Below are 144,179 nucleotides of genomic sequence, written 5' to 3'. Positions count from 1 at the left end.
ACGTTCCGTGGCAGGCATGGAGGACGTAGTCAGGGAGAAAATTGCTAAGGAATGTAGGGAGGGACGGGTTTTAGGCCCTTTCTCTGCCCCTCCCGTGCCCAATTTAAGGGTTTCCCCCCTGGGTGTGGTCCCTAAAAAGGCTCCTGGTGAATTTCGTCTTATTCATCACCTGTCTTACCCCAGGGGGGGGTCTGTTAACGACGCAATACCCGAGCACTTGTGCTCCGTGCGTTACACATCATTTGACCAAGCCGTTAAGGTGGTCAGGCGTTGTGGACGGGGAGCTGAGATGGCGAAATGCGACATTAAGTCGGCGTTCCGTCTTCTCCCCGTGCACCCGGAGGACTTTGAGCTCCTCGGGTTTGCCTTTGAGGGTCAATACTATATGGACAGGGCCCTTCCCATGGGTTGCTCTATCTCCTGCGCAGTATTTGAGCGCTTTAGCACCTTTCTGGAGTGGACATTGCGTCATAGGCAGCGCTGCCATGACTCCGCCCACTATTTGGATGACTTTATCCTGGTTGGGCCCCCGGGGACGGGTCAGTGTGTGCGCCTTTTGGCTGGCTTCGTCAGCCTAACTGAGGAGCTAGGCGTTCCACTGGCGCATGAAAAAACAGAGGGCCCATCTACTGTCCTGACCTTCTTAGGCATCGAATTAGACACGGTGCAACAGTCTTCCAGGCTTCCAGTTGAGAAGCTGTTGGATTTGAAGGAGCGATTGCGCACCATGCTGGTGAAGCGCAAAGTTTCCTTGTTAGAGCTCCAGCAAGTAGTGGGCCACCTTAACTTTGCCTGTAAGGCAGTGGCCCCCGGTAGGGCCTTTCTGCGGCGCCTTTGTGACGCCATGGGGACCCTCCGGCTCCCTCATCACAAGATACGCCTGTCTGATGGCATGCGGGAGGACCTAGGGGTCTGGCTCCGGTTTCTGCTGGGTTTCAATGGGGTGTCCTTTTGGAGGCAAGAGCTCCTTTTAGAAGGGGAGCTGCAAGTGTCTTCGGACGCTTCTGGGTCCATTGGCCTGGGGATTTATTTTAGGCGGCACTGGTGTGCCGCCACTTGGCCCGAGGATTGGGTGGCAGACGGACGGTGTAGGGATTTAACCGATTTGGAGTTTTTCCCAATCTTGGTGGCGGTTTACCTTTGGGGAGCGGAGCTTGCCAACCACTCCGTGCACTTTTGGTGCGATAATATGGCAGTGGTGCAAGTGGTGAACTCCCTTACCTCTAAATCGCCCCGGGTCATGACTTTGGTCCGCGCCTTTACTTTGAGGTGCTTGCACCTTAACATATTGTTTTTAGCCAGGCACATACCTGGGGTAAACAATGAGGTGGCAGACGCCTTGTCTCGTCTGCAGATGGACCGGTTTCGACAGCTTGCCCCCGAGGCCGATTTGGTGCCAGCTCTGGTGCCGCACGAGCTGTGGAGGATTGGCAAGTGGAAGCCTCCAGGGCCATCCAGTTAGCCATTGCCCCTAGCACCGGGAGGGCTTACGACAGGGCGGTAAGGAATTTCGATACCTTCAGGCAGAGTGCAGGCCTCCACCGTGTTTGGCCCATTCCAGTCGAGCATTTGGCGCAATTTTGCGTGGCTCAAAGAGGTAAGGGGCACAGGGTGAAATATATTCGCAGCCAGATTGCGGCCCTAGCTTTTGCTGCGAAGGCCCGAGGGTTTGCAGATACCACGGGTGATTTCCGCATTCGGAAGATGCTGGAAGGTTGGTCGAGGGAGTCCGCCACTCCCAGGGATGATAGGCAGCCCATTTCTCCCGACATCCTTCGGGGATTGCAGGCGGTATGGTCGCAGGTTTGCAGCTCTCCTTTTGAGGAGCGGCTGTTTCACGCTGCGTCCTTATTGGCGTTTTTTGGCGCTCTTCGAGTGAGTGAGTTGGTACAGCAGTCCCTTAAGGACGACTCTGGCCGTGCCCTCACTGCGGAGGACGTTAAATTTGTAGGTGAACAGTTGATCATTAGAATTAGAAGGTCCAAGACCGACCAGCATCAAAAAGGGGTGGACCTGGCAGTCGGCCGATGTTCCATCGATGAATTGTGCCCCGTAGCAGCCTTGAGGAGCTATTTAAACGTTCGGGGTGATCACTCAGGGGTTCTTTTTTGGCACTGCGATGGCGCCCCGTTGACTAGGTACCAATTTTGGGCAGTCACGGGCAGAGCTCTTCATAGGTTAGGTCTGGATGGGGTCAAATTTGGGACCCACTCCTTTCGTATAGGGGCAGCATCTACTGCTGCTGCCATGGGTTTCTCAGGCCCTGACATCCAGAGGGTAGGCCGTTGGCGTTCAGGGGCTTATGTGTCATACGTCAAGCCGCTCGGACGGGGTAAACCGTGTTGAATTATGTTCCTTACAGGTGCTGTGGGTCGTCAGGAGAGGGTTCGGATCCTCATCTGTGGCCACAGCATGATCTTCTGGGCTGCACACCAAGCAAGACGGTCCTGGATCGGGTCCCAGCTTGGACTCAGCCGGTGGGCTACCATCGAGTGGCAGGGCAGAAGAGGCCTACGTTGGGCGGGGCTGCTGCCACTCTTGTTTGAGGGGAGGTCCGCCCCTCCTCCTCATATTCTGGTAGTTCACCTGGGGGGCAATGATCTGGGTCTAATGAAAGGGGTAGCCCTTTCTTGGCAGGCGCGGGATGACTTCCTGGAGATCAGGAAGAGATGGCCCGGCGTCTTGATATTTTGGTCTGCCATGCTTCCGCGCCGTGTTTGGCGGGAGGCATTGGACCACAGAGCAATTGAAAGGGCTAGGCGAATGGCCAACAGAGCCCTGTTTAAAATGATGACGGGTGGGTTGGGGATTTATTTGCCCCATCCGCAGATTCGGGCCGAGTCTGTTGCCCTCTACAGAGGGGATGGTGTGCACCTCTCTTACAGAGGCAACAGCATGTTTCTTGATGACCTACGGCAGGGGCTGAGGTTGGCTTTATGCCATTTGTGGGGCGCTGAGGCCTAAGCAGAGGCTTGGCCTCTGCGGTGGCAGGATTTAGTTAGGGTTTTATCTGTGGCGGGCCAGTGAGCACCCTTGGTACCTCCCCATTGGTGGGGAACAGGGGTCTTTCAGGAGCAGCAGGCTGCCGTTCGGCCCAGCTGCGAGGTCAGACGCCCTTGGGTGGGGAACCCCTGGACAAGCCGTCTCCCCCCGCTGCCGTGCGGCCGGGTGGGAGAGCTCTCCAGGGGCGATACACTCCGCCTGGCCAGGACGGGTTGCAGCCATTCATGGGATGGATCGCACCCGGTGGCAGCGGGTGCTCGCCCAGACAGGTCAGGGCGGGGTCCCAGTGATTGACCCCAGGGCCTGACCTGTACAGCTAGTTAGGCCCTTTGCCGTAATTGTTGTTTTGCTGTTTCATTTAATAAAGCGGCCCATTTTACCCAAACCTTGTGTCTGACTCTCATTCCGACTAGGGGGGCAAGTGATCACGTCCTCCTAGAATTCCTTTTGCTGTGGAGTTTTTTCCCCCTAGAATTTTTTAATTTTATTAATAAAGTTAAAGACCCAATAGAAATGGCTAAGAGATAAAAACAAGATAGTAAAAGAAGCATACAAGAAAAAGAAACAGAAATTAAAAATAAAAAAAATACATATTTCATTTCCATTTTTTCTCTACACTTGCCTTGTTTTAGCGAACATCATACTTTAAATTTTAATATCCCCCAAATTTCCTTTTCCACTACTGCCTTCCTTCTATGATCACTTTTGTGATCATATGATTCCTTTTGTGATCACTCCATGGTATGCAATAAATTGCTGTACTCACAGGAGCTGCTGAATGTAACACTCTATTTTCAACCAACAACCAACTAGCACAGAAAAGGAAAGTAAGTAAGGGGGGTGGTGTTTTCCTTCATTCTGTAATCAGGTTCCAGTTAACTCTTTACTATTCACTTTACTACATCCCTCCCTCTTTAGGTTAGGGTTTTTATTATTATTATTTTCCCTCTTCAGTAACCACCCAAATATAGTCTTTCAAATGCCCAGGAGGTCTTCCTGCTCTCACTGGATAGTGGCATGTTTCTGCTGCATCATTGTTCCTGAGTCTGGAAAGGTCATTTTCTTTAGAAGCTTCTCTCATTGGTGACCAAGGAGGGGGCATCAAATTACAGTAGGCATCTGTCTCTGAAATGCCACAGGAACTCTGGTTTTCCAGGCATTCCTTTTCCCCTCCCACTGTTATTGACCCTTGCACATCAGTTCTCTTGCAGATGTGGTCTTGATGATGCCTGATGACTCAGCCATCTGTTAAACCAATTTTAAAAGATAGAGGCCCCATCTGTGCTTGTCCTACCTGGGATCCAGGCAGAGAGATACTAAAACTCTTGGTATAGACAAGATCTTGTACTTCCAAGTCTCTATCATTAGCATGGTAATCATGGTTACCCTTTTGAAGAATCTGTTTTCTTTGCACTTCTTATTCTATTTTGGGACACATTAAATCCAGGTGGGTCCGTTCCTGCCTTCCCATCAACAACTGGCCTGGACTCATCCCCATGGTGGTCTGGGTGGTGATTCTATATTTCAATAGAAATCAAGCCAGCCTGGTCTCCAAAGTCTCAGAAGTCATCTTTTTCATTCCTTCTTTGAAAGTTCTGACTGCTGTCTCTGCTCAAGCCATTTGAAGCTGGATGACAGGGGGATGTTTGGATGTGTTTAATTCCATTCTTCCACATGAACTCCTCATATTCCTGGCTGGTAAAATTTGGTCCATTATCTGTGACCAATATCACTGGAAGTTCATGACAAGCAAAAGTCTGTCGAAGTTTGTTAAATGTTAAAGTTGAGGTTATGGAGTTCATTGGTTGAACTTCCATCCACTTGGAATGGGCATCTACTTTGATCAAGAACATCTTCCCAAGAAAAGGTCCTGCAAAATCTAGATGTATCCTAAACCAAGGTTTTCCAGGCTACTCCCATAGATGTAAAGGTGCCAGTGCTGGTGCTTGCTGGTGTTGTTGACATTGGACTCCTTGCTTGCACTCTTGTTCTAAATTTTCGTCTAAATGTGGCCACCAGAAGTAGCCTTCATGCGGGAGATCCCAGGATGGGCTTCATGCAGTTCTTGTAGAAACTGCTGTCTTCCTTGGGGGGGGGGGAGGAAATCACAACCCTCATACCCCATAATATGCACTCATTTTCCACACTTAATTCAACCCTCCTGCTCCAATAGGACAAATTGCTTCTCCCGGATTCTGTGGGGGCCAACTATGCACAATGAACAGTGTCACTTGAGACAAAATTGGATCCTGTCAGGTTCAGACTCTGATCTGAGAAACTTTTACTCATGTTTGATTCAGATGCTCCATTAGCACTTCCTCAGGGGTATCTTCAGTCCTAGATGCTCCTGGTATTGGTAATCTGCTAAGGGCTTCTGTGTTTTATCTGGTTTGGCTATAGGGACTATGGGAGTTGCCCATAGTCTGAAAACTGCACAGGAAAGATGATGCCATCCTTCTCAGCCTGTCCCGTTCTGCTTCAATCTTGTCCCAGATAGCATATGGAACAGGCCTAGGTTTTAAATATTTTGGCTGAGTCCCCTCCTTTATATATATAGCCTTGCTTGAATGCCTGTTAAGGTCCCCAGTCCTATGTATTGTCGAAGGCTTTCACGGCCGGAGAACGATGGTTGTTGGGGGTTTTCCGGGCTGTATTGCCGTGGTCTTGGCATTGTAGTTCCTGACGTTTCGCCAGCAGCTGTGGCTGGCATCTTCAGAGGCGTAGCACCAAAAGACAGAGATCTCTCAGTGTCACTGAGAGATCTCTGTCTTTTGGTGCTACGCCTCTGAAGATGCCAGCCACAGCTGCTGGCGAAACGTCAGGAACTACAATGCCAAGACCACGGCAATACAGCCCGGAAAACCCCCAACAACCATCGTCCCCAGTCCTTCTTGAAACACTGCCGGATGAGCGCTCAGGACTTTTTGTACTGCTGGCATTCCCTTCAAGTCCAGTTGACATATTTCTTCCCAGTCTAATCTCATGTTTTTTTTAACCAGCTCCTGCCCAATAAATTTGATCTAGCACTCTTTATTACTACGGCCGTGGATCTCACTGTTGCCTTTTATAATTCACAGGGATCCACACTGATCTTACTACTGGAATATTTTCCGCAGTGTATGTCTGCAATTTTACTTCTGCATTTTCCAAGGCCTTAGAGCCTATTTTACCCTGTTGGTAAGTCTTTTTATTAATCATGGTCACTGAAGCCCCTGTATGTATCTCCATGCATACATGTTCATTATTTAGTTCCACAATGACTGTAGAGGGTTCTACTCTTTTTGCCTTTATAGAATGCATTGTGTGGACAAGACCTTCTTCCACCTCTACCACTTCCAAATAGCAAACTTCCAGCTTCTTTCCTTTGTCTTTAGGAAGATCTCTCTCTCTCTCTCTCTCTCTCTCTCTCTCTGGGCCTTGCTACACTCTCTGATAATTTCCTCTACATTGTCTGGCTAAACGTTCCCCTTTTAAGCATTTATTGTGAAAACCAAGGCAGAGTGATTTCCTCCACACCTGAAACATTCCTCTAGAGCTGGAGTCATTTGCTTCTGGCTTTGGATTTTATTTAACGGGTTCACTTGAATGTCCTTGCTGTCTAGGTGTAAATCCTTAACATTTTTCACTGCTGTCACCAGTTCTACAGTTTTGGCCCAAGTTAGGTTCCCTTCTGACAATAATTGCCTTTGAATTTTTTTCATCTTGCACTCTACACACAAATCTATCTTTTAACATATCCTCCAAAACATTTCCAAATGAGCAGTGTTCTGTAAGTTTTTTAAGCTCTGCTATATAGTCTAATACTGAGTCTCCTGCTTTCCTCATTCGATTATGAAATTTAAAATGTTCCACGAAGTCCCTTTGGTTTTTGAGTTTGCTATGCTCACTGATGGAAAAATGGAGAAATGTAACAGTTCACAAAGGAAATTGGCCTTGGATGATGTTTCTAGCCAGATTTCCCCATCTCTTGCAACACATATTGACGATACGATGCTAAAGGAGTAGCTAGCTTTTGCTGCCTCCCAAAATCCTTTGCATGGAATTAGGGTTAGAGTGTGAGTACTCTCATTTGCTGTCAGGAAATGAGCTCTCTTCACCTGGAAACTCCAGGAACTACTGGCAAGATGAGCTCGTCTCAGAGACAGCCCTGTTAATGACTCCCTGTGTTGATAGAAAGGAAAAATTGCCCCTTCCACAATCTGAGGTCTAGCATCTGTATTAGGTTTAGGAGTGTAATGTTCAGTCAAAACCTTTTGCAAATCTGTTAACCTTTGTTTCCAAGTTTCTCGGGATGCAATAAGCCTCACAAGAATGCATAGCTTTTGCTACCAGATACTGATAAATACTGCTTTCTGTTTAGCTGCATCTCTGATCTCATTTGCCTGAAAATAGTGGCCCTGTCTTTCAATATATTGCTGCCAATCCTCCTATTCTAGATTAAATTCCCCATTTTTTCATACGAGGCCATACTTTGAATGTACCATGAGCATGATGCAGCAAAAGCAGGGAATATCATGTTTCTAATAGGTCTTCCATACACACCCCAACTATATTATCCGCTGAATCTCATTGCCTGAGTAAAGAATCTGCTCAATGAATAAGATTTTAAAACAGCTCTTTTAATATCTATCTGATTCTTGGAGAGCTAATTCTGGAATATTGGGTTTATCCAAAAAAATTGTAAGCAGAGCTCTGCTAGTGGAACAGAACTTCCCCCTCCCCCAAAGCTGACCCCAGGGTTCAGGGGCTCCCCAGCTACAGCACTGGGCAATGTGAGGATTTGGAATAGAAGAGCAGAATCAGCAAAAACTTTCCATCATCTTTAAATAAAAGTGCCTTCTCAATTACTGTTGGACAAAACCAATTATTTGTTGAGTTGTTACATTTCCCCTGCTCTTCATGGATGGCCTGAGACATGTTACACCTGAGAGAGAATGCCCAAATGGCAGTTCCCATCTGTGATCGAAGCATAATAACAAATTAAATAACTGACCATTTACCAGGCTTTTGTGCTGCCTGGAGCAGATCCCCTCTGCCTTGTAGTAAGTGTGGCATGACTGCCTTTGCTCCAAATTTCTGAAAACAGGCTACTCAAAGTCCTCCAGGCAGTTTTTAATTTCAGCAATTTAACTGCAAGGTATGTCTTCATTGTTTTAATAATTTCTTTAAAGATACAAAATGTTTCTAACCTGCCTTTTCCCCAAGTGGATTGAAAGCAGGTAACATAATAAGACCGGCATACTTTTTAATTACCAGTAGCACCAAAAATTAACTGTTGTATTTTTCATACACTATCTTATTATGGTGGACCAAACTCCATTCATAGTACTGTTCACAAAAAGAGGAATAAGATTTCAAACAATACAAAAGGCAGACATGGATGGCTTATAGGTGAAACATGAGCTGCCTGTCTCTATTTACTTGCACTTTTTCCCTTTGTTCCAGTGAACTGTTAGCTCAGTTGCAACAGAATGCCCTTTCACTGGGGATTCATGTTTCTGACCTGAGCATTTGCTGTTAATTGTGAGGATGTCTTTTGCTTGCTGGGAAATATATTATAACTTTACATGCTCAGTCTTAAATTAAGAAGAGTAATAATAAAGTTACTATAATTGAGATCAAATGTTTTTAAACCTCATTTTTTTTTTAAAAAAACCTCTTTTAATCTGCACTTATATAGGTATTATATGGCAGTCATTTTTCTGGTTAGCTAAGCTGAGAAATTCTAACACCCAAAGGATGCACACAGAGATACACTTACATAAATGTATATAGTGCCTTGAAGGCATCCCTGTTGCCTTATTGGGCATCTCATGAACAGACCTGTTTCAGGCAATAGGACAGCGAAGCAAAACTAAGTGGTTCTATATTAGATGAACTGCAAACAAGACAGATTGTACTATAAACAGAACTGCCTTCAGATACAACAGTTTCTTCGAATGCACTAGAATATAAATGTCCAAAAATAAACCAAATAATGAAATATATAATTTACACTCCCCCAAATTTGATTCTACTGAAGACGACCAAGGTTTTTACGTCAAACTCATCATCATCTCCAGATCAGACCAACAGATCTAAACATGCTGGATCCCAGCCCCTGCTCCTGCAACCTCTTCTTTTTTCATAGTTCTTGGGTCTCCAACAGATCATTCCTTTCTTCCACTTGGCCGTGCATTTCAAAACAAGAACAAACTTCAGTTGGTGGTTATTTGGGGAGACTGACTTGTTAGCTGAAGATTATCAGTGTGTGGGGTCACCACTGCCAGTTGAGAAACCAGTGAGAGTTGCTCCTGTTGAAGCCTGGGGGCAGTAGCAAAATTTATGTTGTCTGTGATGCCAACTTAGCAAAGGCCAGCCCTGATTGCAGTCTTTAATTAGAACCATCTGTCACATAAATCCAAAGTATGTAAGAGCCTTTGAACCAAACTTGGGATGCGGTAAACTCATGCAGAATCAGAAAGCTAAGATCTCAATAAAGACCAGATTGAAAGACTCGCTATTTGGCAATACACACACACACACACAAAATGTTGTCACTTGGCCAATTTTAAATTGGTCTAACCAGAATAGTTTGGGATGGTTGTTCAGGGGGCGTTGTTTGCCACAGTTGTAAAGAGGCATTTTAATATTTCCATGGATTTTAATAAATAAATGCATGAAATAGCAAACTCCTTAATATGATATCAAATGTCACAAATTCCAAATTCCATACTTGCCTTATGCCACAGAAAAGGCTTTATTTATTCAGAATCATGAGACAAGCTAAGATCGTCTAGATTAATTTCTTATAGGCAGATATATAAATGGCTTAATGCTATCAACTGTATAGTTTAGGAGGACCACATTATATCCTTTCCATATAAAAATCTGAAGACAGAGTAGATTTATTCAAATATTGTATAACATTGGAAGGCCCTATCCGGGTATTTTTCTACACAGCAGCTCATTGGGTACTCACTTCTTTTGTATGAGAATTATTTTTTCCACCCTTTCTTCACCAACTGATGGTTGGTTCTCACAACTCCAATAGTACTGGCCACCTCTTAAGTGGGAAAGAATGGCTGGTTTAAGGACTCCTAAAATAAAGGGGCTGGTATTACCAGAGTTGAATATTTGTTTACCAATGAGTCCATGGTACTAACACACCTTCTTACAACACTGTCCTGAAGGGGTGGATGGGTTAAAGAATGGTGATTAATGAATGGAAAGTAGGTTCCCCAGAAGCCTTGATATTTCTAAAAACCGTGACTTAAAAATAAATAAATAAAACATTGTCACTTGCTTGTTGAGGAATGATGAAAATGGACAAAAGGTTTCAAATAACTTTTTTAAAATGTTAGCTTGCTATGCTATAAATTTTCCATAGAAAGATATTTAGTATGGCACTTTCCAAAAGAGGCAATGACTGCATCCAGACATCACAATAAACCACAGTTTATGAACCATGTATTGTTTCATGACACATGTAAAAAGGATGGCAGTCTAGTGCAATATTTTGAAAAGTAGGTCAGGCAGACATGTGAAGACCTTTATGAGGAGAGCCTTGATGGTTACTTTCCAAAAGGATTAGAGATAAATCAAAACTAATGCCCTTGATGAAGTAGTTTCAGTTGAGTAGATCTGTATTCTTTAGAAGCTTCCAAAAAGTTGCTATTTTCCTGAGTGTTAATATTGACAATGATGGGGGTGGGGGTGGGGGAGCATAGTCTTCCAGGAGCTAATTATAAACAGATGAGAGTTTGAGCAAAAGCTCAGAAACCAAATACTTTTCTCAGCCTGTGCTAATTTAAATTGCTGTTCATTTACAATTAAATATCGATTATTCACAAACTGTATGGATTTATGTAAATTGTGTTTCCCCCCTCAAAGATAATTCCAAATAAAATAAAATGGAATTTAATTTTTCAGTAATTAACTCCATATGCAAAATGTGCCTTAAAATAAAAACCCTTCTAAAGTTAAATGGTAAGAGCTCAGAGGTATGAAGCTTTCATCAGGGAAGGAATGAATTTTGAAGTAGCCCCACTCATGTTGGTGAAATGTTCATCTTCATCTTCAGCAACACAAACAATTCCTGCCTACACAAGTGCTCCAGGCATCTTAGCAATTTCAAGAGAGCAAACAGACAAAAATACAACAAAAAAAGTATTCCTTTTGCAAACCCTAGGAAGATAAAGTTATTCTCAAGTTGAAACTGCTATGGTCAACATCCTTGGTTTTTTCCCCTAGGATTGTCAACAATCTGGTGAAAAAATGTTCTGTCCCCTTCGCAGAAGCTTAATGCATGAAAATTGGCAGCAGCAGCTTTTCACAGCACTATCATCACGTGGTAAATGCAGGGCCGGATCGAGGGGGGCAGGGGGGTAGCCTGCTCCCGGTACCGCCAAAGAGAGGGTGCTGGGCACGGCTGCCAGCCGTCAGGAACACGCCACAGCTTCCCACGCGGGAGGCTGAGCACAGGGTTGGGAGGCCCTGGCCTGCCCCGCTGATGGGGTGGCTGGCTTGCCGTGTGCGCAGGACCTCCCAGCCCTCCGCTCAGCCACCTGCACGGCAAGACAGGTGCCCCGACACATGCCCACACCGCCATGGCCAGCCCCGTGGTGCACTGGGAGCGGGGGTAGCTGGCTTGCCACGCGGGCAGCACGGGGCAGCAGAGCAGGCGAACCGTGCGGAGGGCCTCCTAGCCCTGTGCTCAGCCGCCCACGCAGCAAGCCAGCCAGCCCAGCGCACGCGCCGCCACCTCCAGTTCCGCACCAGGCGCTTGGGTGGCCGGCTTGCTGCGCGGGTGACACGCCTCCCGCCCCTGCATGATGTCACAGAAGTGACATCATCATGCAGCACCAGGAACGCGTGCGTACTGCGTGTTCAGAGGGCCAAGCAAGGGTTGCACCGGGCACCAGCAACTCTAGATCCAGCCCTGGGTAAATAACAGCTCATCGAGCCTCTTGAAAGAGAAAGGCATTTTTTTCTCCATGCAGTTGGCAACCCTATTCCCCCCCTATCCCCCCCCCTTTCAGTTGCTCATTCACAGATTGCTCTTGGAATAACTCCCAAGACTAGCATGCTGGATTTCACCCCAGGAAACACAAGGAGACACTGTCGTTCTGCTATCGCAGTTATGTGCAACTAGATTTTCCTCACGTGAAGAAAACTGCATGTATGATGATTGTTATAGCACAACACCCAGTGATGTTTGGATGCAGACTTGAATTCAAATCCTCACTCAACAAGGCAGTTTTCTGGGCACATCTATCTCTACAGCCTAACCTATTCCACAGGTTTATTGGAAGGTAGTGATAACCTGATTCCTCAGAAGACGAGTAGGATACCATGTGGCTAGTAATAGCATTACCTGCATTTTCTCTAGAGAGGAAAGGTGCCCAGAAGTTCAAGAAGTCCAAGTTCCACCGGACCTTTGACGAGGGGCCAGCTTTTTTATCCCCCTACTGACCACCACACCCTCCTTTTGCAGCTGCCCTTGAGATACATCATGGTGGTGCTGGAGCTTATGATGATTTTGCAGTAGCTGATCTGTCTTATGGCGCCTGAATTTTAATGTGTTAATAAGGTTTTTATTGTATTTTAACAGTATATTTGTTGGAAGCCATCCTGAGCCCGCTTGTGGCAAGGGCAGAGTATAAGTTGAATAAAATAAATAAATAATAAATAAATAAATAACATTTAGTTAGTAGACAAGCCAGTCATTGAAGTATTTTCAGCCATTCAACCAAAGAGTTTGCCCGTGTATGTGTGAATCCTCCTTGGATGCATGCCAATATTAGGAAGTGTATTAAGAGAAACTGCTGATTGATTCAATAGAAGAAAGTGTTTGGGGCAATGGAATACAGCGTTACACACCATTCAGAGTTACGCACAACTTCAATTTTCCCTCATTCATTTCCTGGGGATAAAATATTTGGAATGAATGCCGTAGGACTCTACTACTGATAAAATATAAATGTTAGGGCACACTTCTTTGAATTGTGCAGAGAACTAAGAAAGACCAGTGACACATGGCTACAAATTAAGTGCGTACAAGAAACTATTAGCCCTAGAGGGATATAAAAAAATATTTGGATGGCATGCATACCTATGGCATGACAAAGTAAAGGTCAACTCGATGTTCCTGCACCATTTTGTACGGAGAAGTCTATACACAATCTGGAAGAAGTACAGAATTTATCTACAAGAAGGAACTCCTTGGTGGGTGGTTCCATATGAGGTGATAGACCCGAGAGCTGTTGATAACGAAAGACAATGTTTGACTTATAAAGAAATAACTAAAATAGAAGCATCTAAACTTAGAATAAAGACGCAAGAGGAACTATCACCGAATTACGACTGGTTCCAGTATAGACAGATCAGAGATTTGTATAACTCGGACTCTGTAAAGGGAGGTATACGAATAGAGAATTCGGAACTAGAGCAGACCCTTCTTAAAGAGGACAAGAAAAGAATATCCAAGGTATACCAAGTACTGTTGAAATGGTATACTGAGGATGAGACAGTTAAAACACAAATGGTGAAATGGGCTATAAATTTTAACAAAGAGATAACAATGGAGGCATGGGAATACTTGTGGAAGATTACAATGAAGACAACGACATGTACAAATATTAAAGAGAATATCTATAAAATGATTTATCGTTGGTACATGACACCAAAGAAGATTGCGCTAGGGAATTTGAACACTTCTAATAAATGCTGGAAATGTAGGAAGCATGAGGGCTCCCTCTATCATATGTGGTGGTCGTGTGAGGTAGCTAGGCAGTACTGGGGGGAAATAATAAGAGAAATGAGTGAAATTTTACAATTTCAAATAAATAAGAACCCAGAACTCCTGCTACTAAACTTGGGAATGGAGGGAATTCCAGCCCATCATAGGACGTTGATATTTTATATGACAGCAGCAGCTAGACTTTTGTATGCACAAAAATGGAAAGTACAAGAAGTGCCAACTATTGAAGATTGGACCTACAAATTGCTGTACATGGCAGAAATGGACAAGATGACAAGAAAACTGAGAAATCTGGACTCAGGGCAGTTTAACACAGATTGGGAGAAGCTGAAACAATATCTGGAGAAGAAATGGGAGGTGGGAGGAAAACTGTGGCAGTTTGAGAACTACTGAAGTATAATAAAATGTAGAGGGGGGTGACTTTACCGGGGGGGGAAGAGATAAATGTGAATTTATAAGCAGTTAGATTAACAGATTGATATATATATAGATATATATTGGTTAATAAATAGAATATTGATAGAAAATAATTAAGGATAAGGATTAAATATACGGATTGAGTAATCAACAATATTTTCTTTCTTTGATAAGATTTGTATAATGCACCAAACTGAATGTATAGACGAGTCAAATTGATTGACTATGTGACGAGAGTTATATAGAATTACCATAAAAAGATAGAATGAGTAATACATAGAGAATAAGTCAAATTGTTTGATTTAAATGTGTAAGATTTTTATGGTTTATGATATATAGGTTTATGATATATAGAAATATTCAAAATTGGAAAATGGGATAAATTGTTTATCCAAGATGGAAACAAAGACTTACAGTTTGAGTATACAATAAGAAAAGTAGTTAAGGATGTACTGCTTAGTATAATGGAGAATATGTATTTGTTTTAGATAGAGAAATTTAATAGAAGTAAGGGAAAAGGGACAAAGGGTTGGAAAACTGTTGGAAGTCAACAAAAGGGGGGGAAAGGGAGGGGGTTAGAAATGAAAAATTTGGGGAAAATTGAATGTAAATGTAAAAATAACGGATTCTAACCCAATAAAAATTTTTTCAAAAAAAAAGATGTGTGTTCATGCATTAGTGCCAATGTTGACCACTTGTTCTAGACAATTCCAGATGCAGAGACATCTATGGTGTTCAGGAATGCATAGATTGATAGGTCCAGGACTGGTGAAAGGATTATTCTGCCTTAAAGTATGCATTGTACTCTACCTTCTACTTGATAAGCAACCAAAAGCAGATCTCTCTTCCTTGGCTCAATGCCTGGATGCCAGTAGTGAAGTGGCTGAGGGGTAGTTGGCTGAAGTTAAACTCTTTGAAAGCAGAGGTTTTGTGGATGGGAAGGACTTCAGCTGTGGGGAATTTGTCCCTCCCATTACTCAATGGAGCCCAACTTTCTGGGGCAGACTCCATGAAGAGTTTGGGGGTTTGGCTTGATTCTAAGCTTTCCATGGACAAACAGGTGTCCATGGTGGCTAGAACAGTATTTTTTCCATCTTCACCAGGCCCGACAACTTTCTCCATATCTATCTCAATCCAACCTTGCCACATGGATCCATGTGGCAGTCATCTCTCATTTTGTCTACTGCAACTTGCTCTCTGTAGGGCTACCCTTGAAGATGCTCCAGAGACTTCAGACGGTGCAGAATGTAGCTGCTAGGTTGCTGGCCAAGTCACCATGCATATAACACTGATTTTGAAGCAACTACACTGGTTATCAATTAGACTCCAGATCCAATTCAAGCCCTTCACCTTCTGGGACCCTCATACCTTTGGGTCTGTCTCTACCATTATGACCCCCCCCCACACACACACACACCTGCGTCATTCAGCTTTGCAGGGCATGCTGGTGGTTCCTGGCCCCAGGTGGTAAAACTTTCTTCCACTGGGAAGAGGGCTTTTACAGTTGTAGCACCCTCCCTTTGGAATGTGTTGTCAGAAGGCACGTGCTCAGCAGGACCTGTTGATGTTTCAGAAACTCTGTAAGGCAGAACTGTTCTGGCACATCTAATATTATTTTGTGAGGCAGAGCAAATTGCTGTACATGTTATCTACTGGCAATTTATACGTTATTCTCAGAGTTTTTTAGGCTGGGGTGGGACTAGAGGGTTTTTTTAATTATTTGTATTAACCATGGTCTTGGCATTGTAGTTCCTGACATTTCGCCAGCAGCTGTGGCTGGTATCTTCAGAGGTGTAGCACCAAAAGACAGAGATCTCTCAGTGTCACAGTGTGGAGAAGATGTTGGCAGGTAATTTATATCTACTCAGGAAAGTCGGTTTGGGCTGAGTCATCCTGTAGGAGTTTCCCGGGGTGTGGAATGCTAATAGAGGGAGGCGTCACTGTAACCTGAGGAGGTTGTTTTGCATATGGATTGGTGCTTGATATGCTAATCTTCTCTGCAGGGCTATTGTGGGATGTGGAGTATTTCATTAGCCTGGTGTTTTGCAGGGCTGGAAGCCATGCTCTATTCATTCTTAAAGTCTCTTCTTTCCTATTGAAATTGTGTTTATGCTTATGAATTTCAATGGCTTCCTTGTGCAATCTGACAAAGTAGTTGGAAGTGTTGTCAAGTATTTTAGTGTCCTGGAATAGGATACTGTGTCCTGTTTGAGTTAGGCTATGTTCAGCCACTGCTGATTTTTCAGGATGGCCAAGTCTGCAGTGTCTTTCATATTCTTTTATTCTTGTCTGGATGCTACGCTTTGTGGTCCCGATGTAAACTTGTCCACAGCTGCAGGGTAAACGGTATACTCCTGCAGAGGTGAGGGGGTCTCTACTGTCTTTTGCTGAACGTAGCATCTGTTGTATTTTTCTGGTGGGTCTGAATACTGTTTGTAGGCTATGCTTTTTCATAAGCTTTCCCATATGATCAGTGATTCCTTTGATGTATGGCAAAAACACTTTCCTGTGGGAGACTGTTTTTCCTTAGTTGTTTGATTTGTCCTTGGTTTACTTGCTCTTCTGATTTCATTTCTGGAGCAGCCATTTGCTTGAAGTGTGTGGTTTAGATAATTAATTTCCTCGTTGAGAAAGTGCGGATCACATATTCATCTTGCAGCTGTGGGCAAGTTTACAGCATAAACACAATTTCAATAGGAAAGAAGAGACTTTAAGAATGAATAGAGCATGGCTCCTAGCCCTGCAAAACACCAGGCTAATGAAATACTCCACATCCCACAATAGCCCTGCAGAGAAGATTAGCATATCAAGCACCAATCCATATGCAAAACAACCTCCTCAGGTTACAGTGACGCCTCCCTACATTAGCATTCCACACCCCGGGAAACTCCTACAGGATGACTCAGCCCAAACCGACTTTCCTGAGTAGATATAAATTACCTGCCAACATCTTCTCCACACTGTGACACTGAGAGATCTCTGTCTTTTGGTGCTACACCTCTGAAGATACCAGCCACAGCTGCTGGCAAAACATCAGGAACTACAATGCCAAGACCACGGCTATACAGCCCGGAAAATCCACAACCACCATCGTTCTCCGGCCATGAAAGCCTTCGACAATATATTTGTATTAACATCAGTGAAGCCTTCTTTCAAAGGAAAGGATTTTCAGGATTGCAGCCCTGCTTTTATAGGTCAGCAGTGTTAGGATATATGTGCATGCCTTTCAGTCTAAATGCATGTACTTTGGTTTAGTTGGTTTGTTGGACTGTACTTGGTACAATTTTAAATTGGGCTGTAACTCTAAGTGCAAGTTTTCACATTATAGGGAGGGGGGAAAGATCCATCAAGAAATTTTCTATGAAGTCTGAAGATATGAATATGATGATATGCATGGAACATTCATTAGGGCAGGGGTGGGCAATTGTTTTGGCTCAGGGGCCACTTTGTGGGAGCGGAGGTTAGCAGAGGGCCGCACCTTTTAAAATGATTGCATTCATTAGTTAACTTTGCATTTCAGAAAAGGTATAAATTGTATCATAAAAATCAATAAATATAAATTAAATAAAATAGTGGTAGTTTTATTCAATTTATTTATTGTGCTAATTTCATATCATCTATAGCTGCAAGCACATTTAATTTTTTCTGTCTTGGTGGGCCACAAAAAACTCTGTAGTGGGCTGCATGTGGCCCGCGGGCTGCAATTTGCCCACCCCTGCATTAGGGAATCTCAAGATACTTTTTCTCAAGTGTGTTCTAAGTTGCAGAATAATCTGCCCTTCTACAGAAAACATCTTTCTCTGTAATGTGTGAGGCAATTTTCACATTTATCCTTGGTGTAAGATGGAGAAAGGTAAGGCAGTGGACTGTAAAAGGCTAGGCAGTGGCTTTCATTCCTTGGCCCATGCCCCCTCAGACAATTTACAGAGTGGAGGCATGAAAGCCAGGCATACTCTCTTTATTCCTCTCTAGTCAAAACACAGCAGTGCCGTTGGGACATTCCCTCACTCTCTGGCACCATCTAGAAGAAGTTGCATGCTTCTTCTAATCCGAGTCCCAACTCCCCCTGGGTTGCCCTTTTAAGCCTCCTTTCAGGCACATGCCATAGTCCAATCCCTCCACTCATTGAATTCACTAGCTGTTATCACCACCTGCTAGACAAGGGTCTATTTCCACATCTCAGGAAGCACCCTTCAAGATAACCACCCTGACCCAGGCTCTTCATTCATGGCCAGACCAACACAAGCAGCATTTCCTTTTTTTTCCCTATGGGCCTCCATCAGGAGGAATTCTGTCTCCTTTTCTCAGCTCCAGCAGGTGTCTGGCTAGAGAGTGCCACACAGGGTCACTTACACATTTATTTGTTTGTTTAATTTGACTTATATCCCACCCTCCCCACGAATGGGCTCAGGGTGGCTCACATCATTAATAAAATACAGTAAGTTAATAATCAACTTTAAAAACACACTTAAAACTTACACTAAAATACTCCAGGCGCCATTATACATAGGCTACTTTAGATACCGATCAGCAGGGCTTTTTTTCTGGGAAAAGAGGTGGTGGAACTCAGGACTGCACAATGACGTCACTTTGGGTCAGCTGGAACAAAAGGGGAGTTTTTTAAAGTTTAAATTGCCCTTGGTGAAAATGGTCACATGGCCAGTGGCCCCTGCCCCCTGATCTTCAGACAGAGGGTAGTTTAGATTGCCCTCTGCACCACAGCGCAGAGGGCAATCTAAACTCCCCTCTGTCTGGAAATTAGGAGGCAGGGGCACCGGCCATGTGACCATTTTCAAGAGGTGCTGGGACTCTGTTCCACCGCATTCCAGCTGAAAGATTAGAAACCTGCATAGGTCGTAGCTGTGGGCAGAACGCATAGCTGAGGGCAGTCATAGAAGAGGTGGAATGGGGGGGGGGAGACACCTGCTGGTCCTCAACCAAAGGCCCAGCAGAACATCTCCATTTTACAGACTCTGCAGAACTGTAATAGGTCCCGCAGGGCCTGGATCTCCAGTAGGAGAGCGTTCCACCAGGCTGGGGCCAGGGCAGAAAAAGCCCTGGCCCTGGTAGAGGCCAGACTGATGTCCCTCGGGCCAGGGACCACCGGAAGTTGTTTGTCCACAGAGTGCAGCATCCTGCAAGGAACATAATGGGAATGCATTATCTGGCCCAGTTTGAAGTCTTTTAGGAAGCAGTTTTTTCCCACTTGTGTACATTGTGAGCTTCCCTCATCTTTTCTGTGATTTTCCCCAAGTCTATTTAGGTGTAAAGTTTTGGAAAAGATTACAGCAATGCCAAGCTATCTGCTATGTGAGTGGTATTAAGTATTAAGATTTCAGCTCATAGTAACAGCTTTATTGAAGACGGGAAGCAGGCAGACAGACAGACTGAAGACAGGCTCAACAGGAACCAACTATATACACACAAGCCACGGCCCTTTTTCAATCAACAACCAATAGGCACACACAACTAGAATACTTTTAGTTTGCATTAACTATATACAAAGTAACTTATTTACAGGACAGTGATTGGTCTTTATTATACTGCACTGATTGGCTGCTGCAAGCAGGAAACCAATAGTAATTAAGACTTCAGGAGCCTTAGCTCAGACAGAAGCTAAGTCAATTCATAACAGGTGGAAAAGTCCAGATTTTCCCAGTCCAACCCAGACACTATTTTCCCTTTCCCAGTCCCAAGGCAGCCCCCCCTCACACACACCAGTACACAGTATAGTCTGCAGTCTCTATCCCTTTTCTGCGATATCCCTCTGCACAATTTCAACACAGTACAGCTCTCCTGCTTGCATAAACTAAAAAATCCTCCCAAATCTGCATAGTTTGTGGAAGGACAGGAGGAGAGTGGGAGCCTTCCTCACCTTATCAGGCAGGTCATTCCATAAGGTGAGGCCACAACAGAGAATGTGTGTGCATGGACAATTGTTGGTTTTGCCTATCAATTTCTTGTCTAAAAAAAACCAGAAGCACCCCCCCGCCCGCCCCCCCCCCGGTGCTGTGAGGGTGGTCACTCCAAGGACCATTTAGAAGCCCCAGTTCTGCTGCTCTGCATGGGCAGCCACAGGAAAGTTAGGCCATTGGGAAAGCTCCTTCTATGTGCATCATGCGTGAGTGTTATTAATGTAGGACAGAATGCAACACAGAGCTATTTGTATTCTTATGTATATTCATACTATCCCACGTAAATTCTACATTACCATGTAAGTTCTACCATCAACACTGGAGTAGTTCCACTTGAAATAACGAAACTATTCTTAAGCAGTGTGCAGCTGCAAATTTACCAGCCTGGTCAATTTGATGATGGGGCTGGATCCTCAGTTGCGGGCATTAGCCACAATATGGATAAATTCACGTGACCCTAATTGGTAAATTCCTGGGTAGGTTTAGAGGGTTTTTATTTTTTTAATTTTGCTGTTTTAAAATAAAAATGCAGTGGAACCCCTTCAATCTTTTTGCAATTCTGCATGGTTGAACATTTGAAATGAGTTTGTGTATCACCCTCAGGCAGTGATTCAGTCTTGATTGGGGCAAAGCAGGCTGCATGTGCTTATTTTTATACACGTCATTTGGAAAGTTATATAGCCAAAGGAACAGAAAATGTGTTACTCCCCTGCCAAATTATCAGGCATCCCTCACTTAAATTGGGAGGGCACCCTAATCAACAAGTTGGGTGACCTCAGTACAACGGCAATGTCGATCAACTTGGGAAAGTGCAGAAACAGATCTAAATACATGTGTGTGTTTTTTTAAAAAAGGAAACAACCAACAATCCTTATAATTATCGTCATCTGCTGCTTTTCCCTCTTCTGGCAAAGAAACACGCCATCCATTTGCAGAAATCGCCTGCGGAAACGTTACATCAAAACTAATCACGACGATTAAAATCAGCTTTTCTGTGCAAGAGGAGAGTAAAACGCAAGTTGGAAACTGGAATGAGACCGGCTTTTTTTTTTTAAACCTAGGGGAAAAATTACATGCTATTATATATATATTTGTATGTACGTTTCGAAAGAGATCAATTTTATACCCGTGTGATCCGTTAATTTAATTTAACTTTTATTTTGGAGACTGATTTAGACTGGAGGTAGAGAAATGAGCTAATTGTATCCTGATCCTCGCCTTGAGGGGTTTCAAAGCCCCTGGAGCAACTATTCTCTGTATTTTGTTCTGTCTACCTTAGCCAAGCTATTGCATTTCTCTCTGGTATAGCGAGGAGAACAGATCGCTGCTGGGAGAGAGAAATATCGGAAGTGGGGAGGCAAAAAAAGAGAAAGGGGCTTGGATAGATAGATAAGAGACGAACTCTTCGCGGCTTCGATGTTTCAGGTAAGATCTGGCTGGGTTTGTTATTATTTGCTAAGGCGGGTACGGCGGGGACTCCGGGCGCAACTCGCTTTTACGCATGTGCCAGGCAATGGGCGAGTGCCGCGCACTCCTAGAAACACAGACAAGGAGGCGCGGAGCTGGCAATTCTCCCACCTCCCGGTTCGCTGGAACGGGGCGACGCGAGTTTGCAGGGGAGGGCTGGGCTGGGCTGGGGCTGCCCTTTTTCCACCCTCCTCTGCGCGCCCCGTCCAAGCGGCTACCGATTTGGAAGCGAGCACTTCTCCCCCCATCCCATCCCTTCTGTCCTTCCCTCACCGCCCCTTTTCCGGGGGGGGGGGAGCCAATCCACCCTGTCCCGCTGCGCCGCCATGAGCGCCTAGTTGTGCGACTAGGTGAGTGCTGCCCGCGCGCACCGCTGAGTCCCTCGCAATTGATTTTCCCAGCGGGCTTGGGCGCGTGTGTGCGTGTTTTCTTTCTCTCCAAAGAGAAAGCATCGGGGGTGGCCGTTCTTTCTCCCCGCAGCCTTGGCTAGTCGTTCTCGCCGTCTTTCTCCGCCCCAAACGCCCCAGCTGGCGGCACGAGAGGCGCCATTGTGTGCGCGCGGTGTGGGAGAGAGCGCGCGCGTTCCACGTTTTGCCCCCAGGGCCGCTTGGCTTCCCTCTTGGGGGAGGAATCTTTCTCGCTGGCGGGCGCGCGCACGAAGGAAAGGGATGGCCCCGGTTAACCCTCCCGCCCTCTCCTCCTCTCTCTTTGCGGCCCCTTCTAAGTTTGCACCTGTGCTGCTCCCCCTGTTGGTGAAGGTAACGGCCGCAGCTCTACCCCGACCAGCCTCACAGGGCTTCTTCATGGCCCAGAAGCAGCACCCGCTTCCCCCACGGGCTGCGGGAAGGCGTCCTGCTGCCTTCCGCTTCGCGCGCCGCTCGTGGCCGCCCTACACTGGCCAGGTTCCTTGGCTTAAAGGGCTGCTTCCCTCTCCTGCTCTCCAGATAGCTGCGGGGCGTCGTCGTCGTCCGAGCTTTGCGTCAGAGTTCCGTGATAGAAGCCGCTGATTCTTCTCGGGGGAGGGGGGCTTCGGAAGCCTCAGCCTGAAGCTACTGGCGGAGAGCTGCCACTCTTCCCTGCCGCCCCACTCTCCTGCATCTTTCTTCTCCATGCTGGCTCTGCGAGCTCCACAAAGCTGGGGAGGAACTAAGAAAAAACTAGTTTCTAAACACAAAACTCCAGACCAGTGCGTATCAGGAGGCCGGGACTTTGTCACCGTGCCAGGAGCTGAAGGGATGCAAATAATCGCCGATCTGTTTGCAGTCGACGTCTCCGTGTGGGTTGCCAGCCTCCAGCTGGGGCCTGGAGACCCCCTGGAATTATAATTGATCTCCAGGTGGCAGAAATCAGTCCCCCGAAGAAAATGGCCACTTCACCAGCAGGGGGAGCAGCATTATAACTCCTCACTGAGATCCCTCCTTAACTCTGTCCAAGCCCCACCTCCAAATTTCCCAGCCCAGAGTTGGCAGCTCTATTCAGTGGGAGTTAAGAAATACATTCATTGAATTTAGTGTTGGGGAGGTACTCCCAGGTAACATGAGTTAGGCTACTTGGATGTGAAAAATTAAAGAGTTGTGGAACCTGTGTAGAGTTTACTTTTCCCAAGCTGCCTTGCATGGAGTCAGATGGCTGTTTGCTGAATGACAGCCCCTTTCCATGGCTCTCAGGCAAAAGTCTCTCCCAGTGTTGCTGTCAGAGACCCTTTAACTGGAGGTACCAAAGAGCGGAGCTGGGACCTTCTGTGTACCTGTGTTGGCATTATTCTGTCCTTCCTCCAGAGTTCTCGGGGCACCATATTTGGTTTGCCTCTCCTCCATTTTACTCTCACAACGACCCTATGAGATAAGTTAGCTTGAGAGAAGAACTAGGCCAAGGTCACCCAGTGTGCTGGGTAGTTGAGATTTGAATCTAGCTTTTCCTAGGTCTACACCATATGCCACTAAGTGATGGTGAGGTCAAACTATTAAGTTTCGAGAACCTTTAACTCTTCCTAAATCTGTGGCTTTAGAAATTAGCCACACTGTTTTCCCACCATGAATTTAATAGTACTTTCTCCAGGCTGAATGGACACGAGGCTGAGACACCAAGAGAAAACAAAAGATGGCTTCCCTAACCCACGTTTCAGAATTTTGTCACTTAAATGTGTAGGACAACTCTAGATTCAGATGACACCTGACCCTGGAAGTAGTCCTGTGGGGCTGTATGATGTTTAGGGGTAAAATGTCCTGGGCTGGCCCTGTATGGTGTGAAACTTACAGGCTTTCTGTAGGAGTAAGACATTCATGTTTAGGATCAGGTACCACAATAAAAGTGCCTCCGTTGCAAATGGAGGCTGTTTGGAGTAAAGAGAGGAGCAATATGGCAGGAACAGTGCCCAATATCCCCATGGCTTTGGCTTCTCTCTCCAGTCTCAGTGGCCCAGAGCAGTAGGGCAAAAGTTAATTAGTACAAATACTGAGATACTCAAAGTGCTCCCTACACACCACCTTTTCTGAATTCATGCAAACTAGCTATTTTCAAATAAGACCTGGATTGTTCGCTTTTTTCTCTCTCATTAGCTTACTAGTGAAAGAAAGAGAACAGTTTTAACATCACCATTCTCTAAAAAATGTTTGCCTCCTGGTTTCAATCAACGGAGCTGGCAGACACATACAAGTTTATTTGAGCATACCCTCTGGGTACCAAGCATGCTTGGATTGTTTGAGCAAATTAAAAACGAGGAAAATGGCTTTTACCTTCTCAGCAGTTAGGCTCCTTAAGAGTCCTCCTACTTTGGAAGCAGGAAGAAATAAGTTGAGGGAGTGAGGAAGGGGATTTCCTACTGTGTCTCAAATACGCATTTTCTAAAAATGCACTGCAAGCACTTGTTTACATATTTTTATACAGGCACTATGCAAGGGTAGCTTTCAGATGCACAGTATCTACATACTGACTTGGAAGTAAGTTTCAGTGAACTCAGTGGGATTTACTTTTGAGTAAGCCTGCATAGATAATACTGTAAGTAGCTAAGTTCAGTTAACCACTATCTAATGCAATGTGTTGCAGGCCATTCATACTTACCATAGGTTTATATTTTGATATTTTTGTGTGGTGGAGGGAGATAGGGTTAGTTCATAAGATAGGGTTGTTGGTGCGAGATGTCTCTTATTTTTCTTTAAAGCACCAAAGAAGAGTGCAGTCCTATGGTGAGTTACTCCAGTCTAAGCCCATTGAAGTCAATGTGCTTGGACTGGAGTAACTCTCCATAGTATTGCACTGGAAGGGTTTAACTGAAGCCTAGGGCTCATTCCTGGTAATCCTAGTTTCAATTTTAGGCTCAGCCTTGGAGCATGTATTTAGACATGCTTTCCCTTGCAGTTACACCACCTAGCTGGATCTCTCCCCCACCTGCTTTGGATAGGAACTAGCCCCCAAACACCTGAGCAGACAGCTAACTTTTAGGCCATGCTTTCTTTGATTTAGAAATTATTACAGACTACAGTCTCATAAGAAAAATAATGAAGCAGCTTGTTTCAGAAAATCTCATACCCATTCAATGGGAAAAAATACTGGACCTTTGGATTGTGCTTTAATATTAATGTAGTAGGTATAGAAGAATTTCTTAGGCAAACCCTTTGTGATCCTGGATGCAATCTGTACATACGAATTTGAACAGTGATGGGTAACTTTTTCATCATTCAGCTATAAAATCAAATCGCTAAAAACTGATCAGTCATATGCAGGAGCTTTGGAAATGCAGACAAGTTGGGTTTTGCGCAGTCTCCACTCAGTTTCAAACTGATGCCAATTGAGTTAAACCACACACTTAGGAGGACATTTAAAACTAATTCACTCTGAGAGACACTTACTGAAATTTAATATCACATATTCAGAACGGCTGCAGTGATTTTGGTGTATTAATTATGCCTGAAGCACAGCACAAAATGTTCCAGCACACACTAGAGGTCTCTCTCGTAGCTAAAATGTATCTGTGTTTACAGTTCTTTCTAATCTCAGTTTAAATAATGCCCAACTAGGGCTGCAACCTTTTTTTAAAAAAATGCAGTGCTGCTGACACTGTAGCGGGTGTAAGATTGTACACTTACAGAGTCAATGCATTTCATTAAAACAGTGAAGAAGCTGCACAATTTTTGTTCATTTTGAATGAAATCATATACAAAATGATAACACTGCTTTTATACCTCCAGCCATATGGGAGAAATGTTACAGCACGTGTGCTTAAAAATCTCTCAAGGTATCCCTGACAACTTTTTGCTTCTTTTTTATGTATACAAACCATGAGATCTCAAGGAAAGCTGAAAAGTTTTTTTAAAAAAAAGATCTTCGTCAGTTAATGTGTAAAATGAAGGGGTGATTCTAATCCTTATCTATAATATAGAACATTCAGCTAAGGGACGATATTTATTCTAGATTTAAAAGGATAGCATTGTTTAAAACAATGGCAACCGTCTAGACTGCAGGTGCATCTATTCATTGGATATGGATTCTGTTATCAAAGAATTAGAGCATGTGCAGAAACATGACTACTGCTAGGGCTGTGAGCTCTTAAACTGGCGCTTCTGTACCTTTTGTAGCAGCAGCGTCTTCAGATACAGTACTCTTCTGCTTGTCATAGAAAGCTGGGGCTTTCTGTGTCTTTGCATATATACATATTTAATTGATTTTTACTCAGCTTTAAAAAGAAACTAAGAAAACAAGCTGCCCTGCCCTGGATAGCCCACACAAGCCTGATCTTGTCAGATCTCTGAAGCTATAGGCAACCAAAAAGAAGACAGTCTCTTACTAGAGCAATACAACCAGAAGAACCCAACTAGTCCTAAGAGACTCAAATATGTAATATACTTTTGTATTTTTAACAAAAGTGCAAGTGGCTGTATGTGCAAGGACTTATAACATTATATTACTACCGTTCCAAACATTGCAGATTTTCCTATATGTACCAATGCTATAAATGTAGTGGTTCACAATCCATCTATTCATTCAAGAAGTCTGTTTGAATCCTAATCCAAGGTAAGTATCCATGTCCAAAATTCAAAATGATTGCAGCTTGTTTTTCTTCTCCTTTACAGGCAGAACATTCCAGGAGGAAGCGATGGAGGCAAAATCTCCTGGGCAGTTGGCAACGGGTGCGCCAGCCTTGGTTATCAAGCCAAATTATTTACTTCTTAATTATTTACTTCTTAATTATTTACTTCTTAAGATAATCCTAACAAGCATTGGTGAGTATCTTCCTATGACAATTCAGCTTGAAAAAGCAGCACGAAACGGGATATAACCAAGGCTGGTGCACCCGTTTCCAACTGCCCAGGAGATTTTGCCTCCACCACTTTCCTCCTGGAATGTTCTACCTGTAAAGGAGAAGAAAAACAAACTGCAATCATTTTGAATTTTGGACATGGATACTTACCTTATACTAGGATTCAAATAGACTTCTTGAATGAATAGATGGATTGTGAACCACTATATTTATAGCATTGGTACATATAGGAAAATCTGCAATGTTTGAAACGGTAATAATATAATGTTATAAGTCCTTGCACATACAGCCACTTGCACTTTTGTTAAAAATACAAAAGTATATTACATATTTATTTGGGTCTCTTAGGACTAGTTGGGTTCTTCTGGTAGATCTCTGAAGCTAAGCAGGGTCAAGCTTGGTTAGTAATTGGATGGGAGACCTCCAAGGAAGACCAGGGTTGCAGAGGCAGGCAATGGCAAACCACCTCTGCTCGTCTCTTGCCATGAAAACTCCACCAGGGTCGCCATAAGTCAGCTATGACTTGACAGTATTTATCACCACCACCAAGTTTGTTTGTTTGGGTAAAAACAAGATAAGGAGATCCTGTCATGGATCTTCAACAGAATGTTCAGCCTTGACTTTGTAGAGACAGCATGACCACCCTCATCTGTTCATTTGTCCGCCATCAGAGGTGCCTTCTTCACACTTTTTAAACTAACGAAACAGCCAACTGGATTTCAAGGCTGGATCCATCACACCTGCTCTGGATGGGAACAGTTTACATTGCTGTGCAATGAACTCTGGCTTCCATCGTGTTGTAACTGAGTAAGTTAAGATCAGTAGCACAACTTCTTCAAATTTGGGATCACACTATTTACAGTGCAATCCTAAGAGTTACTACAGTCTAAGCCCATTGACTGGAGTAACTTTGCTTAGGATTGCAGTCTTAGCCTCTGAATTTGAAAGTGTGCTTTTTTATAATGCCATTCTAAGTTGAGTTATACCCTGCCCAAATCAATGGGTTTAGCATGGTATAACTCCACTTCGGATAGCACTGTCAATTTCTGTTTTTTAATGCAAGCTGAATCCATATCTTAATGTCACTGCTCCCTGAAAACCTGTGAATTCTAATAATATTTGTCTTTTTAGAAACACCCCTAGATGTATAACATCAGAATAGATGGATGAAAGTGTGGAGAAAGCATTTAAGAACGTTACTGCTTATACTGCCTTCTGTGCTTCTAGCGTGTGTTCATTATAAGCATGCCTTACCAATGTAAGTTTTAAGAGTAGGAGGGCATAATGCAGTTTTCCCTTCTTCCCCTGGAGAACCACAAGCTCTGCTTCTTATAGTGCAGGAAACTCTTCAGTCTATAGTGGACAAAAACACACTGGAGCTACTTCCACAGAGTGGCAATTTGCGACGTAGCTGTTGTTGCTACTGTTAATTCATAGGCATTTTTAGTGGAAATGGAGTCTCCACCTGACTGTTTCCCCTGTATTTCCCTAGCCTCGGTTCCCTGCAGTGGTCATTTTCCACTGCCACTGAGGAGCTTTTAAATAAATAAGCAATTGCTAAATCACTATAGTGTTATAACATTATAATGCTCTATTACAACAATTTAATAATAATCAATGTATATAATTCTCAATGTGTCCAAATCTTTGAATACACGATTAGAATTATTAACAGACTGGAGTCATTAACATACAAGAGAGATCTTTCTATAAACCAGTTTTGCAGGAAGATCTGAAATCTAATCACAAAGACATACAAATTTGGGGAGTGGTTGACCCCTCAGCTTATAAAAGAAGTGCCTGTAAGAAACAGGCGCCATCAGTGGCCATTGATAGGCAACCACATCAGTATTACCAGTTTCTAGCCCTGCTTTCTGTCAACAAAAGGCAGGAGAGGCAGCAGAGCCCTACCCAGGGCCATTTTTGCTTTTAGAGAGAACTCATCGGGCCAGGCTCATCAGCAGCCACTGGGTGACTTGATACCACGTAACTTGCATGATGTACCATACAGTAACTGCTTGCTACTGTTCAGCAGCAGCCACCCAATGAAAGCCAGTGTAATGCAATGGTTAAAGCGTCAGACTAGGATCTGGGAGACCAAGGTTCAAATCACTACTCTGCTGTGAACGCTTGCTGGGTAACCTTGGGCCAGTCATTCAGACTCAGTCTATTCTACCTTACAGGATTGTTGTGAGGATGAAATGGAGGAGAGGAGAATGATGTAAGCTGCTTTGGGCCCCCATTGTGGAGAAATGAAATAAATAAATAACAAATACAGCTTAGATGGGGGTAAATAAAAGGTAGGTTGGTGGATGTGAGAGAAGGAGAGAAAGAGGCTGATCAAGGGCAGATAATAAGGGGTTTACCAAGAGGCGGGAAAGCGAGGCTACAGGAGAAAGGTGCCTGCTGCAAGTCCTTGTGGGTTCCTTGCTACGCAACTGGGTCTGGTCCAATGACTGGCATTGCACAACTTAGCGATAGTTTTCCTGGGCTGAGGCTACCAAGGGAGAGCTGAAGTGGAGGCGGGGAGAGAGAAAGGTAGGTTTGGTGACTAGAGAAAGCAAAGGTAAGAATATGGGAGCTGCCAGGAAAAAGGAAAGAGGAAATAGTGTGGAAAGGGATACAGGGAAACAGGTGCCCCTCACAACAAGCCCTTGTGGGTTTCCCACCATACAACGGGGCCTGCATGGTGACTGGCACTGCACAACTCAATCAGACGTTTCCCAGGGAGAGACTGCCAGGGCTGAGGAAGTAAGTAGAACTAGAGGAGGAGGAAGGATAAAGGTAGGTTGGCTGGTGGGAAGGAGAGAAAGAGGCAGGAAATGACCAAAAGTTGAGGGGTTTTCAGGAAAGTGAAAAAGGAAATGCAGAGAGGAAAATGAGATGCCTCCTACAAGTCCTTGTGGATCCCCATTTTCTCAATGTATCTAACCCTCAAGGCAAGGACTCATGGATTCTTGCCTGATAGTAACCACTGGATGACTTGCTACCACCTGACTTGTGTGGCTCACTCAGGCCCAGCAGCCACCCAATGAAAGCCAGTGTGGTGCAGTAGTTGGAGTTTAAGGGAGGGAGACCCAGGTTCAAATCTCCACTCTGCCATGGAAGCTCACTAGGTGATCTTGGGCAAGTTACACATTCTCAGCCTAACTTACAGGGTTTGTTGTGAGAATCAAACGGAAGAGAAGAGGATGCTGTAAACTGGCTTCTTGATACCTCTCCTGACCTTTGCCCACCAACCATTCACCATGCTAACCTCCTCTAGTATCCCCCAGCACAGATGCATGTCTTTATATCTGCTAGTTTCAGAGAAAGGAGGATCAGACCATGCTTTCTGAAAATCTGGAATTTGTCAGATCATTAGCTCAGTGAATTAAACAGTAGTTCTGGGATCACGTCCTATAATAAGACAGGCAGACATACATAAATATCTAATTATTTTGCAGTATGCCAAATGCTTCCAAGAAGCAGATAGTTAGATCTGTTGAGATTCCCAAATATTGGAGAAAGCTTACCCTTGCATGCTTCAACGTTCTATCTTTAGCCCTCCTGGAAGACAGACACCATTGTGTTCCACTCCCTCAACCACTCTGACCATGCTAGACGGGAAAAGTAGACTCTATTAAACATGTTCTGTTGCACTGTTCATTCTATAACAACATCCGATCTCAATATATAGTTCCAATTTTGTCATCTTTACCAGGAAGATCTGAATAACTTTACGCCTCCCTCCTTCTGGCAGACTCTTCCCAGGAGATAACCAATAAAGCTGCTAAATGTTGCCTTTAGGGGTGTGGGACTGACTGAGTCTCAATAACTTTATTTCTTTGTCAGAGGAAGGTATTATCTCTCCGTTTCCCCCCCCACACACACACACATCTGTGTTCACTGTTCTGTGCTTGTCGCACTGCATGTGCCTTCTCTATTTTTTTATTTTATTTTTATTTCATTTATTTCTTATTCTTATTTCCATTATTGCTGACTTTCTGGAGTTGAACTGGCATTCTAATAAACTTGATTGATTAAATATAGAGTTAGAGTATTTTCTACTTAGTCAGAATCTGAGTTCCTCTGGTAGCAGCTCTCCTGTAGAGAAAGGCTTTCTCCTTGCCTGTTCCTGTTCCCCGTGACCTTTCAACTGGAAGTGATGGGCACTGAACCTGTGCTCTCTCACTAAACCACAGGGCTTTCTTATCAAATTAAGCTTCTGAAACTGTAATCTTGGACACATTTGAGTCTCAGTGAAATAAAGATTTGGAGATAAATTGCATTTTCAGAAATACCTTATGACAAGTATGGCCCACTGGAATTGTTCTGTTGCAGGTGTAGGGGAAAGGTTCTTCCATGCTTGAATGTTCTTCTTTGTCAAAAATTCTGTGTCTGTGGAAAGCTAGACTTTCAGAAGCAAGGCTCCTAGCTCCATCTTTTCCCTAATGCACTGGTTTTCCTATGTGCAGAGAGGATATTTCTTCAATGTGTGAAAATACTCAAACATGCGGTCCTCCATTGCAGTTTGCAGTATATAATCCCTGAGAAGGTTGTATCATATGATGCTTCTGCTGTCACTTCCAAGTATATGTGGATTAGGATAAAGATGCCGCTCTGGTCCTTCTATCAAGGTTGTTATAGGTTTCTCCTATTAAGCAGCAGTTTTGGCAGAATGAACAGTGATCGAGCCAGCCCTTAAGCACCCACAAGTATCCGGAATGTTTGTGCACACGTGCACATGAGACACACTGAATAGATGGGTTGACGATGATGCTTAAAACATGTATGTTGGCCTGGATTTCGTTAAATGAGCCCTTTTAGGGTGGGTATCTTTGAAAGCAACTGTTTTTATACAGTGAATTCTCCCATTCATGAAAAATCTATGCATGAAGAATGGAAAACTTGTATGACTGTTATGCTGGGGAAAAGGCCTTCTTTCCTGCTCATTCTCAAAGGAAGTGCTACATGTACAGTCATCAGCAGGACTGAGCTGATTTCACTTATGTGGAAAATGAAATGTGAAGGAAAAGAACCAGTGACTGTAACTTGAGTGTGTGCATGGGGAATCTTTCACAATTGTAGATCTCTACCTCTACCTGGTTTTCAGTGGCCTTGGTTGCAAAATGCTTACAAGTGTATAATCAAAAGTCAGTGGAATAGGCACATTGGCATTTTTCAGGGCTACTTTAATAAAATTAAAAGCAATATAAATGTTCTTTTCTCCTAAATCAACAACTGTGCTTTTCTTGCAATATGTTTTGCTCTTTCTACATTGGAAGTAAAAATGTCAATCAGAAGGGAAATCCCTCTGAGATGGCTGCTGCTACTTATTTTGGATAGCTTTTTTGCTGTAGCAATAAAGCCAAATTGGATCGCTTTCTAGAGGGAAATACAGTCTTGACAAAGAGAAATATAATTATTTGCTTTTTAGAAAATTTACACTTGAATGTTAGGTAACACACTGGGCAATGTTTTATCTTTGCATTTGGAGACTTACTCAGTCTTCATGAAACTCGGTTGCTAGTATACCAAGAACTAATTTGCCCATCTCTATTAAAATGCATTATTCCCTTGTCCTACTTTTCATAGAGTATAATTACATTTTGCCAGTTTGAAAGGAATTCATCTAAAATGCACATTTTATCCTAATTTCATCTACCTACCTTTGGTGAACAAGCACAGAGCATCTACTTTTGTTCTTAAATACCAAATAAGGAATAATAAGAACTTGCAATGGTTTAAGAAATCTTTTATGAAGCCCAGTTATGAAAGCAGCTCATACATTTTGCATGTAGCATTCATGTTAATATGAAACTAGCAGGATTGTATTTACTGAATTTTGATTGTGCTTTAGCTCAAAGCACAATCTATGCCATTTTATATTGAACTGTCCAGTTCAACCCATCTCATATAGAACTGGTACAAATATTTTAATGCTTATTAAAGCTATTGTTAATAAATATACTTTAAGTGAATCCCTTGAACCCCTGAGTCCATAGATCTTCCCTTAACTTTGTCATTTCAGTATTATTATCCTTTTATTTACATTTTCCAGTTACTGCTCTTATGATTGTACCCACCAATCGCATAAGTAGAGATGGGCCCAAACCAAAATACGAACCAAAATTAAGCATGAACCAGGCCGGTTCGTGGTTCGCGAACCACGGTTTGTCAGATCCCATTTCTGATGAACCGCCATGAACGTTTAGGCTGGTTCGTTTGGTTCATTTTTTGGTTCGTCACTGCAGACAGCCTAGTGCCAATCAGTTTCCTAGGCAACAGGGATGGACTTCCTGCAGACCTTCTGCTGGCCCGGAAGTGATGATTTTCTGACCTGGATGTGACATTTTCACGAATTAAACAAACCGGTTCGTGAATCAGGGGCAGGTTCGTGAAAGTTCGTGGTTTGTGAAATTTGATGAACCATGAACCACATGGTTCAGTTTTTTCTGGTTCGTGCCCATCTCTACTTATAAGTCAGAATCTACTGGGAATCAATAATTCCACCAAAGTCTGCAAACTTGTCACAACGTACGTTCCATTGGTAAAGTGGAACTTACTTGCAAGCATATCTACTTATTTATATTTGTCACATTTTTATCCCACCCTTCCTTCCTTACCTCATTAGTAAGCTTTAGGTATTGTGCTATTCTCTGGCCCAGCCTTCATCTGTAATGTGTATATATAGACCTGGAGAGAGATTGTGTATGTATACAGGTGTATTTTAAAGGATTGTTGGACAAATTGCTGAACACATAGCTGAACTGCATAAAATATTCTATATAAATGTTAGATATTATTCCATTCTTTCAGTTTTGGCAAACTTCTTACTAAACACAGAAGATAACAACAACAAAAACAATAACATTCAATTTATATACCGCCCTTCAGGACAACACACACTCAGAACAGTTTACAAATTATGTTATTATTATCCGCACAACAATCACCCTGTGAGGTGGGTGGAGTTGAGAGAACTCTGGAGAGCTGTGACTAGCCCAAGGTCACCCAGCTGGCTTCAAGAGGAGGAGTGGGAAATCAAACCCAGTTCTCCAGATTAGAGTCCTGTCGCTCTTAACCACTACACCAAAGTAGCTCTCAGATAAAGTTCTAAAGACCATCACTTTGTCTTCTTAAAAGCTTGTGATGGTTTATTTAATAATGAAACTAAAAGTAGCTGTATTAGAGTTGTTTCCATTTGTGTCAATGGGGAACACATTCCCTGGTATAATTTATCCCTTTCCATGGTATAATTTTTCACTTCATGGAATAATTTTTCACATCCATCCATGGAATGAAAGTATCACGGATTATATAGCTCACTAAGAAGATTCTCTCTGCCAATCTGCAGGCAGATAGGAGAAAGATAATGTATTTTAGAGTAAGTACTTTATTTTTTAAAATTGTTCTGAACTCTTGATAAGTTGCCTTGAGTGCTGTTGGTAGAGTGAGAAAGACAACAGAAACCTTGAAAATAAACAAATTGCTATTTCTTGCCCATCTGCACCGTACCTCTCAGAAGGAACTTTGATGCTCTCCCCCAGCAGGTGCACTACCTTGCCTATTATGGGAGGGGAAAGAAGTATGGCTTAGCTAGTGATTGCTTCTGTTATTCCCATCTGCAAAGCAGGCAACCCAAGGGGAATCCTGAATTTGTGCCTCAAGCTCTTGTTTGCTCCCAGCCGTGCAGCCCTGCTTACTTGCCAGGGAATATATCGAAAGTTTTGTTTCACACTGCTTACCAAGCCAGGCACTGCTCTGGATAGTGAAATACAGTAGTTCACGTAGATAGGTCCCCTACTTATAAAGAATTTTTAAAGCCACTGATGGTACAAAAATGATGGAAAGTGGTCAACTGCACAGAAACACCAGCTAGAACAATTCTAAATCTAGTTGATCTTTAAGGTACTACTGGATCTGAATCTTACTCCAGAACAATCTCATTCAGCAGGAACCTGTTGTGATTATTTATTACATACATGCGTGCACATAAAGTCTGAGTTACTCTCTCTTCCAGTTGCTCCTCCCACTTAACCACAGGAAACTGAACCAGTGAGGTGCCAGAATAATTGGGTTTGTTTGTTTATATCATGCCTTTCTCCCCAGTGGGACCCAAAGTGGCGTACATCCTTCTCCTCTCCCTCTATTTTATCCTTGTTGGATCCAGCCAGCTTTTCTGAAGGTGAAAAAAGGAGGATGAATCCCCTTTGAGAATTAAGGCTATGATGGAAATCATGGGGTTTACATGGACAAATGAGGGCTGGTAAGGAGGGGTATTAAGTGAAAAAGAGTGAAAAAGCTGGCAGATGCCAACACATTGTTGGGTCATAATGTTTATTTGTGATTGTTGGAAATAAATCCTGTTCAGATTCAGAACTTTTACAGTATTAAAGAACAGGAATAATTTGGGCTTGTTGATTAGTTAAGCTCCAACTGCACATTCCTGTCCAAAGTGGTGAGTTTTCTCAAAGAACGATGGCCGACCAGGAGTTCCCTGATTATACCTACTGTAGTGTGTACAATGAGATACATGCTATGAATCCAAAGTGTAGGTAGCTCTAAAACGAAAGAATTTGTTTGAACTATTGAGTGATAGAGGTGAAGAGGAGTTTAGATCTCCACATCACCTCCCTTCTGGCATTTTGACAAATCCTTTCACTGAGGAGTCTTTCACTATAGGTGAAGCTGCTGGGGGATAAAACCTTAGCTGCAAATCAATGGAGTCTCTCAGATTTCCAAACTTTAGAAATAGGGTTTCTCTTTGGGCATTTCGCCTCAAAAGAGTTTGTATGAATATTTTATAAATCTAGAATGGACTTCATTTGCTCTTTTACCCAAGCAGTTAACTCTCTCACACATGCATTTAACTAATACTTAAAAATGTTTTTCTGACATAAAGTTAAAAGGCATCCATTACAGAAAGTGAGATTCCCCATCTCCCACTCCAAGCCTTGGTTTTTTGCCAACATATTTTTCTTTCTGTTTCTGATCATTTTGAATTTTTTTTCAACAGGAAATCTAGGGTCAGTTTTTCATGAAATATACATTCGTAAAACTACTTGTTTAAAAAGGCATTTGATGTGTGCCATTTAAACACAACGTTGTCTTGCAAACATACCTTGTCTAATGGAGAAGCATATGCCACTTGTTTTGTACTTTAATTTTACAAAAATCAAACTCCAAATGTGTAAATATTGATGTCTATACAAATCTCCTTTCTTTGAAGGAACTGCAGAATCAAGTCTTTGATTAATCATTCTGTGTGTGTGTGTGTGTAAAGTATCAACAAGTCACAGTTGATTCATAGTGGAGTTTTCAAGGCAATAGATGAGCAGAGGTGATGGTTTGGCATTGCCTGCTTCTGTACAGCAACCCTGTACACAGACAGCTGTAGGACTGTTAAGGGTTAATCCCTCACAGACACAGAGAGCTTTGAGCGACAGGCTACTCCAAGGCATCTAATTGGGTAACATGAGCTGGAAAGAGGAGCATCTGTGAAAAGTTGGGAGATAGAGTTCTAACAGAGAGCAATTTTAACACCAGCTGGAGAACTGGGGAAAGTTGGCAACGGGGTTTGGGAAGTAGATCAGACTCCTAAACAGGCCAAAGAAAAGGGATAGATCTTCTAAGGAGAGGAGACTTTCCCTACCCAATCAAACAGGGAGATAGCTCTGGAGAATGAAGAGATCCCTGGTCAGATGTGGTTGGAAACTGCCTGTGGAGACCTTCAGATTCAGTTAACAACCGAAGGAAAACACTGGTGTGTGAAGAGAAGGGAATTGTAGTCCTAAAAAGTGGGTACCAGCATTCCTAACTACAGAAGACCAAGAAAGTCTACTAGAGTGCTTGGGGAAAAACAAGAGAACTAGAGCCTCAAAACATAAGCCTTTAAGTATCTGTGAAGAGTATAAGAACTGTAGTCTGGGCAAGGTATTTATATTATTTATTTATGTCATTTATAGTCCATTTTTTCTTATTGAGACTCAAAGGCGGATTACATAGTGTGAGATTAGTACAATCAGTATCAAGGACATTTCCATAAACAATACCATAGGGTAAATAAATACAGTTTACAAAGACAAAGGATTAGCAGGAATCCAACACAGAGTTGAAGAAATGCTGGAACAGAGCATAAGCAGTTCTAAAACTGACATTAGACAACATATAACTACCCTGTAGAATCAAACTTGAAGGACAGGTAGCACATAGGAATGCATACTTAAAGCAACAGATAGAATGTAAGGCAACATAGTGGTGAAGTCTATGGTCCCTAACTCATTAGTGAAACATCTGAGACCCCCTCCCTACAATACTGCCCTCCTATCTGTGTAAATTTGGGTTTGCATCATTTGCAGAAATCCAGGAGACCGAGGGCTCTCCTGACCTCCTCAAGCAGGATGTTCCACAGGGTAGGGGCTACCACAGAGAATGCCCATGTATCGGCAGCTGTCGATTTCACCCATGTACAGGGTGGCATCTGCAGGAGACCCTGTTCAGATGAGCAAAGCTGCTGTGGAGGAACGAAGGTATGCTGGACTAAGGCTGAGAAGAGCTTTGTGTGTGATAATACCTTGAACTGAGCTTGGTAACTGATAGGTAGCCAATGGAGTGACTGTAGGATGGGACTGATGTTCATGCTCCTTCTCATTCCTAATAACAGCCGAGCCACAGTGTTTTGTATCAATTGGAGTCTCCTAGTTAGCTTAGATGAGAGACCTATGTATAGTGCATTACAATAGCCCAGTCTTGATGTTACCATAACATGGATTCAGGTGATCAGATCGGCCGTGTCTCACTAGGAAGCCATTTTCCAGGCTAGAGTGAGGTTGTAGAAAACATTTTTTTTGGGGCCGCCTTGTTTTTCTAGTAGTGGTGCTGGATCCAGTATAACCCCTAGACTCTTAACTGAGTCTGCTAGGGTTATCCAAATTCCATCAAAGTAGGGAGTATAATGTCCTTCAAGATCTCTGCCTTCCCAATTAGCATCACTTCCATCTTGTCTGTGTTTAATTTCAATTTGTTTGTTTTCAGCTATTTGACCACAGCTGTCAGGTCGCATCCTGTGGGGACCTGGATAGTGAGATACAGAGTTGGGTGTCATGTGCGTATTGATGACATCCAACTCCATAATTGTGAATGAGTTCTCCTAAAGGCTTTACTTAGATGTTGAGTAACATGGGAGATAAGTTTGCACCCTGCGGAACCCTGCAAGATAGTTCCCATTCTGGAAATAGCTGATCTCTGACGGCAACCCTTTTGATACCATTCCATGAGAAATGATTTAAACCAGTCTCAGGCATATCCTTTGATGCCCACTTCTGTCTCTAAAACACCTCAACAGGATGGCATAGTCTAATGTGTCAAATGCTGCAAATAGATCCAGGAGGAGCACTAAGGAGACATGGCCTTTGTCTATATTCGGAGATAAGATTACAGCAGCAAGACTACTATATGCTTAAAACTGGAAGAATTCAACTCTTCTTATAATGGAGGAATGGCTGACAAAGATGATGGAACTAGCTAAGATGGCAAAGCTTACTTCACTGATTAGAAAAAAGTCTAAGTTTGTTGATTAATGGAAACCCTTCATAGACTAGTTATGTGAAATAGGTAACAATGATTTGATGATTTGTGAATTTATGGATTAAGATATATCCTAATTAGTAGTATTTGAAAACTTGTTTGCTTTTCAAGGAAGTAGATTCCATTCACCACTACCCACACAACAGCAATTGCTCTATGTATACATGCCTTTAGAAATGGAACTGTCAAGTGCCAAACACAACTGCGAAATTCATCTTTCAAATAGCCCACTTTGTAAGAGTAGAAAACCAGAAGATAGAAAATGATTGTATCCACATTTTAAAAGCGGGCTTCCTTGGGGAAGCAAAAAAAAAAAAACTAATAAAATGAACTATGAAGCATAAATCAGATGGATAAACATGGGTTTAACAAACAAAGAAATAATTCCAGAATATGCTCAAAATTTAAACATCTTAACTGGGTTGTAGATTACAGAGGATTCTTTTTCTAAAGAGGATGGCATATTTCAGAGAGGTTCACAAAGTACTATTAACTGTAGGTATGGAAGGGTAAGAAATCTAGGACAACTGTTTAAGAGGCAATGGGGCAAATTGGCAGAAGCTAGTTTATTTATTTGGTCAGTATTAGAAATGGCAAAGATTTTGCACAAAAGCCAAATGTAGCCAGGATATTTGATATGCAGCTATTAGTTGACAAAGTTTAAATTTTTGTGATGCTGGTCTCCAAATACTAAGAAAAATATCTGAACCTCATTCTATCCTAACTTTATATGGATACAGATCCTACAGATTGCTAAAAGTTCTAATATAGACACACACCGCTCATAAACTCTGCGGGGGTGGAAAGCTAGAATTGTTCTGTCCAGCTCTAAGCAGATCAGTTTTGCCAGTGATTTTGAAGATGCACTTTTAATTTAAGATTACAGGTGCCTGTGTTGGTCCAAAGAAAAATCCAAAAAACAAAAACTGATTAATATTAGAGTAACCAATATAACACAAAACGTTGTGTAAGCTTTTGAGGTCTCTAGTACTCTTCCTCAGGCTGGCTGTTTAAAAAGGACAAAAAGTCAGGAGAGAAAAATATATTTGATCTTGAGACCATGTGTCTGCATACTATGTTGAATGCCAGCGGTCTAGAATAGTTTGGTTGGTGCTGCGTAAAGCTGGATTTACTATGGAAAAAGGAAGCCTACAGTTGAAAATTTAAAACCCGTAGATGATCAAATGTCTCAAACAGATCACACTGTTTAAAAAACCCAGAGAATAGGGAAAACAAGCTAATCATGTTAACAAAAATTGAGTTTTACATAATGCACTAGCAGAAGGATCAATGGAAGTCAAAGGAGGTGATATTGCCTAGCAGGTTTTGTAAATACAGGCTTTTTCCTGATCCAATCCATCTGTTTGGTGGTTGATCATGGTATTTTCAGATAGATAGGTTACATGTTGCTGTGTTTGTCCAAATCAAAATCCAAAATCAAAAGCCATGTTAACACCTTTTATTAGAATAAACCATGTATGATGTTATCATTTTTAATTTTAGACATAACATTTTTAGATGGATCAAAAATCTACCCTAGAAAATACATTTTAGTATTTCTTCACCTGTCTTCCTGCAAACCTTTGTCAGCCCAGATACCTGATATCGTGTAAACAGCCTCGCACTGAACCTGAGACCTTCTGCATCCTCTTTCACTGTGCAATGGTCCACTGGGCTAAAACGAATACAGTGAGTTTCAACAGAGATACATGTAAAGTTGTACATTTACACAGGAAAAATCAAAGGCATAATTATAAGAAGGGGTCCACCTGTCTTGGCAGTAGTGCATATGAAAAGGATCTAGGAATCTTAGTAGATCATACACTGAATATGAGTAAGCAGTGTGATGCGGTAGCTAAAAAGGCAAATGTGATTTTGGGCTTATCAACAGAAGTATAGTGTCAGGTCATGAAAAGTGATAGTTATCCCTTTACTCTGTTCTGATTACTCTGTGTTCAGTTTTGGGCACCACAGTTTAAGAAGGTTGCTGAAAGCTGGAACATGTGCAAAGGAGGACAAGAAAGATGGTGAGGGGTCTGGAGACTGTTGTATAAGCAACGTGTGCAGGATTGGATGGTTTTGTTTTTTTAAATATGATAGCTGTGTAATGAGTAGTGCAAGTGTTTAAATAAATTGCAGCACCTCTGTAGCTATGCTAACTCTGGATTGAATGATCCACCAAAAATCCTAGGGAAATCCAAAAGAAATCTAACAACAACTGTGTTTATATACCGATCTTCTAGACAGATTAGTGCCACACTCAGAGCAGTGGTCAAAGTCAGTGTTGTTGTTATCCCCACAATACAGCTGGGGAGTTGGGGCTGACAGGAGGGGCTTACCCAAGGCTACCTATTGAGCTCATGACAATAGGGTGACTCAAACTAGCAGAGTGCTGTTAGCTTTGATTAGGGATAACAATTCCCACATCTTTAAAAACAATTCAGATTCGCCAGGTAACATGGTGTGTTTCCAATAACATACAAGTGCCATTCTCTCAGAGGTCAGAGCATATAGCAGTATTTCTCTGGAATCAGGAGTTATGGTATTGACACAGTTTAAGAGATAAATTTCAGGTTTCAAATTAAGGACTGATCCCCATATCTCAAAAAATGTCTTTTGTATTTTTTTCCAATAAACTTGACCCCTGGGGCATGACCATTATGAATGTAATCTGCTTATGGAGAGGTACAGTATCAAGTGCTGGGCTATATGTCTTATCCACATTACTTCCACAATAGTTTTGTAAGTTGGAATTTACATCATTTGTTCACTCATATTTAGTGGAGAATCCAGAGGATGATATTGGTAACCTTTTTATTTCCTAATAGTAAAAAGTCCAGTAGCACCTTTAAGACTAACCAACTTTATTGTAGCATAAGCTTTTGAGAACCACAGCTCTCTTCATCAGATGCTACAATAAAGTTGGTTAGTCTTAAACAGGTCATTTCGTAGAAAAAGAGCTGGAGGAACTCATTAGCATAACTCATTAGCATATGCCACACCCCTTGCCATCACCAGAAGTGTGTCATTAGCATAACTGATTTGCATATGCCACACACCCCTGACATCACCTATCATGGCTGTTTTGGACCCAATCCTGGCCATTCAGGGCCGAAATTGGGCCCAAAACGGCAAAAAGGGGCTGAAAATAGCCAAAAAAGGGCCCAAAATGGTCAGGATTGGGCTGCTGCTGAGTAGGAGAGTGATCCACCACCCGTCAGAGGCCCGATCCAGGCTGTTTCGGCCCCAATCCAGGCTGAAACGGGCCCAAAATGGCTGAGTCAGGTGGGCGGGGCCACCTGAAATGTGACCTCTTTGGGGAACTGCTGGAACTGCGTTCCTGTGCGTTCCCCCTCGAAATGAGCCCTGGTCTTAAAGGTGCCTTTTGCAACTTCAGATTAACGCCACTAACTCCTCTGGCTCCTCATTTCCTGTCCCTCCATTTCCCTTCAAATTATTTTCAGACAATTGTTTTCAGAGGGCAAGATTTTGTTCCTGCCCCCCTGCTTCAGTCTTGATTATATACTTTTCTCTGGGTACCAATCACAGCATTCAGAATTAATCATTACTTATCAGTTCTTGTTGGGGAGAAATTGAGTAGTAGTAGACAATTGCACTCATACAATAATAAAATAAATAATAACCAATTGTTTGATTTCAAAGTCAAAAACAGTAATTAAGCCTGTCACCTAAACAAGAATGACTAATTATGTATTGATTCACAAATGCCATTTAAACCATACATAAATATAATAAAACAGGGAACAAAAGAAAATTGTGGAAGAAGGGGAACCTTTCCTGGTTGGGAATAACTTTCAAGTAAACATATAGTAGCCTGTAAGGATACATACTGCCTGGATTTTTATGCAAAATATAGCACTTGTGCCATATGAATCCATAGTTTTCTTTTTCCCTGGAGCTAACTGTGGGAAAGCATGCTTAAGTAAACAAGATAATATAACTATTTGCTGTTTTGTGCCCCATGTATTTTAAATACCTATACAGACAATAAGAGGGTAGACCAAAAGGTGATGTCTTGATTTCCCTTTTTCTGACTGTAAATAACATTTTAGATGGAGTAATTCCTGTCAGCTTTCTGCTCATGGAGATGGATCTTTCCCTATGTTTCCTTTCCTCCAGCAGTCCCCAGAAAATCCTCCTGAGGTGATGCTCAAAAATAAAATGTACTGTGGCATAGAGGGCCTGCAATAAGGACAGGGAATCGGGTGAATTCGCCCACCATCCTCTGATGTAAACACAAAGCGCGTAGGACCCTTTACCTTTGTTTTCTGAGTTATGGCATAGTCCTTTGAGTTGCAGGTGGGCAGTTTTACCTCTTGCCCTTTGAAGTATTGCTTGCTGTTTTATATTGCTCTCCATTTATTTTCAAACAAACATGCTCTTTCATTAATAGAAAACCTGAAAGTCAAAGGTTCATGTAAGGAGAGATTGGCTGTCCAACAGGGGAGCCTTATCCTTTCCATGTTTACTCAGAAGTAAATCCCATTGTGATCAGTGAAGCTTAATCACACTTAAGAGTGCATAGGATAGTGTCCTCAGTTATTTTTCATGGATTGTAGTCTTATAGTTGACAACAAACAGACATAGAAATTATGCTGAAATTTTGAGTTTACTATACGGAAACCTTGGCATTCTTTAAGAGAATATTATGTTTTCTAAGTGGAATTGCCAGAGCATTCATACATTTCAAATGGAACAGATGGGTGGCAGCAACCGTGGAATTCATAACTTCTGTAGAAAACAATGTAAGAAATCGAATCCCAACAGCTGCCAGAAGCTAAATCATTGACCTACCATTCTAGACCAGTCTGAGTGTCGTTTGGGGATTCTGTTTTTAATCTTTTTATTTTTGAGACTAAGTGGTAGCATTTGATAGCTTTCAAATAAAAGCTTAGGTTGAAAACACAAGAACTGAGATGCTCGAGATAGTTAGGAAGAATACAAATGGAATTCTCAATCACAGGGGCCTGAATGCACCAACTCAGGAATAAACTCCCCAAAGGTACAGATAAATGAAGGGTTTTTTTTCATCTTATGCTTCTTCTAGCCACCTGGGATGTATACATTCATTTGTTCTTCTGCATTACCTTCACTGGTTTTCGTACTACAGTAGTCACCTGCTAAACACCCAAGCCAGAATCCCCAGAAATACAGCCATTGCTGATAAGAAATGTGGCCCCTGCCGTTCTAGGTCATGTTAGAGGGCTCTTGAAGAATGTGTCTTTTGCAGTGCACACTTTGCACTCACGATCAACGTGGGTCATACAGTTTTTATCCATTGGCTTAGTAATGTGAAATCGTCAAAAAAGTGTTACCTCTATTTTGAGAGTAGCTTCCTGCACTACTGGTTTAGCTAGCACACGTGTACTGAACCAAGTATGGGACTCTGATCTGGATATTTGTATCCTAATAATAATGTTTCCAAACACTTGAGTGGGAATGCTTATGCTTTTTAAGGCACAAGATAGGTTTTCTTTCTATTTTCTGTAGCTCAAATGCCCCTAATTTCTTTTGATCTTGTTTATGGTCTGTTCAGATAAAATGTGCTCGTGTCTTCTGATATCTGACTAATGATGGCAACAGAAGTGCTGATGCCAGGCCCAAGAGCTGTACATAAAACCCACAGTTTTCTTGCCTTCAAGCTCAGAGCTAACCTAATTTTCTGTAAGAGGAAAAGATGTGATCGTTTGGCTCCTTGTCCACATATCATTGTTTAGATGACCTTTTCCCTCTGAAACTGACAGGCAGGAAGGCAAAATGGAAGACTGCTGTAAGCTATTCGTTACTCCTCCTCTTTCATCTTGCACTTCAAATGTTTACCCCAGACTGATGCCTAGATCTTCCTGGCTGGTTCACTTCTGCTTGCACCTCCCTGTGCACACAAATGCAGCTTCAGCCAATGAAAGAAAAGCGAGTCTCACAATATTTCCAAAAGTTATTTTTGGTTTGGGATTAAGTGCACTGCTCTTCAGACAGGACTAACAGGTCATATGGTTTAGAAAAATAAAATAGGAGTCCAATGGCACATGAAAGACTAACAAAATTAAAACTGCATAAACTGCATATTACTATACTTCTGCTTTATTTTGCAGACTAACATGGCTACCCATCTGAAATTATTAAGAAAACAATCTTAGATAATTTTTAAAATGTATTTAGAAGATCTGTATTTTCTCAAAAATTCAGCTTGCAATAAATAATATAGATTAAAGCATTTCTGATATAATTGCCTCTTTATACCTCTTTGTTGTTTGCCATTAGTATCTTTTTTCCATTATGCTTCTATCAGATTTATTTTCTTTTGTTTGAACACCACCAGAGGTTCAGAGTCCAGTTGTGCCATTTTCATTGATGTCAGGAACCATAAAGGCCATTTGAAACTCCATCCTTGAAATATATCATACTTCAAATGCTTCCCAAATGGCTAGTGCCTGAAGACAGAGAGCATTGCTCTTTTATGAGCAGTTTGGTGTAGTGGTTAAGAGTGTTGGGTCTTTAATCTGGAGAACCCGGTTTGATTTCCCACTCCTTGAGTCAGTCACAGCTTCTAGGAGTTCTCACAGCCCCAGCCACCTTACAGGTGATTGCTGTTGTGGGGGTAATAATGACATACTTTGTAAACCGCTCTGAGTGGGTGTTAAATCATCCTGAAGGGCGGTATATAAATCGAATGTTGTTATGGACTTCTCATGGTTCATTGGTACGTTTGTTAGAATCAGCTGAGTTGAGACCTATGACAGGTAGATAGATTCAGGCCAGTCATTGCTCTCTCTCTCTCTCTCTCTCTCTCTCTCTCCACCCCCCCTCCCACACTCCACCCCCCCAGCTCAGTTTTTTTGCAGTATGAAAAGGAAGACAGGATGTTAATGTTCTAAATCTTCATCCAAGATTTTCTAGTGTTCTGAATGCTGCTACTTGTGATAAAATGCATACCTCTTATGACTTGAATAAATGTTGTTCTGCTGACAGGTTGAACACGTTGCCTCAAAAAAAAAGTCCCAGTGCATTCAACAGTTCCAGTCAGTTTGCACAGCATTCTCTATCAGTAGCCTGTCAGGGTGAGCATGGAATCAGTCTTGTGGTTAAGAGTTCAGGAGTTAGGGGTAGCTTTTAATGTTTTAACCACCACTGATACACATGCTGCCACTGTGATGGAAAATAAAAAAGGGCTGTGATGATGAAATAGTTGTCTTCTCACAGATAAGACATGATGCTCTTGGAACTATCAGTTCCAAGCTAATCCCTCTCTGCCACAAAAAGCCTCGTTCACCATAAAGATTGGGTGCTGCTGGTGAGTCATTTCCAGTCTCCACTCCTTATTTAAAAAAAAAAAAACTTTTAATGACTTCTTATGTCTTAGAAAAAAGATAAAATCTAGCCTAAGTGTAGTGCACATATTTTCACACAGCTGAAATAGTGACATTGTTACTGCATGCGTGTAATTTCAGATTAGCCATGATAGTACTGTACAAACTAGAATTCTACCTTTCTCCTGGAAAAAAAGGAATCTACAAGTCTGATAGTAAATTCCCTCTTTAAGACATCAGTTTTGCCAACCTGTTTTTGGCTTGGTTTTTGTGCCTTTAACAAGCAGCAAAACATACACACACATCTAACTCAGTGCTGTCTGTTCTGACTGCTGTGGCTCTTCAGGATTGCAGGCAAGGATGCTGGGGCAGAACCAGGACTTCTTACATGCAAGTTTGTAGTCTAACGTTGAACCATAGCTTTTCAAGGCTAAGATTGGTGTGTTCCAAAGGCAGCAGAAGGTCTTCAGGCGACTCCACTACGTTGCCTAGGGAACTGATTGCTCGGTGCCGGGATGTCTGGGTTCACGGACCAATGGACCAGCCCAAAAGTCGTCGTGTCTGTGAAAAACGCACATCCTATGACCCGCCTGTTTGTGAATGCTGAACTGGGCTGGTCCGTGTCAAATTTTGGTCCGTTTTCCACTCTGTGCCCACCTCTACTAAGAATCATTCAGCCTAAATGGTTTGTGACCAGGCTATCAACTGGATTCTTCCTTTCATGTGAATTTCATTGGAAGCTGAGTTCTCTAGAGTCTCTTTTCTGTGTCTATTTTTCCTTTTCATCTGATCTAGATAAGGTGGTCAAGATTTTAAACCATTGCCTGGAAGCTGTGATGAACTGGATGAGGGGTAATACATTGAAATTCAATCCAGATAAGACTGAGTAGATTCTAGAAGATGGCTCAATAGACTGGCTGTCTTGGGGGAAAATGTTTGGTCTAGATGGAACTATACTCTTGCTGAAGAGATCAGATTTGACACTTCTGGACCCAGCCTTACAGACTGGAAGTGCAGTTAGTACTGTGACCATGAGTGTCTTACGAGCTTCAGCTGATTCACCAACTCCCCCATCTGCTGCTAGAACATATGGGATTTGGCCATTGCCCTTCCAGGGTAACTTCTAGATTAGACTGTTGCAATAAATTATATGTGGGATTGTCGTAGAACAATGTCTGGAAACTCTGGTCCAAAAAGCTGCTGTCTTTTGACAATTGTGGACAGGAAACAGTACATTTCATCAGTACTCGAATTACTTACTTGGTTACAGATCTTTCTATAGATTTAATTTTTAAAATTGTTACTGGTCTAGTATTGCGTCTGCTCCCATTCATACCATTGTGCATCTTAAGATCTCCCAATGAGGTGCTACTCTGGACATCATCACAGGGAGATTGAAAACTGGCATCTGCTAGAAGCAAGGCATTATTAGTAATTACTGCAGCACCATACACCACCTTCAATTCTGTTTTTTTAGAAGACAGGTAAAAAATGATGCTTCTGCCAGGCTTTTAATTGCATGGTTTGATTGTTTTATTGATGTCTCTTACAATGTAACAAACAGAGTTACATGCTTCCAAGATTATTAACTTCAATCCGATGAGGTTTTTTGGGGGTGAGAATGTATGAATCTACTCTGTGTGAACTGTGATTTCTTTATATTGATCGTTTTGGTTTAACTGTTTAATTCTGTACTCTTAAAATATTTTAAATGCAAATGTAGTCTAGAAAGCTAGTATATAAATGTCTTAAAATAGATAAATAACTCTAAACAGTGGGTGCCAATATAACAGGTCCTTCCATCCAGGAAAGACATTTTCCCCATTTAACCCACAAAATATAATGAAAATGATAGCCGTTGAATGTTTAACGAGGTTCCCTATTAATATGCTGGAGGGTCTAACAGTATTACAAACAATAGGCTGAAGAGCTCCTCAATGGGTTAATTCCTTCTGTGGACTGGAGAAAGCCACTTAAAATAACCTGACACATCCTCTCCCAGGACGTATTAGTGGAGAAAATGTGCACCTGCAAATTTTAATTTCAACACTGTGTTTTTCCAAGGCTGAGAGAGTGATAATTGTTGTCCGCTTGTTTAACAATGTGCTTGCAATTCCTATGAACTCAGAAGTTGTAATAAAATAATTCTGTAACAGTTTCAGCCTAGACTGATAGCAGTGAAGCATACAAAATTATTCTATGCAGCTGGGTTACCAGATGAGAATATTTTAAAGGATAATGTTGCAAGTATAATGAAAAAAGAGGTAATGATAAAAGCATAATCGTGAAGTTTAAAAATATCATTCTGAGCTTAAATAATGTAGGATTGCCAACTAGTCCTCGGCAAGCCTCTTTTACATTTAATGGCTGTTGACAAAAGCTCAGCAAGTGAAGTTGTTTCTTTAGTTGCCAACTTTGAGTTGCGAAATTCCTGGAGATTTGGCAGGTGGCCCGGGGAAGGTGGGGTTTGGGGAGGGGAAGGACCTTAGACGTACAATGCCAAAGAGTCAACCCTCTAAAGCAACCATTTTCTCCAGGGGACTTAGTTCTGTAGTCTGGAGAACAGTTGTAATTCTGGGAGATTTCAAGGCCATACCTGGATGTTGGCAATTTTATGTAACTGCAAGCCAGGGGATAATTTTTGCTTGTCACTGGAGTACTAAATTACTAAAATGAGAAACCCTGAAAAATATGCCAATACTTTTGCATGGATTGCCAATTTTTGGACTGATTTCTACAGCTGTACCTGTCGTTTGCTGTTATTGGCAAGTGATAAGGCATATCTTCATGCCATGGAAGATATCACTTGCTAATTTCTGCAGCATAGATCAAGGTGCTATTAAAGACACAAGAACCAGTGGAGTTTTTTTCTGATCAGTTTGTATCCATAGCCCTATACAACTTCGTGGAAGTCATAAATTTTAAAACTGATACACATATTTTGCACTATGGCAAAATATGGCTCTAAATCATCTTTTCTTAAGGAAACAACTAAGTAAACCAAATTCCAGTGCTAGCTATGCTACACTGTTTTTGCAAAAGGAAAAAAAGGAGTATTGTGTCACCATAAAGACTTATTGTGTGACATAAGCATTGGTGGATTAGTGTTCACCACACCAAGGGGGAATTCAGGCAACAAGGTTCCAAAACTACACACAGAAATCCTCACTGCATGTGTTTTATGTGTATTTCCAAAGATTCTTCTACCCACTACAGTTGGCAACTTGAAGGGCAGTGAGTATGGCTTTTCTGCTTTTTATAGTTTTGTACAATCACTTCAGGAGGGGAAACTTCAGTCATGAAGATGCAGTATGAAAACTTCACTTGTTGAATATGTGTTTGCATTGTAGCTGCTACAGGCCCCGCCAGAAAAAAAAAGGCAACTTTATTTTCCACAACTGAATAATTATACTGTGTGTGATTATTGCTCAATTAATTTTAAGCAATTAAATAAGTAATTACCACTTTAACTGAAATATACTTTTTTCTTTTCAGTATACAAATAATCAACTGTAACAACTTCTTTATATTCAATTAACATTTTATTTTTGTTATCCCTAATGCCATTTTGTGACTTGTTTTTATAGCACTCATTTGAGAAATCACATTTTTCATTTTTTATGATTACAAGTAAAAGCCATTATTTCAAAATGCTGTAAGTGTTCAGTGTGTTGCATAAGTTTTATTGGGTAAGTTCTATTAAATAGCACATTAGGTTAATGTATTTACAGTGCAACCCTAAACAGAATTACACCCTTCCAAGTCCACTTTCACAATGGAATTTAAGATAGTATACCTAGGATTTCCAGGAGGAATCCCTCCCATGCACTGACCAGACTCACATCTGATGCCAGGTGCCATCAGACCAAAACCTGGAAGATGTCTATCATCATCATCATCATCATCATCATCATCTTATATACTAATAGCTAAGCACTGATATGTGGATACTTAAATCTTGAGACTGGAAACATGAATGTACAAGACATCTTTTTACACACCTGAAAAATGCTCCAGGTTTGCAGAAAAATGTGAAATCTAAAAAAAAAAAAGGATTGGGGTGGGGTGGGGGGTTAAAAAAAACAGGAATGATAAAAGGAGTGCCTGTAGGTTTAACCAGATACCTTCAGTGGCTGTTGCTAGGCAACTATAACTGTTTAGCCAGCTTGGTTTCTGTCAGTAAAAGGCAGCTGGAGGTGGCAGGGTGGTTTCCAGGGCTATTTTGGCCTTTAAGGGAAGACATTGGTGCCAGGCCCAGAAGCAACCACAAGGAAACTTGATACCACAAGACTTGCATGACTCACCCAGGCTCTGCTACTTGCTACTGTTCAACAGCAGCCTCTCCCAAAAGTTAGTGTAGTGTAGTGGTTAGAGTTTCAGAGTAGGATCCAGGAGACCCAGGTTCAAATCACCACTCTGCTGTGGAAGCTCATTGGGTAACTTTTATCCAGTCACACATTCTCAGCCTAACCTACCTCACAGTGTTGTTGTGAGGATAATATGGAGGCAAGGAGAATGATGTAAGCTACTTTGGATCTCCATTATGGACATAGACAGTATATATATAAATGAAGTAAATATATACTAAACAAAGGTAAAAGTAAGTGGCAGATAAAAAGTAGATTGTTTAGTGGGTTTGAATGTGAAAAGGAAGTAATCAAAGGTTGCCAGGAGGAGGGGAAGAGGACATAGTGTGCAGAAAGAGATACGGGGGAAAGTGAAGAACCCCCTGCAAGTCCTTGCAGGTTTCCCACCATGCACATGGGCCCAGGTCAGCCAGCACTGGGCTACAGGAAACCTCTAACATGGGAGAGGAAAAGCTGAAGACAGGGGGACAGCCAAAGGGGTAGGAAAGAGAAGGAAGCAGAGAGAGGCTATGGGGGCAGCCAGGGAAAGGAAAGAGGATGTGGTGGGGAGAGGAAAATAAGATGCCCCCCAGAAGTCCTTGTGGGTCACCCACTTGTATTCCTGGCTGCCCCACGGCAGCTGGGAATACAAGTTGCCCTAATCTGCAGATACTTAAATCCACAGGTCGAGGCCACCTTGATACACAGGAGATATTTCTCCAAACTGAGGTGAACCCCCAGACTTGCAGAAAAAAGTGAAAACTAAAAAAGGGGGGGTTACAAAAAAAGCCAAAAATCAAGAACAGTTTACTATATAAGCACAGAGAACTATTTTTGGCAGAGAACTGAGGAACACTTACCTCAGAGGCAGGCCAAGCAATGAGGAAGACGCTAGTGACTAGTGGCCTGGCAGGGCACCCTGCTGAATCACGATTAGGTCCAGTGAAGTTCCCTGCTACAGCAGTGAAGCTGTGAGGCGTCAGGGAGAGTCCACCATCACTACAATGGTAAAACTACTGTACGGCTGGTAATGATGCCAGCAGAGGCAAAAGTGCAGAAAGGTGGGCGGGAGAATTGTCGCTGCTACTGCCCTGTTGTTGACACCATAGGCCAGCCAGGAATTTCGCCACTACTGCCTCAAAGATGCAAGATGTGGGGCAGCCAGGAAACAGCAGGGACTTGACTGAATCATGGAGGGGGGGGGGTTCCATCTGTGGTTGGTCTGGAGGGGGGGAATGAATCCCCCTCTCTGCTTGTTTATACTGCTTTATCTTTCAAAACCTCATCTTTACTTAGAATGGAAACTCTGGGCCAAATTATATGGAAGAGCCAGATTTGTTTTTAATTGTAAAACAACCCCAGGGTCTACAAGTGTGTATAATTCTTTTCCCTGCATTATCTTCACAATCTAAATCCCCACCATGGGCCTAGCAGCAACTTTGCTGGGAGGGGATCAGTTTTTAAGAAAATATTGCAATAGAAAGGGATTAACAAGTTTTCATTTTTCTAGTTATTTTGGATTCCCCATCTTTAATATAAAAAACAAATACGTAGGGTGTTCTTCAGTAAATTATGTAGCTTAGACCTCTTATACACACATGATATACATCCTCACAGATTAATATGAAGGCATTACAAGTTATTTACATTATGGCTAATTATATGCTACTGAATATTCCTGAAAATTTCGTTAGTGTGCAGATGACAACCCTCCTTTCCATCAAGATCCTTGGAAGCTGTAGACAAGCAACTGGTTTTTGGAAGCCATAAGTACTGGATGAGGGTCAGCAAACTGAAATAAAATCCAGATAAAATAAGAGGTGCTGTGGATTGGCAATACAGCTGATCTGGGAACTTGCACTGGATAAAGGAGTAAGCCTGCAGCTTAAGCATGTTTTGGATGCCTCATTTATCTGGATGTCCCTATGACAGAAGTAGCCAAGAGTGCATCTTTCCAGTTCAAGTTGGTTTGCCAGCTGCAACCTTTTCTAGAAAGGACCAACCTGTCTACAACCATACATTCCTGGATAATATTCTTAGTGAACTACTGCTTTGCGCTCTATGTGCAGCTGCCTTTCAAGATGGCTTGAAAGCTTCAACTTGTTCAGAAGGGGACAGGAGCTGGGCTTGAGGAGCAAATTACTCCCATCTTGTGCGAGCTACATTGGCTGCTAGTGGTGTGCTTTCCAAGCCCAATGCAAAAGGTGTTGTCCCTAATTTATGACTTGAGTCCAAGGTAGCTGGCCAACTGTCTCCACCTAGAAGGAAAAAAATGCCCCATTCCCTTAATAGAGGTTTAATGGGATGTTATTTACCAGTTGATGTTACTTACCTCCATGCCATGAAAAGCTTCTGCTGCCCATTTCTATCCTTTAAGCCTACATTAAAGAAGCAGGATCTTTTTCTTCAGGCATGCTGGCAACCCTACCTCCACCCATACATACTAGCTCATGCTCTGAGGTTAGCCAAGGATTTATTGTACGCATTGCCTTTCTTATAAAAAGAAAGGGGTGTGTGTGTGCACGGATTTCCACAAGATGGAAAGATCCTCCCCTCCTGCTTCCAAGATGCCAATACTCAGTGCTGTTGAGTGCCACTGCCAGAAAAGTCAACTGTAGAAATTCTACTGGAGAAATATGACCAGTAGGAAATTTCTTCAGCAGCCATCCCCGCTGTTTGGCACTCGATTCCCCTTGACCTGCAAATGGTTTCTTCTTACAGGCTATCCAGCAACAGCTGAAAACATTTTTATCTTGTGTAATGAACAGCCATGAGTTCATCATGATTTCCTATTTTGCCAGGCTCTCTGGCCCACTCTTACTGAAGTGACCTCCCTAAACACTCAGGGCAGACTCATTAGGCATTTGGACTCCTTCATAGGGACTATAGGCTTAATGGAAAATTTCACTCTGTGAGGAGGAGGCATTAGTCTTTCTCTTCATGCCGACAATTCCAATGATTTAAGAATGGTTTTTGCCCATTCTGGAGGGAACTGTCACTAATTTTGAGAGCAGGACAAAGACTTTAAGAAACTGATAAAAATCTTCTCAGTAAGAACTTATTGTGCATTTCCTATAGTTGTTCAGCAAGGTAGCTGTTGGAAATTGGAAACTGAACCTTCATGGAAGGAGTATGGGTTTGCTGTTCCAGGGTTTGAACCAAGGAGAGTAGGTGAATTAGGAACCAGTTTAAGGTAGCTGTGTTATGGAATTGTTTTTTTCTTGCCTAGCTTCCCTGTACTGTTAGCCTAAGGGAATATTTTTCTATGGCCAAAGGTAAGGCAAACTGTTCATTGTTTTGAGAACTGCAAGTTATTAACCCCTGTTGCATTTTTTTGTTTTGCCTTAAATACAATCATTTTAATAAAAGTGTTAGAACTCTGTTGGGGTTTTTACATTCCAAGCTCAAAAGGCACTGCCCTAGGAAGTAGAAGGGAAAGAGTTCCTCTCTAACTTAAAGTATAACGCCCAAACCAGGTTAGTGGCAGCAGAGTACAATCCCTGACCTGCTCTAGTGATTAATTGGGTAGAAGAAAGAGAAGGGTGAGGAGATTAGGGGGTGTAGGCTTGTTTGCCACCAGAGAAGGGTGCCTCAGCTGGGAACCCTGCCCCCCCATTCAAGTGCTTCCTGTTTCCCAGACATCACAGAAGGCTTCCTTTAATGGGATCTTGACTTTCATTTGGATTTTAATAGTTTAATACTGTAAACCTTATTTATTTTTAAAAAGAAAGCTGGAGTATAAATATTCCAATAACTATAAAGTGTTGTTATTGCATAAAATTCCAGGAATCATTCCAGGGAAGATCAATATTTCTTTCACTATGAATTTCATTTATACCCCACCTTTCTCCCCAAAGCAGCTAACATCATTCTCGTCTCCTCCATTTCATCCTCGCAATGACCCTGCGATGTACGTTAGGCTGAGAATATGTGACTGGCCTAAGGTCATCCAGCAAGCTTCCACAGCAGAGCAGGGAATAGAGCCTGGATCACCCAGATCCTAGCCCGTCACTCTAGTCACTACACCACACTAACTGCAGCAAAAATGTTTTGCTCAGTTAAGAAAAGGAACAACAATACTGATGTCTGGCTATTTAAATGTGGGACTTAGTTGTAAATGAAAATGTGCTACATTGAAATAACTCAAAATTGAAATTAAAACCTTTGAAGGGAAACGGGACTGTGTTTTTAAATTCCTTTTGAAAGAAGAGAGTCTGCCTTGTAACTGAGGTAAAAAAAAGTTCAGCTTTTTGTAATAATGAATACTGTTTGATGGACGACAGGATTTCTTGAATGAGACTGATTATCTAGATCCATTTCTGACCCAGTTTTTGCTCTGAAACTTTCTTAGTTTCCTCTGTGAATGATTTGTAATGGGAAATTGGCTAGAAAAATGCTCACTGACTTCTCTGGGGCTTTTGCTAACATCGTGGTTTCCTTGCTTAGCTGGGAGAGGTAGCTGGGAGAGCTGCAGTGTCTCCATTCTTCTCTGGTGTCTGCTCTAGACCACAGAAGATGGAGACTGCCATTCTGTTCCATAGACTTGAAATTGCAAGGCACCATATTACCACACTTGCTGCTCACAGCTTTATGAAGCTACTGAGAGAAGTCGTCTGAGGATTTGGAACAATGACCCCCCCCCCCCATCTAACTCAAGGAAAGCCGTGGAGAAGTGGAGACGATGAATCTACGTCTGGTGTCATGTTGCTTCTCTGAAATTTCAGAAACTTTGCATCACGTTGATAGTCCTTTTTTCAAAATGTTATTGAACATTCTGAGTAAACACAACCAAATCCTAGGCATATGGCACTGCAATTTATAGGATTCCCTCAGTAGTACTTTTAGTAAAATTGTTTTGTTCCTTTTAACTTTGCATTTAAAGTTTGCTAAGATAAACTTAAGCTCTTTTCTCTTACTGTCATAACAAAAGTTGTGTTTTTAACTTGACTTTAGAATATTACTGTTAAGTATGACATTCCATATTTGCTAGCATTTTTGAAGACCTCAAACATGAAGTTCTACCTTTGGACCACTTTGTGCTGTCATACAGTTTTCCCAAAATGTCTCGCATACTTGGAGGGTTTTTTTTAAAAAAAAGCACAGGTCCTTGCTGTCAAATAACTTCCCAGTCATTTTAGGGATCAAGCCAGCAATAAGCTGTCATCTCATTATCTGTGAATCACATCTGGGGTGTTGTGATTGCTGGTTGTGACTTGTCAGTAGCTTGACAAGATTTCCCCACAATTTTGTTTCAGGTGAAAGTGCAAAAAAAAGATGGGGGAGGGGTGTGTGGTATGAGTGAAGACTTATTTGTTCACTTAATATGAACTATAATGCAAAGAAACAGTGGTGTTAGTTTAGCTTATCCAAGTTCGAGGGGAAACTTGTGAGTTCGTGCACATGCACTTGTGCATGGGGGCGAGTTGGTAAATTCAGCAAAGCATTACCCAGTCACAGAGTTCTGGATACCCACATATACATGGCTTGCTTCCCTTGGAATCTGCTTATCATCACGTTGCTTTTGTTGTGAATGAAACTGCCCCAGTACCCCAAACGCCTTTTGAAATAAAGGGGTAAAGTACGGGGAAGTGTTAAAAAGGGAGGGGTTGAAAGAACCAGTGCCTCAACAGCGGCTTAAAGTTAAAGGAGGATTTGTGGCATCTGGAAATGTTTGTGGAAATTAACTTCAAAGGGGGGGGGGGAGGAAAATTGGTGATTCCAGCGGGTATTAACTTGAGGGCGGTTTTCGGCAGTGTGAGGGCTTGCAGAGTCCCGTATTGCCTGAGGGAGAGATGCCTGTTTGAAAGCCTAGAAACTGAGGACTGTATGTGTGTGGGGGGGGGGATGGGAGAGAATGGGGAGGGGGTAGATGAGAGTGTGTATGCAAGAGAGAGGCAGAGAATGTTGATGGCTGTGCTCTGCAGGGCTAGGGCTGCGCCTTGTCTGTGCGTGCGTTGCAGCTGCCTGTCCCCGCAGGGTGGGAATAGCTCTAGATTTGCCTCTTGGCTGCGGACTGTGTGGGTTTTACTAGCCCTGGCGGCTTCCAACGCTACTAGCTGCTGGCTTCCTCCAGCTTATTAACGCCAGACAGGAAACAAGCGGGCTTCCTTCTTTTGTACACAGCCTGCCTGGAGTACTCCAAGGCTCTGAATACTCCGAGCTGCACGGAGAGCAACGGTCACCCTTTTTGGGCGCAGCTTTTCGTCCCCCTGCTCGGTCCCCCTCTCGGAGGAGTCGGCTTGCCGTCTTGCCAGACCCGCCGCCCCTCGATTCCAGCTGCATCCTAACGTGTCTGCCTTGCTTAAGGCTGCTCAATGCCTTTGCCGTGAAGCCGAGGAGGAGCGCAATCGACGCGCCTGGTATGCAACCAGTGTGGCTTTTTTTTAGGGGGGGGGTAGGTGGGACGGCCGGGTAGAAGGAGACAAGGGAGGGGGCAATGAGGGAGTCGCTCAAAAGTGCTGACGATCCGAGAAGTTTCTCTTCTGCCGGAGCGAGCTCAGCGCCGTGCCAGCTGCGGGCTGCGATGCCGCCTTTCCGCGTTCGGCTGCCAGAAGCCAGTGGGGAGGAGCTGCCTGGTGCGATAAGCCGCCTGTCCCCTCGCGCTCCCGGCAGAGCTGACAGGCTGCTGCTGCTGTTACAGCCGCTGCCCCGCAGTCCTCGCCCCCACCCCACCCTTTCCCTTCAGTCGCCTGGACCAGCGAAGGGACAAGATCTCCCTTCCCTTCCTCCCGTGAGCAATGAGAGACTGGGGGCTTGCGGGCTGCTCTTCGGGCATCACTTAGCGGACGGCGGCTGGCATCGCACTGGCGCTGGGTAAGTGGCTCCGTCCTGCTCAGCCGGGCCAATATAAGCGAACCCTTCGCATTGTATTAGCCTTGTGTGTAGTGCTAGATTGGGGAGGGGAAGTCTTCCACTCCTCCGTGCCTGTCTGTGGTGCCGTATCTCCCCCTCCCCCCTATTCCTCGCATAGCAGCCACAACCACTGGGAGCGCGGCCCCTTTAAGAGCCCAGCTTTGCCTCCCGGTAGCTGAAGGTCATTAAACACAAAAGCTCTCCAGCGCTGCGGTCCAATATAGCGCATGCGCCCTGCCCGAGGACTGGCAGGGAGACGGCAATATGGCGAGAATGCCTGGCAGCGGCGGAGGAGAGTGGAGCACCGGGGGCGGCGGCAGCGGCGCAGGAAGCGGCGGCGGGGCAGGTGGCGGAGAGAACAATGCCGGGGACCGGCAGCCCGGCCGGGGTGCCCCCCACCGGCCCCTCCACTATTGCAGCGCAGGGGAGGAAGAGGACGGGGAGGACGAGGATGAGATCCAGGAGGTGCAGATAACGGGGGACGAGGAGGCAGCCGACGGGGGGATCCTGCTGCTGGACGAGGAGGAAGACGACGAGGAGGAGATGATGGGGCTGGAGTGGGACGCAGACGAGGAACAGGGCCATATGATCCGTATGGACCAGGGCAACGGGGCGCTGCTGGACTCTCCTGCGGCTGCCGTCTGCGGCGTCAGGGGCCGCCTCGGTGCCGTCAGGGGAGGCGGCGGAACAGGCGCCAGCAGCGGCGTCGGGACTGTGGGCTGCGCTCCCGCGGTGCCCGTTAGCGCCCGCGGCGCTCCCGCCTCCGCGGCGGGGAACTTGCCCCCCGAGGACTCGGACCCGGAGGCGGAGCTGTTGCTGCAGCGGCCCGAGCGGGCCCGGCTGAGCGAGAACACGCGCCTGGCCACCCGCTACGCGGTGCGCATCTTCCGCGAATACCTGAGCGAGAAGGCGCAGAGCCCGGACTTCGAGACCATGGACAAGGGGGCGCTGTGCCGGGTGCTGCGCTCCTTCTACGCCGAGGCGCGCTCCAAGAGCGGGCAGCTGTACTCCAAGTCGTCGCTCATCAGCATCCGCAGCTCCCTCAACCGCTACCTCAACGAGCCTCCTTACTGCCGCACCCTCGACCTCACCAAGGACCCGGAGCTGCGCGCCGCCAACCTGACGCTGGCCGCCGTCATCCGCAAGCTGGAGGAGCAGGGCGCCGGCCCGGTGGTGCAGAAGCAGGCCATCACCCGCGCCGACCTGCGCAAGCTCTACACCTGCAGCGTCTTCAGCACGCAGAGCCCCTTCGGGCTCCTCAACAAGGTCTGGTTCGAGACCTGCATGTACTTCTGCACCCGTGGCCGGGAGAACCAGCGCGAGCTGGAGGAGGACTCCTTCGGGCTGGCCATGGACGAGGACGGGCGCAAGTTCGTCTACTTCAAGGCGCTGGGGCCCTACCACAAGTCACGCTCCTCCTCGTGGAGCAAGAAGCGCGCCGAGAGCAGCGACGAGGAGAACCTGCCGCGCATGTACGAGACAGGCACCGAGTTTTGCCCCTACGCCAGCTTCGTCAAGTACCTGGCCAAGCGCAACCCGCTTTGCAAGGCCTTCTTCCAGCGCCCGCGGGACCACTGCAGCGAGGGCGACGTCACCTGGTATGAGAACAAGGCCATCGGCAAGAACCTGCTGGGCACCCGCATGCAGATGCTCTCCAAGGCCGCCAAGCTCTCCAAGACCTACACCAACCACTGCATCGGCGCCGTCTCCGTCGCCACCCTCAACAGCATCGCCGGCATCGGCACCAAGCTGCCTCCAGGCGCCGGCGCCGCCGGAGGAGGCTGCTGCGCCCTCAACGGCAGGGCCCGCCCCTCGTCCTACATCCTCCCCAAGGACGGCCGGGGCTCTCCTCTCGTCAAGGCCGAGGCGCCGGCCAAGCGCTCCCTCTACGAGGCCCTGTACGCGGCGGGGGGCGGGGCCGCGGCGGGGGGCGACGCCTGCGGTCCCTCCTCGTCCCCCAAAAGACTCTGCCTGAGGCCGGCCGAGCCCCTGGACGCCGCCGCCCCTGTGGTGGTTGTCTCAGTGAAACACGATCCCTTGCCTCTCCTCATGCCCGAAGCCAATGGGCACAGAAGCGCCAACTCTCCCACAGTCATGTCACCTGCTATTGTTTCCCCCACACAGGTAACAAAAGGGAAAAAAATACTCGCCAACCCTGCCTCCCCTTTCTCTATACACAGCCTTTCTTTTCTTTTCCAGTTGCTCCCGTCAATCTAATGGTACCTGCCTAAAGGCTGGTGCATGTTGGTCCACTTCAGGCAGGCAAACAGGCTTGGAGACTTTGCTAGTTTCTTCCACCACTTGGGACAACGACTTCCTGCTTTCTGGTTCTTAGTTTTGGATTTTCTAGAGGAAAGTAAAATTTCATTACAATCACCACCCTCTCAATCCCACCCTATGCAAAGTGTGAATTCTCACACTTGTGTATGTGTTTTCAGATAAGAATAATAGCTGTTGGGGGACACTGGTTGTTTCCTTTTTTAAAGAAAGAGGTACAGTTGATTTAGAAGTTTCTTAGATAAATATTTTTAAGAGTCATATTGAGCCAATGAATTGTTTGATCTCAGAAGTTCAGGAAATAGATCAGATCCACATCAACAGGGAGAGCAATTATAGTCCTTGGAAAGATTGCAAATGCATTTTGCTTTTGTTAAGTGGTGCTTTTGTCTCCAAAGCTATTTTAAGTTATTTGATTTTAATCACACATTTTCCATTCATATTATGTCAATATATACAGCAAGGTGGGCTGCTGGCTGTGTTGCATCCCCAAAATCTAACAACTGCAGGGAAACAATTTTAGTTCAAGCCCCTGCGATTGACTCTGAAACCTCCTGGTGTTCTGGTCTCCAGCATTAACAATGATTTCAGTCTAAGCTCTGAAAGATCTTTGTTCTGTGAATACAGGTACATGACATGCCTGAGCAGTTTCCAAAGTGGAAATACCAGTTTTGTACAAACTGACCCTTTCAGAAGAGTTTGCCAGCTAATCAACCAGCCTGAAGGCTAATTGAAGAAAGGGTCTTTTTGTGAATGGCTGCATAAGCATCTGTCTTCTGGAAAATACATGTGACCTCCCTTTTAGTGATTGGAGTTTGGGGCCACTGGAGTAGAAGAGGGTATTATACTTTGGTCTCCTGCTGGGTGTACCTTATGGCCACAAATAACTAGAGATATGCTAACGTGTAGATAATGTCTTTATTCTGGCTTGTTGTTGAAAGAGAATACCTCCTCGGTATATTTTTAGCATGAAATTATTTCATTCCCAAAGTTAAAGAGATGTTTCAGGGTAGTGTGCACTTATGGGTAGTGTGCACTTATGTCACATGTCTGCAACCAAGAAAGAGACAGTCCACCTTAAATATGCATGTATGGTTTATGTTAGTGCCAGTGAGTGAGAGGATCTGCTTTTTCAACTGAGGATAATCTAATGCTTTCCCCAATAATCAATTAAACCCAATAATTTATCATTATTTCCCCTGAACTTGCATGGGGAGCTTACCTAAGATGAACTTTGTTTACATAGTGGTTTTAAATGTTAATGGCTGTTAAGGCAGACTCTTCAGATAGGAGGAAAAACCAGACAGCTGAGAAAATTATATATGCAGTACATAGAATAAAGACATCTGTTGTTTCTCTCTGTTGATTATTTCCTCCTCCCAAAATGAGCATTCGGTGGCATATTACTAGATACCAAAGATAGTTTAATATTAACATCATTCATTTTTAATATGATTTTTGATTAGACAGAAGAATTTAACTATCTGTTTCTGCACAGGGGAGAAAAAATGTTCTTTGGTTTTGCATAAAAGTGTACATTTTTATTTAGCAGAGAAAACAATTGGCTCCTTTTGCTAGCTATCTTAACAGCAATTAATTTCCCCCAATAATCACAGCATTTCCTGTTTGCAGATGATCTTGTATAAGCTACAGCAAACTTTTTTAAAATGGGTGGTGGTGGTATTGGACACAGATTTTTTTAAAGTAGCATAAGAATGATAAAATATCAGCATGTTTAGAAAAATGAATGACTGGCTTAATAGCCAAAAAGTGTTGAAATGTACAGTCTACTCTTACAGCTGATCATTAATCCGTAGGAAATGGCCTGATCCACAGTAGTTACTGCTTAATTATAAATGTAGACTTTCAAGGCCTTGTTACTGAGTTTACTTCATGAGATGGCATGCCCCTGAACTCCATCGTTGACAAATATTGCCGCTTTCATGATAGTTTCAAGGTCTTGAAGGTCAACACAGACTGATAGTTTTATTGATTGCTGATTGACTGATAAGGAAGTACATGGTGCTGCCCATTCAGCTCTAAAAGTGAATACACTTGAGTTTTAGGTGAAGATCAAGAATGAAATATAAACCACACCTCTAATTAGGAAGGAAGAGGCTTTACGAAGGGCCACTTGATCTATTCAGTGCCACTCCACATCACTTACTGTAATACTGGTATCCTGAGCTTGTGATGTTTGAAATGGGCACACACATTCCACTGAAATTGTGGCCTAATATTATGATGCAAAATACATTGATCGCAACCCCAACATTTCCTGTGTGAAATAAATATATCATATCTGGATTTCCAGTGGTTGACATGGTACATCCCTCTGCTCACAGAATAGAATTTGTATGCTTGTTGTCATTCCAGCAAATATTTAATTTAATTTAATTTATTATATTTATATTCCGCCCTCCCCGCTTTCGCAGGCTCAGGGCGGATAACAAATAGAAACAAATACAAATATCTCAGAGTTGTTTACTTGGTTTCTCAGGTGGTTTCCCATCCATGTTTTGACTAGGTTCTGATCTCCTTTTGTAATAAAACTACAACGTTCATGTTTAGCTCATTCTCTGAGAACAGAAAAATCATATATACTTGTGTCAAACCATTGGAGCTAGGGTTGCCAGGTCCCTCTAATCCCTTGGCGGGGGACTGGGAACCCGGCACTCACCCTCCGTGGCATCTGGTGTCCCTTTTCTGATGTGCAGTACACGCACTGTGCAATTTGGCCCAAAATGGGCCCGTTGTGGGACATGCTGCGGCGGGGTGTGGGGGCACACTGCGCTGCCCGGGGGTGTGCCCCCCCACTGGCCAGGTAAGTGGGGTCGGGGGGAGGAGGTGGGAATAGGGGATCCCCTGCCCTGGGCGTGGGATTGGCAGCCCTAATTGGAGCACAGGTGCTGAATGTAAGTAAGAGCAGCCCTACACTCGATCCAGCAACCCAATTGCAGTGTGGGTATTGTTTAACACTAGCGTTTTTCACAACATATGGTATCTCTATTTTACATCGTTAAAAGATCTGTGTGCATATGGTGTCTATCGCTGGATGAAGTAAATACCAGTATAATGCCGGGATGCATCTAGCAATTCTGTTTGCCTTTCATAATATGAAGACACCTGAAGCAAGATATTCTCAGAACTTAAGTTTTTAGAATTGAGGTACCATTATGCAAAGCAAGAAAGGGAAGTTTAGAGTTGGGATATTTTAAATATGTTGGAATTCCAAGAATGTTCCTTTGTTAATATTTGTCTTGTTCATATGTCTGTCTTTGTTTTTTGCTTGAAGATGTATGCTAGTTGTAGAAGCACTGTAAAAGACAGTAGGAGTGAGGGGAAGTGTATTAAATGTTTTCTTGATTGAAGTATTTGTTTTAGGTAGCAGATCCAGGAGGCCCAACAGTATTTTAATCATACAGGGATGATCTTGACTTTAGCTCCTGAAGTCTTCATGCCAGTGGTGTAGTGGTTACTGTTGAGACTAAAGAGAGAGATTTGTTAGATGGTTATTTGTTTCTTGCATAGTTTTTATTAATTGTCTGCCATCCACAGTTTCTCAAAGTGGCTTGTGTATTAATTTCTCAAAATGTTGAAGATCAGATACTGCAGTACAGCAACTGTAATGATTTATAAAACCAATACATTTAGCCACAAAGTTTAGAAAGCATCCAAGATCCTGGATTCTCCTCAATCAGGGTCATGATGGCAAGGTAAAATACAGATATCTGCTGCACTGTCCTAGCTTAGATGTGCTGTTCTGCTACTTCTAAATATTTACTCTGTGATTTGTATATGAAAGTTATCAAATGCATGGTTACCATATGCAGCTGTTTACACTCCTACAGTTCAATTTATTTTTAAATTTATTGTAATAGATTTATAGTCCACCTTCCCCAGATCAGGTTATTTGGGCACTTAGTGGCCAGAGAGAGACCAGTGCTTGACTATGCTGACTTCTACATATAAGAAAGGAAGTTACAGCCATGAATATCTTCAAAATTTCTTTTTTTTTGTCCAGGGCTATGAACCTAGGGATTGGAGACGACCAAACACAATACACAGCATTATACTAGATGGGATTCATAACAGGAAATGTTATGAATGTTTGAAAATGATACACAGTAGTAGCATTGCAAGGTCTAGTTAAAATTTTTATGCCTGGATTCCAAGCATGCTAGGTTCGCTCATCTGATCAAACAATGAATGCAGATGTTCTAAAGGCATATTTCCACAACCATTTCATCCCATGATAACCACATGGGAAAAGCCAGCCTGTGTCTTGAGAGCCAGTGTGGTGTTGTGTTATGAGCGATCAACTATGATCTGGGAGACTCAGGTTTGAATCCCATCTCTGCTATGGGGGCTTGCTGCATGATCTTGGGCCAGTCATGAGCTTTCAGACCAGCCTCCCTAGCAGGGTTGTTTGGAGGATAAAATAGAGGTAAAAAGAATGGTTTAAGTTGCTTTGGGTCCCCATTGTGGAGAAAGCCTGAGTTTACATGAATAAATGACACAGCTGTGTGAAACCATGGTGAGATGCTATGCTTATCCAGCAGCACACAAAGGAGTCACTATTAGTGCTTGGTAGTGTCGAAAAAGTTGAACTGAAATCTCCCAAGTGGGTAGATTCTGATAACTTGCTTTACTTGACTGAAAGTTGATACAGGTTTGGTTTTTTCTAACGTTGCACAGAGGGTGCAGACATGATAAGGAATCTTAGATCAGTTATAGGTGAAAAAGCACCATGCCATTTCAAGATTTTCAGCCAAGTGTTCTGTGCTTAGTGAGAAAGTAGGAAATTATTTGGTGGCAATATCCCTGCAATATAAAATCTGCTACCTAATTAATCTTTTGTGTCTTTCCATCTGTGTGATACTTTTCTTATGCCCATTTCTTGTTCATTGCCAATGCAGCATTTCAGTTGGATTTTTTTTCTGTTTTCAACAAACCTTTTTTTCAAAAAGCTGAGAAAGTTTAATATTTTGTGTCTCAGATTTGAGTGAACTTCACAGTACCATTAAAAAAGGAAATTATGAGTGCTGAAGTGACACCTCACAAATCCTCTCTTTTCAAATAGTTAAATAATTCACTGTCCTTAGTATATGAACATCAAAGCCCTAATGCACAAACTGTAGAGTGGTAGGTGCCTGAAAGCATTTTCTTTATTAAATGAAGCTTCTGTACGTTTTCTGTGAAAAAGGCTTCTCTTTGCTCACTGTTCTCCTTGCAGAGACCCAGAGATCAGAAAATGTTCAGTTTTAATTGACGAAACTGTATGACAGTGAGTTGCCTTATTTTATGTATCGTCTAGAAATAAATGAGTAGTTAAACCCTTTGAAATATACCACTGCTGCAAAAGCCATGGGCTGTAATTAAATTGAATGTAGGGTTGTATTGTCTGCCGCCTTTAGCTATAAACTTGATAATAGACCTTAGTACGCCAACTATTGTGTTAGAAGTTGGATCCTAATTAGTTATGTGGTAGATTTTTCAGCCATGTTGGAAGACCTATCCTCCTTTTCCTTTTTGTTGTGTCAGAAGCATGTGCATTTTTTCCTCTTCAAAAGAAACAAGAAATGAGTGCGTTGTATCATATCGATGTGCCATTTACTGCTTATGTGCCATATATTGTGGGTTCAGCAGAGGTGATTTCAGTACATTTTGGATTCAGTATTATTTGCATAAACTTGTAAAGTGTATGCCTGAGGGAAGGCTGTTTTTAAACTCTTGATTTTCAAGCACTAGTTTTCTAAAAGAAAATGGTAGCTCTGTATCATACTTAATGTTGCCCAATTGCAGGTTCTGTAAGTTAGTGGGCAATAGGTTGAAAACAAGTCTTAAATATGAGCTAGTTTTCTTTGCACAACTCTTCCCCCCGCTCCCATCACCCACTACATTTATATTTTGAAAAAGGAAGGTTAAATAAAAACTCAGAAAGATGTACCAAGCATTGGAATCCTGGGGCATGATCTTTTTGTTAATTTAATTTGTATTTAATTTAATGCATAATCTGCTTTGAGTCTCAGTGAAAAAGATGGACGATATAAAATACAAATAAATAAAATAACTTTAGTTTGTGCAGAGATGGCACAAGAGCTTTGGAAAAATCTTTTACCACCTGGTTATTTACCATTGGAGCATATGAGAGCTGTTACATGAAGTATCTAAGTGCAGAGAATTCTATTATGTACCCACATCCTATGGAAGCGAGAGAGTGGTAGTTTAAGTTTCGTTTATTACGGTCCTAAGACCAGTATACAAATTAATCAAGCAAGGATACAAAAGGATACAATAAAGGAAAAAATGATTAACTTTAAGAACTTTTAAAATGCAATTTCTGTAATTTAAAAACTGATGCACAAAACTTAGAGACTTGACGTGTAGACCTAAAATTTTTATCATGTTGAGTAATGGAGTAATGAATCTGAGACGAACCTCCCTATAAAATGGAGAACTAAAAAACGTGCTCAACAGACTTGACCTCACCTGGGTGGCATGGGCACAATTTTTTTAGGTAGGGTTTTTTGTTGTATCTGACTTAGATAACCGCAGATCGTAGAGTGGAGCACCTAGCTAGAGTAAACAGCCTTCTAAAACTATATGCTTCCACAAAAGCCAAGTACGCTGCTGGCTGAGATGTAAAGAGAGTGGTAAATTCTCTGTGCAATGTAAGGGATGCTTACAGGTGACCTACTACCCACAAAATGTTATGTCTACTTTGTTAAGTTACTAGCACAACTACAGAAACTAGGATCAGCAAGTATTGTGGCACTCTGCTAATGTAATAGCCTCTGTAGTCTTAGATTGCATGACCTTTGGTCATCATTGCAGCTTCTCATTAAATAAAGTTGGTTATTTTTTGAGAAACTAAGTTCAGCAAAATAACAGCACCTGAAAGGCTAACAAATTTATTCGTGAATAATAAGCTCACATTATCAGAAGTTATTTGTATCTGATACAGTGAGCTCTGATTCATGAAAAGTTATACTGGAATAAATGGTTTTAGCCTTTTTAGGTTCCACTGGACATCTTTTGCCAGTACAGACTCAATAGGGTCACTCATGCAAAATTAATTACAACAAAAATAGGAACTTTCTATCTGGGGAGGGGGGTTGGGGTGGAATCCTTTAAATATATCAGTATAAAGTTATGATATAGTACTACAGAGATGATTAACCTTTTTGTAATAATTGGTAATTAATTGGTAAGCCATTTTATCCCACTCCAAGCATCTCTTCATCTGTCTCTTCCGAGAAGCCTCTGGCTTTTTGCCTTTAATCGATTAAATGCTCCATTACAAATCATGCTAGCATTAAGCCCCATATTGCAAGCAAAGAAATATTCCAAAGATCCATTATGCTATATTGTGTTTCATTATGCAAGTGTAATTGAGACAAGGTTTTTATTTATTGTTTGCAGTAAATCATACAGTGCATATAGTAGCTAGTTATGAATGATGTGGATGGTCTTGTAAAAATAGCAGCACTCTATTCTAGGAAGAAACTAGACAGTCAATAGGAAAAAGATTCTTCTTGGCTTCCATTGAAAACCAGAAGTCCTGTTAACATGTTTGGAAAAACTGGCGAACTAAAAGCGGATTGCATCTGGCTTTGGCTCTCTCTTTCCCAGTGTCTGCTTTTTGGCAAAATGCTGTATGCACAATCTTCTGAGGGGCAAACATCTCACATGGGTCAGAATTTCTCTGCGTATGCACCGTTAGGAACTGTTGCCAAATGAACAGATTTTTAAATGAGGGTAAGAGGGCAGGCATGATTCCCCACCCCCCCCCACCCCCATCCCTGGTTGAAGTCTGAATAGGAGTGCTACTGCTCAGTAAAGGATATATTTGAATAGGATGATTGTATACGTTGGTCTTTGTTTTCCTTTTTTTTTTTTTTTGAGTCACTGGGGCAACTCCAAGCTAAAGTGCAGGTCATATCAACTCCATAGCTAATATACTGCGAGGAACAGTGGAGAAGGGAGAAATCCAACAAGGCATGTGCTAGAGCTCACTTCAAAGCCTACTTTGTGGCAGTGATGGTGGTAAAGAAACAATATTTCTCCACCACCATTGCATCCGTATAGTGTAGACCTGCCGAACTCGTCCGAGTGGTTGGGGCTTATTGGGTTCTGATCTACAGGAGGAGGTGAACTGCTCTCTCATCCATTCGGACTCTACATTAGCAGTGACAGCATCAGATTTCCCAGGGTGCTGCTTTGTCCAGTGGTGTGGGATACCTTTCAGCTTGTCCAATCTGAGGATGTGGAGAGGATTCTTGGAAGCTTAAGACCTACTGCCTGCTTGTACGAGCTTTGCCCGTCCTAGATACTTAAATCTGTTGGGGGGTGGGCACTGGTGGACTGGTTACAGAAGGCAGTAAATGCCTGAGAGAAGGGGTAGTCACCTCTTCCTTGGAGCAGGCAGTGGTGCATCCACTTTTAAGGAAACCTACTCTGAACCCAAGAGAGTTAAATAACTACCGTCCAGTCTCAGATATACCATTCCTGAAAGAGGTGATTGAATGAGCAGAAGCTGGGCAACTTCAGGGATTCATAAATGAAGCAGATTTTAGGCCTGGTTATGGGACTGAAATGGCCTTGGTCACCCTGGTGGAATACCTGCACTGGGAGATGAACAGGGGAAGTGTGACCCTGTTAATTCTCCTCAACCTCTCAGTGGCTTTGATACCATCGATCATAGTGTTTTTCTGGACCACCTTTTGGGGTTGGGTTCCTGAGACATTGTTCTGTGGTGCTTTCAGTCCTACCTTGGAGGTAGTTTTCAGATTGCGGTGCTAGGGGACTGTTGCTCCGCCACTTGGCCTCTTGCCTGTGGGGTTCCACAAGGTTCTGTCTTGTCTCTCAAGCTTTTTGATGTCTGTGTAAATCTTTTCGAGATTTGGGATGATTTGCCACCAATATGCTAATGACTCTTCACTTTTTCTTGTGCTTACAGCAGATAGGGAGCCCGTGGAGGCTGAACAGGTGGAGGCAGTTTTGGGATGGATGAAGGTAAACAGACTGAAACTGAATCCTGACAAAACAGAGGTGCTACTGGTGGGAGGAAGGTTTGACCCAGGAATGGGGATACTTCCTTTTCTAGATGGGGTTGCACTCCTCCTAAAGGTGCAGGTTCATAGCTTGAGGTTGCTGCTAGACCTGGGCCTCCTGGGATGAACAGGTGGCAGCAGTGGCTAGGGTTGCCTTTCACCAGCTCCAGCCCTTCTTGGGAGGGAAAGATCTTGCCACTGCGTCACATGCCTTGTTAACATACATCAACTTTGGTGATCTTCAGAGGCATTGCTTCAGGTGCCCCTCCACTCCTGAGGCTAGATGGGTGGCAACCCAAGAAAGGGCCTTCCCAGTTGTGGCGCTGAAATGTTGAAACTCGCTCTCCAGATTTGCCTGTTTCCCTCTGACATTATATTTAGCCAGTGGCTGAAGACTTTTGTTCCTTTGGCATACCCCCAGTAAACTCTTGTGTTTGTTTTTATGTCTATATTTTTATTGTATTTATATATGCATTATCTTTTTAATCTATATTTATCTTTTATTTGTCACTTTTGGGGACCCTGAGTAGAAGGGTGGCATATAAATATTTTAAATAAATAAAAACTCTACCTTCTTTTATTTTAAAACAAATGGGACATTATTGGACCACTTATGCCATGGTTTACTTCTGTAGAATTTTACTGTCACTGTTCTGAACTAGGATAAAATCCTGGTGTTCTCTATAGATGATTGTATACGTGTGGATAGTTTAGAACATGTGTCATTTGGTTATGCTGGATCACTTGTATACATTAATCATCTGGCTACCTACTTTGCATTGGGTTAAATTTTTTTATGGCAAAATCTGATCCAGTGTGGCCAGAGACTAGAAGTGTAAAATAGCCCCTACTATTAATATTGTCCCATCTCTCCTTACCCATCAAACTATGTGTGCATCTCTGTATGTATGCATGTAGCAGGTTGGGATAAAAGTTTTTTACCCCAGACAAGCTGTATGCTTTGTCTGATCCCTTATTTCTGTACTTTAATTTCATTGATTTCTATTAATCACAACAGTAATAGACAAATCTAACTAAAGAGAGGTAACATATGGCCATATATTTTCCCTTGTATCACTTAAGTTGTTTCCTTGTACATGTGTCTAGGTGGTATCTGTCTGGAAAAGACTCGCAGCCCATACTGCTTTTAAAGCATTACATTTCTTTCAGTTCTGAAGTTTGGTGGACACGAATTATAGGCATGTCTGTCACAGTTTAAATTACCATGACTTCTGTGTATATTTTCTTCAAACCAAACAAAAGTGTGTGTTTGTGTTTGTTAATATTGCTAATTCATTTTTGCCTTTGTTCTCAAGCACTGGTTTGATTTAGGTTACTTTGTGGTTTTCACAGGGATTCTTCCCTCCATGGGTGGGAGAGCTCAGAACTTGTGTGCAGCTTGATAGTATTGATTAGGACAGAAGTAGTGCTGTATAAGTTTATTATTGCAGCTCACCTTTTAGGATTTGGGTGTGAATTTTGTCAGCAGTCTAGTTCTGAAACCAGCTGAGTAATACCTATGCCTTCAGATAAATATTGTCTAGGCGTTTTCTGTCTGCATTGTGAAATTAATCTTAACTCATGCCATAATGATTACAGAAATAACTGTTGTTACTAGTCTGTGCATTGACTCTGGGTGTTCTACATGCCAGTCTTTTCTTAGAGAAGAGGACATACCAGTGGATATGAAGTGTTACATTGTTTGAATTATCAAGGGTATTTTAATTTCCAAAATTTTAATTATGCAGGTCCTGAAGCATTGGATATCCTTTTAGTCATGTGCATCCCTTGTGGAGTAAACAAGCATGCTTTTTTACCTCTTTTTAAAGAATAGGATGTCCTGATATAGTTTAAATGTTGCCTTATAGTCCAACTACTTAAACTATTTTTGTGTGTGCATATGTGTGCATGCCGCTTTCAGGAAAGCTTCACCTTTCACCTGAAGTCGTAGTGGTTTAGTTATAATATTATATTGGTCTAGCAGAATGAATTAAGTTGGTTTAGTTGCTTAGCCAAAAATGGTTGCTTTTGAAATGCTCTTGCAGATCAGCCACATTCACAGTTCACTGAAGCAAGGGAAATCCAAGTCTCTGTGCATTATTTTATGTCTGATGGATATTTCAAATGTTATAGTATCTTAAGTCACTCACTAAAACCCTCAAAATACTGATCTGCATTTCAGTGAAAGCTGTGAAGCAAGCCTGTGCAAGCTGTGATCTACCAAGCCTAACACAGCCCACTCGCTGTGTCTGAGGTCCATTGGGGATTCAGTGGACATTCGGGCTTTGTTGTCTGCCTGGACTGTGGAAATAGGGATCTCGTCAAGCTCCTGTCACAGTACATGACTGATGGGCAGTCCCACATTGGTGGGTGACCAGTTGCAAAAAACCTGCTGTGAATCCCTGTTCCCTGAGTTGGAGCCATCTCAAAAAACATTAAACCATCCCCTGGAAAGTTTTGTTGGCTTTGTGTTAGTCATCTGGAGCCATTTGCTATGTGCAGAATCCCAAGGGTACTTGTTAATATAATTTCTCTTTAATCATCCCACATATTTCAAACCCTCACAAGCTCTTCCTCAGGGAATTCCATAACGACTACAAGGGGAGCAAGTATACTTTTTTCTGTCCTTCTGAATGGTGCTGAATGTTTACCTTTTGGATTTCCCCCTTCTGCCTTTTGTAGCATACAGGTGCATCCCTCCTTGTCTTTGTGTTTGCTGCAGTAGTGCTTTTGGTGCATATGATTTCTTCTTGTGGCACACTGTTGTGTAGCTGGAGGGTCTTTTCTTTGATGAGGAAAGTTCTAGAAAGACTCTTGGCCTGTTTGAATTGTGTGAGACTTTGTGAAATGATAGTTGAGGCCAGGTAAAATGTGATGGTGAATCCTTTTGCTCTGCTATTACCTGTTGGTGCCCCACATTGTAGGAATTGATATGCAACCAGAGGAAGATGCATTATTCAGCCAAAAAATCAGTTGTTTCAAAGTTACGAGTCTTCAGACTGGCTGGCAGCCGTTAATGCTGATGCCTTACACTGGAATTTCATTTTCTGAGATTAGGACTGACACATAGGAGTTCCATAATAAAACATTTGAAAAGCATTGTTTTAAATAATGGATAGTAGACTCCAATTCTCCTTTATAAATGTATCTATAAATCTTATTTTTAAATATGCCTTTCATACAGCATTTACTAGATTGTCACAGATGAACGTGATGGCTTAGACATCTGAACATGTACAAAATATAAACACTCTTTTGTAATAAAGATGAGTCCATAATTGCCAGATAGGAATTTTTAAAAAGTCATTAAAACTATGAGAAAAAGTGTAAATATATCCCATCGTTGAATTACAAACTGCTGTCCCTTATGTCAGCATATCGCATGTATCTTCATTTATGACGTCTGAGAAGAACTGGGAGGAAGTGGAAGGTAGAAAACAAGTTCTGTAGTAAACAAAACACAAGTGTATTATTTGGACAGAAACTCTCTCTTAGCGTGTCAGTAGGTAGGGCTACCAGTATAATGGGATATCAAGTAAAAAACTTTCTAACATCACATGCTTAAAGAGATCACATTCATATGTGATTATTAACATAATATAGTTATTTTATTGTTGCCAAAATTATTCATATTTAAACAATAAACACATTCTTGAAAACATATTGTATATATCTACAGTATACGTAGAAATTATCATTATCTAGTACTATACATTGGCTTATATAAAGTTTTACATACGACGTACTGAGTAAAACCTTGTCTGTCGAAGCATTTTACTCATCCTGAAAGAGAAGATAATTCATAGGAGTTTTTTCAGGGCTCCCCAAAATTTCTCAAGATTTCCACTGAAAAAATACATTTTTTGTGTGGAAACCTTATCCTAAGAAGCATTTCATTCATTCCAAAGAGAAAACATTTCATAGGATGTTTTTTCCCCAATGCTCCTTGTAATTTTCCAATTTTTCCATTTTCCCCCCTCAGGCCTTCACGTCTCTAGAGCTGCAGCAATATTAATCTGTCTTTGGGGCCTAACTGAGATTGCTCCATATCTTTCTCTATTTTGTTAGACTTTGAAGATCAAGTAATGGGGTCCTTATAGACACCTATTTTAATTATTTACTTACTTCATTTATGGCCTTAAGGTGAATTACACAGTATAAGGCAATGCAGTCAAATAGCATGAGACATCCAACAAAAGGATCTCAAAAATTAGAAGTAATGAACAGAAAAAATATCAGGCATGATATGACATAAATAATTTCCAAAAGTGGGAAGGGGGGGTGTTAACAGAAATAGAAAACAGTGCTGTACAATATTCACTAGGTGTTTCTGGACTCAAAATACAGTTTGTCTGTTTTGCTTTAAAATGTCTTAAGCCCAGAATACCTGAAGGACAGCCTCCACCGGTATCATCCAACTCGAGATTTGAAGTCAGCCCAGATAGCTTTCCTTCAGGAACTACCCATAGCAGAGGTTCAGTTGTTGGGAACCCACTGGGAGGGCTTTTCAACTGGTTCCCAGACTTTGATCATCCCTCACACATTGAGAACAGCTACTTACTTAAAAGCTTTCTAAGAGAGATTAAATACCTGATTTCTCAGCAGAACTTGAGTCCAGTGGCACCTTAGAGAGCTCTAAAGGGAACTCTGACTCTCGAAAACTTATACCTTGAAAATCTTGTTGGTCTCTAAGGTGCCATTGGTCTCAAGTCCTGCTGTTCTACTGCAGACCAACACAGCTACACACCTAAACCTGCCTTTTCCCGAGGGTCTTTGAGTTAGATCAATAAGAATGAACAGTAGGAGTAGCTCTGTTAGAAAACTGATTATAATCAAAGTAATTACTGTATTTTAGTATTTTTTACTGTGCTGTAAAACACCTTGGGGACTTTTTTTAGTTGAACCATAGTGTATAAATAAAAATGGCTGTTTTAGAAAGCAGCATTCTCCTGTTTATTATTCATATCTAGTATGCAGTGTGATGTGGGTTTCACCTGACAAGTATCTTTTCAATCTGTTGAATTAAAAAAAATTCTCAGACAAATGTGCTCTTGAAATACCCTTTTGTTTGGAGACATAAGTATACTCCCATTATAATGTGAACTCAAGAATTCAACTGAATGTCACTGTTTGGCGCTGTTGAGTTCACAGCCACATTTTGCTTCTGTGGCCATCCTAACCCCATTCATTACTATTCTTTCAAAATGAGAACCAAACCCACAAATCATAATTACCAGAGCATCAACAAAGCAAAGCATTGTTTTCTAGAGGTTGGTTTTAAAAAGGGGTCCCCAATTGCAGATTAATAGATTCAAGTGTTTGAAGACTACATGATGGATCATGTGAGATGGTAACTTTATAAGGTGTGATAGATTCCGTGGAGCACAGTCTGCTTGGAAGTGTTCCTAGGCAAGCCTTATGGAAAGTAATTCATCTCCGTGGGGCTTCAACCTGCAGAGAGAGAGAGTCACTTTTTTTCTACATGTGTATTACATTATCTGTTGTAAGCTTAGAACAATTCCATCTATCATCACACTTAAGGATGATTTGTACTTTTATAATGTTTTTATTTATCAGTGCTGAAGTTATTCTTTCAGTGTGGCCCATAATGGCAGATCGTTTTATAGATGGAATGCTGACAAAATTTAAAGGGTTGAAAGTAAATTGATGACTCAGACCTGCATTTCTGGGAGTTGGCAACCATCTTGTCAGACGTAAATGGACTCTGCCTCCATTGTCTACTTACCATTGACCGAAGGGACAAAATGGGCTGGTTTGGATTCATGGAAGTCATGTGACAGTACAACACTGACTCCCATTCTTTGCTGGGAAAGGGCAATCTAAAGAAAACAGGGATACTATTGCAATTGTGGAAGTGAGGAGGGCTGGGCTGCTTCCCTTTACTACAACCTCTGCTCCCTTTACATTGTAGTTGGATTTTTTTGGCTTATTGGGCTGCCAAGAAACAGCTTTGAGCCTAGCAATGATAATTTTTTGAGCAGAGGAGTAGACCATAGCTATAAGGTTGCCAGCCTCCAGGTGTGGCTGGAGATCTCCTGGAATTACAGCTGATCTCCAGGTGACAGAGATCAGTTTCCCTGGAAAAAATGGCTGCTTTAGAGGGTGGGTTCTATGGCATTGTATCATTCTCAGGCCCCTCCCCCCAAATCGCACTCTCTCCAGGCTCCACCCCCAAAATCTCCAGGAATTTCCCAGCCTGGACCTGGCAACCCTACATAGCTATGAGCTTTTTATCTCGATCCCAGCATGAGCTGCAGAGTGTTGTACTTGCTGTTCTTGTGACCTGGGTATTAGTATCTGCATGCCCTTCTGGATGTGTTGTTGTTTTAAAGTTTGAGGGAAAGGATGGCCTTTATGTCCTCCTGCCATTTTTATGCAAGGGTAAGGTCCTCTAATTTTCTGCTTGTGCATCCATGTGTGAGCTCCAATGGTTATGTGATGATTTAATGGTATTAAAAATGACATTTATTTTAAGCAGCATTTGTGAACACTAAAAAGACATAACTTATCTGTTATTGTATGCAAGATTCAGATACATGCATGTATGCATTGAGCTGACTGATTTTAAAGTGGTTTTTATACAAGCTTAATACACTATCAGTTGCACCCTTCTAAGCCCACTGACCAATGGATTTAGAAGGGTGTAACTCTGGCTAGTATTACGCTATATCGCTATTTTGTACTTGTATGCTTTTCCCCCTTCTACCTGGAGAAGTACACACGTGAAGTACATAATTACGCAGGCAGGCAAGGCATTTGCTATGGCAGTCAGAAATGTCTCTGTTAGCAGAATGCTACCACGTGTGTGCTTATGTCAAAATACTGCTGCTGAACTTAATATTTTTGCTGGGAGGAACATTTGAAATATGCAAATTAATAAGAACCAACAAAAGAAGAGGTTGATTGATTCAAGGAAAAGGCTGCTTTTTTAAGAATTGTATTATTTTAACATGATTTAGAAGAGCCAGTGGGTTGCAAAGGCAAAGCCTCTGTCACCTCAGAAGCTTCCAAATCAGCAAATTTCCCAGGGTGAAATTATCTCTTGATGCTTTCTCAGCAACGATGGCAACTGGCAGTGTTTGTTTCACTTCTGAGGGTGAAATTGCCTGGGGGAAAATAAACATCTAATACGCCTCTGGAAGTTTTATGATGGGTGTTAACTTTTTGCTGTTAGGTAGATTATCTGGAACAATAGCAAGGGGATGTGCTGATGAAGATCCAACAGAAATCATCATGAGTATTTTTATGCTTCATAAATGTAGATAAAGATAACGCTTTTGTCAAGTTTGGGAGTGTTAACTAGTTGTCACAAGACAATAAGCAGGCCTCCGGCCTCAAGGTTAACCTGTATTTTCTAAAGTATAGCCAAATGAGAGGGACCAAGATGCGCGCACATTTTTTTCTGCCTCTTGAAAAGCACTCCCTAGTTTCAGCAAGTCGTGCATTCAAAAGAGCATGAAAATGTTCAAGGGAAGGGATAGGAATTGGTGTGTGTGCCAACTGTAGCAACAACCAGGATGAAATTTCTTGGTTTTGCCATTTGAGAGCAATGAAAACTTTTGCAACATCGCACATTGGGAAGGTTGGCCCAAGTGCCTGTCAGAATGCACACTCAAGCCTTCTATATCATTGCTCTCAATTGAATGCAGGCTGAGATACACATTCTGGAATGGTGTTCTGGCAGCTCTTTAAAATACCCACTTGATGTGATGGGTATCACATGGGTATTTTTAAAATGGCCTGTTTTGGGCCCAGATCGCATCCCCCGCCCGGCACCAGCCTGATCCAGGCTGTTTTGGGCCCTAAATAGGCCCCAAATGGCAAAAACGGCCCAGGTTGGGGCCAAAATAACCTGGTGCCGGGAGGGGGAGGGTTATTTAAAGATTTGACAGTTGTTTAGTGGATATCCCTTTAAGCCTCCCTTAATTGCTTAAATGATTGATAGGATATATATTACGTTGTTCGCCCTCAAATTGCTAATGAAAATTGCTGTTATTAGCAACAATGCTTGTATTTTAAGTATTTAATAAGATTATATAAGAACAGTGTATTGTATTATTATATATTTATTACATTTTGAGTCCGATGTTTATCTTGATACAATTTAGGCAGCTTAGCATGTTGGCTTATGAAGAAGCGTTGTGAAACGGGATATTTTAAGAGCTGGCGCACCCATTGCCAGCTCTCCTGGAACATTGCTTCCCGTTGTTGGTGACTTTGGTTCTTCATGATGGGCATTTGCCTACAAAAGAAAAAAAAGGAATTTATATGAAATATGGACTTACTCTATGAATTGTGATACTTACCTTCTCTATGAGCATTGGTTTGGACTGGATTCAGATAAATTGTGGTATTTATTTATTTCAGAAATATCAGCTACTTGGAGTAGGAACATCCTATAAGGATTGTATTATGAGAGATTTTGGTTTACAGTGTATGCTTATATAATAATTTTGCACTAATTGCACTTGCACTTTAAAATTTAAATTAAAAATCTACAAAAATATTATTAATTCAGGTCTCTTAGGACTTCGTGTCCCATTGGTTTTTGCAGTTGTGTGAGACCTGCCCCTCCTTTTCCGTTCTGGGCAACAGGGAAAACCTGCAGAAGATTGCCCGGACCACTGGGAAGCCTAGGTTACTGCACTCTTGTGTTTCTACTTGAGTAAAAGCTAGAGCAAGTGGAAATTTTGTGCTTGATCCAGTACCTTGTTTCCACTTTGTCTAATGTAGAGGTGGTCCTCAGCTACCAGAGTGTGTTCCTCAGGCACTAGGCACTTCCATTCACAAAGGAGTGAGTAATTTCTTTCAAGGTGCTGAAGATTGCCTAGTACCAGAAGAAAGTGATGCCTGATAGAGGACCACCTCTGCAACAGGTGATGAAAAGATCAAGCAAAAACAAGGCATACGATCCCAGCCATGGAAACAACAACAAAAAATGACCATGTTATACCTGAAGCATTGAGCTGAACCGAGGAAGGAAACATCATTAAAAATTCACAAAATGCTTGGAAATTTCTGTGAGGTACATGCATTGAAAGTTGAGATAAAAATCCTTTACAAATTTTTGTGACTTGCTGCAGGATATCTGAGACCCAGCTTTGTATACTGGTTAAAGTTTTGGCCAAGGATCTTGGAGACCCAGGTTCAAATTCTTGCAGTGCCTGAAGTTGCTGGGTCACCTGGACATTCCCTCTTAGCCTAACCTACTTCACAGGGTTGTTGTGAGGGTAAAATGGAGGAGAGGAGATCAATGTAAGCTGCCCTGAGCACCTTGGAGAAAGGGTGGGGGGAAGTGTACTAAATGATGAAACCGGTTGGTTAATTTATTTATTGGTGTGATAACTTGATGTGAGGGCTGCATTCAGGCCTCATGGCTATATCAGAGCTTAATCAAAAAAGCATAGTTTCTCTTAGTGCAGCTGTTGTGTACTGACTTCATTGAAGCTTTTTTCCTCCTCTTTGGAGTGTAGCTATTTTTCTCCTCTTTGATGTAGCTGTTTTTCTGCATTCTGAAATTCACTTAGACATGACACATCATATTGATTAAAATTAATTCTTTGGTCATAGTAGTGATTCTGCCTGCTTCACTGAATGTGGAAAAAAATCTCATTTAGGAATGGGAACAGAATTTACCACTGTGGTTATAGGATTATTGCAGATTTGTTTATTCTTATTTTGACATCAATGAACAGTTGCATTCAGGGTCTTTCCTTATAGTTTATGAAATAATTTGTCATACATTGCAGAGTTGTGTGCGTATGTTAGAAGTAACGGAGAGAAACATTTCTTATACAGTGGAAAATTTAGTGAACTGGCTACAGCAGTTGCTTTGACTTTTGGGTTGGGCACATTGGGTGCGTCACCCCAATAAAGGCTTTTTAGAATACTTTTTAACATGATGGATGAAACTCATATGCTGTTACTGGTTGCCCCCATACCAGGGGGGCGGGATACAGATGTGTAGCCAGGCTGAAAGTGGGAGGAGGAAGCATTGCCCCTGAGCCTCACAGACAGTATAAAATAAGCAGTTTAAAAGCTGAATGCCACACGAAATATGCTTTCTTCTCAGGTGTTCACTATGTTGTAGGATACTGAAAAGTCACTGTGACACTGAGAGATCTCTGTCTTTTGGTGCTACACCTTTGAAGATGCCAGCCACAGTTGCTGGTGAAACGTCAGGAACTACAACGCCAAGACCATGGCTATACAGCCCGGAAAATCCACAACAACCAACTGAAAAGCATTGTTGGGTTTCATGGTTTGAACTACCATATCACAACTTTTCTAATTATTTGATTGATTGTATTGATTATAAATTTCTTTACACTGTATGAAATCCTGTATTCAAACTTCATTGTTGAAAATCTTTATAAATCTTAAATATTGTGTTACAACTTCATCTTCCAGGGTGGAATTGATGAGATGTGTGCATTGTGTTGACATTTTAAACGTTAGTTTCACTTTCTTGGCCTTTGAGCATTTGATGGAAAGTTATGGAAAACTGTAAGGATGCCGTGGCTAGCTTTAAGTGTTCTGATAAAATGCTTAATTTTAATATAAGAATATGGAATGAAAAACCTCAGTGGTAGAGATAAAATATTTGCTGGAAAACTCTTAATTATTGGTATTGCAAATTCCAAGTTTAATAAATAATCAGAAGTTATTGTAGTAGTTAAGTTGTGAGCTACAGAGTTCCTTCAACCATGAATTCAGTAGATCTTTGGGAAGTCAGTGCATGTCAGGAAACACCTTCCCCATCCGTATAATAGAGAAGCATACAACAGAAATGTTGTAGATGTTCATGTGAATTTACAATATGAATTTAGGGAACGTACCATATAAAACACAAATTATTAGTATTGTATGATGAATTGAGAAGTCCATAACAAGATTTAAAAATATTAAAATGTGAGCATGGTAGAAACTAGTTTCTGCATAGCAAGAAATATGAGGCCACAAATGCATATTACAATAAGTGGAAACTTCCTGGGTGGTGGCAGATATTTATTCTTGTTGGAGCAGAGAGGGCTTAATACTGTTTCAGAACTCTTCGGATCATTTAATCAGTCCGCTCAGCAATGTACAGATTTCTCAGAGATTGAGGAGAGTGATGAAATTCATCAGAAATTGTCTACATTACATAATATTTGCATGTAGGCACTGGAATGTGTAGTGTATATGCCTGAACAGCATGGAATTTGTTATACTTTTAAAATGTGGAAACATCACTTTTTTTACATATTTGTTGTAAGCTTTCCATTTCATATATTATATAGTTTTTATGCTCAGCAAATGGTTGCACAGAGGCATGCAATATGGGATTTGGAAATAAATTGGGATGATTTGGCATGGACAGCATGTGGAGAAAGTATTCACAAGAGTGTAGAATCAAACACAATGAAACTCCATGGATCTGAATGAATAGTGGGTTTGGTGACAGCATTGTAAACTTTGTTTAAAAAGTGGAATAATACTTTGGCAGCTCTGTATATCTGAATTTTGCTTCTTCTGATTAGCACCAGTACTGTTTTAGGAGTTTCTTTTTATGCAGCTAGTTCCATATACAGAGAGCCAGGTGCACTTTTTAGATTTCATTGACTTCTGGCCATTATATGTAGCAGTTGTATTCAGCTTTATAAATGGTGTATCTCTTGCATAGTGATAATAACATACCTTACATAAGGGGAAACTTGTACAGCTCAAAAATCCTGTAAAGATTGTTTGCCACGAATGCAAAAGTTTAAGTAAAATTGTCATTACTGGGCGGGCGGGGAGGCAAACTTCTACCATTGCTGCTGTATATATTTGTAAATCTTGCTTTTAATGGAAATGAAAGCAGGAGATACATAAACATCCCTTAAATTAACTTGCTTGTGTCTCAGAAGAGCGCTTTCACACTTTTTGCCTATACTAGCAGCTGTGCTAGTGGGAGATGAGATTTTTCTCTTTTGTTTCTTGACTTTGACTGGGCTGTCAAAGACTAAAGCAGAAGGTTCTGCACATTACCATAGGTGAATTCAGATTGGTCCAGGGGTCATGTGCACTACCTTTGCATTGCCATCTTTAACCACAGTGGTGCAACTGAGGTGGCATCCTGTGCTGTGGTATTTATGGTATTGCTGCAGTATATAGTTAGAATCCTGGATTGTATTTAAGGTGTGAAGGGTGGAATGGGCATGCTGTTTTTTGTGTTCTGGGGATGATTGTTTGCTTGTAATGAGAGGCATCTGTACCTGGGTCTATAGTTGTCAGTAGCATCAGAGTATTACAGGGTCATGCAGGGGGAGTATGATGGCAGGAAAAATTACTATTTCAGAGAGATGTGCAGAGAGGTGCATGGGCTCGCTGATCATCCAGTCTCCACACTGTCCTTCAGTATGAGGGAGTGACGACTCTCAGTGATTCCCACACTTCAGCTTTGATGTTGTGTAATGCTATGTCTGTAAGGAATAAGATCTCATTAGCATATAATCTACAAGGAAACAGGATAGGTGTGGCATGTTTGATGGAGGCCTGGCTGAATGAGACAGTTAATGTGATTTTAATTCACTTAACTTCATCTGAGTGTCTATCCATCATCCCCAAACCATGAAACTACAGTGGTGTCTTTTCCTTCTGCAGAATCTCAACATAAAGTATTACCAGCCTTGATTGTGTGGACTTTGTGTTATGTTCCAGAATCAGATTGGGTATTTTGCTGGTACTTTGCAAACTTCCCCGTAACAAAAAGTCTGCCTAGAAAACGTCATGATGTGACGTCCCTCCATGGGTCAGTAATGGCTCCGTGCTTGCATAGGGGATTACCTTTACCTTTTTCCCACCTGGCTAGTTTTTAGAGAGGTCTTGTTGGAGCTTGCAGAGTCTGTGTCTTGTCTGGTATTGGAGACCCCTAAAATGGAGGTTCTTGAGCACTTCAGTACCCATGTGGAAGTGGCCTTGTTAGGTCAAGCCCTGGACTTTGACCATCATGGCTGAGGAGGCTTTGGCCCTGAGTCACAAGAAAGGATACACACTGGTTCTTTTTTTGGTACTGTGGGAAGTAGATTTAATGAAGAAGAATATTTCATGTGCCTTTATATGCCTTTATTATTGCTATGCATTATTACTCTCTGGAGCTAATGTCGTATTTGTAATGCAACTTGCAAGAGAATGAGACTTGAAACAAAATGACCAAAGCAGAATGTATGTTATTTATGTATGCTAGTCACTGTGAAGATTGAGACCAGCCACTGTGAAGCTTGCTATACGGTAGTTACACTTGCACTCACTATTAGCTAAACACTGCTTATAGGTTGATACAGAAACTTCTTAGTAAAGCTGCTTTATGCTGTAGCAATAGAAGAATGGGAGAGAAAATGTGTTAATGAAAGAAGGAAGCCAGCTGTGAGAATCAGATTAACAGTACCTTTCAAGGCTGAGGAGAAGCCCCAGAGCAAGGGGAATGGGTGCTAAATGCAACTTCAAGCACATTCCTCAAGAAGGGAGAGTGCTTGCCTCCCATGGAACCCAGAGAAACAATCCCTGCCTGTAGCATACAAGGTTGCCAAAAGCGACATTGGGGCACCCTTGGTAAAATGTTACATGGGCCAGAGAAATGGGCAAAATGGAAAGCCTATGAAAGAGATGTGTGGGAAAGGAAGAGAGATGTTCCTTCTAGAGATAAAACAAGTGCTGGTAAGATAAGCTATGGCAATCGGGAAATATTGTAATTATGCTGTTGACAAAAGTTATTTCTTCCAATAAGAATACCCCTGGACTATTGTATCATTAGAGGGTGGTAGCCCACTTGAGCCAATGGGGACCACAGTAGTATCTGAGCCAATAGAACAACAAATATTGTAATTAATCAAAAGGTATAAAATGCTTTGCACAGTTATTGTAGCTTTGATGAGCATTAGACACAAGGGAACCCTTTACTCTCTGTGTAATCTTTGCTTCTCCGCGTTTAATAAACGTAGTAGACTTGCTTCATTCACAGGACTCTGCGTCTGTCTCTTCTTATGATTGGCTGAGGGACAGTCGGACCACAGATGGTGTGGAACAGTACTTTGGTACTGGTATTATATGGCATAGTGTGTGGTTGGATGAGCAAACGGTTCCAGGGACCAACCATTTTCTGCCACTTTTCTCAAACTGGTTAAGTTGATCCATCCCTGGAGAAAAATGTATCCAGTTGGCTTCTAGAATGTTCTTGGTGATTTGGAGAATATACTTGGTGACTTGGCAGCGTGACTGATAACAAGAGTTAAGCACCTTATGTACATAACCTAAAATTTGAAATCTTTACACCAACTGCCGTTTTGCTTCTGGATTCAGTTCAAGAGGCTGTCTCCACCCATGTGAACCCATATGGTATTTCTAGTTATCATCCCAATGTATGCTTCTAGTTCCAGCCATGAGGACAGTGAAGACTGTTTTGGCTAAAACTAGAGTTGCTCCTGTTCTATGGAGGCCCCAAAAGTGATGGGGAGGCGCTTTTCATCAAACATACTGAATATTAAGTAAAGCTGAACTGCTTAACTGCTGGTGATTCCTGATTAAAAGATAGTCATGCTGTAAGGTAATAGAGGAACTGTTTTTAACGAAGTTCTGTGTAATTGTTTTAAATTATAACTAAGTCTTGCCTTGAGAATACTGTAGAAAAATATGTTCCTGTATTTGTATATATCCTGCATTATTTAAGGCAGGGTCATTGTGGTGCAGTAGTCAGAGTATCAGACTAGGAACTCAGACCTGCTTTGCTATGGTAGCTTTCTGTATACCTTAGGCCAGTCACATCATCTTAGCCAAACCTCCCTTATAGCATTGTTCCAAAGATAAAATGGAGAAGAGAATGATGTAAACTGTTTTAGATCCCCATGGGGAAGAAGAACAGGGTATAAATCAAATTTAAAAGATTGGCTGGCTCCACACACGTTGCATAATCCACTTTCAGTACTCTTTAGTGAACATTTGGAACTGCTTTTCCATGTGTGGAACAAAAAATCCACTTCCAAAGGATTGCTAAAGTGCATTGAAAGTGCATTATTCAACATGTGTGGATCACAGTGCACAAATGCAGCACTGCCTCCTGCAAATTTATTCATTTTCTACTGAGGAATCTAAAGGTTAAACTCTGTGTTCAGTGTGCCACACTGTTCTAAATTATAGTAAGAGATGTGTATATTGGAGAAGTAAACATTTCAACAAAGGAAATAACGTAGAATGTTTCTTAGACAATAGAATTGTTGTTTGGTTTGTGCAATAAACAAACAAAAGATGTGTGTTAATATTAAGCTTTTCTTTTTATCAATACCATCTTCTACTTACTATTTTAATTTTCTTCTCCCTTTCTCAGCATTATATTAAGCATGGTTACATGCCATTTTATGACCATACAATTATCCCAATCTGATGGTTGTGGGATACAGAGACCTGTTTTTGTAGATCTCTAAGTAGGTACTCAAGCATTTCCACATCATAAGATTATATCTTGTAAACAGGAACTAACAAGTCAGATATTAACTCACTCTAATTTGATAGTTTTCTTTTGCTTGGCGTCTTATCAAAAGCAATTCTCTCAGTTTTACATTTAGAAAAATTCAGTACATTGTGCATTTATGGCTTTTAGACATAGTTATCATTGCAAATTGTCTTGTCCTTTTTCATATGAACCATCATCTTGTAAGAGGGTAGTATTGTTTAGTGTTCTCTTATCTCTGGTATAGTATAAATTGGACAGTTACAGTACACAGTTTGTCTAATAGAACCTGTAGTCTTTTATAGCCTTGAATGATCCAAACGGTGCATATTTGCTGGAAATATAGGCAAATTTCTTAAACTTTATTAGTGCCGTACAATTCTGGTGAAAGAACATTTTTGAATTGTGAGCCTGCAGGTAGAGATTCATCTTTTAAAACATTTATCATATGTCCAGTAATCTTAGATGTTTCACAAATAATATGCAATGATGAAAGTTGCCCGCCTTCCCACTGTACAGAAACTTAAATCCTGTAGTGAGGCTTAAAATATGATTTTATCCATTCCACAGTACCCATAGTGTGCAAAGTACTTTAAAATTCTTACCTTACCCACAGTGCAGTCCTGGGCATAGTTACTCCAGCCAAAGCCCATTGATTTGACTAGAGTAATTGCATAGCATGGTAGGTTCCTTTTCATAACTCTGTGAGATTGTTTTCATTTTATTGTTGAGGAATTGAGATTTAGATTCAGGGATAGTAAGTTAGTAACATAACTAAGGCCACCTGGCAGGGAAACCACGATTGTAAAGATTTTAAGTTCAAGTGCATGGGCTACTTGCTCACTCATTACTGTTTTTTTTTTCCAAATACTGTTCTTTTGATTGTGTGGATTGCAAGGTGAACAGAGCATATTTGATGAGTCATCAGCATGCGTGCATTAATGTTTTGCTTACAATCTAAATGGGAAAATTTAGAAACTGCTCAGTATCCTCAGCCAGTGTACCCAAGTGACATAAGAGCATGTATTGGCAGGAAGTGAGGTTGTCTTAGAAATGTGGCCAGGTTTTGTTTTGTTTACATTCCAGAACTTTGAAACTGGTCTGCCTGGCTGGCTTCAGCAAAGTGCTTCATTTTGCTCTGCCCCACCCTCACTTTGTGCACAGTTCTGGTGCTTGCACTTTACTGACATTGCATTTCCAGTTTGACTGAAGAGTTTCTTTCACCTGCATCTGTTTGTGGTGCTTACTTTTGGAATTTGCTTTCTTTGAGAAATTGCTGGGAATAGCAGCCTAGTTGGGTGCAGTGGGGCATCTATCGCAACTTGTATAATATTCACATGGAAAATGTCTTTCTCAAAGGCTCTTGGTGCCCCGTGTTTTACAGTACATGAACAGTTGGCTAGTCCAGGTGTTTCCTCTTCTGTTTGCCTGATATGTGAATTGGAAATTCAAGAGAAGAGTTGGCAGAATGGAAGAGCTGAGGGTTTGTATTTACCTATTCTAATTGCATAGCAAATAGGAAGGTTTGTCGCATGGCAAGATCCTATCTTTTCCCTTCCCCTGTTAATGAATGTATTTGATCTCAGACATAAATCGATTAGAACCTTAACGATTTAACAAGCTCTAAAAATGAAGCGTTGCTCACTTTTTCTTAATGAAAGCATAAAAATACTGTCTTTCAGTAACTACATGTTTTAAAGGCTTAACTGATTGCTATAATGAAACTGTATTTAAAGACTGAGTTTTGTAATGGCACTGTTTCATTCGGTGTCCATTTCGCTCTTAATGATGTTGTTGTAGCTTTCATATTTAAAACCAAATTCCTAATAGTGTTTGTGTCTTTTCGCAGGACAGTCGGCCCAATATGTCAAGACCTCTGATCACTAGGTCCCCTGCATCTCCTTTGAACAATCAAGGCATCCCCACGCCAGCCCAGCTAACAAAATCCAATGCACCAGTACATATTGACGTGGGTGGGCACATGTATACCAGCAGCTTGGCTACTCTTACTAAGTACCCCCGATTCAAGGTAATACTAAGGACTGTATTGCATGATTCTGGTAGCTGTATTACTTTATCCACTCTCTCTGTAATATACTCTCTTTTTGCAGTGTAAAATATATTTCTTTAAAGTAGGAGTTCCCAACTTTTTTGAGCCTGTGGATACTTCTTGAATTCTGACACCACAGGGTGGGCGCAACCACAAAATGACTTCTGCAAAATAGCTGCTGCAGAAGATGAAGCCAGCCACAAAATAGCGGTCACAGCATTTCTTCTGTTACACAGTGAAGATGCTTGGGTACTGCAACATTTTTAAAAATCTGCACAGCCAGTCAGAAGCCTTGCTGGGCAAAAGGCCTGCCTGGGCTTGCCTGTTTTCTGAAAATATTTGGTGGGCATCATGGCACTGCATTGGGGACCCATGCTTCAAAATGAATCCCCTATTTCTAGGTGCCTTAAAGTAATGATTTAAGAACATTTTGCTAAATGAAGCTCGCCAACCAAATTCTTTACCTTTGCAAAGTGCCCTGCACACTGGTCTAGGTCACCTGTCCTTTCGGTTTTGCCTTTTGGCTAGCAACTGAAGAGTCCTTCCACATGGCATGCAGCAGCTTGTCCTTCTACATGCTAGTGCCGTGGAGACTGTAGTAGATAAACTTTCTGGGGTAAGCAAGAGGGAAGGAGGAGAGGAAAACTGCAGAAGAATAGCCTCAAGCAAGGCAAAAATTATAGAATTAAACAATTTGCATATACTATTAGAATATGGTATTTGGGAAATTCCAAATACTATATGCTTATAATCATCTGATGGTAGTTCAAGTGGGTAGTGAATAATAAGTTACTTAAAATGCACAAATTACTTTTATCCAACACAATTATCAAAAATCCATAGAGATGTGTATTCCCGCCAGTCATATCATCAGCACTAATAACCTGTCAAGTTAGGTGGAGGCTAGGAAAACAAGTGTGGATTCAATTCCTCACCACCCACCTACAGGTGATTTGTCAAGTTGTGACTGAAGCTACATGTACAGTATCCCTTTGCATTCCAGTTGCAGCTGGGGATCTGCATATAGAAGGTTCTGTCTGCATTGTTGCATAATGATGTGAAAGTATAAACTCTAAAGACAAGGGAGAAAAGCATCCAATTAAAACAGGAAAGAGCTATCATATTCTTACTGATTATAAAGAACACTTTGTAATCATATTAATCTATTTGGTATTAAATAGGCATCCAGAGAGATTGATACAGCCCTTCAGCTAAGAAAAATTTTAGAGTTCTATATTTAAAAGAATGACCTCATAAGTTTAATATAGTATCCCTTGTTGGTGGTGTTGTCGCGTCCACTTATATCACTATGAATATCAGTTATGCTTTCCTGTACAATGCAGTAATTGAACTTATGGTACAGGGGATACATTTTGTTGGTTTTTAACCTAGTTACAGGAATTGTGTAAGTAATAATCAAGTGTTATTTACCTTCTAGTTTTGTACTGTTAGGAAATAATTGGAATGATTCAGACTAACTGACTAGGTTGTTGTTTTCTTGGGTACCATGGTACCTATCAGTGTATTTCCTGGTGCTCACTTCTGTCTTCTCCGAAGTATCTGTTCCCCAACAAAAACCTCAGACCTGGCTTTCTTCCATTTAATTGGAACAGAATTGGCAGGGTCTTTATGTTTGCAGGAAAGCACCCATTTGGAAACAGCTACTTCAGCATAGCAGAACACTTAGCTTGGAACCCCATCGACGTTCTGTTATTGGCCCCATGGCAGCCATTTTGTGGTAGTGCCCATGACTTGTTTTCAAAATCCAAAAGTGGTGAAAGGCTTAACAAGTTTGGGAACCCCTCATATAAATAACGGATTTAAAGGAAGTTTTTATACAAGTTTTATACAAAGAACTGTACATTTTTTTATTTCGGGGAAAAGTGTGCTATTTTTGGCATAATGGAAACAAATATATTTGGATTGCAGAATAGAACCGAACCTGTCTACTACTATACCGGTATTTTTGGACCCGAATATTGGGAATACCAAATACATATAGTATTCCAGATACCCAGATCTGAATAATAGTGCTATAGCATGTATAGGGAGGGCATGACAGTAAATGGGGAACATACACATCTCAATTTCTTTCAGAAAAGAAAAGGCTTGAGCATCACGGAATAGCAGTGACAGTGTAAAAGAAATTAACTGTGTTTTTGTAAAACTTAAGATACAGCTAAATTCTTTTGTTCATCTTTGTTCTTCTGCGCAGTCCCACATTGGAACTGCGCATGCTCAGGCCTGCTGACCAGAAAAGTTTCTATTGCTTCCATAAAGTTCCACTAGGGGGCTGCTTATCCTAGTCACGTCTCAGCCCGTTTTCCTGCCACACGACTATGTGGGAGGAGCGACCCCTTCCCCTTAGTTCTGTCTTAGCCACCACGATGAGAAGATCCTCACTCATGAGCTCCATTAATTTTTAACATCAAATATTTTATTTGAAGAGAAAATGAATAAATTTGGAACATCTTCATTCCTCCTTACGTCTTGTGTGTTTTGAGGAGGTTCTGCCGCCCCTTCAGATTACTTCAGAGGGTATTGTTTCATGAGATATGCTGGATATGGTACCAAAATGGCCTACACTGAGCAGTAATTCCGACAGGCAGCTGTGTCAACTGCTGCAGTGGAGCATCTGCTCAGCTCTGAGATGCAAATAATCCAGCAAGCTATGGCCTCAGGCAGTGAAATCCTCTGCTGCTAAGAGGCGTAAAACAAGCTGTGATACCCAGACAGCAAAATTACCTGCCGCTAATGGATGTCCAACAAGCTCCACCCCCACCCCCAGCAGTTAAGTCATTTGCTGCAAGGAGGCATTCAGTGAGCTATGACCTCCAGCCAGTTAAGCCATCTGCCACTAAAGAGCATCCACCGAGCATCGATACTCCGTCAGTTGAGTTGCCTGCCATGAAGGAGTGCCCATCTTGGGCTGGATCAGTGAGATCAGATCCGATGGGTCAAAAGTACCATGCTCTGAAACCTCTTTTGGATCTGATACGTCCTTCGGATCTGAGACCTTTCTTGGAGCAGAGATCCTTCGGATCTGAGACCTCCCTCGGAGCCAAGACACTCCTTGGAATCTAGATCTCCTTTGGATCTGAGACCTCCCTCAGATCCATGACCTCCTCAGAACTGAGGCTTCCTCGAAACCAAAAACAGACACTCTTGCCCTGATGCAGGGCTCATTAGAGCCGATGATCATCTGCAGGCACTGAGGTTGAGAGGGTTGGCTTCAGTCAAACTGAGAGAGAGAGCTGCAGACAGAGATTAGAGCTGCGCTCTGCTGCAGGACCCTCCTAGATCCCTGTCACCACTATTGGATCTGAGAATTTTTCTCACTGGATTCGAGAGATCAGAGTCAACATCTGTCGGCTCTGCACCCATAGTCAAAACCGACACGATGCCTTCCCATTTGAGGATGCCATTGGTGATGTAGTGGTAAGCATAGCTACCCTCCAAGCAGTTGACCCGGGTTCGATTTCTGACCAATGCAAACAAAAATCCTCTTAAGTCCCATCACACGCTGCTGTGATTGGATCCAGAAAGGGTCCCTCACCTGACAGCAATATGGAACAGAGATCTATTTCCTTTTATGGGGATCTTTGAATGCTTTTATGGGGATCTTTGAATGCTTTGAATGCTCTGAGCAATTATTTACTAAGTCTAGGGCACAAGTCGTGGACTTGTTTCTCGTTAGATAAGAGGCCAAGGAACAAGCCCCTACTCAGATTCAATTTCTGTCATAGTCTCCTTATCCTCGGAAACCTGCTGAACTATCAGTGACATCTAATGTCTGGAACTCATGTATACGGTCAAAATTAATGCTTGACCATCTTGGGTGGAATGCCCTGCACTGTCTCCATTGGTTACAATGCATCAAATTCAACACCCAATACTATACTCCCCACCCCCCACCCCCCCGGTGAGTGCAGAGAACTTGATGGATTGGGCAAAAGCCAATATTCTGCCTCAGTTTTTAAATCTGCGTGTCGCTAAATAGATGACTGCCTTCCATATCTCACGGAGAAGCTGTCACCTTATATCACTGACCTCCCAGTGTGGAACTCTATGATTACTAACGGAAACTATAATGTTGTCTATACAGCAAATGAACTCAGGTAGACATGCTGTAGATGCCTCACCAGGAGTATGGCAGAAATGATGTTTTGGGTGCATTACTCCTGACTTAGATTCCCGGACTCCCCCCCCCCCCCACTGGTGACTAAGTTTGGAGTATATGACTCTGTTTGGGGGTACTTCCCTTCTTTTCTCACAATGATGAGAGGATTTCTCAGTAAAAAATAACTCTCTTGGGGTCACTAACACAACTTATCAGTGTTACAACATCTGTCTAGTTCACCACCATTACCTCAGGTGGGAAGAAGGGTTCTGATTAGTCCTAAAATCATTTTAGCACTCACAATCACAAGGACCATAGGGTTCTTCTTAAAGGTTTGACAACCTATTTTCCCTGAATGTAATCAGTGGCTTTTCCCCCAGGTCTTAGCCATAATGGACAATGACCACAATTTAGAGTTAAAAAAAAAATTGCTCTATGTATATTACTTGCTGCAGCTGCAAATAATTCCTCATTAGCATTAGAGAAAGGCATTTGCAGGGCTGGATCAACGGGGGGGGCAGGGGGGTAGTCTGCCCCTGGCGCTGCCAAAGAGGAGGCGCCGGGCGCAGCTGCCAGTTGCTGGGAGCACGCAGGCAGCAGCGCAGCTGTCCGCACCATTCACATGCCCCACAGGACAGGGGGCAGCTGGCTTGCCACGCACCCCCTGTCCTGCAGGGCAGGTGAATGGCAGCACGGGTGGCTGGGAGGCCACCCGTGCCATTCGCCTGCTCCGCAAGACGGGGTGGCCGGCTTGCTGCATGCCCACTGTGCTGCGGGGCAGGTGAATGGCAGCGCGGGTGGCTGGGAGGCCACCTGCGCCATTCACCTGCCCCGTAAGACAGGGCAGCCGGCCACCCCCTGTCCTGTGGGGCAGGCGAATGACGCAGGCGGCTTCTCAGCCACCTGCACTGCCTCCGCCAACTCTGTGGCACGCCAGGGCAGCTGGCGAGCCGCGTGGGTGGTATGCTTCTCCCCGTGTGATGACATCACGAAAGTGACATCATGCAGTGCTGGGCGTGTGCGCGCACACAGTGCGCGTGTGAGGAGCTGGACTTGGGTTGCCCTGGGCGCCAGCAACCCTAGATCCGCCCCTGGGCATTTGCCTTGGTTCCTCAAGGCAAAAGGGCATTCAGGGAACTCCAATTATGGCTCTTCTCCACATTTTTGTTAGTACATAAGAAAAATGTGGATGTTTTTAGCCTATACCAGATCTCAGACAGCTTGCTGTACTTAAAGTATCAAGGATAGATGTCTCTCTTAAAGGTTAATTTCTGGGTTGCTACCCTGGACTTTGGGAATGATTATTTCCATATCTCTATCAGGGATGTTTGCAGACATTAGCTATGATTCAAATACTGAAGCAGGGTATTCTCTCCACAGTTCTCCCTTTTTTTTTTCTTAACAACATCCAGAGTATTCACCAACTGCAAGGAACCAGCTTAGTCTGTCTTACAACCCTAGGCTGTTCTTTTTTCTACTGTATCTGAATGATTGGCTCGTTGCTGCACCATTTTTTTAGTTAATTGATGATTGAGGATGTGATATGATGCAGTATGTTTGGTGATTTTGGGGGGAAAGTCATAACTGGAGCCTACCTACAGTTTCATCTACAGTAGCTCAACGGTGGACTCCATGAGTACCCTGGCCATCCTGCCCCTGGGTAGGACTCAGACAAGTGACTCCAAATCGTCTGGAGCAGGCAGAGATTGCCAAGACAGATGTCGACTACCTTGTCAATGGTACCCCTTACCGTGTTAAATATGAAAATTTGCAAAAGTGGATTCTGACACATTTTCAGGTCATTACTCACATTTCTTTGTCCATAAATTTGTCCATCCCAAGACAAATCCTCAGTACCCTTGAAAGATGACAGACAATTAGTTTGTTCATGGATGTACCCTTTGATACAAGAAAGCATCATGCTGTTCTGACAACTGATGCTTCATTGCGGAGTTGGAGTGCACATTGTGATAATAATACTATATAAAGAATGAATGGTCCAGTGAAAGGACATTACATATTTATGTACTGGAATTCAGAGCCATACGTTAAGCTCTTGTTTCATCACAGATATGTGTTAGGGCAAAGATATTCAAGCCCAAACGGGCAATACCATGGCTATTGTTACCACAACAAGTGGGAATGCACAGCATCACTGACCCTTGGGCAAGACTAGGGTCTTCTGCGGTTGGGCAATTCCTAATGGAATTTCCATGCTCAGTGTCTGCATCTTGGGCTCAGACAACACCAGACCAAAGGAGTTGAACACTGTCTTAAGTTCCACTCATTAATGTTTGCAAGCAATATCAACTTGCAGCCAATATTTCTGCAGCAGGTAGTTGTGGATGTGAACAAGTTCACAACTAGCGTTAATGCCAAGGCATGAGTACTGTTGTTCTAGAACAGACAGCTATCCCCTCTCTTTGGAGGCATGTTCTTACATGTATGAGCAGGTTGCCTATTCTATGCATCCCGTCAATTTTTACTTAGTATGCAGACTCGTTTATGTCTTAGAAGGGACATTTCAAATCGTGTTCCCTTTTTTGGCCCAGGCAAATTGGGTTCTTAAGTTAAATTCTTAAGGGTTCTTGCTCGTTCTAATCAGAGGTACAGGTCACTTCCTCTGATACCGGGCACGAATCAACTGGGAACACTGTTTCCTCACGATTTGAGTTCCATGCAATTATTAGCATGATACACTTGACCCATTCTATGGTAATCTCCATACAAGTACTCCTGAACATTGGGACTTTCCACTTGGATGTTTTAAGACTCCAAATGGAAAGTTTCTTTCAGGGTAGATGTAGAGTAAGGGCATTATGGCTGAGAGTTGTCTTTTACTCTTGATATTTGAGTATCTATACACCCTGAACCCAGAAAGTTTTTTGCTACCCTGACTTTTAAGGTTCACCTATCTACCTTAGACTCTGTTCATGTTCAGATTAAGGGCAGACCTATGTCCTTTCATCCTAGTCTCGCCAATTCCTCAAAGGTATGCTCAAACTTTACTTTCCAGGGCCACCATAGGTCCCTCAGTGGTCCCTGTCCTTGGTACTGTTGCACCTTATGTTGGCATGTTCCAAGCCCTAGCCATTTGCACGTTGGAGCGTCTGCCATTGTGGGTGAGCTTTGTTGTGATATTACTGTAGTTTAGGAGAGCAGGTGACTTGTCAGCGATCAGGACTGAATTGCCCTTTGGGGCAAAATTTGGCAAAATTTCAGGAACATGGGGCTGTCCTCTGTCCAGACATCCATTTCTTACCAAGGTTTCTTGTTCTCTTTGGACTTATTTTAGAAATCACCCTGCCTGCATTTTACAAAACCCACAGTAGAGGACACAGAAAACATATTATGCATTCATGTTCAAAAGAGCTTTGTCATTTTTGTTTTAATTACGACAAGGATGTTTTTAATTCAGACTGCATCTGGTTGTGCGTTTTTTGAGCCCAGTCAAGGGTGAATGGATGTCAGCCCAGCTCATTGACAGATATGTGCTATTTATCATCCAGATGGCATACCAACATACTGCTTAAGGCCCCCTTCATCTGGGGGTTTTGCTTTACCGAATCTCTGGCTATTTCCTTAGTGTTTTCCACAAGAAGTACCTCTCTTTCATGTTTGTAAGGCAGTTCCTTGGCCACCATCGAGTGCCTTTGGTGGGCATTGCATTTTAGACATCAATTTCACACAGCATGCGGCAGTTTTGCATTCCTTGTTAAAAATAAAGGAATTTGCAAGATTGCTGACTGGTCATAGTCAGACATCTTTGTCTGACATTATACTCTAGAGGTCCACATCACATAGAACGTGGTGATAATTAGAGCAGTATTCCTGGCTATGTACGGTATCATATTAATAAGAGCAACTGGTTTCTCAGTTTCAGAGAAATCTTGAAAATGTGATGAGGACCTGGGCATCTTAGATACATGACAACCTTGATCACTTGTAATCACAACAAAATATTCTGTGGTAATAGCAATGCCATAATGCTCCCATCATATTCCATGTAGTTTTGTTTACTTTTCACATATTTCCTCTGAATGGTGTAATTTCTCCTTGCGGGAGTAATCTCCCCAGAGACACTTGGCTCATTTCCCCAGCATCCTTCTTTTCAAGCACTGATAAGGCCACACTTTTTCTAGCCTTGTTTGTGAAGTGCAGAGCTGACAGATCTTACTCTAATAACTGCACATGGGCCTTTAAATCTCCAGCTGATGCAGTAGAAGTTGTTCCTGGCTTCTCCTGCCCATTTCCAACCACAGCAGGGAGAATGGACAAAAGTGTGGGATGTCTTTTTTTCTTCCTTCAGCTGGAGTTTTAAAGGCTAATATTCAGTGTCACCCTGGATAGAACTAGCAACTATTCATGGGTGCATAAAATATACTTTGCAAGGTCAGTGCCTGGCGTGGAGCTGTTGGAAGGGAAGAAGCATGGCTGTGCATGTGTTGCTCTGTCTTGGTTCTGTTGGAGACAAAAGGTACTTCTTGAAGAGGCAGAGGAAGGGATGGATACACACCAACAGCTAAGAGGTCTCTTATTTTAGAGAGCATTTAAGAAAGCAAAATCTACCATCACAAGACCAAATTCAGAGATAATGCTGGCTGCTAAGTGTAAAACCGCCAGGTTTGGCGGGTGGAGAGGACTCTATCAGATAACTAAATTAAAAATTATTTTGAACAAGTCAAGCTTCGCAGACCTGATCAGGCTAGCCAAAGTGTTGATAATACTCATGTTCACAGTTCTTACTATCATGTGATGGATGGGAAGTTATTTTTTTTGCCTTGAGTGAGGAAGTACATTGACTGGGATACAATGGCATGTTTTCAGTACGCAGAACTAGATTTTTTACAGATAATAAATATTAAACTTACATTAGTTTGTTTTCCTATTAAAACTTTTTATAGATGCAGTTTTTGTCACGATTTTCTGTATTGAAGAAACATAACATCCACATATTAGCTGATCTAAGGAATCAATGTGAGCCCCACTAACTTATATTTACTTCCAAATGAAATGGTTCCTACTATGCTGTTATCTGCTAAATTGATGTATAGTGGCTAAGCAGTGTAATAATGCACATGTATAATTGCAGAACTAAACAGACTCTGCTTCTAGCTTTGCAGCCAACACCCATGACCACCCACGGGGCATGTTTGAAGCTTCAGGGTTTAGCTGACAAGTGCTATAATATTTGTTTCTGGCTGTAGTCCAGTTTTTTGCTGGAATTGCATTTGGAAAAGTTTGATATTTCTGGGATTTGTTTTCTAGCAACTTATTTAAAAAGAAGGAAGAGCATCTTTTTGGATCTGATAGCATATGTTTTATGTAAGATTTCTCAAGTAGCCAACAAAACCTGGCCTGTTCACGGCATACAGGTATTGGGATGTTGCCCGTTTGTTGTTCAGTAAAACAATGTTCCATCTCTTATTTCTGTTTTTTTGCACCCAGTGTTTGCCTTCTGGTCTCATTTCCCATTCCACTCATGTCTACTCCTAAATTTTTTCATTATCTTTGTGCATGCAAATTATCTTTGTCTTTGTCCAAGACATTTTTCTGAACTCCAAGAGTACCATCCTGAGACAAACAATCATATTCACATTCTAAGCCCCTTTGGTTACATGGTGGTTAGATTTGAATTCTGCTTCATATATGAGGACCTCAAACTAGCTCACTGCAGTTTATTTACTTGCTTACTGTTCTGGCATGTACAAAGCTGAACATAGCCGGGATGACCCTTTTCATGCTCAGAGAGCAGGGCTTGTTCATCCAATTACATTATGCTGTAGAGATGCTGTGAGCACTTCTGAAGGTCCATGTGACATTGGTGGCAAGACTGCATCAACAGTGTGCATAAACTTTGACTGGCAATCAGACCCGACTAAAAGTTACAGAACCTTCATCAGCTACAAATATATTTTGTGAAATTCCATCAATTGATTTCCTTTAGTGAATTAAAATTTGTGCTAAAAAAAAGCAACTTTATTGCATGAGTTAGTTAACTTAAAGTATCAACCACACTGCATGTTGTCATGATTCTCTTTTTCAGCCCAATGTAACTATTTATCATTTCCTTTCTAATGACATAGTTCTGATCATTGCACCTTTGTGTCCCTTTCCTGGTTTTTTTCACTATAATTACTGGCCATAGCTCTTTCTTGATCGCTTTTGTTTGTTTCTCCCTTTTACTTTCCACCCCCAATTTTATTTTATCACTTACTCACTTTTAGTTACCCCCCCCCATATTTCAGAATGACTATAGTGTTTTCTTAAATGAAAGCAGCTTTTACTTTTTAGTAATGTTAAGCACTCAACTATTAAATGTTAGTAAACCTACACTACTGCTGTATTTATATTGAAAGGCATTTGAAGTGTATTTTCTTGTCTACTAAAGAGCCATGATAAATTTGGGTGTTACAATTATAGATAGACAGACAGACAGACAGATAGATAGATAGATCTTGTGCTCCTTATGTAATCTGATGAATATTTCCTTTTTAATTACCTAGTCACGTTTTATTTTACCTATTTAAACACTCTTAACATTTTCCATAAATCTATAATTAGAAAAACAGCCCCGTTGGGGATCTGATAGGTTACTGAAAAGATTTTTATTTATTTAATTGTCAGACTTCTTCCTTTAGGAGAAGAGATAATGTTACAACAACAGTATAAACATACATAGCCTAGCCTGTGCTGATATGATAGGATGAATTTGTTTTATTTATTAAACATATTAGTGCCATTTCTATTAGAAATACCCAGCGTGTTTACAAGAGTATCCAATGAAGTATACAAAAGTAAGAGTGTATCAAAGCTGAATTATACTGACAAAGGCTTCAAATCTGTTCATACATGAGAGCAAGTGCCCTTGAACTGGGCCCATCTTTTTGTTCTTTCATTTTAGCAAAAGACAATTGAGGAAAGATGCTTGACATAATACTGCTATTATGTCCAGCGCCGGATCCAGGCGCGCGGACACCCGGGGCAAACCTTGCCTGGGCGCTCTGGGCGCGCAGAGTGCGCGCGCGCTCTGGGTGCTGCGTGATGATGTCACTTTTGTGACATCATCACGCAGGGCGGGAGCCATGCACGGCAAGCCGGCTGCTCCAGCGCCCGGTGAGCCATGGAACTGGCAGTGGTGCAGGCGTGCGCTGGGGCGGCTGGCTGGCTTGCCGCGCAGGACCTCCCAGCCCTGGGAGATGGCAAGCCAGCCAGCCGCCCCATCGGCGGGGCTGGTGAGGGTCTCCCAACCCTGCGCTCAGCCTCCCTGGCAGCTCGCAGCCGCGCCCGGCGCCCCCTCTTTGGCGGCGCCGGGGGCAGGCTACCCCCCCGCCCCCTCTCGATCCGGCCCTGATTATGTCAGGTGGATTTGGGAAGGCAGGGCAGAGAGCTATCTCTGGAAAAATAGCTACATACTGTAGAGTAAGCCTTGACAAATTTTCCTTGGCTTTACAAGCCACAAGGTGCCCAAGTGAAATTTCTAGATGCCATGGCACCCTAGAGCCTGGGATTTGCCAATCCCTGCTGTAGAAGTTGTATGGTAATTATAATTGCTACAGAATTGGGTATGTTCAAGTGTACAGTTTATATTTTGTTGGTGTTTGTATGGCTTATGACTTCGGCCGGAAAAGCAATAAACATATTATTATTATTATAATTGCTACAGCAATTGCAAACATTTAGTACGCTTCTATGGCAAGCAGCTATATTTTCTGAATGTTTTGCTTTGGTGCACATCTTGTACAAGATGATCTTTGGGAAATCCCTATTCTAGATCCATGTTCTGTAGAATGTTCTTATCTGTTGCTTGGCATCCTCCATGATTGTTGAGAGTTTCAGTGCTTTAGAGAGATGGCATACTGGATTGCTTTGTGTTCTGCCTGTTAGAATTTGCCTGAAGTAATTGATAATAAGTAGAATTTTTTGTCACAGTTCCATCTCAGGAACAGAAGCTACTCTGCTTTTTGCACATTATCATAGCATGCATCTAGCTTTACTGTTACAGGAGAATTTAATTTTTAAAAGGCATTTTATCTTCTCAAGTGCTTTTCACTTCTCTATGGAATAACCTGAACAGAATTGTTATAGTGCAGTAGATTATATAACATGGTCACCAGGTAATAGTTTCCTCTCTTATACATAAGCATCAAATCTGGTTTGCGTAGTAACAACCTTTCCTTTTATCCTGATTAGTGGTAACAATTAATTTGTACTCTTGTGCAACTATATATTAGGTCTCAAATACACAGACATTAATTTATGGCTTTACTCAAGGAGCCGTAACCGCAAATTCTAAACAGTAGTAGCAAACATTTCCAGTCCACAGAGTCTCTGTGCTAAAAAGTAGGTTCTAAACTTGCCTGGCCTTGTTGAGATTCAAATTGAATAAAGCCCAGAACTCCCTACTCAAGTTCTTTAAGACTCTTCTGGGCGCCTTTTACACATCTGAAAATTGATTTCTTTTTAAACTGTTTAAAAGAAAGCCTCAGGGCTTTGCAGCCTATATTAAAAAAATGAAATTTCTTCCTGTCTTGAAGCAGCGCAAATAGTCAATACAAAATTGACAAATGATCTTTTAAGTATATCCATTGAATCCATTCTCTTCAGGCCCCTGTATAAGACACTTCATCAAAAACACCATCATCTTGATGATACATTGCAGAAGAAACAAGATGAAAATCAGATAACCCACTTTCTCCCCTCCCTAGTAATTACTGTTACAGAGTACCGTGATGATTGGGATAAGCTGATAACAGCAAGAATATGTTAAGAGAAAAAAAAGTTAGGCTTGCTTTCTGTTCTTGCTACTAATGTCATTAGGTTTAATATACTTTAAAAAGGAAGAAATGCAAGCGGTGAATCCAAAATTTGTTTTCTCCTGGTGGAAGGCACTTCTACAAATCAAAGGGAAATTTCCTGCATCTCTGTTCATGTCGTAAGCTGTGGAATTCCCTGAAATGCTCTCTTGGAAGAAAGGGGACTCTCTAGAACAGCAGGAGTTGTAATGGAAGGGAAGAACGGGCAAAAACTATATTGTTTAAAACAGTGTTAACCCTCTCCAGAAATCTGATTGGGAAATGAATGTTTCCCCCTTCTGCTGGTAGAAATTGGCCTTTGGATTCAATCAAGTATTTTGTGTTACGAGTGTATGTTGCATAGTCGTAGAAGTCAGGCATAATTGGTGTAATTTTCCAGATTTCCGTGTGTATCTTTCCTTTATAAATTAAACCCAGATTGGGTGTGGGGGGGAAATTGCAGGAAGGAGATGAAATATATTTCTTTTTTGCTGTCAATATATGTTGGATAGAGATAGTGAGGTTTCTTTGTTAGGTTTCTGCTTTTGAATTTATTAGCTATAGTTTGAGTGAATCCCCCTTAAAAAGGGCAGTCTGTATTAAAAAATTATTTAAAACTTTGTGTTAGGGAAATGAGTTGTTCATGCGAAGTCAGAGATTGTTCCCACTTTATTTATCAATATGTCCAATTCTCAACATGACCAAATCTGTGAATACTTAAACCCAGAGACAGGAGCTATGAGCAGACAAGACAGATCTTTTTACAATCCTGAGAAAAGCCCCAGGTTTGCAGAAAAAGCTGAAATATATAAAAAAATACATAGGGGTTAAGATCAGCAAAAATAGTAGCAGTACCTGTAGTTTTAAAAAAACGATACCCTCTGTGGCCCTTTATTGCCAGTTGAAGCCTTGATTTCTGTCAAGAAAAAGCAGGGGAGGGGCAAAGCCCTTTCCAGGACTGTTCTGGCTTTTGAGAGACAACTCATTGCGGCCAAGTAGGGTTGCCAAGTCTTCTTGGTAACTGGGGGTGGGTGGGGGGTAGAAATGGGCATGAACCAAAATACGAACCAAAGTTCGTGATGAACTGGGCCGGTTCATGGTTTGTGAACCAGCTGTTCATCAGAGCCCATTTCTGACGAACCACCACAAACTTCAGGCTGGTTCATTTGGTTCGATTTTTGGTTCATCACTGCAGACAGACTGGCACCAATCAGTTTCCTAGGCAACGGGATGGACTACCTGCAGACCTTCTGCTGGCCTGGAAGTGGCCTTCTGCTGGCGCAGAAGTGACGATTTGCTGACCTGGATGTGACATTTTCACAAACCAAACGAACCAGTTCGTGAACCAGGGCAGGTTTGTGAAAGTTCGTGGTTTGTGAAATGTGATGAACCTTGAACCACACGGTTCATTTTTTTTCCAGTTCGTGCCCATCTCTGGCGGGGGGGGGGGGCTGTACTTACTAGGTTTCTTCTTTTTCACATGCATGTGCTTCTCATTGGCACATGATGACTGTGGGAGTGCTGCTATGCTTTGTGCGGGGGATATTTTTTAAAATTCAGCCTGTTTGAGGAACAGCACAGGAACACTCCCATGGCCAGCATGATGACGTCTCTTCAGGAAATGATATTGCAGCACCCAGCTGGCCTGTTTGCCACCTCCTGTCGATTTCCAGTGATCTTTGGGCAGAGGTGCAAACTGCCGGGAGTTTGCCTGCCATACTAGGAACTCTAGGGCCAAATCCAACAGCAACCACCAACTTGATACCATCCAACTAGCGTGACTCACCGAAGTCTGGCTATTCTTCCACAGCAGCCACCCCATATACAGTGGTTACAATCACAGAGTAAGATCTGGGAGACCCAGGTTCAAATCCCCACTCTGCTGTGGAATCTTGCTGGATAATCTTGGGCCCATCACATGCTCTCAGCCTAACCTACCAGCTAACAGGGTTGCTAAGATAAAGTGAAAGAGAATTATGTAAGCTGCTTTAGGTCCACATTGTGGAGAAAGGGCAAGGTATAAATCTAGTAAATATAGCTGAAGATGGTGGGGAGCAAATAAAAGGTAGGATGGTGAGTGGAAGGAGAGAAGGAAGCAGGGAAAGGTGATGATATGGGGGCTGCCAGGAGAATAAAAAGAAAAAAATAGTGTTGGGAAAGGGATACATGGAAAAGTGAAGCGTCCTTACAGTGTTCCTCGCTGTACAATTGGGCCTGGCCTGGCAGCCAACACTGTGCAACTAGGTCAAAATTTTCAGAGGAAGATGCTTCCAGGGGTTAGAGAAGAAGATGGGGGGGGGGATAAAGGTATGCTGGGCTGGTGGGTGGGAAGGAGAAATGGAAGCGGGGGAAAGTGAGGATACAGGGTCATTCAGGGAAGGGAAAGAGATCCTCCCTCGATGTCCTTGTGGGTCTCCCACATGTCAGTATATCTAATTGTCAATGTGGCCAGATGTGTGGATACTTACATCTGGAGACAAGCCATGAACAGACAAGACATATATTTCTAGAAGCCTAGAAAAGCTTCAGCCAACTTCGATGAACTCAGAGGCTTGATGAGAGTCATTCCGTGGGGGAGTGTGCTGGAAGGGAAAGGAGCGAATGAAGGGTGGGCCCTTCTCAAACACGAGCTTTTGCAAGCTCAAGCCCTCACTATCCCAGCAAGACAGAAACATGGTAAGGGCTCCGAGAAACCGATGTGGATGTACAGAGAGCTCCAGAATAAGCTAAAGGAGAAAAAGGAAATGTTCAGGAAATAGAGAGAAGGACAGACCTCTAAAGAGGAGTATATGAGAGTTACTAGGTACTGCAGATCAGCCATCAGAGAGGCCAAAGCTCAGTACGAGCTGGGTCTGGCCAGGAGGGCTTGCTACAATAAGAAAATCTTCTACAGATATGTGAGAAGGTACACACACAAGGTAAAAGAGGCAATTGGGCTGCTGTTGGGAATAGATGGAGAAACTCTGACGCAGGACAGAGAAAAAGCAGACAGGCTTAATGACTTTTTTGCCTCTGTTTTCTCCCTGAAGAACTCAGGCACATCTAGAGATAGTAGAAAATGTGGCAGGACACCTGAGTGGCTAATTGACATTGACAGAGAGGTTGTGGAGAGGCATCTGGCTGCACTGGATGAATACAAATCCCCTGGGCCGGATGGGGTGCACCCAAGAGTGCTGAAAGAACTTTCTAGAGAACTTACAGAACCCCTGTCCATCATCTTCAAGGCCTCCTGGAAGACAGGGGATGTGCCACGAGATTGGAGAAGGGAAAAAACAACAACACCAGGGAACCAATTCACAATAGTTGTATATTCTGTATATCATATGAAAGTGCAAAAGTGCAGTAGTGCAATTGTACAGTTAATAAATTCACAATACAAAAATACACAATATGGTCATATTCAGTACACCTATCATTGAAAAGTCTTTGTCGTCCGTACAGTTCATTACAGTCATTTAAAGTGCCAAGTGTCTTATTTTGATGGAAAGCCGAAGGTGGAGAGTCATAGAGAGGTGTTGTATCATTCACAGTCCAATAATTTAAATTATTCAAAAAACGCCGACGAGGATGTGCAGGCAAGTACCATTAACCCGTTTCGTGAGTAAAAACTCACTTCATCCTGGGCATGAAAGAATTCGGACTGGACACACAATTATAGTCTGCTATTGCTACTTTTCTCTTTTTTACATAGAAGCCACGTGTAAATCAATTATAGTCTGCTACTGCTACTTTTCTCTTAGAAGCTTCTGTTCTCGAATGATTTTATCCCATGAAGTAAATTGAGAGGAGTAGCAAACACCCAAGAAGATAGAATTAAATTTCAACGAGACCTAAATACTCTGGAGAAGTGGGCAGCTGTAAATAGGATGCAATTCAACAAAGACAAGTGCACAGTATTACATCTGGGCCACAAAAATGGGAAGCACAAATACTGGATAGGGGATACGCTTCTGGGCAGTAGTATATGTGAAAGGGATCTTGGGGTAAGAGTGGACTGTAAACTAAATATGAGCAGTCAGTGTGATGCGGTGGCAAAAAAGGCTAATTCAATCTTGGGTTGTATCAAAAGGGCCATAGCGTCGAAATCGTAGGAGGTCATAGCCCCTCTCTATACTTCCTTGGTCAGGCCGCACCTGGAGTACTGTGTGCAGTTCTAGAGGCCTCACTTCAAAAAGGATGTGGACAAGATCGAGAGGGTGCAGAGGAGAGCGACAAGGATGATCAGGGGTCTGGAGACTGAGCCCTATGAGGAAAGGCTGAGGGGCTTGGGAATGTTTAGTTTGGAGAAGAGGAGGTTGAGGGGGGACATGATTGCTCTCTTTAAATATTTGAAAGGCTGTCATTTGGAGGAGGGCAAGGAGCAGCTGTTCCAGTTGGCAGCAAAGAGTAGGACCCGAAGCAATGGGCTTAAATTACATGCACAAAGGTACCAGCTGGATATTAGGAAAAACTTTTTCACGGTCAAGTAGTTCAAAAGTGGAATCAGTTGCCTAGGGAGGTGGTGAGCTCCCCCTCACTGGCAGTTTTCAAGAAGATGCTGGATGAATACTTGTCAGAGATGCCTTAGGCTGATCCTGCACTGGGCAGGGGGTTGGACTAGATGGTCTGTATGGCCCCTTCCAACTCTATGATTCTATGATTGCAGAAAAGTCTGAAATCTAAAACTAACAAAAAAAACCTCCTTGGGGTTTAACCCCCCCCCCCAAATAATAGACGCAGCACTTGTAGCTTTAAAACACAAATCCCCTCTGTGGCCATTGCTAGGCAACTACAACGCTGTTGCCAGTTAAAGCCTTGGTTTCTGTCAGTAAAAGTTGGTATGGGGGGAAGGGCTGTTTTGTCCTTTGTGGGAAACAGATTCATCTAAGTCAGGCCCTGCTACATGTTTGCATGGAAATTTCATATACAAATGATCTTAGAGTACAATTTGGCATTCCCACCCATGCGCAGAGCACGCTTAGGCTGGGGGCTGGGCTTTGCCCCCTCCTGATCAGAGGGAGAGGCAAAATTTTCTTCATCTTCGTTCTTCTGTGCCTCCACACATGGGGACTGCGCAAGCGCAGGCCAGCCGCTGAAAAATTCTTCATCGCTTCTATAGCTCCGAAGGGGCCGTTTGTCGCGCGCCTCAGCGACCGTTTCCCGCCCAAACGGTCACATGTCCTTCCAGCGACCAACGGCCCCTTCCCTCAGTTCTCTTCTTGCCGCCGCTTGAAGTGAACGTCTGCTTCGCAGCTCTGTGCTTGTTAGTGATTGATTGATTGATTATTTGGTATTGACTTCGGACTTCGGACTTGACTATTCTTCTTCTGACTGATTTGGATCTTGACTGGACTTGGTAAATATAACCTCGGACTGTTTTGACGACGCCTTTTTGCCTGACCCTATTATGGCTTCTAAGGCCTTATTTAAGCACTGCGTTCAGTGCTACACAAAAATGGCCCAAACCGATGGCCATGATCTGTGTCTGTTTTGCCTGGGGGAGACCCACAACGTTCCGGCTTGCAAGGTCTGCCAAAAGTTTACTCACAAGGCCCGGCAGGAGCATCAGGCGCGCTTGAACTCCTCGTTGTGGCAGAAGGTGATGTCTGAGGGTACTCCTTTGCCCTCCCCCAAGGCTGGCCCTAGCCCCTCTGCTGAAAGGCATTCCTGAGCGGGCTCAGTGGCATCCACGAAGTCGGCGTCGAAATCTCGGCCAACGAGTGCTGCGGCGTCGAGAGCGGCCTCTCCAGCGCAGGGGCTGGTTAAATCGACCCAAGACGCGGCGTTGGCGCGCTCGGATCAGAGGAAGGATTCGGGATCGGAGCCAAAGAGAGTGGATCCAAGGCCATCGGTGGAACCGACAACGGTTACGGCGCCGAGGCCCCAGCTCGCCGCCAGGAAGTCGACCCCCAGGAAGGTGTTGGGTCCAAGGCCGGAGTCCAGCAAGAGGCCAGCCGCCGAGAGGGCTTCGGTTCCGAGGGCCTCTTCGGCGCCTCCTTCCAAAAAGCCGAAGAAGGCCAAGCATTGGCACTCTCGTTCCCCACGTCGGGCTTCTATGGAGGAGGTGTTGGTGGTGGTTCCACGCATGCCTTCCCCCCACCTGAACTCGCCGGTCAGACCAGCTCCAGAGGAGGTGCCGGATCCGGGGGCCTTCATTGTAGTCTCCAGCGATCGTTCCCCCATCACGGATCCGAGCCCGTCGGTCCGCCGTCGGAGCCGACCTTTGCCAGGGCCAGCGATTCCTATATCTCTGACGTCCTCCGTTCAGAGCCGGCGCCGTTCGGAGGCGGGGAGCGTCGGTTCCAGGCACTCCCTGGAGTCTCGGCACCGACAAACCTCATACATCCCTCCGGCCTACCATTGCCAGTGGAAAGGGGCCCCTGCCGGTTGTGAGTACTCGGAGCTGAGACCATCCACCTCGAGACAGAGTTGGCTGCCTCCACCCTTCCATGGAGAGGAGTCGGTGCCTGCGTCTGATGAGGAGGAAGCTGAGGACATCTGTGATTACAGATCTGAGTCGTGGTCGGAGCCATCCCCAGACGACAATGTGGCGCCCAGTACCAGCTCCCCTTATGAGGACCTTCGGATCTATGCAGACCAGATGGCACGCATGGCGAAGGCGTTGGAGATGGATATTTCCTCGGCCACACCGCAGACTAAAGACAAGCTCCTGCGCCGGATCTACGGAGACAACCCTGCTACGGTGGGCTTCCCCATGCTGGAGGGTGTGGAAGAGATTGTGGAGAAGGTGTGGAAGGTGCCCTTGGATCAGCCAGCTACATCTAAACGTATCGAACAGATGTACAAGATCAAGCAGGGCACCTGGCAATCGTTGGTCAAGCACCCTCCACCCTCCTCATTGATTGCTGAAGAGATCCAGCCTCGTCGGTCGGGTCCCTCTTCTGTACCCCCGGACAAAGAGGGCAGGAAGATCGATGCCCTGGGCAGGCGACAATATTCCATCTCCTCGTTGGGCCTCCCGATAGCCAACTACCAGACCATCATGGCTGGCTATCAATTATACCTCTGGGAGAAGCTGGCATCCTACGTTGGTGATTTGCCTGCTGACAAGAAGGCGGTGGTGTCCCTGCTGCAGACAGAAGCCATCCGTCTCTCCAAGCAGCAGATGAATGCTGGGAGCCATGCTGCCGACACTGATGCACGTGGAATGGCTTCAGCTGTGGTCCTCAGGCGTCATTCTTAGCTCCGGTCGACGGCTTTCCCACAGGAAGTGAGGACAAGGATCGAGGGCCTGCCCTTTGAAGGGGATTCTTTGTTCTCTACAACGACCGATGAGGCGCTCAAGAAAAAGAAGGAAGACAGGCAGACGGCCTGGTCGTTGGGATTGACCTCGTCAGACAGGTCTGCATCCAGGCCACGGTATACTGCAAGGTACAATCCGTACCAATATCAAGGCAGATACCAGCAGCGGGCCTATTACCAGCAGTACCCTGCCTCCTCTCAGCGCCACTTCGCTCCTGCTCAGCAGCCCAGGAGGCGTAAACCCTTCAAGGCTCGCACGTCACAGCCCCCGGCCCAGCAGAAAGATCAGCAGGGACTTGGGAGGCAGTACTGACGGGATGATCCAGCCTCATCCTTGAACTTTTCTGATAGGCTGAAGCCTTTCCTCTTTGACTGGGAGTCAATAACATCTGACTCATGGGTCTTAACTGGAATTCTTGGAATTGCCTAGCTGTAGCTCACCCCTAACGGCTGTAAATAATACCATGGCAGAACTGGATGCAGAAATAGTATCGCTCCTGGCCAAGGGTGCTATAGAAGAGATGGCTTATGACGAATCGGAGAAGGGCTTCTTTTCTCGGTTCTTCTTGGTCCCCAAAAAGGATGGGGATTTATGCCCCGTTCTAGATTTAAGAGGCCTTAATGCCTTTCTAAGGGTGACTAAGTTCAAAATGGTCACACTGTCTGTTGTAATCTCCTTGTTAAAGAAAGGGGATTGGTTTGCTGTCCTTGATTTGAAGGACGCTTATTTCCATGTGGGAATACGGGAGGAGCACAGGAAATACCTGAGCTTCGTTTACAAGCGAAGGGTGTTCCGTTATAAGGTGCTTCCCTTCGGCCTGTCCACGGCGCCACGAGTGTTTACCAAGTGTGTGGCCCCTGTGGTGTCCTTTCTTAGGGAAGAGGGCTGTACCATTTTTCCCTACCTCGATGATTGGCTCATCGTGGCTGATTCGGAGGCTAAGCTTTTGCAAGATGTGGAATTAGTACTGAGCACTTGCAAACGTTTGGGCCTGCTAATAAATTTTGGTAAATCAAAACTGGTGCTCAGCCGTAAGGTCTCCTATATTGGTGCAATTTTAGACTCTGTAGAGGGTAAAGCACTGTTCTCCCTTGAGAGGGCTAAGTCCCTGAAGGGTCTGGTATCCATGTTTAAAAGGAACCGGTTCCAATCCGTCCGCACCATCCAATGTTTATTGGGTCATATGGCAGCAGCCACCTCTGTGGTCCCCTTTGCTAGACTGCGTATGCGCCCACTTCAGAATTGGTTCGTGCGGAGGTATGATGCTATGCGCCACCCTCTGTCTCTCAAGCTGTCCATACCTAGGGTTATTCTATCCTCCCTTGACTGGTGGCTGTCTGATGACAACTTATTTAGAGGGACCCTATTTGGTTACCAGCATCCTGAGGTTACAGTGACCACTGATGCGTCCCTAAGAGGATGGGGTGCTTACTGTGGTGCTGTATGTGTACAAGATGTTTGGACAGAAAGGGAAAGGAACCTGCACATTAATGTACTTGAATTAAGAGCTATTCATTTTGCACTTGTGTCCTTTACAGCACTTCTACAGAACCGTCAGGTGTTGGTGCAAACGGACAACACGACTGCCATGTATTACCTAAACCAGCAAGGGGGCACAGCATCTATGATTCTCTGCAGGGAGGCCACGCTTGTTTGGCACTGGGCGATCCAGAATGGTGTGATGCTTCGGGCTATACACGTAGCGGGATCAGACAATGTTCGGGCAGATGCCCTGAGCAGGGTGCACATGTTGGACCACGAGTGGGAATTGAACGCAGAGTACATTGGGCCGATCTTTCGGATGTGGGGCCAACCGAACATAGATATGTTCACGACTTCAGCAAACACCAAGGCCCAAATATTTTGTTCAAGGGCAGGGAGTGACCCCCTCTCTATTGGGGATGCCTTCCAGTTTACGTGGGCCCACAGGTTGCACTATATGTTTCCACCATTCCCACTAATACCAAGGGTGCTGTGCAAAATAGAAAACGACAATGCAGATTGCATTCTGGTGGCACCCTTCTGGCCGAGACAAGTATGGTTCCTCAAACTTTTACAAATGTCCAATCGGACATATGTGAGTCTGCCTCCCCGGCAGGATCTCCTGCGGAACGGGAGCCTGTTCCACCACGAACCCAGAAAGCTGCACCTGTCGGTCTGGCAGATCCAACCCCGCCTGTAGTGTTTTCAGAGCAGGTGAAAAAAGTCTTGCTGAATGCAAGGAAGCCGTCCACTAGACGGGCCTATGAGGCTAAGTGGCGTAAGTTTGAGGCTTGGGCACTTGCTAAGGAAGTGGTGCCTGCCAGTAGCCCCCTGGGGCTAATATTTGACTACTTATGTCAGTTGAGGGACCAAGGGTTAAGAGTTACCTCCCTTAAGGTCCATATTGCGGCTATTTCCGCTTTTCATGATCGGGTAGACGGTAGCACAGTGTTCTCACACTGTAAATCTCGTCAGTTCCTGAAGGGGATGTTTAATCTTTACCCGCCTGTGTCCCCTCCTGTGCCTCAATGGTCCCTATCCCTGGTGCTGTCGAGGCTGATGTTGCCTCCCTTTGAGCCATTAGCCACATGCCCCTTGGACTTGTTGTCCTACAAGGTGGCGTTTTTGGTGGCTATAACGTCTGCCCGGAGGGTTAGTGAGTTGTCAGCGCTTAGGGCTGACCCACCTTTCCTTCTATTCCATAGTAATAGAGTGGTCCTGCGGCCATGCCTTAAGTTCCTGCCCAAGGTAGTGTCTGCTTTTCACCTGTTGCAGGAAATTACGCTGCCTGCGTTTTTTCCGCAGCCATCTTCCAAAGGGGAGAAGGCCCTTCATACCTTAGATCTAAGGAGGGCCTTGGCTTTTTACTTGGATAGGACAAGGGACTTCCGTAGTAGTCCTCACTTGTTTGTCTGTTTTGGGGCCAAGGACAAGGGTCACAGGGCATCTTCACAGACTCTGTCGCGGTGGATTGTGTCGGCCATTAGTAGGGCCTATGCTCTGGCCGGGGTGGTTTGCCCACTGGAGGTCAAAGCCCATTCCACGTGTTCTCAGGCTGCCTCATCGGTGCTCATCAGGGGTGTGCCTCTGGTTAATATCTGTAAGGCAGCTACGTGGTCCTCTGCTGACACTTTTGTTAAGCATTATGCTATGGATGTCAATGCAGAGCAAGAGGTTTCTGTAGCCAAAGCTGTCCTCCACTCCCTGTTTTCCTGAAAGGATGCTGGAGGGTATTATTGTACTAATTGACAATGACAATTTGTGTATATTTGTATATATGTATATATTTATTGAACAAGATAAATGTTATTGAACGTACAAGATTTATTTATTTCTTGGTTCTTGTACTAGGACTGATGATACATAATAAAATTGAGTTGGATTTCACCCCACCTTCCTTATTGTGTGAAGCTTGGTACTCTCCCATGTGTAGAGGCACAGAAGAACGAAGATGAAAACAGGGTTAACATACCTGTAACTTATGTTCATCGAGTTCTTCTGTGCTGACACACATCCCTCCCTCCTGACCCGCTGTGAATTCCAATGCAGAATAACATCAGGTATGATAACAATAATGAGAATGGTGATTTGAAAGGTTATGCCTATGATAGCGGCGGCAAGGGAGAACTGAGGGAAGGGGCCGTTGGTCGCTGGAAGGACATGTGACCGTTTGGGCGGGAAACGGTCGCTGAGGCACGCGACAAACGGCCCCTTCGGAGCTATAGAAGCGATGAAGAATTTTCCGGCGGCTGGCCTGCGCCTGCGCAGTCCCCATGTGTGTCAGCACAGAAGAACTCGATGAACATAAGTTACAGGTATGTTAACCCTGTTTTTCCTGGCATCCTGGCCTTCTAGGAAGGCAGAGTCAGGCTTTGGATAGGATGGCTCGGCCCCTTGGAGCCTTGCAGTCGGCTCAGCTTGCTTGGCTCACTCACTGCAGCCTATAGCAATGCAGGATTAGCTGGTTGCCAGGGCCAGGTAGGAATTTTTTCACTTTTTCCCAAATTGGCTCTTGGGAATGGGTGTTTCTCACCTACTTTGTATTGCTTCTGGGTTGTGGTAATTGGCAAAGGTGGAGCTGAACTGGTCACTGGCAGGTTAGATTGGGTAGACTGAGCGGGCTGGTGAGCACCCATTGGTGTAAAATTGGGGTCTGTCAGAAATCGACTGCCATGCTTTAAGACTGCCAGCTGAGAGGGCAGACTGTCTGTGGGACCACCTGTACAAGTCCTGCCCTCAAGGTCCTAGGAGTTTTAAGGGGGTCACCTGGCCTGACTAGGGTACAGCCATGCGTATGGATGTCTTGCACCTGAGGCGGTGGGTGACTCCCCCGGACAGGTTGAAGAGGAGGTCCAAGGTGACCACTTAGACCAGACCTGTACCACTAGTGATGCCCTTGCTGTAGCTTTGGTTACAGTTATCTTGTGTTAATTAATAAAGTGGCCCTTTAGTACCCAAGCCTTGTGTATGTCTCTTCATTCTGGATTGGGGGGGGGCAAGCAAAATTGGTATAAAGGTTTCTACTTTCTTCCCATGTTCCATAAATTCATTATATTTGATCATATGTGAACAAGGTTTGAAGGGGGAGGTGTCCATTTTTAGAAAATCTTGGCGGCTGATAGGTTTCTAGGAGATAAATGCAACTAAGTTCATTTTGAAATATTTCCTAACATTTATTTATTTATTCATGTATTTATTGGCCATCTTCAAAGACAGCCTTCCCAACATAAATCTTTGATCTTGTTAAATCTGTGAGCAGCCATTTGCCTCTTGGGCTGTATTTGGAGTCTAGCATAGCTGCTTTCTGCCTTTGGCCACAGTAAGTCTGACAAAAATTATCAGTTTCATTGTTCCATTACTTCAAAGTTAAAAGCAGATATTAAACCAAGTCAGAAAGATGTGAGACATTGACTTCCTGAGTAGAAGGATGGGGTGCAGAAAGAGGTAGAATGCAGGAAGGAGGCATCGGCACTTCCTTTAAGGTACCTGATCCTATCACTGAGAGAGGGATGAGTAAAAATAGTGAGTAGAATTGGAAAGAAATAGTAGATAACACCAGGTCACTGAAGCTAACATAAAAGTAAGAGCCTTTTGCATATGGAAAAATATTTGTAAGAATCCTCTTTTGACTCAAAGTTAATGGTGGATAATTCCCTTTTGCTTGCTTTGTCAGGCTGAGTTGTACGCTTAAGAGCCAGTTTGGTGTAGTGGTTAAGAGTGCAGGACTCTAATCTGGAGAGCTGGGTTTGATTCCCCAGTCCTCCACTTGAAGCCAGCTGGGTGACCTTGGGCTAGTCACAGTTCTCTGGAGCTCTCTCAGCCCCACCCACCTCACAGGGTGTTTTGTTGTGGGTATAATAGTAACATACTTCGTAAACCGCTCTGAGAGGGCATTAAGTTGTCCTGAAGGGTGGTATATAAATTGAATGCTGTTGTTGTTGCTATTAACAGCAAAGAGAACCACAAATCCATTGAAGTTGGTGTTATCCACAAAACTGTGATACTATTGAGTTGAATGGTTTTTGCCTTCCAAATTTTAGAGGTCAGTTCCGTGGACTGACAGCCTGTGTGTAATTTGAAGGAAGTTTGGTTGATTTCAGTGGACTTAGACTGGAGAAACTGGACTCTACATTGTGAAGCACTAAACTAATGTATCCAAACTGAAGTGCTGCTCATGGAACAGCACATTTCTTTCTCAACCTTCCATTATACCCCTAAAATGCTGAGGGTCAGGGGACCCCAAAAACAATGCTGGGGTAATGTGTAGTAGTAGGGGGTGAATCAGCAGAAAAACCACTTTTTAACCCTGGTGGAACTGTCCTGCCATTGGTGGAAAACAAGATTTAAATCCCACCCGTTACTGAATGTCATCTGAGGATGCCCACCACCGGCACCTCAGACTTGGCACTGCCCCCCAGGGAGACACAGAACCCCCCCTGCAGCTACCGAGAGGAACATACTGATGGCATCAGCAGCTGCCAGGGGTGTCCCCATCCAACAGCCTTGGGATATCGTCTCTCGCCCCAGCCACCCTCTGGCTGCCCTGACTCAAGAGCACATGAGGAAACTACTCCACAACCGGGACGAGCTGTCCCTGCCCAACCTGGTCTTGCCTCAGCACTCAGGGGCATGACCGTCTAGGCAGCGAGCCCTAGTGGCACTGAGGCCTCCAGCAGCCTTGCTGCCAAGGCACGCAGCCTGCACCTGTACCAGGCGGGCAGAGCCAGTGTGCCTCAGGTGTGCTGCCCCAATGCGATTGGAGAGTGCTGCCAAGCCGCCTCTTGTTGCCTGCCAGCCAGGCCAAGGGCCCATGGTCCAAAGCACCCCTCCCCCAGGGAAGCCATGCAGCTTCTCAGCGAGGTGGGGTAAGCTTTGGGTATTTTGCCGGCAACCACTAGCAGGCCAGAGACGGGTGGACCGATGCCTAGGCTCCGCTTTTGACAGACTAGGTTCCAACCATTAGCCATAGGATTAGCCTAGGGGGTGGGGATTGGGGGGTGCTGGGGGTGAGGGAAGGGATAAAAAGAGGGCTCTGAATGCAGACTGGGGATAAGGAGAGGGGAGAGAGCGAGCTGGTGAGCAGGTGAGCGAGCGAGCAGGTATCCAAGGCTAATCCCAGGGTTGAAGGTGAAGTGAACCTACCCCCACACTCCTGTATCTGAGGCATGCCCTTGGGGATCTGTGAGACGGAACAGCAGACAGCCCGAAGCCAGTCTCTGTACATCCGAAGGGCTTACGCAGTGATGGTATGAACTGAAAAAGTGGAGTTTAAGATGTAAAGAACAGCTGTATGAAGTTCTTTCCCCCAATATATTTTTATTAGTTTTCATTACAACTTAAACTAATAACAGATTACTCAAGATTTTACATACTTAATACATGTAAACAGGGCTTTTTTTCAGCTGGAACGTGGTGGAACGGAGTTTCAGCACCTCTTGAAAATGGTCACATGGCTGTGGCCCCGCCCCCTGATCTCCAGACACAGGGGCATTTAGATTGCCCTCTGTGCAATCTAAACTCCCCTCTGTCTGGAGATCAGGGGGCGGGGCCACAGCCATGTGACTATTTTTGCTGAGGGCAACTTACACTTTAAAAAACTCCCCCTTGTTCCAGCTGACCCGAAGTGATGTCATTGTGTGGTTCTGGGAGCGTGCGTGCACTTTGTTCACACGCATGTGGTACCAGGGGCACTACCTCCCACCAAGAGTTGCCCCCTGTGCCGGTAATCCACCGAGTTCCACCACCTCTTTTCCCAGAAAAAAGGCCCTGCATGTAAATACCATACATTTCAGTCCATCTCTTCTATACAATCATAGTTATATATTCCTTTCACTGCTATCCTCCTATTATTGCTGTAGGTCTACTTTGTTTAGTTCTAATACTCATTTTCCTTTCTCATTCTATCAGTTTGTGTCCTGCTAAATCATATTTAAGTTCTTATTTTGTATTTTCGTTCCATCTATCTATAGAGCATAGTCCATCATCATTTCCAGTTATGTCTATTTTATTTTCCCTTTTATTTATTCTGTTAGTGTATCCAGTTCTGTCAATATATTTTATCAGTTTTAATTCCAGCTTAATCTTGTACATGGCCGATCAAATCTTACATAGTTAATACATATTTATTCATTTTAATTCCAGCTTAATCTAGCATCTGATCGATCAGATCTTACATAATTAACATATTTATGCAGTATATTTCAGTCCATCTTTACCATTCAGTCACCTTTCATTACTATCAACCTATTGTTACTATAAGCCTACTTTATTTAGTTCTAGTACTTCTTTCCTTTTCTTGTTATTTTGGTTCCTATCTTAGTTAAATATATTTAAATTCTTATTTTATATTTCCATTCAATCCATCTGTCGAGTGGGGTGAAGTGGGGTCCACCTTCATTTCCAATCGTGTCTATTTTTCCTTTTTAAGTAATTGCATCATCATCCAATAATGAGGAGAGGACGTAATAGTCTCTTCTTTTCTGCTTCGTACTCCAGGGTGTCTCCTTGAATATCTTCACCTCATTCCCTTTTCTATTTGCAATTTTATCTCTCATTTCCCTTGATGTTATTTCTCTTATCCTTCTCTTTGTAAATCTCACATGTACCCCTCTTGGCAGTTTAATCTTCCTTTGAGAGTTTGGATTCACTCTGTAGGGAATGTCTGTTTCTTTTGGAAGTTCTCCATTTCCCCTTTTCAATATTGGTGCAGTCACCTCAAACGGTATCTCTCTCAGTACTCCCTCTTTATTTCCAGTTATATTTTGTTTCATTATGACTTCTTCTAAAGTTCTCTGTCTAATCTCCACCTTTTCCACCTTTTGATTTATTGTATCCATTCTTTCATCTACTTTGGGGATTCAACATGCCAAATCGGGCTTATCTTGCTTGTTTTCTTTCAGTTGTTCCTGGGATTCATCCACTTTTCCGTTTAGCTCTTTAATTTGTTCCGATACTTGTGCAATACTATTTTGCACCTGTGCTATATTTACTGCAAACATCGGTTGTAAGTTTTGTTGAAGATCTTTTAAGGCTTCTTGTATCAGCATTGTCCCTATAGATTTTGATTGCCCTGGAAAAAGGTTTTGGTTTTGTAATTTTACTCATTTTGAAGATTCTAGTGGTATATATTATTGTTGTTAACCCTTTAAGTTTTGTCTGTACAGCTAATGTACCCTCCTTATTTTTATATGTTCTTGTTGTATTACCTTGTCAAGCCTATCACACCTAAGCAATAATTTATATCATATTAACATTAATAACACCACAGTATCACCCAATTTGGAGGAAACTTATGGAGAGAAATACACAGTTTAGTCTAAACACTTACGCTATATAGAAATTATAAGCCAACTCTTTTCTTGTTTAACACAGTTTGACACAGGTAAACAGATTTAATTACCCAAACTCTCAGACCCCCCCCTTTCTTTCACCCTTTTTTCTTTCGAATGTGAGAGGAACATCAGCCACTTCTTCCCTTTTTAATCCAGTTGGCAGTTTCTGTCTTTGCTTAACTCCAAAGTGGGGAGAAACTTTCCCCAAACTCTTTCTCCAATCTGCCTCGTATACTCAGTTTATCCTCAGCCACTTTCGTTTTCAGCTCTCGGCCAAGTCTGTCCTGTCGCTTCACGCCGTAAGTACTGTCCTCCGCTCCCTTCCCCTTCCTTTATGTCTTTGATGAACTTTATATCTTAGTGAACTTTATTTTCTTTACTCAGCAGGAATTTTCCTTTTGCCTCCATAGCTTTGTAATTCCAAGCAGGTTGTTACTCTTCCTCTTTGCAAGCCTCTCCCATGCTTGAGACTCCCATCAGAAGCTGTTTCTTTGGGGGGGTGGGAATCCACCACACCATCCTTCTCTTTAATCCTTTCCGAAGGGCCGAGTCTTTATTTCCTTTCTATTGTCATGCACGGCTCTCTTTTATTTCGTAAACTTACAGCTTGTGTCTCACTGACCTCTCTTGTTTATAAGAAGATCACTCTTTGTAATCTGTCCGTCCCGGTACTCGCAGCTTGTTACCTGTAAAATGGCATCCACAGCGATCTGTGCTGTGAGGCAAACTCACAGAATTCGAACTCCAATGCCTGGAGTGAATCCTCGGTTAAGCCTCTTGCATTAGAGACCCCTCTCCATGGGGTCTCCCCAGAACTCAGGAATCCGAAGTCCCCAGACCACTGGGTTTCAGCTCTCCTTTGGAGACAAGCTCCTCAGAGCCGCCGACCTCGCTGCGCCGTAGCCTAGTTGTATGAAGTTTTAATGGTACAATCCCAGTAGAGCTGCTTCAGTTTGTTTTGTTGTTCAACTAACATTAAATACATTGTTAAACAGCTGAAGCAGGTCAGTAGCTTAATGAATACAGAAAGTAGTATGAATAATAAATATAGTAAAATAAGAGATTAATTGCTGTGTAGTATCTCCAGTACCGACTTCAAATCCCTACTAATTCAGCAACCTTGCTGGGGGTGGGGGGGTTGGACAAGGCATTAATTCTCAGCCTAACCTTTTATCATGGTTTATTTGCAGCTGAAATGAGAAAAATTCTGTAGACACTGAATGGAATCCTTGGAGTGAGGAAGGGAGTATATGTGACAATGCACAAATAAAATTCATATTAATGATTATTTCTTCTCTTTCTGTTAAGTGTAGTGGCCCAAAAGATAAGTCTAACCCTGTATTATAATTAAACTAGTATTTAAAATTCAATAGAAAAGTAACTTTTTGTCCATTCTGTTTATATGTAAATTGTTTTAGTTGAATTTAAAGTAAAAGACCATTGTGCATATATTAAAAGACCATTGCAGCTATATTAACTGATAGTTTTATCATGTTTGATTTTAGAGTGTTTATTCAATTTTTAATAGTTAAAATTATATTTTAAGAGAAAGGCATGTTTATTGCCAGTCTACGAACTGTAATGGTTACTATGCTATTTTCTTTCAGATAGAAGCATTATCATTTTAAAGCATGATTCCATTCTTAGAACAATTTTTATTTCTTGAATCTTTTTCCCTCCATGGGAGAAGTGAGAGTGGGAGAGAAGGAGCACAACCTCAGGAATTGAAACTTAACGTATTCAGAGTGTAAGAACTGAACACAAATTATTACCAGATCTCCCATACTTGGATTACTTTGGTTCAGAGGCAAAGTCTGCAAAAATCTCAGCCCTGAGGGTTTATGTTGCAAGATGTTCTAAACAAGTTAACATTCTCTGCATGGATGGGAGTACTTAAAAAGGATAGACTTTCATCCAGAAGCACTTAAAAGCATGTTTGAAGAAACTCTTGAAATGGAGATATATCTTGAAATGATCTTCTCATACCATATTGCTTTGTTCTCACCACAGTCCTGGTATTTTTATCCAGCATTGAACCTTTTAAAAGGTCTATTTCCACTGTGGTATGCTTCATTATAATAATATTGTTTTCTTCTACTGCATTTTATCAATACTGAACTTCATTTGGTTTGTAACTGTGGAATTGAGGAATTTGGGTGACCCTGGACAGTGACGAGGAGCAGCCATTACACTTCCCTCCTGTTAGAAAACTGCAAGTTGATATTGGTGTTGACTTCTCTTTCATTTTCAGAATTGGGCGGCTTTTTGATGGTACAGAGCCAATTGTTTTGGACAGTCTAAAGCAGCACTACTTCATCGACAGAGATGGCCAAATGTTTAGATATATTTTGAACTTTCTGCGAACATCAAAACTTCTTATACCTGATGATTTCAAGGTGAAACTTTATGCATTCTAATAACATTTTAAATGTTTACTGAAGAGGCAATTTGGGTAATGAAAACTAGCAAGCTGTGTTTGTTGGCTGTACTGATGGATGCCAGAGATGGGTTCAGAATTTGCCAAAGTAAAATTTACTTTGCATCAGCTATTGTCAAATGTTAAATATCATTGCATGTCAAATACCAAATACTGCAGAATATCATTTGCCCAATATCAAAAATTGAGGTCAAATATGATTATTTTATTTATTTTTAAATGTTTGTATGCCATCTTTCTACCCAAATAGGGACCCCAAGGCAGCAAATATTAAAATATTTTAAAAATTTAAAACAACACTTTTAAAAGTATAAAACAAATCAGTAAAAACTCATACAACACAAAGAACAGGGAGGAGGAACATTAACAGTTATTGGGGGTGCGCCCCAAAACTTGCTGGTGTAAAGCAGCAGTAGAATGGGGCAGATGAAATTCCCTGGGGAGGGAGTTCTAAAGGTTTGGTGCCATGATGAAAGCCCCTTCTTGAGTTACCACCAGTCTAGCCTCAGATGATGGGGGCACCCAAAGCAGGACCTCCAAAGATGACCATAGTGAACAGGTTGATCCATATGGGAGAAGGTAGTCCTTAAGGTATGCCATATAGGGCTTTAAAGGTCAATACCAACACCTTTAATGGGGCCTGGAAGAAAATTGGGAGTCAATATAGATGGAACAAGACTGGAGTGATATGGTACCTCCAACCCACTCCAGTCAGCTTTCTGGCCACAGCATTCTGTACAAACAGTAGCTTCTAGACAATCTTCAAGGGTAGCCTGACGTAGAAACCATTTTAGTAATCTAATCAAGATGTTGCTAGGGCATGCACCACAGTGACAACATCTTTACTGCCTAGGAAGGGCTGCAGCTGGTTCATTTGACAAAGCTGTTGAAAGGCACAGCTGGCAACTGCTGCCACTTGTTTATGCAACAAGAAACCAGCAGCACCCCCCAAGCTACGAATCTGCTCCTTTAGGGGGGTGCAACCCCATCTAGAAGAAGAGAGAACTCATTTCATGGCTCAGGCCTCCCCATCCCCCAGTAACACCTCTGTCTTGTCAAGATTAAATTTTAGCTTGTTAGCCCTCAGTTACTCCAAAACTGCCTCCAGGAACTTGTTCACAGTTTTCGCAGCTTCTATCTGCTGGTAGTACAAGATAGAGCTGAGTGTCATCCACATATTGGTGGCAACTCAGCACAAATCTGCGGACGACCTCTCCCAGTGGCTTTACATAGATTATGAAAAGTATGAGGGAAAAGATGGAACCTTGAGGTATCCTGTAGGCCAGAGGCCAAGAGTGGAGCAGCAGCCCCCCAGCACCATACTCTGAAACATACCCTTAAAGTAGAACTGGAACCACTACAAAACACAGCCTCCCAATCTCCAACTCCAAAAGGCAGTCCAGAAGGATATAAAAAATGATGGTATAAAAAGCCACTATGAGGTCCAGGAGAATTAACAGGGTCACACTCCCTCTATCCATCTCCTGGCACATGTCATCTACCAGGAATACCAAGGCTGTTTCAGTCCCATAACCAGGCCTGAAAACAGATTGGAATGGATCCAAACAATCCACTTTATTCAGGAATAATGGTTTGTTAAACAGTAAGCATGGATACATCAATCTTTTAAAAGTGTGGAAAAAACAGAATACATACATACATTTTTGCCTAAATGTCATACTTCTTCATTATTATGAATGTTCTCTATTTAAACAGCTACCTTCTTTTGATAGTGCTTTCCTGCTTGTTAGGACTTCTGTCCTATTTTATTCTTTCTCTGGTATTGAAGTAATGCTTTGAAATCCATCAAAACCAATCTTTTCATATTCTTTGTTGATCTACACCTTCGTGTGATGTGCCCTAGCATGGTATTTGTTAGTATTCAGATGGGATTTGTTTTTATTCATATGGGATAGAGGTGGAACCATGAAAGAAGTGAAGAATTTCAAGATATTGTGTAATTGTTTTATTCCTGTTGCTTAAGGGCTATATTTTCAAGAAAGGGTTTATGTGAGCACTTCTAAAGACCCAGCCCAGGGGTATTTGAAACATCTGGACTTACTTACCTACACAGTAGGGAAACCTAAATGTGTTTCACTGATGAAATGTGCTCAAAGTCAGTTCATAGAGCTAAACTACAGTCTTAACAAAACTCTGTAGTACCAACTTGCCCTTCACAAGCATTCTTAGAGTAGACTGTTGTAAATGGCACTTTGTTTCTAAAAATATGTTATAAGCACATATGTCCTCTTGAGACTCAGCACCTGGTTCTCTGTTGCCCCTAATGGTTTTCTTTCCTGAAGGAAAGTCATATATTTTTTTAAAGTCTTCCTCTGTGTTTAGTCATTCAGTTTCGGTTTTGATGCAGGTAAAATAAATGGAAACCTATGTCTTTGGTTTGTGGTAATATTGATCTACACAATAATATTAAATTTGGAAGACACCTTTAGTGTTCTGTAATAGCCAGAACTATTGAGACAAAAGATATCCTTGGTATTTGATCATCCAGCCAGCTCTTGGAAAAAGTCCAGAGAATTACATTTTGCAAAGTTTTCTAAGCAGCATAGCCCATATCCACTCTGTTTTTAGTAGTTAGAGGCATTTGTCTGTTTTTATGAGAACGGCATTTTTTCCCACCACCACCTTCCTCTTGCTTCCGTTTTCTGTTCCCTTATATCATACATATTGTGTGGTATCAAAGGTAGTTTTCTGGAAGGAGGACACGATTCTTTTTCCCGTTTACCTCTTTCATTGCAGACCCCCAAGATGCCCCTCGCACTGTTCTTGAGGGCCCTCTATGCCCCAAGAAGCGCAGTTTAGGCAGCACAATGGGCTGCATTGCGGGGGCGGGGGGAGCAGGAAAGTTCCAACAGATGTGACTTCTGTTGGGGGAAAATTACTTTTGGATCCAACCATATTTATTTATTTAGACAGTTTCTGGGCCACTTTTCCAGGCATCCCGTTTGAGGGAGTTTACAAACATAATAAAAACAAAAACAGCATAAAAGTTGTAACTATTAAAAACCAAGCAAAGCATAAAACAGCCTAAAACATATAGTAACATAAAATTAATATAAAATACTACACAGGCTAGAAGTAGACTGTAATTTAAACCCTTTTTCTTCTGGCTGTGTTTGATTTCTTTCTAGTTTGCTATTATCTTCATTAAATGTAAACCTGATCTCTTCTACAGCTCATTAATGTAATAATACTTGTATCCCGTCCTTTCTTCAACACATTCAGAATAGCATGCACGGAATCCTCATGTATGTTAGGGCTATAAGATGGCAATTCACTCAAGATCATCCAGTTTGCTCCATGGGCGGGTAAGGCATTGAAGCCAATTCTTCATTGTCTGTCTTTGTGCAGTCTCACATGGGACTGTGCATGTGCAGGCCTGCCAATCAGTGAGGTTTTCAAGCTAAAATCCACTAGGAGGCGCACGTCTTTCCAGTGTGCATATGTAGTTTCCTGCTGAATATGTAACTAGGAGATGGCGCCCCCTTACTCTCAGTTCCTTCTTTGCCAACAACCAAGGAGGTTCTTGCTATTGCTCTGCTTTTCGACCTATGACGTGAACATAAGAACAGGAGAAGTGAGAAAAATGGCTGAAAAAGCCTTATTTAAATGACGCATTACATGTCTCACAAAAATGACTAAAATGGATGGGCACTCCATTTGTCTAGAATGCCTGGGGGAGGGGCACAATGTTCAGGCCTGTGAACATTGCTGCAAGTTTATCTTGAAGGCCAGAGCCAAGAGAACCACAAGGCTTAAAGCGCTCCTCTGAGAAAAGGATACAAGAGCCTCGGATGTTCCCAAGATTACGTTTCACTCTTCAGCTGGAAGTGGGGATCGGTCTGTGGTGCCAACTCAGACATCGACGTTGAGAGCCAAATCCCCTGCTTGGATCCAGTGCTCCCCAACTCAGTCAGTCACATCAGATCCAACAGTTTTGGATCCTACGGCTCAGAGTTGACAGTGACAGCAGACACTAGAGACTCAGAGACTCACGGAGGTCTCTCGGATCCAACGGGCACCATCAGTATTGCCATCAAGATCAGAACCAGCTTCAGCACCGAAACAAAACAAAACACAACGAAACAAAAGAAAAGGCATATGGAACCAAGTGAGATCATCATGATTGTTGTTGTAGGTTTTCCGGGCTGTATTCCCGGTGACATTGAGAGATCTCTGTCTTTTGGTGCTACACCTCTGAAGATGCCAGCCACAGCTGCTGGCGAAACGTCAGGAACTACAATGCCAAGACCACGGCAATGCAGCCCGGAAAACCCACAACAACCATCGTTCTCCGGCCGTGAAAGCCTTCGACAATACATCATCATGATTGATAGACCTCAAACACCGTCATTTCACTCAAGGTCCTCCTCCTCCTCCTCCTTGGCTGAGAAGGGAGAAATAGAGGAAGGGATTCCACCAGAGATGCTTTGGATGAAAGATCATGATGACAAGCAATCTTGTTGCTCTCATAAGTGTCAGACCTGGCCACAGTGCAATCCACTTTGAGGATATGGACTCAAATTGGGTGAGCCTTACTGGACCCACTCCATAACATCTGCTTTTGAGTGCTGTGACCAACCAAGGGGATCTAGAATGCAATATAAGATCCCAAGATCTTCTATGTCTTACCAGCTCTCTGAGCCTGACCAACAAGAAAGGAACCCCAGTCCTACATCCGACCCCTCGCCTGATGAGGCCATGATGGGAGCAAGACAGGTCTCTTCAACAGAGTATTACAGTTTGTATGTGGAACAGATAATCAGAATGGCATGGTCTCTTGATATAGAAATATCAGCAGTGGTCCCAAAGCCCAAGGGCAATATCTTGCAACACCAATATTCAGGGATCCCAGCCAATGTAGCTTTCCCTGTTATTGAGAGTTTCATTGAATTCATTAACTCAGTCTGTGAGAAACCAGCATCAGCCCAAGCAACCTCCAAGAAATCTGAAGGGCATTACAAAACTAGGGAAGATGTTTGCTCATTTTTATTTATGCACCCACTGCTGTCGTCATTGGTGACAGAAGAAATGTAAACGAGACCGTTACAGGGCTCCCACGCTGTTCCTTCAGATAAGGAAAGCAGAAAATTGGACACCCTTGACAGAAAGCTGTATTCCTCATCCTCACTGAATAGCAAAATAGCCAATTATATGGCTATCATGGAGGCCTACCACCAAGTATTCTTATGGAATCACATGACTACGTTTATTGAGAAGCTACCTGACGACCAAAAGACTCTAGCTAAGGTGATCTTAGAGGAAGCTCTGAAGTTATCCAAGCAACAAATCAATGCAAAATGGAACACGGTCTATGCCTCAGCAAGAGCTCTAACTTTGGTTATAGTGCTCAGGAGCAGGGGGTTTTTTTCAGCTGGAACGCGGTGGATCGGAGTTCCAGAACCACTTAAAAATGGTCACATGGCTGGTGGCCCTGCCCCCTGATCTCCAGGCAATCTAAACTCCCCTCTGTCTGGAGATCAGGGGGTGGGGCCACCAGCCATGTGACCATTTTCTCCTAGGGCAACCCACTGAGGTCCACCACCTCTTTTCCCAGAAAAAAAGTCCTGCTCAGGAGACATGCCTGGTTACACACAATGGCACTGCCACTCGAAACCAGGACCTGTCATTTGAGGGACAAACGTTATTTTCCTCCAAGACTTTCTTTTTCAGAAAAGAAAGGACAGCCCAACGTTACCAGTACTGTCCTCAGCAGTCCTGTAAGAACAAGCCTTACTGACACCAGCCATATCAACCGTATCCTCAGTACTCTCAGTAAAGACAGTCCCAATCACAACAGTGGCAAAACCAACGTAGACGGTCTACCAACAGACCTCGTCAAGGGCAATAAGCATCATTGGGCAAAGAGTCTCAAGGCCAACAGAAGCAGTTCTGACTAGACAATGAACAGTCAGTCATTTTGGGGGACAGGTTGGCCAAATATTATGCAGCTTGGGCAGATATTACTTTAGATGCAAGGTTCAATATAAAGTTGAGTTTTCCTGTTACCAAACTAAGAGTCTTCCTGATTTTTCACAATATACTTTTTCTGACAAATTACAAACAGAATTGTCAGAATTACAAAAGAAAGGGGCCATACAGGAAGGAAGTACCTACCTGTGAGTCACATTGGGGTTTCTACTCCAGAATGTCCCTGGTGTACAAAAAAGATGGAGGTGTTAGACCCATACTGGACCTCAGGGGTCTAAATATGTTTATCCACATTTGGAAATTTAGAATGGTAACACTTAATATGGTGTTACAACTGATTCCACACAATGCCTAGTTTGCCGTTTTAGATTTGAAAGACGCATATTTTCTCATCTCTATATACTCATCCAACAGAAAATTTTTGAGGTTTATCTGCAATGGTAAAAATTTTCAATACCAGGTACTACCCTTTGGCCTATCCATGGCCCCAGGGGTCTTTACAAAATGTATGGCCATAGTGGTAGTATATTTGAGGAAAGAGGGATGTTATATTTACCCCTATCTAGATGATTGGCTCATCTCAGCCTCAGCTCAGGCAAGATGTTAGAAAGACATGTGGGCTTAGTAGTTGACGCTTGCAGGAAATTAGGATTAGTAGTACACTTTTAAAAATCTGCACTTATACCCTCTCAAAAGGCACAATTCATAGGAGCAGCTCTGGATAATATTGCTAATGAGGGCTTCTTACCTCAAGAAAGAGCAAATAGAATTATGAACCGGGTAAAAAAGGTCACACGCTGCAGATTTCAAACAGCCTTGACCATCCAGACTCTGTTAGGACTCATGGCCAATACTACAGTGGTCATACCAATGGCCAGATTACATATGCACAAGCTACAACTGTGGTTTTTATCTGTCCATGATTTTGAAACACAGGGACAGGATAAGAATACACAATCCCTAGGACAGTCCTTAAATTCCTGGGATGGTGAAGAGATGATAATAATCTGTTAGGGGGATGAATTTCGGCTCATCCCAGATAGACGTGACTATATCCCCGGATGCCTCTACATTAGGTTGGGGTGCCCACTGTGGTTCATTCAACACACACGGGAAATGGCTGAGACATGAAAAGAAACTACACATTAATGTTCTCGAACTGAGAGCTATTCATTATGCCTTTATCTCATTTGCAGATATTGTAAAACAGAAGAGGGTCCAGGTTCTGACAGACAACTGTACTGCTGTGTTCTGCCTGAACAAACAAGGGGGCACCACTTCCAGAGTGTTATGCGACAAGGCAATACTTATCTGGGAGTGGGCAATAGAACGAGGCACCACTATACAGGCTGTACACATACCAGGCACTACAAATGTAGTGGCAGACAAGCTAAGCAGGCTCAACACAAAGAACCACAGGTGGTCTTTAAAAATCACATACCTAGGATTCGGTTTCGTTTTCTCGGCCATGTCGGACGCTCCTCTCCGCAGGTCCGAGAGGAAGCGCCCGAGCAGCCTGACCGGGCGGCTGATCTGCGAAGATTAGCCCCCAGGACTCCCAGTGAGGGAGGCAGGGTCTGGGACGCGGCGGGAAGAGCCCCCTGAAAATCAATGCGGGGGTAAATTGCCATGGAATGCGGGCCATGGAAAACGGCAAAGAGCAGAACTAGGCGGAAGCCTGTAAGTAAGCGAATCCCTTCTGTTATTACAAGCGCACGCGGAGGAGTGGTGGGATCTGAAGCTAAGAAGGCTCGTTCTTCCCCCTTGCTGAGTTTCAGAATTTGGTCGGCGGTCCCCCCCCCCACTAAAATGGCAGCGAAAAAGCAGAGTCCCGCTTTGGGAAAGTCAATCTCGGCTGCCCTGCAGGGGAAAGGAGAGTCGCTTGAGGACTTGGTGAAGAGGTCGGTGATTGAAGCCATAAAGCCCTTTGTTGACAAGCTGAATGAAACAGATCAAAGGGTGGGCTTAATTGAGAGCGAAGTGAAAACCATTAAGGAAGCAGCGGGGGGGCAGAGAAGTCTGCTCGGGAAAATGCGTCACTCGTGAGGGCAACGAATAAAGAGTTAAAGCTGGTGGAGAACCAGCTGATCGGGCTACAAGTGGAACGAACACAGACAATTTTGCGCCTCCAGAATGTGAAAGAGGAGGAAAATGAGGATTTATGGGGTCTGGCCTCGGGACTATTGGCGACACCCGCAAGGGCAACTAAAGAAGAGGTAAAAAGTGCCATTTTGGAAGTCCGTCGGGCTTCTTCAAAATATGCAACGAAGCGTCAGCTGCCTCGCGAGATCATCATCGATTTTTCATCTAAGAGGATCCGAGACACTATCCTATACAACTCATACAATGCGGATCTGGACTTTCTGGGTAATAAAGTTAAGATACTGAAGGACGTCCCATTTTTAGTTCGGAAAAGAAGATTTAAGTATAAAAAGTTCGCAGCTCTTCTGAGGGAATGTGGAATAAAGTATAAATGGCTATTTCCGGAAGGTATCTGGTTTAGTTACAAAGATCAAGCTTACAAGATAATATCAGAAGATCAACTAAAGGATTTTGAGGACAAAAATCAAGAATTTCAGCAAGACACCAAGCAAGAAGAAAAGGATTTGAAGTCTGAAGGGGGGGGGAGGGAACGAGCACTGCGGTTGCAGTTGCTCAGAGAGAACTGCGTCCGAGGCCCGGGGGGGGGGGGAGGAAGACTTAATTTGGATTGTAATCTGTATTTTGCAAGGTCAACCACTCCATCAATATCTTACAAAGTTTTAATTTTTTAATAATGGCAGCATGAAGGGAAAGCATTATTTGTAGTGTAGTGTTGTTATATGTTGCTGTTTTTTTTCTTTCCTTCCCCTGCCCCCCTTCTTTCCCTCTGTATTGTTAGTTAATGTAGGTAATAAAAAAATAAAAAAATAAAAATCACATACCTAGATCAAGTATTCCAGATATGGGGATATCTGGAAATAGACTTGTTTGCAAAAGAAGGAATCAGAAAGCCTCAAGATTTTATTCCAGAGGAGGCCAGAACTCTTAAAAGTTAACCTAGAAGGGTCATCTCTTCTATGCCTTCCCCCCTATTCCCCTGGTCGCCAGAACAATCAGCAAAATTCAGAGGGACAAACCAAATATGACACCATACTGGCCCAGACAGCCATGGTTTCAGCATGTGATGCACCTGTCCAAGGGCTCACTGTTTCACTTCGTATCAGAAACAGACCTCCTCATCGACAGTATGATATCACGACCTACTCAGACTAAGACTGACAGTATGGCAAATAATAGGACAGGGAAACTCTTGGATAGAGTAACAGAGGTTATCCTCAACTCTAGAAAACACTAGAAAGTCATACACTTTTAAATGGGAAAAAATTGCTACTTGGGCCATACAGAAACGTCTAGACCCAATTGACTGCCAGTTATCAGACATATTAGAATTTTTACTATCACTCAAAGAGCAAGGTCTTTCTAATTCATCAATCAAGGTCTACTTAGCTTTCCACTATAGAATCGATGGGAAAATGTTTTTTTCACATAACACATTATTCCTTAGAGGCTTACAGAACTTATTCCCATCAACCCATCAAAGAAATTGTGCCTCAGTGGTCCCTACAATTGGTACTAGCTAAACTTATGTTACCACCTTTTGAGACACTAGCTAGTTATCCCTTCAGATATTTGTCTCTAAGTGTTTCTTTCTTAGTAACAGAAGGGTGAATGAATTAGCAGCCCTCAGATCTGACTCTTCCTTTCTCAAGGTGCATCAGGTTAAAGTGGTACTAAGACCTTGCCTCAAGTTTAGACTCAAGATTGTGTTTCAATTCCATTTGTCTCAAGACATAATACTACCGGTGTTTTTTCCTACACCTTCCACGATTTTTGAAAGGGCCCTACATACACTTGATGCATGTAGAGCAATATTGTTCTATTTAGAACACACAGCATCCTTTAGGAAAGACAAGCAACTCTTTATGTGTTATGCTGGGCTCTAGGAAAGGAAAGGCTGTTACGGCACAATCTATAGCAAGATGGGTAACACTAGCCATGAAAACATGCCACACAACAGCAAACTTACCTTGTCCCTTAGAGGTGAAGGCACACTCTACGAGATCCCAGGCTTCGTCCACAGCATTGATTAGAGGAGTCCCTCTATGTGACATCTGTAATGCAGCGACGTGGTCCTCATTGGACACCTTTGTGAAGCACTACACCCTGGATGTGATGGAGAGAATCAGCAGTTGGACAGGTTGTACTCCATTCACTCTTCCAATAAAAAAAACACTCACCTCCAGCGTAAGAAGCTTTTAGTCTCCCATGTGGGACTGCACAGAAAACAGACAATGAAAACAGAGTTGCACTTACCAGTAACTGTTGTTCATTGATGTCTTCTGTGCAAGCACACATACCCTCCCTCCTGCACCGCTGTAGCTCTTCAATACTTACCTGTTGGGCTGGTGGCTTAAGAGAAACTGAGGGTGAGGGGTTGCTGCTTCCCAGTAGCATATTCGGTGGGAAACTCTGCGCATGTGCACTGGAGAGACATGCACCCCCTAGTGGATTTTAGCTTGAAAACCTCACCGATCGGCAGGCCTACGCATGAGCAGTCCCATGTGTTCCTGCACAGAAGGCGTCAGTGAAGAACAGTTACTGGTAAGTGCAACTCTATTTTTCTGATCCTAGGCACATAATGATACTACATACCTGAAGCTAAGCATGTTTGAGTCTGGTCAGTACTTGGATGGAAAACCTCCTGGGAACAATATGTATACCTCCCCTTGAGTTCCATGACGGAAGAAAGGCAGATTGGAAATGATAATAAATAACGACCAAACCATACTAGCTCTCATTTCCAGCGATTTCATCAGTCCTTAAACCAGAGAGTGTATAGATTTACTTGGAACTTATCTAAATGTGGGCATATTTCAATATAGCCAAGTGCATTTTTGACTGAATTGCATATATATATTTTTTTTCCTTTTTCTTTTTAAGAAATAATGTTGAATTTTATTTATGTATGTTCATTAAAGTGTACCCAAAGATTGCTATGGCAATGTACACATTTTAAAAATGGAGATGCTCTAGCCTCTTGCTGAAATATTTAATAAGGAGAAAATGTACCTTTACTGTGTTGCGTAGTAACGTGTGCGCTGTGACTTGCATGTTTTTCAGGATTACAGTTTGTTATATGAAGAAGCAAAATATTTTCAGCTTCAGCCCATGCTGGGGGAAATGGAAAGGTGGAAACAAGATCGGGAGACAGGCCGATTTTCAAAGTCTTGCGAGTGCTTGGTTGTGCGAGTTGCTCCAGATCTCGGAGAAAGGATAACCATGAGTGGTGACAAGTCTTTGATAGAAGAAGTTTTCCCAGAAATTGGTGATGTGATGTGCAATTCTGTCAATGCAGGGTGGAATCATGATTCAACACATGTCATCAGATTTCCTTTAAATGGATATTGTCATCTTAATTCAGTTCAAGTAAGTAATCATTTAATATAATAATATATCATTAATATATAATATAAACCTTGCAACACACCTTTGCAGCAGTTAATATGGACCTGGTATGCGTGACCAAGACCTGGGTGAGGGAAGGTCATACAGTTGCTCTGGGAGAACTGACCCTTCCCCCCCGGGGTACTCAGTCCTCCATCTGTCTCGAACGGGAGGCTGGGGGGAGGGGTGGCAATCCTTACTCAAGAGGCTTTCTCCTTCAGGCTGCTTCTCATCCCTGAGATCTCTGGCATTGATTGTGTGGGACTAGTGTGGAGAGCTGAGGAAAGTTTGGCTATCTGTCTGGTGTACCCGACCACGCAGTGCATGAGCAGATACCTTGTTGCGCCTGCTGAAGGTGGTGGTGGGATGGGCTTTGGAGTACCCAAGGCTGATTGTGCTGAGGGACTTCAGTGTCCATGTTGACGACAATGCCTCTGTTCAGGCTGTGGACCTGGTGTTGGCCATGGCAGCACTAGGACTTTCCCAATTTGTATTGCCCCCCACACATTAAGCAGGCCACATGCTGGATCTGATCTTTGGGACAGGGTTGGATGTGGTTTTGGACATGATAGAGTCGGTGCCATAGTCAGACCACTCGGTCCTGAAGTCTCAGTTGGATATGCCACCCCACCCCCCTGCAAGGGCGATGAGCAAATTTATGCTTGCCCACGGAGACTTGTGAATCCGATTGGTTTCCAGAATGCTCTGCAGGAACCAATACTCCACGGCAGTTTGTTGGATGAGCTGGTGGAGGACTGGAAAGTCCAGCTGTCCGAAGCCATTGACAAAATTGCACCCCGTCACTCTCTTCGCCCCTGCAGCCGCCGAGCTCCTTGGTATACGGAGGAGCTGAGGCAGAAGAAATGGGAGCTAATGGCTTGAGTGCATGTGGCGGCGATCTCGTGACGAGGAGGCAAGAACATCCTCTAGGTCCTTTATGAAATCCTATGAGGTAGCAGTGAAAGCAGTAAAGAAGGAATTTTACGCAGCTTCCATTGCATCAGATAGCACCCGTCCACCAAAAGTATTTAATGTGTGCATCCATTTGTCTCCCTATTGGGAGGAGATTATCAGAAATGGAATTTGAATATCAGCTGTGAGGCTTTTGCAAGCTTTTTTGCTGACAGAATCTGGTTTCTCCACCACGATTTACTGGCCACGCTTGATACAGTACATGAACTAGAGGCCTCTTGGCCGTCTGCTGGGCCAATATTCGATCTTTCAGCCCACTCTCGGGGGAGGAGGTAGACAGGATTCTGCAGGTAGTGAGGCCCACCACATACCTCCTGGATCCGTGTCCATCATGGCTGGTGAAAGCCAGTGTCAATGGGCTACGGGACTCCTTGGAGGCTATTATCAACTTGTCCTTGGGCTCTGGGGGTTTTCCCGGGGTGCTAAAGGAGGCAGTGGTGAGGCCTCTCTTAAAGAAACCATCATTGGACCCCGCCGACCTGGTCAGTTACTGCAAAGTTTTGAACCTTCCGTTTCTGGGTAAGGTGATTGAGCGGGCGGCAAAGAGACAGCTGCATAGTTTCCTGAAGGACACCTTGGCCCTGGATCCATTCCAGTCGAGGTTTTGCCCTGGACACAGGACGGAGACACTGCTGGTCGCCCTCAAAGATGATATTCGTAGACACCTGGATTGAGGTGGATCAGTGCTGCTGATATTAGATCTTTCGGCAGCGTTCGATACAGTCGACTACGATCTTTTGACCCATCGCCTCGCCAATGTGGGGATACAGGGGATGACTTGTCTCCTTTCTCCATGGTCAGGGACAGAGGGTGGCACTGGGGGAGAAATTGTCATCTTGTCGACCGTTGGGTTGTGGTGTGCCGCTGGAGGCAATACTCTCCCCATTATTATTTAACATCTACATGTGCTCCCTCGCCCAGTTGGTGTCACCAGTATGCTGACGACACCCAGTTATATCTGCTGATGGACAGCCAGCCTCGCTCGGCCCCAGATGTCTTGGAGCATGCTTTTGAAGCTGTGACTGGATGGCCGAAGCAGAGTCAGCTGAAATTAAATCTCACGAAGACAGAGATCCTGTACTTGAGTTGCGGAGGCGTGGGTTCGAGACCTCAGCTTCCTGCTCTCGACGGAGTGGTACTTACACCAGCTCCAAGGGTCAGGAGTCTGGAGGTGACCCTAGATGCCTCTTTGAAAATGGAGGCTCAGGTTGCCACAGTTGCCAGGTCTTCTTTTTTCCATCTTCGACAGACCAGGCAGCTTTCTCCCTATCTTTCGACCCGCGACTAGACTACAGTGTTCCAGGCAATGGTCACCTCTAGGTTAGACTACTGTAACATGCTCTACGCAGGGCTTCCCTTGAGTCTGATTCGGTGGTTACAGCTGATCCAAAATGCAGCAGCGCGTGTCATCACCGGAGTACCTAGTAGTGCACATATAACCCCGGTGCTGCACCAGCTGTATTGGTTACCTGTGGAGTACCAAACCAGATTCAAGGTTTTGGTACTAACCTATAAAGCCCTATGCGGACTGGGACCTGCGTATCTTCAGTACTGTCTCTCCCCATATGTGTCCCAGAGGACATTTGGATCTGGAGAAAAACAGCTATTAATGGTCCCTGGCCCCAGGGAGGCCCACCTAACATCGACCAGAGCCAGAGTCTTCTCAGTCCTGGCTCCAGCCTGGTGGAACACACTGTCTAATGAGACCAGGGCCCGGCAGGATTTGTTATCCTTCCGCTGGGCCTATAAGACAGCTGTTCAATCAGGTGTATGGTTGATACTGGGCAGGGCCCTCACCGGCCGAATTGAACAGGACCCTCCCTATCAGAGCACCCACCCCAAACAATTTTCTTCTTAATGTATTTTCAGTGACGGTTTGGGTGTTGGACTGAGTTGAATTATTTTTATACTGCTGCTTTTAAATATTTATATTTTACTCGTGGTTTTAAATTGTGTAAAATTTTTAGAGTCTATGAATGTAATCTGCCCTGAGCCTGCCGGTGCAGGGAAGACGGACTAGGAATTGAAAATAAATAAATTAATTAATATAACAATTTATAGGCAGACTGGTAAATGTTTGAATCAAGGTTTTTTCCCCTTAACTTGATGTTGTATTGGTAAAACCTGTTTAATTATCAATTTACAATCTTGTAACAGTCTTCTGAAATACCTGCTGAAGGATATTATTTCCCCCAAACATCTCTGTGGTATCTGAACTTTGCCTTTACTAGAAATGATGGGTGTACATTTCAGAATAATCCATCTGACTTGAACCAGAAGTTGAATCCAGGTTTTCTGGTTTCTAGACCAATGCTCAAACATAAGATTTTATCCCTGCCAACTCTTAGTTTAAAAAGAAGATTTTTACATGATTAGCAAAACAAGAGTGTTGACCTTTTGAAATGTGGAGACACTCTACCAACTAACTTTTAGAGATAAAAACAGGAAGAAAGGTGTGCAAGGAATTGCCCTCTTAGTGACTAGTTTACCTTTCCATTTATGTTTAAATATAAATACACCCAGACTGCTTTCTTGGAACTTCAGTTGTATTTTTCTGTTCATTACATTGGATCTAATTCCATGCTGTATACCTCTTCAGTGGACAACTGAGTAGGCAAATAATTCTGAGAACCCTATCTGTTTCTGAAGTTTTTAGACAATGTACCAGTTTCATTTTTTGTTCTCCCTTGATAATGTTTCTGTTTTATGACATGAAGAACCTTATATCATACCTTAAATGAATTGGATTAGCAACAACCTGTTACAAATAATCACTTGGGGATGTATATTTAAATACCTAGGTGTTAGACCGACATTAGACATTTAGGAAATTATTTATGGAATGACTTGTAGTGATTTCTCCCAGATGTCATTTTAGAACTGATAAAATGTCAGATGTGTTTTGTTTGGCTATCACATCCAGAACTTAAAATCTTTGTACATAACCCACAATTAACAGCTAGTAGGTCCAACAGTTGACACCTGTGCCAATTTACCCTACACCATTCCCAGAGCCTAGGGAAAGAGGTGACACCTGCATTCTATGCCTTGAATTATCTAGATATTATCTAGATTATCTAGATATTATCAGATTGCATACATAAATTTGTGGAGAAAGAATCCTGAACGAGATCTTGTCATCTCTAGTTAATGCTTATTGCCTGTGGTTTAAGCAGTTTCATCTTTAATAAAGTTTTTATGGGCTTTCATTTTATTTATTCTATTTTAATCAATGTATTTTAGGTTGCAGTGAACTAAAAACATTTAATATTAAAACAAATCTACAGACCTTTTAACCACAATTAAAACCTACCCCCATACCCTTTAATCTTGGCCACTAAATGTCCCTCTAAACAAGAGAAATAAATACAGAGCTTAGAATGATCTAGCTTTAATTCAGGCATTATGAGTATCTGTACTACAATTCACAATATTAAGATAAGAACTAGCCACAGTAAATCCACAGCTCAATAAAAGAATCTTTAGGTAATATGGAGTCAAAATGTGGTAACGGTAAGTAGCTAGGCCACGTTCTGCAATTTCTGCCTTGTGTCAGGGCAAAAATGGATGGATATTGTTCAAGGAATCAAGATAGCCACATACATGTCATTGCAGTCTAGTAGTGATTATTGGGAAGAGGTCAACAAAGGTTCTTTTTTTAATATATGAAACTAGAAATAAGGAAGTAGAAAACACAGTAAAAAGCAGTAAATGAAAACAAATGATACTACATAGCAAATTGATGTCAGCATGAGGCAATCAATTTACCATGTGCTATGTGTCATGTTCATGGTGCTATGTGTACACATGTTCATGGTTCTGTTAAACATGGATTTGAAGAACTATTTTTCCATGCCTTGTATCTCCTGTTAGAATCCAGGAGAATGGATACTGCATTGAATAGACCACTGGTAGACGTTTTGTCTGTCTGCTCTTAAAACAGTTTTCTCCTTGTTTTATTTTGCAGGTACTTGAGAGGTTACAACAAAGAGGGTTTGAAATTGTTGGCTCATGTGGAGGAGGGGTGGACTCTTCCCAGTTCAGTGAATATGTACTTAGGCGAGAACTCAGAAGGACATCTCGTTCATCCTCTGTCATTCGAATAAAACAAGAGCCTCTGGATTGAGGAAATTTGTTTTCTCATACAACAACAAAAAAGAGGACCCTTTTCATGTGCAGTTGGGACACAAAAGAGCCCTGGGGAAAAAAAAAACTGAATAAAGACATATTTATATTGAATATAGAGACCATACCTGTATTCATATGGAACCATTTGGAATACTAATAATAACCTCAAGGTGTAAAATATGTATATGTGAAAAGTTAGATAATGCAAAAAGAAAAAAAAACCCTTAAAATGGTAGATGAGGTTGGTGCTGTGATGGCCATTAAGTGTCCTAGGCCTTAGCTAGGCCTGATTTAACAATAAACAAGCCATTGCTGTAGGGGAAGACACAATTCCTTTTCATTTTCCATTGCCAACTAGCAATCTGCTTTTCAGTGTGTATATCTTAAATCAAGTTTGTTTGCAGATGTTTGTCATAGAGGTGACTGGGCACAACTTCATTCCATCCATGATATAACAGAGTTCATCAACTGGAATTTTAAATGTAGCTTGTACAGAAGTCATAAACTTCTGTCCACCTGACAAATGTGACCATTATTCTTGTTGGGTTTTTCTCCCTAAAGGTGCCAGAATTTATTATTAGTTGGTAGAGTTGCTCTGGTTTGAGTCCAGTGCTTTAGTATGTTTATTCCAATTTTATAATACATAAAATACAATAATTTCTGTTAAAATGTTCTGTTTAAGCCAACATTAGCCAAAAAATGTAAAATAAAAAAAATCAAAATTAGCTTTTAACTTGCTCTGTTATGCATTTGATATGTTCAGTAGACAATAAATGATGTTGAGTTCTGTGTGAAACAAAAATATGAAGGCATAAGAAAGTAAGTTAAAAATGATGTACTTTATCTTTAGTATGTCATAGCAACAGTTTGATGCACCTTATACTTTCCATCCAGACTTGGATTTTTTCCAGCCTTGCTTAATAATTTGACGTGGTCATTTTAGAGGAGCTTTTGAGTTCTGTATAATATTTTGTAAGTGATTAAATTGAAAATTGTACGACTTAACTTTTAACTGCTTCTAACACTAATGTCCCTGCTTAGGATATTCTCAGCAGTACCCATAAAGTCAGGCCTTGAATTTCACACTGAAACGTTTTCTCCCTCACGTTTTCAAGCTGTATTACTTTGCATAGTTGCACCCAAGTTATCCAAACTAGATGTGGCATTTTTAAGTGAGTTGGATCCATGGTTGCTGAACCCATTTCACTTTTCCTACAGAATCAAGACTTTGGGGGGGGGGGGTGCAGCTTCTGCATTTTGTACTGGGCAGTCTAATCCAATTAGTCTTCAGAAAGGTTCCTGATTTACAGCCTAAAGACTGTAACATAGTTCAGATGGGTTTTCACCATGCTTTACCAGCAACAACTTTTTTCTCATTCTGCCTAGTATGTTGGGTTGGAGCCTGTGAGGCTGTTTTGGTAGTGGAGATGCTTTTGTCCATCCAGTGGAAGGAGCCTTCCACTAACACAATAGCATCTTACATAAGGGGAAGCCACTTTCTGCTCGAAAAAAAAGCAGCTCTGCTAGCAGAACTGATCTATGGGACCCAGTCCTCTGCTTTTTTATTTTAGTTATCAGGGAGTTGCACCATAAAAATTTGGGTTCAGTGCCAGTTCAGGTTCAAAAGTGTGTTATTCAACTTTCCAGGTTATAGGGCTGTCAGGTCTCCTGCTATGGTAGCCCTCTTTGCCCACTGCCACTAAATAAATAAACCAGCAATATCAGCAGCATTGCTACGTCACTTCCTGGAAAAAACCAGAGTTTCCAGCAATTGCTAGAGTTGCCCTAGGACACTTCTGGGTTTTCCCTGCAAGTGATGTAGCAATGCCACCAACATTGTATCTCCCATGATCTCCCAACATTCCTGTTGGTTGCTAGGCTTGCCAAATTCGGTAATCATTTTGGACCAGTTACATATCAGAAAGAACACCACTCTATTTGCTTGCAATATTACTCTGTAAAATGGGCAGGGAAGTTTAAAATGGGGAGGGTTAGCTCAATACTTAAGTTTTAATCTGATTTTATTAATCAGTTTGTAACTTTGCCTGAGGTTTTCCTGAGTGACATGGATTTAAATTTTCATCTCTGGCAACTACTGAAGGAGACCTTTCTACCTAGGAGAAAATCACTGCATAGTACTTGCTTGGTTTAGAGGAGGGTGGGGGTGGCTATTTTGTAAACTTCTTAATCTCCTGATGCATAAACCTAGTTATTGAACTATATGCAATAACATAATATCACAGTTCTTTTTTCCCCCATGAGCTTTGGTTTTTACTAACATTACTTTGTCTGTGTTGTATATAATAAAACAGTTTCTGTATCATTAACTTGCAAGCCTTAATAAAAAAAGTAGAACAAGCAATATGCAATTATAGAAGGAAAATCTCCTCAAAGCCAGAGGTGAATTTTCGGCCTAGCCAGCCAGGAAGGCCTTGGGCAAAATAATGAAGTTATTTTAGTTTCAGGTTATTTTATTAATCAGCTTAAAACAGCTAGCCACCATCTTCCTCCACCCCTTTCCTCCTCTTTTCATAGCCTACCTTCCTTTTTAAATATTTAAATATCCCCTATCCCATCACTCTTTTTTTCTTTCAAGAAGCCCCACTATTGGCAAAAAGGGGAAAGAACTTCACCTGTTTTGATATGGTGTAATCTGCAAGGAGGAACCACTGTTAGAAGCTGCTAGGCTCAGTCAGTTCATTAATCCTCCACACTGAGGCCTTGTTTTTTCACAAGAATTGTGAGTGGACGAGCCTCTTCTTGAGCTCCAGGAGGCCTACCAATTTTTCCCTCTGTTCACTACTTTTCAGATGGTTCACTGGGAAATAGTTTCTCCAAATACAGCCAAAGCAGAGAGGAGGCCTTGCTAACCCTCAAAAGAATCTTCTGAATGCTTGATTGTTGAACAACTTATTTTGAACCTGTTGCCCTTTTTGTGTTTAAGAGTTCTGTTGACCTTCACAGCAACCAAGACATTTTGAGTCCGTTTCAGTTCACTGAAAAACCTTCCTGGACCAGTTTTTGTGTTCATGTTCATATTTGGTTCAACATCCTGATCCTAACAAAATTGTGTTGTCTTTTTTTTTTCCAGTTCAGGACCAACATGATTGTTTACATTAGTTTTGTCCAAGTTATTCCACCAACTTTATCTTGGGAAGAGATTTCAGAGTAGATGTATTACAGAAGGCTTAAATTGTTCATGGAATGATATTTTAATGCATAACATCCAATAACCTTTTCCCCCACTCCCTTATTCATCCCCCAAAGTACATTTTTATATGCAATATTGCATTCTATGACTACACACATTTTCTTTGTGGAACATGCCATTGAAACAATGGTGCAAACATCTCATTCCTTTTAGTAAGATTTGAAATGTAGAGTTCCATGTCTATATAATATACATCTAACCACAACAAATTAAAGTTTAAACCATGTTAGGTTAATTATGTATTGTTGCAGTGAGTACATGACAAGAAACAAGCCCCATTTAGAACTATTTGGTATGTTGATAGCAAGACAGTTTCATCTGATGTTGTCCTACAAAGCTAAGTTTATATAACAAATGCAATTTTGTTTATCTAATGTGGTACCCAACCAAAAATGGTTAAATTCTTTCTAAAGGATAAATTTTCAGTAACATCAATGTAGAGTTGCACTGAGAAAGGGGCTTAGGTAAATTTTGACTCAGTTCTATTGAACCGATGTATTTGAATTACAGTTAACTGCTTGGGGTTTTCAATAATGGCAATCTTGATGAAATAAACATGTTCATTTTTATTTTTTGCACTGAGGTAAAATGGAAGGAATTTAAATACTAGGAAATAAGCTTTAAAAATGTTGTTAGCCAGTGGGGAAATTTGCAAAATTAGAGAAAATACTATTTTAAAATCTTCTCTGTAACTAACATGCAGAGTTGCACAGTCGTCCCACTTACCTTTTTGAAAAAGTTGCAGGCTTGAGACCGGAAATAGAAAAGTGACTGAGGATCCCTAAAAAATGGCCTGTGCCCCAAATGTAGTACTCTTGTTGGGACTCTGCAAGCCATGCCTTGTTTTCAACTCTGCATTGAGAGAAGCACTGTGGCACTAACACTGTTGTAAGGTTTTTATGTTCTTTGTAAATGCTGCAACTTAACATTATTGTTGCTTTTTGTGTGTTGAATTTGATGAGGCCTGAGATTCTTGTTGGGTCATTCATTATACATTATATACTTGTTCAGTTATTGGAAGCAAAATTAGCATCTTACTCTTTTCCATATTTCTAAATGGATAATCATGTCACCAAATGTTCCTCTGTGAATGGAGTCAAAAATTATGGAGCTCTGGAATGTTAATGATGCTGTACCTTAGGTCATGGTCACGGAATCTGAAGTCGTGAACTGAATAAAGATGATAATGGAGGGGTAAACAAAATGTAGACTTGTAGGAGAAACAAATTAGCCCTATACAGAAAAAGCAGAATTTTTAATAATGTGTTTAATGTCATTTATTATTGATCATTAGATTCGAGCAATAAATATATTGAATAAGAAAAACAAAGAAAGCAAACAGTTCTCTTTTTACAGGTTGATAATATTGTGATGCACAGTAGTGATTTAACAACTTTTAAAGAACACAGCTGCATTTTATAAAAGCAGCTATTGCTGTATTTTACTGTGACGCATGAAAACATGAGAAGGAATGTTGGATAGCAGCATTATGTGCTCTGCTTGCCTGACAGTGGTAGCAAACCGATTACTGGGAACATACGTTGGCAATGTCATATGACATGCCATTTCTTTACAATAAAAATGCAGCTGAAGGTATGAATAAAATTGGATTCCAAATGCCAGTGGAGGCATTGTTGCTTGTACCAATTATCGATGCATTTTTACCAATACAAATACCTCTTTCTAGTCCCTTATTGTGTGCTCTGATTTTTCTCTCAGTATTGGACCACTATCCCAAGTAGAAACTTCGAAATTCTAGTTCCAAATGAGATTCTGATCATACTCTATTCTACAGATTTTTTTTTTGTCTGTCTGATAAGCTCATAACCGCTCCTGTATCTGTTCTGGATGAAGGATATTTGGACTGGATGAATGGGGGGAAACACAATAACAGGGAAGCAAGATGAAAAGCTGCCAAACTCTTCTGCGTTGTCTAGTTTGGCAGCATTTGTGATAGAGAATGACACTTCTGGACAGTGGCTAGAAGAGCTAGGCTCTGGTTATTAAGGGGGCCTCCAGCCAGAGTATCTCAGTGCTCAAATACTGTGCTCTTTTTGTAGCTGCTTTGCTCTTTGGTACCTCATTAATTTTGTGCTAAATCAGCATACCTGATGTTTTCAATCTGATTATTGTGTCAATATTTGTGTGATTAGAATGGATCGTATAATCCAAATTATCACTTGTAGTTGCTAACCATCATGTAGTTTGATATTTCCTCAAACTTGAAGTATGAGGCAGGATGGATTGGTTTAATCAATTTTTTCAACATTATTTAGATAACTCCTGAATATAGATTATTGATACAACCCTAATACTGGCTTAAAACCGAGCAGTTTATACAACATCAGATATGTAACAATATTTAAACACTTTCTAGAACCTTTCCTAAATGACTGAATTTTTTTGGTAGCATCATCACTAGGAGGTGCTGCTTCTTTCCAGTGTTCCTTTCCGCTTTATCTGCACTCCCCATCTCCTTTGTCATAAAACTGCCCTCCACAAAACTATAATAATCTCACCTCGAAGGAAGGGCTGGTGGTAGATACTGGGCAGATCAGAAATAAAAAGGTGCCCAGACCAACTGAGAACTATCCAGTGTGACTGGCCACTTTCTGTCCCCTCTCCCCATAGTAAGTTATAATACAAGGACATGAATTATTGCCCTCTGTGATGATTACTGGGCAACCTTTCCCACCTCAGGTTTTTTCATGAAGTAAAGAAGCTTTTCCATAAGCAAGTTCATAATGGGAACATAAATACTAATTTAAGAGATTATTAAGTTAGGATTTCATTTAAAACTAGGTTATTGCTAAAAGAAATTTATTCTAGCACAAACAAATTAAAATATATAAATATTAAAAATCCATTAGAGGGAGAGAGTACACCTTGTCAATTTTTATCTATCTTGTTTTTAAGTGTCTTAGACTAAGGCTTGGTGTTACATGTGGAAATGGATCTTGAAGTGTGGAGTCTCTAGTCTTATGATACCACTATTACAAAAATTCATGACTAAACTGGTCAACACTAATTTATTGCCTGATTGGGCTGATGATAGTTGGGACTAAGGGGTGGGGTTTTCTTTGTGTTGCCTGATTCTGGAATTTCCAGTTTAACTTTAGACTGAGGGCCAAGCTACAAGTGACGAATGACACTTGAACAGCAAGTGTATTTCTCCCTGTTTACTTGCCCTTCACTCAATCCACTTGCTGTTCAAGTGTCATTTGTCACTTGTAGCTTGGCCCTGATAAGCTCAAAAACAAAGGGGACCCCCGTGTTGTAACTTTAGACTGAAACAAATGGAATCTGCATTACTAACACTATACCCAAGGCCAGCAGATAACAGCTTGACTCTCCAAGTTAGTGTAGCTACTGGTGATTTAATTTTAAACCTAAACAGAGTCTGGGTTTTAATTTGCACCTAACCTCTAAACATCTCTGAACACACCTTCTTAAAACTATTTCAGTGTGTTTGTCTTATCCTGACCAGCTTGCCAAAGATGCATTCTGTCTAACTGGAAAAAAGGAGAATAAAAATCCCTCTCAACCCTACAATAATATTGACCTTTTTTTGTTATTATTTGTTTAGAAAACTAAAACCAATTACTTGTTTCTGTCATTCCTATCCTGGAGAATTCTATGTTATGAATTATTTCTATTGGACAACTGGTATTTGAATGCAGACATTCGTGCTGCCTGAGGTTTATTTACAGTGGAAATAAAACCAAGAAACCTTCAAGCGCCTCAGGCCAGTTGATTTCCTTAGACTTCAATGTGAGTGGTTTATTATTTCTTGAGGGACTGGAGGGATCACCAGTACCAAGATCAATACCATGCATTAAGGCTTTCTGTTATCTTTGGCTATTTCCTTACTGATCTATTTACCGAGGCCTCAAAACAAAACAAAAACTGGACATGTTGGATCAGATGTTCTATGTTTGAGACTGAAGAATCTTCCAAGGCTAGTTCACTATTGTGTTTGTGATATCAAAAGCCATGGGGGGATTGCAGATTTGGAGGGGAGTTGTTTCATACTTCCTATAAACTAACAGGTTGGATCCTACCAGTTTTTCTGTTGGCAAAAGTGGAGAAAGCAGCCCCTTTGGACCACTGAAAGGTTGATGCCAAGGATCATGGGACCCACAGGGGCAAAAACCACGTGCGGCATGATACAACAAGGCAAGATAGAGCAGAAAAGCTGGTAGGAGCCAACCCAACCTTTTTGTTTATATACTGACTAAGTACAAACATTGGCACTTTGATCTCATAATATGCAAAATGTTCAGGCTACTGAAAGAACCATTTGTGTTTTTAAATATAAAATGTTCTCAGAGGGAGAGAATTAGTGCACTGGAGCTCTGCAGTAATAATGAATTAAATGCTGTCCAAATGAATTCAATTAAATATAAATAAAAATTATTACCTATATAGCAATGCGTATGCAATGAACAATGTAAAATTAAGTAATGGAAAATACCATATTTAGTCTTTTCCATCATTTTAGGGTGGAACTTACACTTTACAGAAAGCATGGACTGTTGTCAAAAAATCTGCACCTTAAGTGCCCTCTTCCCCCTCCAAAATGTCCTACATATCTTATGTCCCGAGGTCATTGTTGCTAGCAGCAACAAGTGATGTGAAGTGGGGACAGGAAATACATACTGTATGACAGTAAAACTAAGCTACTGGAGACTAGACTACTGTAATGCACTCTACACAGGTATTCCCTCCTGTCTGAGGTCAGGAAGACTCCCATGCTTTTGGCAACTATGTAGAATAGTCTTGTTGAGAAGGGTATCGTTCATAAAGGTAATATGGCTTTATTATAATAGAATACTTCAGGAAACATTTCAAGGAATGGAACAAGGTTTGTGGTCTTTACTACTGTGTATGGTATGTGTTATCTGCTACTGTATGCATTAACTTGTTTTCAGTGCATTGTATTTCTACTTTAATACTTGTTTATAACATCACGTTTAATACTTCTGCTTTGTTCAGATTTGTACTTTTTTCAGATTTTGGCAATCTCAACCTTATTACACTGCTTATTTAATGCCTTATCCTATTGAATGATAGTTTGCAATGTATTATCAACCATCACCCTCCTTTATAAAAAAAAAATTTAAAGATCTGTGTTGCATTTTATTAGGAATGTTATTTCCTGGTTAAAAGACGGAATATATTCCCAACATTAATCTCAATAGAGTCCATATATATGCAGCATAAACATTGCATTCTTGAGATCTTTTTGTTTGAGAGCTGTTTTAGGACTAAACATTTTTTGTCCTGTAGATTTGTCATTAAAATGATTTTCTACATGTGTCTACGGGCTCCAGTTACATCCCAGTCACTGGGTAAGTATGTCAAAGTACTCTCTGGGTTGTAGCCTGGATGGGAGTGGAATGGAAAAATAAGGAGACACACACAGTCTGTTGCTTTTGTATAAACTGTCAACAACAACAAATGAATTCCTCTGTAATACAAAAAGGGTTCTGTATTACGATGTATGTTGGAATTAGTTTTCTGCAGGAAATATACACTACGCGATGTCAAGTCTTGTCTACCGAACACTAGCACTAGCAGCCCATGATTTATAGACACATGACATGTTAATTGTCTTTGCTTCACACATAGCACATGCATCCGGCCTGTTTAGTCTTCTTAGGCACTACTGTTCAATACACGCATCATTTTGGGGCATTCCTAGTAATTTGAAGTTGGGTGAGATACAAGCCATAATAAACTGCCTGCATTTGTACTTGGTGTCCTGCATTTTAATATACTATTTCCCCACCCCCACCCCCGAAGCACACGTTTTAATGTTTCTTTTAAAAAACATTATACTGTTCAATGTATAACAATGTCAGTAAGAAATACATTGGACCAACAGGCAAGTTCATTGCATCTTCAGGGAGATGTACAAATAGCAGCTTAAATGGAAACACTGCACCTTCTGGATGAAGCAAAGAGGTGACATTAAACAAATTTAGGGAAGCGTGACCCCAGAATGGAAATTAAAGTGACTCACCAAAGGCAGCAGAGCTGCTTTGATTATCTTGATAATGGCTTTCGTACCATAAGTAAAATTCACATGAGCCACGTAATGTGCTGTTGGTGAATACTTATTTAAAACAACAACAACAGGCAGTTCTAAATGCAAGCCTATCAGGTGTCTGAGTGAACAGGAAAAAAATAAAATGTGTATTTACTGAGCATTTAATTTAATAGCAAGGAGATTAATTTACATTCGCATTTCAACCTTCCTGTGCTTCACCATTTATGTCAATTTAGTCACAGTCCTAACTTTGGAAAAAAGATTTTTCAAGTGCTATTCTATTCAGAGCAGTGCTTATTGGCTTAGCTGAATATGTGATAGCATTACTTTTGCTTCTTTCTCTCTCTCTTTTTTTAACATGATTGTCCATAAACTGGTCTCTAACAATAAATAATCGGGTTAAGAATTAGCATAAGTACAAGTTTTTTTTAGGACATTAGAAATTTAGGAAAATGTGCCATTCTTAGGGTGTGACATGGCTTGGTATCAGTGCAGTTTTAACTGTTCTCAAGGTAGCTCTTAAATTGTGGAAAGTGTTTGGGAAGCAATATATGATTCACTTTGTAACAAATCCTGTAAAATATGTTATTCCTGTTTTTATAGATAGTTTCATTCTGCAGACTAAATAAAACCTTTTGTTCCTCTTTTATTGATCAGAAACTGAGACTGAGAAAAACTTACTCAAAGCCAACCAGTGAGTATCCTTGTTTTTATTTATTTTTGTTTGTTTTTATTTATTTTCATTTGTCTGTTTTGGGTTTTTTGCTCTGTTAAGGGCGGATGAGCAGTTTATATGAGATCCATGTTCAAAGCCTATTCAAGAAGCTATTCTTGAACCATTTTGGCTCAGAGATAAGACCACTACTACTACTACTACTACTACTACTACTACTACTACTACTACTACTAAAAAAAGAACATACTCTCCTAGTGCACTATTGATCATTAAAAGTTAAAGCCACAAAGCTTGCAGCATTATCAAGCAATATATACTAAATCCTGGAAGCATGGAAGATAACTGAAATGTAATCTACTGCATACAGCTCCGTCAGTGATGGATAGCGAAAGAGAAGCAGGACTAATGAAAAATTAATGAAAACAGTTAGTTCCATAAGAAAAATGATCTGTTTTCTTCCACTTTTGTATCGATTTTAACTGCCACTGTAATTGGAAGAGTATAATTTTGTCCTACGGTAAATCAGAGGGGG

At 42.5% G+C, this 144,179-nt stretch overlaps 1 protein-coding gene across 1 annotated transcript; it reads left to right on the top strand.

The window, feature by feature from the left end:
* The first annotated feature begins 56,982 nt into the window (after positions 1–56,982).
* KCTD1 (potassium channel tetramerization domain containing 1) lies at positions 56,983–137,488 on the top strand. The gene is made up of 6 exons (XM_054984859.1): positions 56,983–59,021; positions 85,564–85,743; positions 93,039–93,046; positions 116,987–117,131; positions 128,285–128,590; positions 133,548–137,488. Exons 1-6 carry the CDS (start codon positions 57,162–57,164, stop codon positions 133,704–133,706), a joined length of 2,658 nt encoding a protein of 885 aa, XP_054840834.1. The 5' UTR covers positions 56,983–57,161; the 3' UTR covers positions 133,707–137,488.
* Positions 137,489–144,179: the final 6,691 nt, after the last annotated feature.

The sequence above is a fragment of the Eublepharis macularius genome, chromosome 7, assembly GCF_028583425.1.
Source record: "Eublepharis macularius isolate TG4126 chromosome 7, MPM_Emac_v1.0, whole genome shotgun sequence".
Taxonomy (NCBI): Eukaryota; Metazoa; Chordata; class Lepidosauria; order Squamata; family Eublepharidae; genus Eublepharis; species Eublepharis macularius.
This window is presented reverse-complemented; position numbering and strand designations above follow the sequence as displayed.

Coding starts and splice junctions, on each gene's coding strand:
- KCTD1 (XM_054984859.1), top strand. CDS start 57,162: ATGGCGAGAATGCCTGGCAGCGGCGGAGGAGAGTGGAGCACCGGGGGC. Junction 117,132..128,284: donor TTATACCTGATGATTTCAAG/GTGAAACTTTAT, acceptor CATGTTTTTCAG/GATTACAGTTTGTTATATGA. Junction 128,591..133,547: donor GTCATCTTAATTCAGTTCAA/GTAAGTAATCAT, acceptor TTTATTTTGCAG/GTACTTGAGAGGTTACAACA.